Source organism: Barbatula barbatula, assembly GCF_947034865.1.
Source record: "Barbatula barbatula genome assembly, chromosome: 9".
NCBI classification, from domain to species: domain Eukaryota; kingdom Metazoa; phylum Chordata; class Actinopteri; order Cypriniformes; family Nemacheilidae; genus Barbatula; species Barbatula barbatula.
In genome coordinates, this window is record NC_136772.1 from 8,655,079 (window position 1) to 8,799,257 (window position 144,179).

At 39.1% G+C, this 144,179-nt stretch overlaps 2 protein-coding genes across 8 annotated transcripts in view; one reads left to right on the plus strand and one right to left on the minus strand.

Moving 5' to 3' along the window:
• gpr18 (G protein-coupled receptor 18) overlaps nt 1–890 on the plus strand; it is a 2,536-nt gene extending 1,646 nt beyond the window's left edge. The window contains exon 2 of one of the 2 annotated variants that reach the window (XM_079463881.1): nt 1–890. This exon is cut by the window's left edge and continues 824 nt beyond it. In XM_079463881.1, the coding sequence (XP_079320007.1) occupies nt 1–237 (237 nt within the window). In that variant the 3' untranslated portion in view covers nt 238–890. The other variant, XM_079463882.1, reaches the window with a different exon arrangement.
• A 13,634-nt stretch (nt 891–14,524) lies between these two features.
• On the minus strand, nt 14,525–114,198 carry dachd (dachshund d). 6 transcript variants are annotated; one of them, XM_079463494.1, is made up of 12 exons: nt 113,415–114,198; nt 67,863–67,978; nt 60,693–60,851; nt 47,681–47,853; nt 47,213–47,348; nt 43,110–43,184; nt 42,276–42,410; nt 27,392–27,537; nt 24,538–24,685; nt 21,856–21,999; nt 20,723–20,791; nt 14,525–16,628 (listed from the first exon to the last, which is right to left on the minus strand). In XM_079463494.1, exons 1-12 carry the CDS (start codon nt 113,972–113,974, stop codon nt 16,588–16,590), a joined length of 1,902 nt encoding a protein of 633 aa, XP_079319620.1. In that variant the 5' UTR covers nt 113,975–114,198; the 3' UTR covers nt 14,525–16,587. The 6 variants fall into 6 exon arrangements, with proteins under 6 accessions (XP_079319620.1, XP_079319621.1, XP_079319622.1 ...); XM_079463495.1 differs by having other exon boundaries at nt 27,392–27,534; nt 113,415–114,053; XM_079463496.1 differs by having other exon boundaries at nt 14,525–16,625; nt 113,415–114,053.
• Nucleotides 114,199–144,179: the final 29,981 nt, after the last annotated feature.

Sequence of the window (144,179 nt, forward strand, 5' to 3'; positions counted from 1 at the left end):
TCCCTGCTGCTGCAGAGCGACAAGCCGGGTTATAATACCTGGGGGAGCTTTACCACCTTTTTAATGAATGCAAGTACAGTGCTGGACATCATACTCTTTTACATTGTTTCAAAGCAGTTTCAGGACCGTGTGATGAGCGTCATTCTGTACAGGAACTACTTGAGAAGCGTTCGCCGGAAGAGCCTTCATAACAACAGTGTGCGTTCACTGAGCAACCTCACCAGCGCCATGATCTGAGGATTACAGCTGAGAAACATCAGTGTACATAACAGATATTGTACATTTTTTTAAAATGTTTTGCTTGAATGTAAACATGTAAATTGTTTTGGTTAGATTGATTTTCATACGATTAGGAACTGATGCCCATTTCACACGTATCAATATACTTTATTTTGTGACTTTAATATTGGTACGTATTAAATTTGTGTGAGAAATGAGAAATTATTTTTCTATTTTGACAAGAATATCATTTTCTTGCTAGTACAAATCCACAGGAATAGTGAATATTGTTTAAGTTTATATGTTTAAGGGGTCACTTTATTAATTTTTATAAAATAAGAGCACTTTATAATAATAATATGTTTTATGAATAATTCTTCACAATTTGACTGTATTTATTTTACTAAAAGCTATGAATTAAGAACAATTATCAAGTTGATCCCAACTGACATGAAGTGAATAAAAACTGAATGACATGCTATCATGCATGATTTACAGTTCTGTAAAATAACATGTAATACATAGATTGCCAATAGGTGGCGCTACTGCACAGTGCACGTATTTGCAACCCAAACAGTGCTTTGTCCCAATATCACCATCAGGTGGTGTCATGTAATAACAGTCCAATATAAAACCATTAGAAGGTCATGTACATTAAAGCTTAAATTGGCAAAAGATCTGCTCATTGGGCCTGCGTTTTTTCCCCTATTTCTTTGTTTTCTTCAACTTTCCATAAAATACATGAATACTGATTAATATTTTGTTTTTGACGGACCATTACCCACATATTGGTGTTCACTTGACACGTCAACCTTTTTAAAACGGAGCCAACCAAATACACTATAAGAAGTCTTTTACCTCTAATCGTTCTGTTTTGGCATTACAGAGACTTCAAACTCCTTTGAGCTTATTGAGAACTGTAACCTTACCTTTTTATGATTAACCATTGAATCAATCATGTCAAGAGAAAAAAGATATAGATTAAATGGGCAATGATAGAAAATCCCAGCTATGGTGCCTCCAGTATGGACGGGTTAAATAGAGACGGTTGTGTATGCTCAGATCGTGCAGAATTTGATAAGCAACAAAGGCACTGCATTAAGTACCTTACAGAGAGGATAAATGATAACACAGCAGGGGAAGGTGAGTGGTTGGAGAGCCATGGGACCAATATATTGGTTTATCTTTCATTGCACTGCGCATGGAACAGCAATTGCAGTTTTGGAAATGTGATTTGTTTTGTAAGATGTGTGTGGGGGATCTGTTTTTCTGGCATAAGATATTAAAGACAAAAATGTCTTTACTAAAAAAGTCTGTATCAGGTAAAGCATATATGGAATACCTGTTGATCAGGACAGTTTGAACACAGCTTAAACCACATTTAATTATACTGGCCATTTGACTTGTTTTATAGCCAACGTTTATTTAGCATTAAAATAGCCTATCGTATATATTACGCCCATGGTCAGATGTTGTGTCACAATAACGCGTGTAATATTGGGACGAATAACAGCTCTACTGTAAAATAGATACGTCTACAGCAAACACACATCACTGCACCTGATGCACATCAAAGTAAAGTTAATACCATCCGACATAGACAGACACTCTCTGAGCAATTGCAGTCTTCTGTCCAGCCCGTATGATGAATTATCTGGAAGCTCTCTCTGTAATTTTGAATCTTCATAACAAGTGCTTTTGCCATAGGAAAAATTAATGGAAACAAGATTGTCTTTCATTTGAGTTGATTTAGCCGCCTCGCCAGCCAGATGTCTCTCTCTGGGAATAAAACAGTCGGTGCTTAAACAAAGCCCGGCTAAAACTACCTTTTTTCTGCCGCTCGTGTTACAAACAAATCAGCCGGCGCACAATGGCCATCTGTTTGTTATTTGATATGTGTGAATACATGTTGTAATGACTTTGTTTGTGAATCAGTCAGTGCAGTGGAACACACGAGAGCTCTCCAAGTGGCGGAGTGTTTGGAGCTAATCATATAATTGGACACAATAGTCAATGACAAATGGAGTTGCGCGAAGCCAGCCAGCTGGGAAGTGAATATGTAATCATTGTAAAATCATATCATTTTGCATATTTGAAGACAGCTTAATAGAGTTTGCTTGTCAGCACACTATCAAGTGATGATCAGAGTGGGCCCGCAGTATTTGTTTGGTGGGATATTGCTTGGAAGCGTCTCCGGTGGGTTCAATCGAGTGGGTACAGTGCTGTCTTTATGCCTCAGCTGTTGCACAGTTTATATTGTGGTATGGGAATTATAATGGGATTCTGATGTTTGTGAGCACTTATAACAGAACCAAATTCACAAATCATATAAGATACATGAATGGATCTGGAGGTGTTTGATGTTTGTGTCATCAGACCGCTTGAGGGGGCTATGATTCATAAGCACAGTTTTACTCTCAATGTACCCAAGTACAGGTGGTTAAACTGTAGACATGTAATGACAGACGAACCTGCTTCACTGTGATGCCCAAGCATGTTAAGCAATATTCATGATACTACAGTACAAAGTAGCTTTATAGGGATAGTCCACAGATGAAATTTCTGTCAAGAACTACTCACCCTCAAGTTGGTCCAAACCTGTAATTTTTTGTTTGTTTGTTTGTTTGGTTGAACACAAAGATTTTTGGAAGAATGTTAGATATTTGGTGCCTCATTGACTACAGTAATACAGTAAATATTGTATAATTTTTTTGTACCGTTGAATACAAAATAAGATATTTTGAAGAATTTAGGAAAACAAAGTCAAACTGTTTTTTGACAACCTTTTCAAACGTATCTACTATGGTAGTCAATGGTGCCCCAGAAATCTCAGTCGCTAACATTTTCTAAAAATGTTTTATTTGTTTTCAACATCATAAAGAAATGTATACAGGTTTAGAACAACTTGAGGTTGAGTAAATAATGACAGACTTAACCCCAAAATGAAAATTCTGTCATCATAAATTTATGTGTAACTGTCTTTCTTCTACAGATTTTCTGAAGAATTCTATAATTCTATTCTGAAGAGTCCCATAAAGGTTTACAAAGACAAGAGGGTGAACCATACCTTTAATTCTTTTCAGAATCCCATAAAAGTAAGTTAAAATAAAGTCTTCACTTCAGAGCTGTGCAACTTAAAAATGTAGTTAATACTTATACATTGAAAATGTAAATGTTTATTATATACAATGATTTCACCTTTTCAGTGTCCTTTTGAAATGAGATGCTCAGTCCAAGAGCCCTATAAACAACAGCATGGCATTGTTCAATACATTCATGCTGCCTGCCAAGAGAACAGATACATAAAGATTTGACATTTGACAGAAAGAGCATTATACTAACAACTACTTATGCACGGTCAGCTGGTATACTGCACCATGTGGTCAAACTTCCGAGAATCTGGACCGAAAATTCCAGCCAAACCCTCAGTCTAAAAACATGCCAAATGTGGCATATTGGCCTAATGAATTGAGGTGGATAATGGCATTCGAACGCGATTGGATGGTGCCCTTCATTAGCTCTACAGCCCCCGAAATCTCAGAAAATGCCTCATGTGATTCCCAAAGCTACCTGTATTTACCCTCACTAGCTCACGCATTCGTCGTCTTTTTAGAAATGGAGAAAAGCGCTCTTCAATCTATATTACAAGGCATAATCTCACTGAAAGCATGCGTTTGGTGCAATGAGTCCCATTGACCCGCCAGTTAGCAGTGAAGAGGTGAGGAAAATGTACGGCTTTGATTACAGACGCTGCTATTTTAGCGGACAGGGCCGTTGCTGATTCACACACAGAGAATAGAAGCACCATTAGAGGGCATAAATAATGTACAGTCCTTTTTCTACCCTCAGCTAAGTGCCTTGAAACCTTGGGCTCTAGTTGTCAGGTTTTCAATAGATTAGGACAAGATTTATTTTAAGTCTGTAAAGTAGCATGTTCCTGACAGCGTTCAGGGGGATCGAGTGTTGCGGGCAAAAGTGCGCCGCCCCGGTTTTAATTGTAGCATTGAGAAGCAGACAGGCCTCGTGTCAGATCGGTTAAATATTTAATACGTTCTCGCTTAAACTTCCCCGTGATCCATCGTATAACACCAGCGGAACACGGAAGGTGGAATTACAGCAGGGATAAGAGACATGAAAGTTGTAATTCCAAACACTGCCCTTGCTAAAGCCCACAAAGAGAGATTTGTGTAAAGAGGAACGGATCAGAGATTTTACTCTCTTTCTGTCTCTCTCCATCGCTCGCCGAATTTGTCTTTCTTCCACCCACTCGCTTTAATTCTCGCTATCTTCTCTCTCAACCCATCCTCCTCTGCCTGTTATCCTACTGAAGTTACAACTGAGAAAACAATTAAATCCAATTTAAAATTCGACCACATGTCTGTGTCATACCTCATTATGAGTGGATTTTCGGTATTCACAATAATTGAAACCTGACGCGTTAAGTGTGCAGGCGGACTCCCACTGCAGGGCCAGGGGAAAGGCAAAAAGACTAATGATTTTGTGTGTCTGAGAGAAAGACTGAGAACACTAGACCTCTCCGGTGTGACAGCGCGGGGCAGCCGCGCGCAGGGATCTGACAGAATGCAGGGTTCTTGTGCGTGCGCGTCACGTAGCAGCCTCCGAGAGCTCAATTACAAGATTGATACTCAGAGAGGAAACTTCATTTTGCTTTACAGATGTCGACACCGCCAGAGAAAAGCGAGGTTGTTGTTTAACATAAGGCGGTATTGTGGAATGAGAATAAGCTCATGTGAAGCTAAGAGGGCTTTTATTTTTCTATAATATGAAATGGAACAGTTCACCCTGAAAATAACAATTCTCTCATCCTTTACTGAGCCATGTGTCATTCCAAACCCATATGATTGTCATCTTTGGAACAAAAAAGGGTCAATTCTAAACTTCCGGCTAATCTTTTCACTCAATAATGTTGAAAGTGAACTGAAGCAAACCAAACATTTTCGTAAAAGTCGTCCATATGAGTTATGTTACGTTACTATTTACTGAAGGTAAGAAGAGTCATACAAGAACAACACTCGGGTAAGTAAATGATGACAGACTTTATTGCACGAACTTTCAGCTTTTTCTCCCTCTCCCTTTCTGTCATGTCGATTACAACACGTGGAACAAAGAAACACTGCATTACATTTGAGCACGGGCCAACGTCTGAAGTTCTGAGAACATCTCTGTTTCGTTTCAAACACGAGAAAGACCAAAGGGCCATCTCTATATTTTCAACTTAATTTGATTACCCGCCATCCTGTCTCTGTGAATGATCTGTTTTGCCTCAAGAGAATCTTTTAATCACTTTTCTCTCGTACCATCGTTCCACTAAACGTGCCGCAACTGTCTTGGACCGTTCCCAACCACACTTGATTGAGAGGTAAAAAGACATTTGGGAGAAACTCTTGCTCGTGCGTTGTCAAAAGAACTGACAATTAGTTTACAGTGGCAGTACAGAGACGCTCGCTGCCTGCCTGGTCGCTGAGATGCTTTTGTCTCTCGTCCTCCATTAAGAGAGCCATAAAGGTACCAAGAGCAGATGGCTGCTGGCCCGCTCTGTCCTGCATCTATTCGCAACTGCCACTGATCCTCTGCGTCCATTAATCTTCTCTTCCGTATTCCTGCGACACAACTATATTAAACAACTCAGGAGAGAGAAAACGAAAAAGAAAAGTGGGAGAGAGCCAAACAAACCAGCACAGCTGTCAGGAAGCCGAGAGTGAACCATCAGTCCACAAAAACCCTCTCTAAACGCTTCTGTAAAACAGTGCGAAGAAAATCATTCTGCCTTGAACCCGACCCTATAAAAGTGGTATCCGTGGCCGGCGAAACAATAAATGCTCATTAAAAGGCAGCTGCCAGAGATGTTGAGGACTTCACAGGCCTGGCTGGAAAACACAAGCACATCTGATTCCAATAGTAATTGAAGAAGACAACTGTTTCCGGCTGGGCTGAAGCTGGGGAAATGTACAGTGCGGATGGCAGGCCTTGTTAGAGGCTGGACTGCACAGTAGCTGAGGCCTGTTAAACACAGAACTTTGACCACTGTGCTTTAATGTCTTTATTTTGAACTACAACCTGAAGCTCAGACTGAGATCTTTGAACTGCCATGAGATATCAGAAGTCTGCAGCATTATTTGTGCACACGACTAGAGTTCTTGGGTATGTTTCTTCCGCAGGATCAAACCCATGACCATTGTGTCGCTAGCGTTAAACTCCACCAGATAATATACTACAACTGTAGCACATTTTTTTCTGTGCTAACCGATCTATTGATTAATGTACGACATTAGCTGTGATAACCTTATAAAGAAAAATCGAAATGATTGCCTACAATTATGGGATCTACATCAGTGGTGCATGAACAAGTTTTAAAGAAGGTGGGGGTTAAAATGGGTGGATGGTGATGTTGAGCTCATGAATAATAATTAACCCATACTAATGCTGCTATAGATAATCTTTAGGAAAGTCTGTAATAGGGAGCCGCAGAGATGGCATATTTTTGTAGGTAAGTCCGGAAGTTAGCACCGCACTGGTTCCCTCGACCAAAAGCTTATACATTTTTTGGAAAATTGCAAAAAAATCTGTGATTAACAAAGGTCAATGAGGTTCACACATTATCTATCAAGATCATCTTTACAAATGTTATTTTTGTAGCCTAAAATCGGCAGACGTAAAATGCTAACGTGCAGCTAAATACAGACTACACCACGGTCCCTTGATATCAACATCAACATCACCACCACCTGTCATGATTCTGCCTGCTCTTGTCTTGATTTTCTGGTCTAGGGGCAGAATCATGACAGGCCCATGTGTTTTATGTGGAGAGAAACATATTATTGTCAATCAGGACATAATATGCGTTCTCTCCTGTCTCGTCATTTGGGCCGCCCCTCTCGTTCCTAGTATTGCTTTCCTCCTGTGTCACATTACCCACACCTGCCCATTGTTATCTCCTTTGTTAGTCTCCCTATTTAATGCCCTCTTGTCTATTGTCTTGTGCTGGTTCGTTGTATGTGTTACCTTGCTGTATATTGTTCCTGCTCCGGAAATTCTTGAGAGATACGCTTAAGTATAGTCTAGTCAGTGTTTGTGTTTTGTTTCAGTCTTAGTGTATTATGGTTAAGTCTTGTTGAGTTTAGTTCAGTTTATTGTGTACCCTGTTTTGTCACCCCCTCGTGGGTTTTTGTTTTGTTCCTGTGTTGTTTATTAAAGTCTATTTGTTACCCCTTCATCCCCGTTTTGCTGCCTGCACTTGGGTTCTCCTTACCACGCTCATAACAGAACGAACCAGCCAGAACGGAACCCAGCAGGCAGCATGGACACTGACCGGTCCAGCGTGGCCCGTCGCCTCTGCAGTCTTCGCCAGGGAAGTGAGACTGTGGACGAGTATGTGGAGAGATTCCTGGACATTGCGGAACAGGGCGTCTTCGGGGAGAGTGAGCTGGCGGTGCTGTTCAACACCGGTCTCAGAGAGCCACTCTCTCGCTCGGAGATGAGGGCGATGAGGCCGTTGGATTTCGACGCTGTTTGGGTAACTGCCGCAGCGCGTTCGGAGTCCGCGACCTCATCGAACCCAGTTTACTCATCTCCGCTGGTTGCGATACCCGAGAGTGGTCCTCTGCAGATCGGGGTTGTGGGCATCACCACGCACCACTCTCCAACCTCTGCAGTCTCTCCACAACCGCCCAGTCTCACTGGCAAGCGGGGGAGACGGGAATCTTGGGGGTCCTCGTCCGAGGCCTCCAATCCCGAGCCGCCCGCCCCATTCACATCATTCCTGCAGCCGACCACCAGGCGGGTGGCTCGGCTGAAGAAGAAGAGGCAACGGAGGGCGGCTCGGAGTCCGGTGGTCCCGTCAAGTCCGGTGGTCCCGGTGGTCCCGTCAAGTCCGGTGGTCCCGGTGGTCCCGTCAAGTCCGGTGGTCCCGGTGGTCCCGTCAAGTCCGGTGGTCCCGGTGGTCCCGTCAAGTCCGGTGGTCCCGTCAAGTCCGGTGGTCCCGGTGGTCCCGTCAAGTCCGGTGGTCCCGGTGGTCCCGTCAAGTCCGGTGGTCCCGGTGGTCCCGTCAAGTCCGGTGGTCCCGTCAAGTCCTGCCCTGCCGGCCTTCCAGCCGGCGTCAAGTCCTGCCCTGCCGGCCTTCCAGCCGGCGTCCAGTCCTGCCCTGCCGGCCTTCCAGCCGGCGTCAAGTCCTGCCCTGCCGGCCTTCCAGCCGGCGTCAAGTCCTGCCCTGCCGGCCTTCCAGCCGGCGTCAAGTCCTGCCCTGCCGGCCTTCCAGCCGGCGTCAAGTCCTGCCCTGCCGGCCTTCCAGCCGGCGTCAAGTCCTGCCCTGCCGGCCTTCCAGCCGGCGTCAAGTCCTGCCCTGCCGGCCTTCCAGCCGGCGTCAAGTCCTGCCCTGCCGGCCTTCCAGCCGGCGTCAAGTCCTGCCCTGCCGGCCTTCCAGCCGGCGTCAAGTCCTGCCCTGCCGGCCTTCCAGCCGGCGACTTCGCGCTCTCGAGCGCCGCCGCCCAGGGTGTCCCCTAAGTCCCCTGGGACTCCGCGCTTCCGAGCGCCAGGGACAAGGACTGTTCCCCCATGTCCCACACCCTTTGGACTTCCTCCCATGAACTCTTGTTTTGCCCCACCCCCCCTCCCTTGTTTGTTATTTTTATTGTCCCATCCCAACCCATTTATTGTTCTTGCTTGTCTGCCCTTAGTTTTGTTTACTATGTTTTGTTGGATGTTGTCTGTTTCCCAGTCGGTCTTGTCTCGTTAGTCTGCTCCCTTGGTGAACGCCAGGGGGCGTTCATTAAGGGGGGGGTTCTGTCATGATTCTGCCTGCTCTTGTCTTGATTTTCTGGTCTAGGGGCAGAATCATGACAGGCCCATGTGTTTTATGTGGAGAGAAACATATTATTGTCAATCAGGACATAATATGCGTTCTCTCCTGTCTCGTCATTTGGGCCGCCCCTCTCGTTCCTAGTATTGCTTTCCTCCTGTGTCACATTACCCACACCTGCCCATTTTTATCTCCTTTGTTAGTCTCCCTATTTAATGCCCTCTTGTCTATTGTCTTGTGCTGGTTCGTTGTATGTGTTACCTTGCTGTATATTGTTCCTGCTCCGGAAATTCTTGAGAGATACGCTTAAGTATAGTCTAGTCAGTGTTTGTGTTTTGTTTCAGTCTTAGTGTATTATGGTTAAGTCTTGTTGAGTTTAGTTCAGTTTATTGTGTACCCTGTTTTGTCACCCCCTCGTGGGTTTTTGTTTTGTTCCTGTGTTGTTTATTAAAGTCTATTTGTTACCCCTTCATCCCCGTTTTGCTGCCTGCACTTGGGTTCTCCTTACCACGCTCATAACACCACCAAACCACAAGGCTGCTTTTGAACGATGGATTGGAATGGCCACAATACATCTAGAAATGCTGATCTGAAATGAAAATTTGTAATAATCTCTTAATTGTTTTAAAGACATCATTACCACCGAGACTAAAAGGCACTTTTACCTGCACGATCACGCAGCGAATGAGATCTACCCCACCATACACAGATTGCATCTGTGGACATGCCTTCTGATGGAACAACCCAGACTATTTAGCTGGACACATTAGCGATCCTCACGTTACAAGCCTACGATAGAAATAAACTCAATCATATTCAGGCAGAAATAAAAATCCACAGGCAGCAGTCCAGTGCTCTGCAGAGTGAGGGAGGTGGCCACTCTTGATGGGCTTTTTCTCCATCAGCATGCTGAGCTAAAAATCTGTTGTCTGCGGCAGCGGCGTGCAAAACACATTAATGCGTTCGAGACCACCGTGACTTTATGAGGGACAAATATTTCAGAACGCGGCTCTATTTGGCCCCCTCTGCTGCATGTCCAGAGCAGTCACTGGCTAAATTGAAAAATCAATTCCAATTTAAATGATTGGAATAAAGAACTCCTGGAGTCAGAGATAAAAAGCCTGTCTTCTCCTAGATCCCCTTTAATTGGAAAGTCATTTCTTCAGGGTATTCTAATGGTTCTGAGGGAAGATTGCAAAGCAAAGTTGATGAGCGGGAGGAGGGTTAATAGCTTCTGTATGTGTTTTTCTGTGTGGATGCGCTGCTCAGGGTTCGCGTCTCGTCCTCTCGCAACATGTGCACGAGACTTCCTCTCTAGAAATGGGCAAAATGAAGAAAAATCCCTGGATCAAGAAACGTCAGGGTGGCTTTGCTCTCTGAACACTCTTTTCAGGATGGTCTCATAGGGGAAACATTACTTTAAGCACTTATACCCAACCACCAAAACATTGGTCCTGAGCGTTCTCACCTCAGTTTGGATGATTCCTGCAAATACTTTTTTTGTGTTTGTTTAAGAAAGTAAAATGTCTTTGACATGTTATATATTTAAAGTTTGGTTGCATTTGCTAAATCAGTCAAAACTACACAGTATCTTTACAATAAAAAATACAAATTCAAAATGTTTCAGGTTGTAAATCTCATTTTGGTTATGTTTTACTTTCATTTGAGCAATGATGAACACTTCTAAGGTTTATTATAATTAGACACAATAAAAAACACAGTTTTCTATTCATTACCGACATAATACCCGAACTGTTCACCGGCCGCATCAGCACGTAATCTTTAATAGGTTGTGTTCTCACTATCATCAGTTGGCGGAGCACAAAGTGCTAACATGAGCAGTTGTTATTGAAGAAGAAATAATGGTCATTGGAGCAAGGCTCTATAAAGTAGATTACAGAGGCAGACAGGATATTTACAGATACTGACAGAGGTCAAGAGATTGTCTGTGTGTCTATGCTGGGAAGATGTGTGTAAGTCTCCGAGTGGAGCGTTGGACGGGGGGGTGGTGGGGGCCGGCGTGGGTGTGTGGGGGAAAAACACACAAGAACTCCGGTTGGTTTCATTTCCTGGGAAGAAAGAAAAAGTTAAAAGGTGGCCCCCGAACAAATGAAACTCAATTTCACGGCACATTATCCTTCCCTGTTCCTTTCTCCTGGCTTTCATTTTCATTAAGACCACAGACAAGCATAAATTAATAATTACTGCCCGAATGTCTAAATGCAGGCCGCTCTCCTGTAGCCTTTCATTTTCCACTGTGGCCTTGCATGTTCATGCTTGCAAAATGTTAATTTAGATAATGTGGCCTGCCCCTTGTCAGATAATTCTGTTTGGTGGTTCCACTAATACATAATGGTCTTTCTGATTAGATGACATTAAGTCTATCTTGTGTTCAATCAAGCCTGTGCGATTTCCTTCCTCGCCGACTAAAAGATGAGCAGATGAAGAACAGTCACATGGCCGGCGAGTCTTTGATACCTTTTACTTTACGAACTGTGCTGAATGTCAAATGAGGACGAGTAATTATGTCTGACTAACAAAGGCTCAGACAAAACCAATGTTACGGTTTGGTGTACCTTTGAAACAGGTATTAATTGGCGTCTTGGACGTGCAAAGGAAACGCTTGTCTGAAAATAAACTATAAACCTCAACGTGTATGAAACATTAACTAGCATTCGGATAAACATGTGGGCGGGGGGTCAACGCGCAACTGCTGCTATCTGCCATTTTATTGCTGGAATAAATGAGCATTTATTTGTGCTACGAAGTCTAGTTATTTGTTAATGAACACAACTGCACTGTATAGGAGAAGCGTATCAAGACTTCTGTGTTTTCATCTTTTAAGTCAAATACACATTATAGATTCAAGGCCCTGGTTTCACTAATACTCCAGGACAGCTACATTTTAAAATTGATGCTATAGAGACTTCATCATAAAGACCCTAAACTATCACGAGCCACAAGAACTACATTCTCACCCTGGTTCAGAGGATTCACCCAAAAATAAAACTGTGTCATCATTTATTCACCCTTATGTGGTTCAAAACCTCTATACACCTATTCCTTTTGTGGAAGACAAAAGAAGATATTTTGAAAAATGTCTCCGTGGTTTTGTGTCATTAAATGGATGTCAATGGGGTCCAGTGTTGTTTGGTTACCAGCATTCTTCAAAATATCTTCTTTTGTGTTCTGCCGAAGAAATGCATACAGGGCGAGTAAATAATGAATAATTAAACATTTTGGATGAACTATCCGTTTAAAGCCTCTTCACATTTGAATAGTATCAAATGCCGAAATGATGCTACACAGATGTGGGTGCAACTTTTAAATAATGATGACACATTTCCAAGGGATTTTCATAAAGAATGACTCAAATTACGTCTATGGGCATCACCAACATTAAGTATAGCACTTCAGGCATATGGACTAGTAATGGCACTTTTTAATTTTTGCAGCATAAGAGGGAAAATACTGTCCATTTTATTGTAGGAGTAAAATGTACAGTAAAGAGTACACAAGATTCTTACTCTCTCTTTGAAAATGTACCCTTGGGTAAATTTTCCAAAATATCTTTTATCATGATTCTCCCCAAACTTTACTCTGGTGTTAAAAGTAAAGTGATTTTTTCCTAATAAGAGTGTGTTGAATATTCATTGCGAGAGTTATTACAAGACAACCTAAGTGAACATTTACAGAACAGAAATCTTCATCTGCACTAAACCGATCGGTAGTCCAAATTAGGGTGCAAGAGACGTGTGAATGTGTGAAGACGTGTGGATGTCTTTGTATGCCTTCATATGCCTCCAAAGTGATGACATTGACACGGTCCATGTTTAGAATGAGCAATGCTCATAAATGAGCTCGACATGGGGCACGATTACGGCACCGTGGATATTTTGGTGTTTGTGCCTCAAAGTCATGTTCGTACTGAAATGAATTTATAAAAGTATGTGCAGCGATATGAAACAGCTAGCTGGAGGGCCAAACCTCGCTTAAATATCTGGAGCAGAACAAGACATTAAACAGCTCGTAACTACTGTACATTTCTGTATGAAAGAGAGGAAATACATCATATTCTCAGATAAAGAGATGAAGATGGATTATTGTACAATATACTGATATCACGTCTATTCCAATTTACACAGTAAAACACATTTAAACAAGCAGGCGGATGAGGAAAAAGCAAGCTGATGAACAACGCATTTGTGGCTTCTTCACTCCATCAAACCCCAACAGTTCAGGTTTCACCGGTGAGTGACGGAAACCTTTTATGCTGGTGAAAAAGCCTAACTTGAATTACAGTCGCCATTGATTGCCACTTTATATGTAGTTTTTCCAAGGTTGATAGAAACTTTAACCTCATTTTCAATAAAGAAGAAAAACATGAAACGTTCCAGACCTTGAATTTTTACAATGCTGTGTTGAATTATGCAGAGATCAGTCAATTATTCATCTCGAAGGCTCTCTGTTACAGCCACGCTTTCAAAGGCATGCAAAATGGACCTGTGCATGGCCATGCTGTGTCAACACATTTTCATCAGAATTGCTTACGACGGGGAATTGTCATTCAGTGTCAATTCTGGCTACCTTTTATACATTTGAAAAAACACAAATATCAATTAGGTTCAAAACAGTCTAGTGAGCGACACAGTCCGAGGCAACATTAAAGGGAAAGTTCACCCATTAATAAAAATTCAGTCATTATCTTTTCACCTTTGATATGTTTCAAATCTGTATATGGCTCTTTCTTCTGTGGAACACAAAAGAAGATATTCTGATAAATGTCTTAGTGGTTCAATGGGCCCGATGTTGTTTGGATACCAGCATTCTTCAAAATATCTTCTTTTGTGTTCCGGCTTTGGGATGACCTGAGGCTTTGTAAATGATAAAAGAATGTTTATTTTTGGGTGAACCTGGGTGAAAAATTTAGTGCAAAACAGTTTATCAATACATAACCTAAAGAGAAATGAAGAGATTATAGTTTTTATGCACATTTTGAGTGAGGCATTTCCCAGGAATATTCTGCCCATTCGGCTGGAAAAAGGAAAGGCATTATTTCTCAATCATGTGTTGAGCAGAATGCGTGCTCACTGTACTGAGCATGAGTGACTTTATTCTGCTAGATATTGTCATTGCTCAGTAACACATGTTTTACAACTCAACCATGAACAATTTTGATTGCCCTTCAGATTAAAATATTAGCATGCTGCTTATGCAATATTACATGCGGTGATTTGTATGCAGCTGAAATTTTGTTTCTAGAGGAGGATTCTCAAAGGACTTAACAATGGTAAATTCATATGTTACATTTGTGTGTTCAACTCCATTAAACACATTGACATTTGATGGTAAGGCAACACTAATAAATGCTTAAGTATTTATATAATGTGTTCATAAAATGCCAAAGATTTAATATCTTGAGGTCGTACTTTTAATAACATTAACAATCGTTCACTCTTGTTTGTTTATAATGACAATTAAAGTCTAATAATCATTGACTCACAAATATTTTATTACCATGTTTGACAACATAGATTAGAAAAGAGACACACACACACTCATGCAACACTCCACAGACACGCTTAAATGCATGTGTGCAGACACAAGCACCTACACGCTCACGCACACACACGCTCTTATTACAGAAGACAAGATCAGAAAAGAGGGAAAAGCACTTTAAAACAAGACATCCTTGTTATTTCAATATTTATACGTTTGCTTTACTGCCATAGAAAGAAATAAGAAACAATATGTTCATAAATCTTGCTACAGTGTTTACTTCACATGAAAGAAAAAACTAAAAGGCAAGTCCTCGTTGATGAGGTAAAAGATACTTTAGTTTAACACAATAAACATTTGAATTCTTACAGAGGGAAACAAATGTGTGACAAAATAATGTCTATGATTATAGTATAAATAGCTGCCCCGTAACATTTGATACGTCTTTCTAGTAAAGGATCCTTTCAAAACAACTTCTTGCTTGATTATTCAATAAGTGTCTTATCACCATCATCATCATTATGATCTGCGAGGTACAATGAAAAAAGCTTTATTATTCAATAACAGCCTACCATTAATTGGCGCGGTGTCATTTTAAACTCAAACAAGCGAAGCTAAATTGTTTCGGTCTTTGTTTAAAACTGACAGATTCGGATCGCCATAATTACTTTATTTTTGCCTTTTTATAGGCTGCAGTTAATTGTAAGAAAAAGGATTTTCCCATCATTGTTTGCAAATTGTTAAAAATACAACTTAATTTACAACTTGGAAGAAACTTCTTTAAAAACATATAAACAAATTTAGATTGTTATGATTCAGTTTGTTGATATAATTTAAATTGAATATGCATTTTTTCAAATCATATCCATGCTGGACATAAAATCTTCTTTCTATCTTGTCCTTTAACTTTTTTTAATGGGCTAATATTATTTTGTCTGCAACGTTAAGATGGAAATCTGTTACCCTGTATTGAAACCACTGACTGGAATACTAAATATCTATTTACTGTGACACAATGAATATTAGTTATAAGGGGCCGACCAACCGAGGGAAACACACTGAATTGAGCGCAATGATCTTTACAACGTTTTCGTGAAAATGCTGAAATCAATCCATATGGTTCAGATTTATATCACTGCAAATGTAGCTGTTTATAGATAGTGGTGTTTACCAGCTTTTTCTGGGTGTGAGTGAATAAACCCTAAGTACGGAATGTTTCAGCACAGTTAAGTATTTATTGAATAACATGAATTCAGGACAACACATTTACATGCCTGCATGCTTCCTCACCATAGTGGCAGCGAATTGAAAGAATGATGGCTCAGAAACAAAACAATTCTATAAATTCAATATAAACGTTGGTATTGTGCTCCTAATAGATCTACTGCATACACAATACCAACTTTGAACATTATATACAAATACCAAAGTGAGTGAGTTAACCTATTTTCTGTTCTTGTATATACAATAATGATAGAAATAATGATGAAACTTGATTGTTTTTTTTTCTATTTTAGAAAACATTAAAAGCAACTATTAGTCACTTCTGCTGATCAACATATATTCAAATTCACATTTGTCAGAGGCTCCTCTCCGAGTTTGGATCTTTAACATCTTGGCAAACAATTATGACATTAAGGAATTCTGCTTTTTTCTCTTTTTAATACAAAACAAAACCTCTGAATCAGATTTATTTTCCGAAGCTTTCTCGCTGGTTTAAATACAGTATAAAAAATCTTCAGTGCTGTGAATTTGTTGTCAATATTATCACCGAGTGTACCGAGCGGTACGTTTTACTGTGCTCACATTGTCACCTTTGAAACAGCCAACTCATGATATCCAATCCCCCAACTGGCAAAATGAAACGTTTATATCAGTGAGAATAAGAGTCCTAATACTAAATTCTGTCACAATCCGTCTTCCACAACAGGGCCAAGCAAACACCTCTGATGGAACTCTATGAGCGTTTGACCTGTTTCTGTAACTAAATTACCCTGCGAGGCAAATCGGGAGAATCTTCATAACATGTAACGCCGGTCCTCAATGGCACGCCATCAGTACATCATTGTGGTTTTCAGAAAAAGTCTTCCATCTGCTAACAATAAAACACAGGAAGAGAAACATGATAAGCATACTGTTTATTTTAAATGTGAAGTGTTTATAACCAATGTACATACTTTATACTGTCTCTGCATTTTGAAGTGAAAGTATTGAAATGACACATTTAACCTTTTAGCAACAGTTATGCGATCCAAACACAAATTTAGGGATCACCTAAACCGTTTTAAACCCTGGATTAGCTTGTCTCATATGTTCAAGACATTTGTTCTGGCATGCTTGTTTGACCACTAAAGTGCACTCATGATGTAAAGCACTTCAGAAATCACACATCTTTTGCAAAGATGGCAGCCGCTACGTCTGCAATGCTCCAGTTTCTCTGACACATGCAATCTAATGAGCTTTGTCCATTTCGAAAGATCTTTCATGGCGTGTGCATGCCTGAACGGGCAGCAGCTCTCTTTGCCTCCGCTGGTAAACGCATCTGTTAGGCATGGCTCAGGAGCTATGTTTGACGTTTATTACCAGAACATTTCCTCCATGTGCGGGAATGCTGCATCACTGCCTTTAAGCAGTGTTTTCTCTCGCTGGCAATGCAACTAAATAATTGAATCCTGATGAGTGAGACGACAACAAAACACATAAAGTGGTGACACATTGGCCGTGATTGGATGAAATAACATGATCGGGGTGATAGGAATATCTGTTGCAGAAGTGTGCTGGAAAACATGCTGTTTTGGTTTTGATAAAAAAACAAGTGAACAAGTTATTTTTGTTGCGATTCATTATATAAAAAGTAAAAAAAGAAAACTCCCATGATCACAGTGATTCAATCTGAGCACCACCTAAATGCAAAGCACCCTTTGCACAATTTTGACCAATCAACAACAAAGATTGTAATCTGACATATGTGTACATAGACCAACCATATAAAAACAGGACAGATGGAACACAATGTTCAATCAACATGTTCTGGGTAAACAGCCCATCTGGGCCTTTTCCTCTGCAAACAATGATGTATTCAATTAATTGCGATTTCTTTGATTAATTAATCATCTAATCGTGTAAATTAATCAAATTAAAATGCATCGTTTGACGGTCCAATAAGTAATAAGCAATAATTTTTATCATGAATCTGATGCACATTACTATACAGTTATACTGTATAGCGATTGACTGTGGCTGATGTATAGAACAGGAAGTTGTTTTGGGCACAGACAAACAACAGAGCCAATTACAGCCGAAGACCTGTGTCTCAAAGGCTCTGCTCTATGACCCGCTTCACTGTAGCGTTATGAGTAAAAGTCATTACAGGTCCAAATGTCCTGGGATGAGCAACACACAACTATAAATAATAACTAAACTGAGGATGAACTATATACAGTATTTCAAGACATAGGAGTATATAGCATAAAACATGTTAAAAGGGGAGAGGAAACTTTAAATAAAAATAGATAATCTTAATATTAGTAAATACTGTAAATACCATTAGCAATTTGGTCACAAAATGTTAAATATTGTAATTATTATCATAGCATCGTATGTGAGGTATTATTCAGATGTTATCAGATTATCAGTTCATGAGATGAGATCATCCAAACGCCTGATTCTGAGAGCCTTCATTTGTTGGAGATCATCATCCTGAGATCAAATAACAAAAGCACATTTCAATGAAATTATTGATTCTACAAACTAAAATAATAATGGCACACATAAACCCGGAACCAAATGAATGAAAATGCGAATTACTAGTGTAAACACGAAAGCAACGCAATTGCTCGTGGTTTTGAGAAAACAATTAATTTCAGTATGTTTGATAGCATGTTAGTTCATAAAGAGCTAATCTTAAATTGACAAATTAGCATATTAATTCTGGATCTAATGGAGTGTAGCTAAACCGTCATGCGCAAACAGTGGCAGGAAATGTTCTCGAGTGGGAAAAATTTTACGACTGCCATGTTGTTTTATGAAAGATCCCCCTCATTAAAATATGTTAAAACTTTGGCATTTTTATATTCAAATCAAGATGAAAAGTTCATTAAAGAGGATAAATATTTCATTAGATGGTAAATAAAACAAAGGAAATTTTGGCTTCTCTCAGCATAAAATTCCTTTGAAAGATTAATTAATACATGCAAATTATGCAAATTATGCCCATGCAAATATTTTATGAAGACAATTAAGGGAACCATTAATTACTGCCTTTTTTGCTTCAGTGACATTCATTCATTTAATTTTAATTTCACTTTAACTGTTTTGATGTTTAATCTTGCAACAAAGAACTTTATCTCCCCTCGCAGGGTCGTGTAAACTCGCAGAAAACATCGCAAGGCGAGCGGTGAGAATCCGGAGGAGATACCGGGGAGATATGGTCGGTATCACAAGGAATTAGTGGCAAGATGGGCTCCTAAAAGCACGGAGCCAGGAAAAACAGTCAAGCTTATTCTTGGAACGGATTCAAAACACTGGAAAAGCAATTAATAAACAGAGACTGTGTTAATATAGCAGAATTACAGAGTGTGACAAAAGACAAATAGAAATAATTAGTTCTCTGAAATTATGCTCTCATTATTATTTTTTTCCTTAACAGCCAAGTGTTGAAATTATAGCACGTCTCTTTGTTTGTTGTATATGGATCGCAATAATTTTTTTCTCCCCACATGCGAGTGTAATTTATCAGCATCTTTTCTATGTTTTTTTCCATTCGTGAGTAATTATTCCACACTATTTGCAGGCCACAGTACCCTTGACACGGACACCAAAAAGGTTGTTGTAATTAAACAGGCATGCATTCTATTTCCCCCACACACACAAACAAACAAACACATGCACACATCCGGTGCCAGCTATGTATTCGATTTGTCAAGGACATTGACATTTGAAATTATTGCAATAACTAATAAGAATTTTTCAAGATCAAAAGATTCTTATGTCTGAATGTGTTGGCTAAAATAAAAAAGCAATTGAAGCTAACATAAAAGACTATGCTAACATGACACTAACCTTTTGAATCAAGCAATTTCACAGGGTTATGATTAATTGTTACAAGAACCATCATAACCATCATTATCGGTTTAGAAACAAATCCCTCTTCCCTCACACACTCAACGTTACCATTATCTTTTTTATATCTCGATTTATTTTTACTCCGATTTTTCGTCACAAGCACACTTGCAAAAATTAACTAGGCTAATCAAACTGGGTTACGGGGCTTTTTACTTGTGATGAGGTATTAAAGGGCCGTTTCGCACATTTCACAGCAATTTCCGTACTGTATTTTCAATGGGAAATTGAGAGCATTCAAGACAAAAGTTTTTCTACCGCATGTGCTGCTGGGTACAATTAAAACAGACATCTGAGCTGTCCAACACTTAAGGTGTAGTTTGAAAGAGTGTGACTGAAACACAGGCGAGTGTATTAAACATCTTTCAGGGGTTTTCTCTTACAATTCAACTACAACGATACCAGACCAAAGCGCGTCTATAAATACGCGTAAACCCATAAAATATGTGTGTGTGTTTATTTGAATGGGCGTGTTGTGCTTCTGTGAGGTAACTCCACTGTGGGTCATCCTCGGATAATGAAACTTCTTATTATGCTCATTAAATTGCATTGGTCTCTGAGGTCCACAACATAGTCAGGAATGAACTGTCAAGGGGGTCTATCTTTAAAATGATTCTGTGTCTTATATACAAAGAATCTTTCAGCTTCATCTATCGAGCCAGACTGCGGCGTATAAATACTACAAAATTCGTTTTCATAACTTAATAATATCTTAATATATCCCCGCTGGTAAAAACTACAAAACAAAAGTACAATTTTAATTGACTCAGTGGGCTTGTTTAATGTTTAATCTCCTTTGCTTAATATCCCTCACACACCCACAAAGAGTCAGGTCTCCCACCTAGCAGACCGTGTGCCATTATCGCATCACACACTTTTGCGGGATGAGATAATTTTCCCTGGCTAGAAATGTTCTCTTGACAGATCCAAGTGATCTTGACCTTCCTCTTGAACTCTAGGATCTGTGGCCCAGATGGCAGACTGCATGCATGAACAGCAGGCCGAGTTAAAGCGAAGCTCATATACCGGAGCTGTGCTGAGATTTATTGTCTCCTCAAAAACACGTACCTTGTATTGTCCTCTCAGCATCTGTTCTGCCACTGCTGCGGTCAGTCTCTATCTCCTGGGTCAACGAGTCTGGCAAAATGAAAAGATAATGACGATTAAACATCCATGACATCTGTGCTTAATTAGGAAAGTTTTTCTAACCTCGTCTTTCGTGATGGGCGGATTGCTCGGGTCAGGGCGAAGTTTCGACCGATCACCGGCTAAGCGAGGATACGAATACTGAACAGGGCGGTGTGTTTTTGCCACATAGCCCGAGCTTACAATGTGGCTAATTCAGTACTTTATATGCAACATTTTTATTACAACACCTTAAACCTTTTAAGGTCTATAAACGCTTCATGTGCTCAGTTTTTAGACAGCTGTGAGATGTATATGTTCATATTTCAAATTCATCAAAATCAATCAGCCTACGAAATTTTGACAGCGAACACTCAATCACTCAGACTAAACCAGATTTGGGTCGAATGTGTCAAGTTTTTCAGTAAGAGTGTCAACATGTGGATTTTAAACAACATTTTATGCTTGTGCTTGCTTTTTTATCATGCTAGGTTATTTCAATGATATTTGGACCTGTATATGGCTCTCTGGAATTCTTAATGCTGATCGGTCCATCTGCATTCTGTTGACAAATATTTTTTTACTACCAGTTTTTTTAAACATTTCATGACCAGTAATATAACTATCTGTTGAGCAGAAGGAAAATGTGCAGTCCGCCCGTCACTTCATTTACATGTTTACATTTGACCGGTGAGCAAACCTAATGCCCTGATGGCACACATACATCTGGGAGACATCTTTTTTATGTCTGCATTTACATCTGCAAGACATATTTTTGGATTGTTTACTCACCTGCAACACGTCTCTGAGATGTCATATAGACATCAAGAAGTTGTTTGTTAAATGTTTATGATTTAGAAAGTATGTAAAACTGCCTTATCTAAGACGTTTATGAGATGTTTTCCAGGTCTTTAGCAGACATCTTACAGACGTGCCTGTGCTATCTGATTTATGATACAAGACCAAATCAGCATCACTTATTTTTTGTGATGATAAATAGATACAGCAACTAATTTATTAAAGCACATTTGATCACATTCAATTTTGTATGTCTGTGTCATCAGAGGAGGTCTCACCGTTGAGTGATCGGAGACTTTCTGTCGGTGACGTTTGTTTCAGAGATTGCTCAGCTTGCTCTCGTCGCTTTGACTCATACTCTAACGCTTCTTGCAATTTCCTCTTCGCTTTCTTCTCTTTCTTCAGTCGCTTCTGAATGATTGCTGAACACAAAGAAAGTTAAAGTTGATGAACTATTGCCGCTTAAGCAGGTAAAACTGGTCATAAAATCTCATATGCAGAATTAAGGAGAAAAAGCCCATTTTTACTGTCAAGGAAAAAATATTCATAGGAAACTTGCAGCTTGAATTTTTTTTCTCATTCAATGAAAACGGACTGTGTCATTAGCAGAATAATTGAGCCAGCGATAACCTGGATTAACCTAGGTTAAAATGCTAATGAGATGGGGTTAAGGGAAACTTTCTCTAAAGAGGGAGAGAAGACACTCCGAATATTAAACAGAATAAAGCTGGAGGGCCAAAGCGCATTTCTAAGGATCCTTCTGTGAAACTAGCTTATTAAGATCAATTTGATTCATTATGTAGAATAAATACATATAATATGAGCATATTAAGTCACACTTAGTAATACGTTTGCGCTGCATATTCGAAATCATTTACTGATGTCAAAATATAGATTCATAATTATGTTCATGCAATAAAAAAAATACAATAGTGTGTGTAACTAGAGGCCATCTGTAATGCACACATCGCTTTTAATCTCAAAGAGAGTTGAAAATTATTAGCAAAACTATTATAAATCTGTAGTCCAATCATCACTTTCCCTTGAGAAATATTGTGACTCATTTAGCAACAGTTACCCTATAAATTACTTATTCATATTTTGTTTAACCACATTTACTTGAACGAAGGCTGTGTGGATCTTTCTTATGCACCCAGTGCATTTAGAAGTAGTCTGCGTGTGTAGTTACAGAAATATACTGTAATCCCACAAGTCCTTCTGCACACCTAATCAATATATGCTTGTGTATTGATCGTAATGTGAATATGACTCATTTTGCTAAATTTATGAGCCTGTCTCTATCATCTGGCACTATGACGGAGACGTGCGTGCTTTAGTTTGCCTATAATCAACAACCAAGATTGTAACTTTGATTTTGATATCGGTTTCATGTACTTTTACACTATTTGCACCTTGAAAAACAATGCTTTGAAGTTATTATTTTAACCAGATGGTCTTAAATGTGAGTTGTGCTTGTATGTGCACAATTTTCCGCCATCATGGGGGTTTGCCATAATTATTTAGGTATTTGTAGTCAAAACAGCTATGCAATATAATATACATAAGTATGTCTTCAGAGGTGTTTAAAGACCTTACAAAATAAAGCGTTATGCTTTATTACCTATACTTTTATTTCTATCTACGTACACAACGGGTCCCCTTACGTAGAATTTGTATAATGACAGTGTGAATATATTTATAAAGCGTAATATGACAAATTTTGACATAAATCTAAACTTAAGTTCATGTAGTTGCAGAAACACCCATTAACGAATATTCACACTGTCATTACACACCTTGACAATTTTTTTATTTATGATTATGTGATTTCATATAAAATTATGAAGCATCTATAGGTCTGGTCACAATGTTAAGACATGTAAAATAAGTTTACATTTAGGCATTTGGCAGACGCTTTTATCCAAAGCGACTTACATAGCATTATCCTATACATTTTACATAGGTATCTGCGATCCCCTGGGTATCGAACTCACAACCTGCTTGTGGAAAGCCTGAAGTTAATTGAATTACAATTTGCCATTATTTCAAATGGAATAGTTTAATATACAGTACATATAAATTTACAGCATCTTATATTATTTACTGATTTTATTTTTCAAGTATATGTGCCTGTCCCACACTTTTGAGTCCTTACCGCAACAATGAAAAAAGGCTTTTATTATGAAATTTAATCAAAGACAAACATTAGAACATCACCACATTGCTGACAGATTAGGCCACCTCACTACCTCACTCACAAGATCCCAAAATTATAAGGTACATATCATGTTTTATGTGTCAATATTCCTTGTGTGTCCTTACCATACAGTTTAGTAATTCTGATCTTTGAACTACATTTAAAAAATAAATGTATGTTACTGTTTAATTCCTGTATATTAAGATTGCTAGCTGCCAATTAGCCACAACATTAGCGATAATGTAATTTCCGCAACATGTCTTTGCCGCAGATTATAACCTTATTGACTCCATGCGATTTTGTTGACCTTTTTGTATGCATTACAGACTAATACAATTTACAGTGGTAGATTTTTTTTATTTAAAAAAAGTCAAAAGTGCCCGTAGTTGCAGAAAAACCCAAGTTCATATCTCCTTTGGCAAAGAAGCCAAAACTTGACAACATCTTAGTCCTGTGACAGCCTCCGTAGTGCTTCGAAAGGAAAGGGTGAGCGGTGGAGTGAGCCGTTGGTTGCAATTTGCAACCTTACCACTAGATGCCGCTAAATTTAAACCACCCGAGCTTTAATAGGTGTGTGTTTTATTAGGGCTCTTAGTTTATCTGCTTATCTAACATAACAGGGTATTCACAACTTACTGAAAAACTTGCAGTAAATCGACTTTTCTGATTTATTTCCAATAATACTGTAACTGGACAACAGACTGGAAATGCGATGAATTGTGTGCATGTGTTGGATTTACAGGTACGTGTGGTTGTTACACACCTCTGTTCTTTTGCTCAACAGCCAGTTGTTTCTCCAGGGTCTCTCTGAGCTCTCTCTCTCTAAACAGCTCCATCTTCAGCTCCGTTTTCTCCAGCTGCACTTGTTTCTCCTGTGCGCGAGCGTTATCAATCGCTACCTTCAGCAAACCCTGCGTCAGGAGACAAACATACTTTACAATCCACACGCACTACACCTCCTCATGACTCAGTTACCTGCGTGAATGAATTACTTTATTTTGAATAAATGGTTCTTCATAGTTTAGGTGATAAGATATCATGTAAGTGTTTTTGCATAGACACATTTTACAATTCACACAGAATATAAAAAAAAAACATTTAAAACCTACAAAGCAGACATCTATTCAAGCGATTGACAATGATGTGACATCAGAAGGCAAAGCCAAGAATGTATTCTGATTGGCTGAATAGCACCCAGAGCGAGAGTGATGTGCTTGCAATGATGCTTATTTTAACACTGTTATTGCCTCAATGTGTAAATTGATGAACAGCCACTAACAGCAGATTTCTGTCACTAAAGTGTGCACCACATTTCCACAAATGTAACGAGTCTACCCGACCCACAATCACACCAATTTCTCAGGTTTATTTGTGAAGTCTTGTACTATCTTAAATATAAAAACACACATACTGTAGCTCTAAACAGCTGCATTTCTCAAAACAACACTTAGTGAAATTCGCTGCGTGAACAGCACGGTGACCATTTCAAAACAATTATTCCCCGTACGCATGCAATTAAGCCAAATGCAATGGGCTATATCATACTAATTGTTCCTTCTTGTGACCCCAATTTAGACTAAGTTGCTTTATCTCAATTTTATGCTTGGGCTGGCTTTGTTGATTTGTGTGTGAATGTTCAATCAAAACATTACTCTGAAATCATGATTAAAGATGACTGAGTGAACTAAGTCCTGCTAATTAACAATGGGGCAGAAAGTATCACGATAGATCTGATGGTCATATCACGGGAGCAATGAGTAAACCTCTCACTCCCTATACTGTACCCACATCATTAGTCTCAGAGGTGCTGCTAATCAACTTCATTCATCTTTCTGACTGCTTCTTGCTTGCATGATAACCACATTGGTGATCAAAGGAATTATGCTGAAAATATACAGGACTGTGTATTTGTTTTAAGTAGGGTTGGGAATCGAAAATAATTTCCAATTTGGAATCGGAAGGCTAGGAATCGGATCGGAAACAAAAGGAATAGGAATCGGATGCTTGAGATTCAAATTCAAATTCCTTGTAACAAGCAATGCGGGACGAGAGCCGCGAGGGAACGGCCGAGGCCGGTGACGCGAGTGATGATGAGCGTCAGCTGCTCGTTGAACCGGTCTCCCATCTCTCATGGAGGAGCTCCAGGAGCATAAAAGTATGAGCGACAGGAGGGTACGACGAGAGAGGACCAGCCCAGGACTTTATGTTGTGTTTTTGTGTGGCAGGCAGTCGGCTGTGAGGTAACTGCCGGCAAATTAAGTTTGTTTTATTGTTTGTTTTTGTTATATTAAAAGTTGTTTTATGTTCACCGGGTCCTGCCTCCTTCTTTCCTTTATGGAACTCTTATCAATTCTTGTGTGCTTTTTCAGAAAAGTACACGCGTTGCATGATCTGCTGATATCTTAATAAAAGCCCTTATGAAAATGAATGATATTTTTCTATAGTAAGCATAGTTCAAAGGGGTCATATCACACGGCTAAAAATAATATTAGTGTATGTGTTAGATGTAATGGAATGTGTATACATGATTTAAGGATCAAAAGCTCATCACTCTGAAAAGCAAGGGGTGCAATGATTGGCCATTTAACCAGTGCGTAGTGATTGGTCGAAGTGATTGAAATGTAACGCCTCTTACCATATTTGGAACATCAGGTTCCAAAGCAATCGTACTGTCAGGTACGCCCACCTTGCGTATACATTTATAAAACTTACAAAACGTTGCTCAAAAAAACAATTCAATATGCAGGCAAAATAACCATACAGGTTGATTTCTAAATGTTTTATTTCAACTGTGGAATCGAAACTGGGAATCGATAAGAATCGAAATCGATAACCAGAATCAGAATTGAAATCGATAACATTCAAACGATTCCCAACCCTGGTTTTGAGGTAACATCACCGCCGGGAGAAGGAAGGGATGATCTTGAAATGTTTTATATGAAGTTTTTGCAACACTAACCAAAGGAACTTGCTATTACAATTAAAACATATTTACTTTTATATCCCTCATAAGATTTAATTTTCATATTTAAGCACTATACTCGATTTGTGCTTGATCTATGTGTTTGTGCAGTTTATTTTCTTACACAATATTGTCACAGTATTTCACAAATAGGAGTATAGTTTAAAATTGCCAGGATGGTGATAAATAAGTTGATGTACCGTCTCCTTACAATACGTGCATTCACTGGCTTTTATTGTGTTATGACACACAATGTGATAAAATCATGACATGTGTCAGGTGGCCAGTCCACAGAGTGCCAAAAAATGTTGCTATAACAACCAGCCGGTGGTCTGTTTAAATTGAAAAGGACAGATATCTGAACAGTATAATTTATTGAAATGATCATGATCCTCAAATAATTACTAATTTCCTGTAGAAACTAGTATTATATTAGTATTAAAGCTAAGAAGTCTGATTCATTTGACCAATTTAATTCATTTAAATGTCTCACTTTAAGTCTAGATATTTTTCGGATCAGTTTAAATGAAGTTAACTTGATTCATTAATTAGTAGTTTGATTCACTACCGGGATTGATTCCCTATCTGAATCAATGAAAAAGAACTGGATTACGACCTTTTCAAGCCCATTTGACTCTCTGCTGGTGTCTCTCACCTGAATGTTAGTCAGGAGGGTCTCTATCGATGACAGTCCATCAGGAAAGAGGAAAGGTGACGGAAACCCTGGAGGTAAAGCCTGACCCGCCAGCGACAACCTCTCATAGCTGTCTCTCGCCGTCGGTGTGCACATTGGGGTTTCTTCTGGCGGCAAACAGAGAAAAACACACATCAGCACAACAGATGAGGCACTCCATGTAACGTGGCGGTGTAAAATAAATCATTATTTCCCTGAATTGGTGTTTATACACACAGATTGTTTGTGAGATGTAAAATTAACATCTATACAAGCATGCCCAATCAAGCACATATGATTGATAGCCCATTCTGTCAGTGTCGCAGTGCACTCTGTTATTGATGCTTCTGTATTTATAGCCACTATAACGCTTGAGAGATTTTACATTGAGAAGGAATGAGGCAACTCTTTAAAAAATACGCATTTCTGGCGGTTTCCGTCATTTACAGAAAGTAAATTTCAGTGAATTGTCAAGGGCACAGATACGTTGAAAGATCAGACCCACCTGTTCCATATGGCACAAAAACTCCAATAGGAAAAAGGCACGCTCAAGCATATGCATTTGGCAAACTGAGATTATCAAGGGCCCGTGCTCCTCAACAAAGGCCATATGGCACAAGGTGGTGAACCCTCATTGACCATGTTTCAACACTACCACTGCCCCCCTTCAGCAGACTGGCAACGTCAATGCCAAATGGATTAAACCCCTTAAAGGAATCGGTGCATGAAAAAATCAATATACTGTAACTGGAAGAGAATCAGGGGGAACTTGGTGACACAAAAGAGAGGAGTAAAATAAATATCATTTATTCTCTCGCTCTCTGCCGATGGATGACACATAAGTGTGCAGGTGTTAAATGTCACAGGTGGAGCTGCTGTTAAAACCCACTGGAAATAAAAGAAAAAGTATTTTATGTCTTGCCAGACAAATAAAAACAGAGGCTGGCACATTAAAGAGTATATATTTTATCACCTAGTCCGTCGGGACTTCTTGAATGTCATAAGAAGAGAAAACGGCGGATGATCACAGCTTCACTGTGTAGTGTGTCTTTAAAAACAGCTTTCCAAGATTAATCGCCGTGTCAACTTGTTAAACATTATGCGGGTAAATGAAAGCAATCTAAAGTGTCTTGTATTAAAACAAACATAACACATTCTTTCACTTGCAGAAACTGCAAGTGAAATTCAATCTTTTTCATAACACAATGAACGGTTGTATTACATTCAGCATAGCGTTAACATGTTTTGCATTTAGCAGATGCCTTTATCAAAAGCAACTGAAAGTACATTCAACGTACATTTTTACAAGTTAAAATCAGTATTTGATTTATGTGAATAAAGGTTTTTTAGGTTTACAGAGCTGCTTTTTCATCAAGTAAAACATGATTCCATAGGTGTGATCTGTTTATTTAATGTATTATGTCAATGTTTTTATGTTCATGTCTATTTGAACATGGGGAAATATTTATGGACACAATTTGGATAAAAAAATATGATTTTGAATTTGAATGGTGTATGCTAAACTCAAAGTATAATTTATCACTAAATTCACATTTATTAGTTTCCTATACATGATAATTTCCATGATAGTGATGGCTGGATCTAAATCAGAGATCTTTAACCCCTAGGTTAGACCATCTAGCCACTATCCAAACATATTTTTATTGTAGGATTGTTTGACAAATAATATAATTTAAGTGTGGACTTTGAGCAGACGCCCTGAAGGGCTGAAATGTAGAAAAGTAGTCTCACAGCCGCTACACAGACGTACTTCCTGTGCACAACTGCCAGCGCCTGTCAGTACCCTGATGACATCATCTGCCATTCATCAGTTCCGTAAGGGCAGACCTCTGCCATCTGGTGCACGGACCATCATAACTCTACATCTACCTCCACACACACTACACACACACACACACACACACACACACACAGGCCATCAAAACTCCACATTTATCTTCACAGTCACAGCCATATACAGGCTATCATAGGTCTGCATCCATCACTGCACACACATACTGGCCTCATAACCACCTGAATCTACACACACACACATAAACAAACATATACACACAGACTATCATAACTCACTGTAAACCACACAGCCCTGCGCTGACACTATCTTTACGCTGTCATAGCAAGCTGCCAATCACAATGGGAGACCGTCTCAGAAAACATTCTGCCAGCCACAAAACGATATGACACACAAGCCACGCCACCAACAAACACAACAGGATAATTCAGACTGTCTGAAAGAGACAAACCAACCTACAAACAAGAATATTTTGATACCATTTCATCTTTACATAAACCACAGTAAAAAATATATTAAATTATTGATTAGGGAGTTTTCATGAGTATTTAATGGATCATTTTTGTATTAGTAAGCACATTTACAGTATGTGGTGCACAACTCATGGTTGTTAGATTATTTGAAGGTGAATGTATCTTTTATCTTGTCTTCTGGTACAGATACTAAAAACAAGATACTGTACATTTCTTTGAGAAGCAAAATGACTCAAGTGTTGTATTCAGAAATAATTAAAAAGTAATAAACAAAGATAAATAATGGGTAAGAAAACAACTTGAATTAAGTAATTAATCACGAGAAAAATTTAATATTTTAATAAAAGAATATTTTTTTACCCGACTGGCAGGTATTTTTTCTTGTTTTAAACATAAATCATCATTGATAGAAACTTAATTTTTCAAGTTTTTAGCTTCTTAAGTAAATGTATTTGTACGAGAAAATAAGACAAAACAAAAAGAAAAATAAGTTGCTTTTGCTGTTTCATGGTGGTTGTTTATTGGTCAAAAAAGCCAACCCCCAAATCTCGGATATTCTGATCCTTTTAAGATTTAGCACAGGTTTCTCCAGCTAAATCTACAGAATCATAGTGCATCATTTCTTAAAAAATGTGAGTTACCATCCATAACAGAAGGACCAATGATGAGTAATCAGTTAAATGTCTTAGTTTGATTCAAGTACATACCACTTTAATCACAAGACATAATACATGAATATATTCATAACAACTGTATGTACAGCTTGGTTAAAAAGTCATAAAGTTCCACATTCTGCATTTCAGTTTTGAGTACCAAAGCTCAGATTCAGCTTCTCATACAGAATTAATATGTGTTTATACGACTCCCTAAATCATGCACAAACACTGGCTGACTTGAGGAGCCCCTCTTCTGCTATCCATATTCACTAATGCCAGCCAAGCCTTGGTAACAGCTGGTCCTACATTAATTAGTTTAAAGTATTTATTTCAACCATCTCCGCAGCAGATTGCGGCAAAACATAAGAGATTATTCCGAGCATCTGCAAATGCCCTGGAAACATTCAGCCAACCAACAGTTGAATACCAGGCGCCGCTATTAGGATTTTATGATTCAGAATTCTTGGACGCAGTAAAGGCCAGGAATCCGTGGAGGGTCTCCTTCATTTTCTCCCCGATTTCCCCAGCACTTTACTCCAGTTCATTACTGACAATTGGCGGCCTTCTAATGGATCTGAATGTGCTCTTAATAAAACTTCTAAGATAACAGATTTAACAAGACACTTTTTACTGATTTGTTTTAATATGATCATCTGAGCAAGTGCAGTAATTACATTACACAATACACTGGAATTAGAGATGTTTCTTTTCTCTTTCATTGCCAATTCAATGCGTGCAAAAACGTGCAGAAAAGCCTGTACTTGGTTTGCAGCCATTGTAGTCCTGGATTTAGTGTTGGCATTAATAATACATCATTGCTGAAACCAACTTCTGCTTTGGACTCAGCAGGACCTCGCCGCAAATACAATACTGGATCACAGAGTGGTTCATATTGCTTTGTTACTAGGAAACAATATGTCATGCATTAGAAAGCAAACAGCACATTTCATCTCAAATGACCAATTCGGCGCTCAAATAACGTTTCCATGGGCTGAATTTTGCTATTGTAAATCACAGCCATATCAACAAACAGGAATCAAACATTTTCTGACTGTTTTTTTTCTTTGTTTGTTTCTTTCGCCATTATCTATTTACAGACAGTACATAAGAAACGTTAGGGTGTTTTGTGGATATTCCTAATGAGAATTTACACAAGTGATAGAATGAGTACAAACAGCTAAAATTAGTCATTGGTCAGTGAGGGATTGAGAGTTATTTTACCTAAATTTCATGACATGTTTATATTATCACATTAATCCTGTAATTTTACAAACATTGTAATCTTGATATTTTATATAGTATATTAAAATATACTATATGATGGCAATATCAAAATGGACTGCAAATAGAAATGACCCTTTAGTACTGTTTGTGGTCATTCTCTTATTCACTCCTTGTTTTAAACACTCCATTTTGGCTTTAGCTGTTTATTTATTGCCATTGGTCTAAAACCATTGACTTGGACTTAATTACAGTGCCAGACGCCAGTGAGATGAAGAGACGAAAGGAGAGAGCTGTGTTTTCCAGGTGATATTTCACCACCGGGGCTTGCAGAAGCAGCGGCAGCTGTGACAGGTCCGTTTGCGGCTTTCTGCCTCCAAAAAAATCTTTATGAAATTCTTTCAGGTCAGCCGTGTCACAAATAACATTTCATGCGCAACTGTTTCGCAGGATAATAGGAGCCACAAATAAAAACGGGACGCTGTAAATACTACGCAATTGGAATGAAATGCCATAATTTAAAATGACGCGCACACTCGATGCGCACAAACACAATGCGTAAACACACACGCATACACCCCCCTCCCCTCTCTTGGCAGCAGTGGGAGTCCTTGACAGTGTGGTAGCAATGATAAATCACCTTTCTAGTTAATTCTCTCAGTCCTTATGTGTTGTGCTGCTAAAACAGGGGCTTAGAAATCGACTTGACAAACTATGAATGTAAAAAAATATCACTTGGAGGGATCTGGGCTTATCTCCAATTTACATGTTATTAGATTTGTATTGCGAGCAGCGTGTGGACAAGGCTGCGCCGAGGAAAGGGGAGAGCGAAAGAGATGTCGGCGATAAGAGAAGATAAAATGTCTCAAACCCATCTCGAAACCCTTTGATATCTTTGATGGAAAGTCACGACAAGGAGAGCGCAAAGCCCTCGACTGATTTTTAATATGATAGACAAGACACTCTGCGATGAATGGAGCGCAAACCTTGGGAAATTTAGCAACATTTCTGCAATAAATAGCTTTAATTGACCTTGGGAGTTGAAAATCTGCCATATGTTGCAAGTTGCAGTGTTTGAATTGAGGTCCCAACGGACCTTTCAGCTGATTTTTCCAATGAAGGCACTGAGCCGGAGGAGAGAGAGAGAGAGAGAGAGAGAGAGAGAGAGAGAGAAAGCATCGCAGCATTTGGCTAGCCAGTCACTGTGATATATTGACAGGTGAAGCCTGTGTCCTTGCAAACCTGTGTTCCTCGCAGCAGGAGAATTGAATGTTTAAAACCTGGAGGATGTCAGTTCACTCTCTGCAAAGGCAGCCTCTGCCTACAGCAGACAATTACATTTTATTTGACCTGCCAATGGGGCTGAGGAAGTTGCCTCCTTCCGGAGGAGTGGTTATGACCTTTCAGTCTCATAAATGGAGACAACACTGCATTACACAGAGGCTAATCTTTAAAACGGCATCATCTCCTCTGTCTTCTGCATTACATTAAGTATTTCAACAGCAAACGTTTTTTACAGTATTGACTTCAAGCTTTTATAGCTTGCATTTAAAGGGCCAGTGTCCGACCACCATCAAATTTCAAACAAATTGGAATCCTAAAGGGATAGTTCACGCAAAAATGTAAATGATATAATAATTTACTCACTCTCTAGTCATCTAATGACTTTCTTCCTTCTGCAGAACACAAAAAAGATATTTCGGAAAATGCTGGTAACCGAACATCCGGCGCTAACCATTGACTTGCATTGATTTTGTGACTATGCAGTAGAAGTTAATGGGTGCCGGCGTTATTCGGTTACCAACATTCTTCAAAATATAGTTTTTTGTGTTCTGCAGAAGAAACAAAGTCATACAGGTTTAAAATGAGAAGAGGGTGAGTAAATTATGATTTTTTTTGGGTGAACTTTCCCTTTCAAAATGCAAAATCACTAAGATAAGGGTAAAAGTGAATTGCCTTGAAATGTATAATGTTGAACAAAACCAATAACAGAGAGCACACCTAAAGCTGAAATTACCTACAAAACAAAGTTTGAATGGAGTCTGTAAGCTGTCCAGGCTGAAGTAATTGCAGAAATGTAATACTTAGGGTCAGGGCTTTGAAACAAACACATCATCAGAATGCTTGAGGAATATCAAAACAGTGTTGCCTTACACAACTAAGCAGAAAAAAAAGTAATGAAAGAACGAAATGGAAAGTAATTTTACCTTTACAAAAAAAAGTACCCTACACATAAAGACCACAGTGAGAAATGTGTGCTGTGATCCGTATTGGGCCTGAATGTGCATATGTTGTACATATGGGCAAGGTGAACACAGACACTACGGCATTCATGTTATGAGAATACGGCAATATCTACCACAGAGCCACAAACCGGCTCACAACAACTCCGCTTTGCTCTTTTCTGCTCTTTAATTCAGAGATGAAAATTAGCCATTACCAAATTCCTGCTGAGAGCTAAAGTCAAGTGCTGGAGTCAGTCGGCCCTGGATTAACAGGTAAGATTTGGCTTGGAAAGCCTTATCTTTAAGAAATGCACGGTGCTGCTCTCTCTCTCTCTCTCTCTCTCTTTCTCTCTCTCGCTCTCCACTAATGTTCCCTACACTTAGAGATTAAATCGCTTGCTGCACAAACCCATTTGAGAGCACAGGGAAGGTGAGGGGGGATAATCAGCACAGGCACTGGGCCGTGTTTCCTAAACGCGCTCCCAAACATTACTGTGCACGGGCATAAAATTAGCGTCAGGACCTTAAAACGCTGACATTTCGCATGACTTTTGGGAAAGTGACACCATCATATTTTCTTGTAGGATATCATTAAATTTCAACTGCCCTGTGGCAGAGACTTTCCATTAATAACCAATTCTGTGTGTCACTCCGCGGCCCTCTTCTGAAATAATGAGTCCTTTGGTTTGGCTTAATAAATTGAAACATATTCTCAAGGCCATGCTGAAGACAGCCGCACAGATGGGTTAGGGAAGGGGAGGAAATCTTCATAAATCCTTAACTGTCGCACGCGGTCAGGGATGAAAACAAAAGCAGCCTTTATGGTGCGCAGTTTGCCGCAGCCGAGAAAGGGACTTGTGCAGTTCTTTGCTATGACTGCAAAGGTCCGTTGCAGGACTAGTATTTGTATTAGCACCTATTGTATTAGCACCTATTGTATTATTGCTCCTGTATGACATATCGCTTCATTGCTGACTGAACTCTCTGTAAGTCGCATTGGATACAAGCGTCTGCTAAATGACTAAATGTAAATGTAAATTTGTGTTGTAAATCACAGATATGAAGGTCTCTCAACATAAGATATAGAATAAGAATATAAGATATGGGCATTTATGGGTAGTTGACAAATATACAGTAAAAGGTTTGACAGCAAAAACTAACAATGAATGTAAAATATTAACATAAATCTCTTTATAGTATAAATATCAGATTAAATAATATATTATAAACAGTCTTCAAAATGTTTGCTATATCACACCATAGGACACATGTACAGTGAACCACCCCTATAACACAAATGATGAAACTTATATTTTGTATGTCAGTAAAATATTTACATAATACTGCTATATACTGATAATATGAACCAATCAGAGATATTGTATGTTGCAAACCTAATGACATTACAATTTGTGCTTTATTATATGGTCATGTACAATTTTGTCATGAATATCTTGTTTTCTGATGTCGGGCCATACAGCAGAGATTAGACCGAGCACGTGCAAGTCCCAGAAGAAGAAGATATCTCGTCTTTTTATACGGCCCGTGTCATATTTATTGCATAAAGGTCAGAGTGTTCATTTGTTCAAAGTCAGCGTTTTTCCGCGCTCCTCAATGTAATAAATGCAGAAGGGATGTCATTATCGGACCGCTGAGGATTAAAGGCTTGACTGCCTGTGATGACTGCATAAAAAAGCCCCTCCAATACTTTTGTTTCCTCAAGTAAGTGTCCTACAGGAAAACCGCAGTCGCTACACAATGACAACCATCGTTGTCGTAAACAGACCCTCCTCGATGGAGTGCTGGCGAGAGTGCGTTGTATAACCTGATAAATAAAGGTAATGAAAGATGAGTAACTAACGCCCTCAAACGGCTTTGATATAATTGATCTTTAAAAAGCAAGCGTATGCAAGATTTGTATGTAGTGGAGGGCTTTGTTTTACGATATGTGTGGGAGGTGAAGATCATTAGCATCTGAAACTCAAACATGTTGTACTATATAGTCTAAAAACATTTTTGAGGGATTTGTATGAGCACGCAAGAATAATCAAATCAAAGGACTAAACACAATCTTTGATCACTAACTGGCGCACACCTGAAAGATTTCGACAATCCTGAACCTCCTGTGCAGTCTAATGCTAGAAATCTGGTCAGTTTTTGCACAAACATGACGGTTTATATCTTTTTGGCAATTGGAATTGTCTTCACTTCATAATTGGTTGAACTCATTACTCACATGCTTGCTTCTTTGGAGAATGCAAGGATTGTCATTCTACAAGAAAAAAAATGCCTTTCCATATTTTGCACACAATGACATTAGAAATTCAAACATGAAGTAAAAACCCTACATAATCAAAACACTTTGATAGAACAAGCACTTGAACACTGAGAAACGGCAGATAGTCTGATCACAGTGGAGTGCGTTCCGTCGAAGACGGCACATATTAATGTGATTCGTAGCAATCCTACAGGGAATGAGGATGTTTGGGCGACAATCAACTCTGGCACTAATCCAAGGCTCTATGTACTGAGCCGCTTTGGAGACTAAAGAAGAAAGACAAAAGAGAAATGTAAATGTAAACTTTTTAAAAAGCAAGCTTAGGAGCCCCCAGTCTGACGCCATGCGCGGTGGAAATAGGATGCAAATCCATTTGCCGCTGGTTCATAGCTATAAAAATACTTAGGATTTTTAAAAGCGGACGACGTGTTAAACATGTGGAAATCTGTTTTGATAACATTATTCATAACACTGGCTTCGCGCAGCTTGAATTAATAACACTCCATTTACAGCTGGCATGGTATTTCCAGGTAAAGAGATTAATTTTTAAACACCTAATTGACAGGCCGGGGTTACGCGGGATAAGCAACAGCGTCTCCGGGCCTGTGGCTGCAAAGTCAAGGTGACTGGAACACTCAGATGAGCTTTCAAACACACGACTAGTGCTGAGAGAGAATGAAAATGAAGCCTTCCTGCAGTTTTTCTCCACCCCTAGTTTCTTTTTTTTAGGAAAAAAAATTCGCAGTGAAAGGATATAAATGCGCTAAGTATTCGGCGCTAATTACGAAAGAGTCAAAATTTCCAATTTGACACACTATGCCCTAAAGTCAGCTAGCACTCGGCAGCTCGATAAGAGCACCATTATGGTACGAGCGTTCTAATACGACATTAATAAATCACTGTAATGCCCAGACTCAAGTGGCTTAATACCTTTATAAAATAGCAGAAACAGCACTGTGGTAAGACATATTCAATTATCAAAATAAACAGTCATTCCAGCAACATAGGTACAAGGTAAAGTTTACAAAAAATTCAATTCTTTCATTATTTACTTGTTTCATTGGAAACTTAAACTCTGCAGATCACAAAAAGATGATATTTAAAAAAAATTGTAACCAAAGAACAATGGACCCCAATAGCTTCCATTGCATGGTAAACTTTGAAGTACAATTTTAGAATTGTTATGTCTAAAAAATAAAAGTTTCAAGTCATAAATAATCTTTTTACGAAACAAAACAGCACATAGGTGAGAGGCTTTGAGGTGTTTAATTGTTATGTCTAGGAGGCAGGAGAGAGGTGAAGAAACACAAACCCAGGGTCAGCCTCGCCTTATTACAACAGTTGTTCTTAAGGTTTGTTTTGCATTTTGAATCACAAATAAGCAACAGCAGAAACGGCATTGCTAATTGTTACATTTCCTCTGTCCAAGGGCAAGCGGGTAAATTTGTTCACAGCAGTGCGCATACCATTAAGGGCAGATGCTTGAATATGTAACCAGAATTCACAAGGAGACCGTCCATGTTGCATATGGAACCAAGTTCATACTAATTGCCCTTCTACTACAAAACAAAAAGTCTTACAGAAACTAATTTGCAAATGAGAGATGAGGGAATGTTAGAACTACTTGTGCAGAGTTTAGAAGCTCCATCAAACAAAAAAGTCCTAACCCTCTAGGCCAAAAGCCGCATCTTTCCTTTTTATCAGAGCAGGTGTCTTTGCAGCACATTTCTTCCTTTGAAATGAAGGGTAACATAAAACGGCCCTGGCGTGTTGTGATGGACAAGGAGATTTCACCTTCTCCAGCGAATGATAATACATTATTAAATTTACCTCTCTGCTTGCAAGATACTCTTAGCTGACCACAGCATATTTATCTCTCTATCTAAGCCTTACATCTTGGCAGGAGAAAGCATTCTGTCACTTTTAAGGCATTTCAAAGATTAGAAAGAACTCCTTCCTTTTCAACATTCCTAAAAGCAGTCTTTCTCGGGGAATGTGATTAGCAGTACATGGTATCACGTAATGGAACATTCATGAGGGAGAACAAATATCCAAATGAAGCGCCGTGTCCTGGAGGGACGGCCCACGTTTGCATCATCAGCACTATTTGTTTCGCTGCTCGCGAACTTGATTGATCCTCTATTGAATGTTTTTTTTTGCACCTCTTCATTTCGACAGAACATACTGACAAGTTGTTTGATCATACACTATGATTGTCTGCCAAGTCACATTTTAGATCCCCATGGCTAATGATCCAGCCTTTTGTCTTAGGAAAAGTCGGCCGAGTCAGCACAAGCCTCAGTCCGTTTCACTTTTGAAGCCAGAACCGCAAGGACACTTGAAAAAGACGATCGAAAACATGCTTGGAAAGCAAGTATGTCTGATGAAAGGAGGGTACGTGGGTTTACAGCGATCAGGCATGGAGTTAAAGAACTGGAAGTCTGTTGCTACAAGGCAACATGTTGGCTAAGCAAAAACCCATGTGGCTATACTTTTTTGTATTCGTTTTCTAAATGTTGAACTCTCTTGTCAGCGTTTGCTAACTGGGTTCTCTCCAACATTCTAATGATCTCATTAATGTATTTATGAGTAGAGGTCAATGTTGGAGCTTCAAGCTACGCTCATCACAAAATGATCATTATTTTTTGTAACATTAGGGATGAAGAAACAGTACTTCTTTTCTATTTTGTTATTTGTTTACAAATTTACAAATACAACATCTTCCTTTCCCATAATTACGTCTTTGATCACATTACAGCACAAATCAAACATCAAATCATTTATTCAGCTCAAAAGAATCATATGATTCATACGATTTCCTGCACCATGCTAAGTGAAATTAGGCAGATTATTTCTCAAGCGTTATGTTCAAAATGAAATAAAGCCTCTGTCCTTTGGGTTTGTCAAGACAATTACATCAGCAAAGCAATCTAATGAGTTTCTGCAAGAACAATATCTAATTCTGCCAGATGCAAAAATACATCACAGCAGATTTCCACACTCCCTATACATCTATTAAATTTAATGCGAGGAAACTTGACAAATCCAAGATCTGACGATTGTAGTCAACCTGCAATACATCAATCCAATGTAACACTCAATCAGGAGTTCTCAGGACTATCCCCAAAAGGATGAATGTGTGGGTTTTTTTGTACACCACACACACCATTTTTTAAGATTCACTTTGATTGGAGTTATAAAAGAGATGAACTTTAATTCCATGTCTTTTGATGTTCTTGAGGATGAGGTATTTTATGATGAAATCATATAATGGCTAACACATGCTATGGCATTCACTGACCAGCTGGCAAATTATCGGAATGATACTACGGCTGCCATGCCCCATTATTCATACGACTGCATCTCTGCGCTGTCTGTTTGGTCAAATCAGATCTGATTATTCTGTGCACATTTAATGCTGAATTCGGGGGGGGGGGGGGGTTGCGTACATCAATCACCCTCTTACCCGAAGTCATGATGTAATGTCAATAAAAGAACTGGTGATGCTGCGGTGTTGCTTCAATGTCACACAATAAGCTTGTGATGAGGATATGGTCATTTACGTATTTGAATACAGTGGTAATGACGATGGGGCGAAAGGGTAATAATCGTATATATACAGTACTTGTCATCTGGTGATCACATACCAGGATTAGTTGCAGTCCATAGAATTTGTAGAAAGAGAGATGAGATTGCTTTATTTTTTCCAGCGGTTATACGATAGTCTGAATCATAAACAAGTGTAAAATTGAACCAAATTAACCGCTTTTACTCAAATTATTTTGTGCATTCCTAAATACATGCCATGGGATACCAACAGTGTGTTGCCACTTGCCAATGTCATCAAATCTGACTCATCTGTGATGATCAATAATGTAGGAATAATTTATGTGAAAGCGGCTCTCATTTGGTAAAATAAACCTCTGCCATTCATTTGGGCAACAGAAACTGTTTGCAGTTATTATCCCATAAATTACTCATCTAGTGTTGTTATTGTGGAGCGCTTAGCTACAGCTCCCGCCCATATGTGGATATATTCACAAGCGGCTCCCCCAAGGAGAGGAACCATGTTAAATGTTTGATGTCCAAAATGAGTTTACTGCCAAAGGCTTTAGAGCCTTTCAAATTTCCTTGTTTGTCAACTACCTGCTGTTTCACGAGTCTGAGGCTTGTCAAAAACAATTCTGACAGATTCCCTTTGTGAAGCAATTCAATTAGTCCAAACTTTATAATAAATGTGAGCTAGCGCTTTTCTTTGTAGCTTCTCTTCAGAGCGAGGTAGCACTAAATCTGTAGATACTTCGATAACCTGGTGGAGAAAGCTTTGTTATCGTTACAAAACCCCGAAGTTAAAGTGATATTATGAAACCCTGAGGGAAAATGTATGTCCCACGCTCGCGCCGCTATTGGTCTGCTTGGATACAGTTGACGTCAACTCCTCCATCGAGTTTTTCGCGACGTAGAGCGCAGGGTGGCATTAATTTAATGCTCTGCCGCGACCATAAAGATCAAACAAGTGTAGAAATATCATTAAAGCTTTGGAATGTAATCTCATTTGTCTAAACAAACTGATCCAATGAACAAGCCTAATTAAAAAGGCTGCCATAAACAAAAGCAGGCCAAGCCAGACGAGCCCCTCCTCTTTAACAATGGGCCACATTTATTTTATTAATCTAATGCATCATGTATCATATCATTACAGTTCAATATATCTATCATTAATTTTATTCCCTTCACTAAAGGCTTTTATTGGGATTACTTTGGTTATTAGTTGGTCTAATGTATTGGTTACCTCCAGATCCGATGCTGCGATCTCTCTCATCTCGCGGCATAAACCTGCACGTGTTATTCAAATTGCCTCATTTATTATGATAGCTTCCTCATGTAAATTGTGCTGACTGCTCGCCCTTGCACAGTCCTCATTAGACTAATGAAAACCTTCAAACGAAAAAACTAAACAACCTGCCAAATAAAGGTCTGAGGTTATTATGAAAATTACAACTCTGGGAGCCGAGAGAAGCTCTGTTCATTAATTCATGCTCAGCAAATTGGTAACTAATTTAGTTGCACTCCTCTGCATTAATGGATTATTTTATAAAAATGTTTTCCACAGCCTGAGACCTTTGCTGCACACTTTAGAGAGCTTTGGATTCTAATCAAGAGGAGTAACATATTAAGCATGCCAGGCGTCTGAGCGATAATGCAGCGGTGACGCAAATAGACGGTGTAGATTTTTACTCGGTCGGAGAGAATCAGGACCAATCTAACTCAATTGATATATAAAGAGGCTGGAAGAACCGCTTCACTCTGGGGGATCCAGACAGTGCCTATATGTCTCTATTGGGCAATGACAGGAATAATGTTTCGCAGAACGACGTTGCTGTGATAGTGTTATAAAAAAAATGCTGAGATGTCAGATGCATCAATCGGTAACAAAACAAAAAGTGGAATCGGAATTAAAAAAACAAATCCACCCCACATGCCAATTCACAAACTCATCCCCTTAAGACTCATGCAAACACCTCTCCTCCGCCTCCCCCGCCCATAACACCTAAGGTCTGACCTGTAAATTCATATAATCATGCTAATTACTTTGATTCACAGGATGCTCTATCTATGGGACAGACCTACACAGTGCCTTCTCTCTGGGCAGATCCAGCAGGGAATGTGCAGCCCTGTGATTTCCACCGTGGTTTTAATGTCATTATCACCCTCTCCAACACTTCCCCAGCCCTGAATTCTGCCTGGAGAGAAGTCTCAAATCCTTGTTTTTTTTGTTTAAACAAATTATGCGAAAGGACCAAAGCAAATGACAAGAATTACACAAGTCAAATGAGCTTTTTCCAACTTTACATTAGTGTTATTGTTTGGATGTTGGAAATAAAGCAACTAAGAATCAAAATAAATGTTAAAGTTGGAATATACTGTACAATATGTATTTATATAGCATATAAAAATATACCACACAATGATTGCCATTTCTATGTCCCCGGCAATAAATCCAAGCCATTTCAAAGAATCCCTTTAAAAAAACCTGGTATCAGTGATCATGTGACCATTTGTTGCTTTTTAATAGATATGATCAATAATGTAGGATATTTTAATATTGTTATAAATATTTTAAGTATCATGGAAGCTAATTTATAATCTGACTTCTGTTTAATCAGATCAAATTATAAACTCATTTACTAAACTCTGACCTTTCTCCAGATGCATTCTTTTGGCCTCGAGGACAATGTCGTGAGTTGCCACGTCGCCCTCCTTAGGTCCGGGTAAAATGCTGGGAGACAGGCCCAGTAGTGCCTGATTCATCGACAGTCCGTTCTGGTGCACAGCTTTGGAGTGAACAGAGAACATTCAACACATTATTCATACATCCACAGACTCTCAGTCGAAACGTAAAACACCTCCAGTGATAAATAATGATTCTGGTTTCTTTGAAAAGCGTCTTTTCTCGTCCAGCGGCCAGAGAAGGTGAGTATGTCCTTGGCTTTCAACTGTTTGTGACTTGTGGTGTACCTCATCTCCAAATCAATGTGCCAGTCAATGAAAATCACATTTGCCACTTTTCTTGGCACATGCAATTCTCGCTGCAGTTCTCTATTATATGTGAGATGAGGCAACAGAATTTGCAAGCAGCAGATACTACTCTCTGGCAAATGAAAATAATAAAATGCTTTCTTTACAGATCAGTTATTTGTAAATAACTTATAACTATAGTGGAGTCTAAAAGTAAAAAACATTGGTACAATGATGGTATAGTATATAGGTCTTTCTGATTTATAACATTTGTTTGTTGAAAATTTCAACAACAAAAAAACCAGAAACTCTGGGCTATGGGGGGGTTTTTCACTGGGCCACTCAAAAATGGCCATCTGTCAATTAACAATGTAAACATGAAATACTTTTTATTTCTATTCTAATCTAATAAATAATCAATTAATCACAATTTTATTTCAATTTAATCACAGAAATTATGGAAAATTATGCATGTAATGAACTGTAATGATTATATTACTATATATATTACTTACCCATAGTCAGGGCCGTAGCTAGAGAATTCTGGGCCCCCTGATAAAAAATTGATGTGGGCCCCCACCGCCTTCCAACTAATAGAGGGACATTTTATATCAAGTTTTATATCATATCACTTAGACGTAGTATATTTACATCTAACAGAAGATGATAATGTTGTTGTAAAGCTTTTTTTTAAGTTAAATATTTATAAAATAACCTATGAAACATTGTCTTAAATAAATGCATGAAGACTTTTAACAAATTAATAAAAGGATAATATAAGACAATACATTATCAAATAATAATAAATTAAACAGATGTAAAAATGACCAGCAGTACTGTAAAATAGTGTTTTCATTAAGTCTGTTATCAAATAACTGAAGTTAACATTAAAAAAAATCTAAAAGAATGCAGTCACGTAAATAAATAAATAAACCACTTAAATGTTTCTAAAGTCTAAATGTTTGATGAAAATAATATGGTATTGCATATTATACAATTAATAAAGCCAATAAATATATCTATACAAAAGCCCCACAAAATATTTGTTTCTTCATTTGAATTCTTCTAGATGTACTAGATGTTCTAGAATATAATTGTAGATAGTATAAGGTTGTATACTATACTATACCATCACTGTGATATACTACAGCATACTAATAGTAACTAATACAGATTATGCTAAAAGTGTACTGGTTTGTTTTTTACGCATGGGTCATCATTTGTTCAATTGGGCTTCTTTTGAACGGGTTAGACCGGAGAAAAATGCATGGGACAAAATTTGGCCTGCTTATAAAATGATATATAAAATTATTATAAAACCTGCCCAAGCAGCTTGCTTTTTCTTTGCTTTTATTTAGTCAGGTTATTTCAGGTTATTTCAAAATGTTCGAAAATAATGTGTAGTGGAGTCATAAATAGATTATTGCTTAACACAGCTCTTATTGGTTACGTTTAACCAATCAGGTCTGGGATAGGGAAACCTGTCGATCAATCTACCGTTGAGATGTGATGACTCATGAGTGACGTGGTTTTGGGGCGACAAAAAAACTGATTTTGTATACGGTAGCGATCGCAATGCCAAAGTTGCACAAATATATGTTGCACGGTAGGAAGAGTAACTCAAATCTCACAATGTGGGTTACACACATGTGGTGACAGACAACTTTGTAAAAACAACTATAGCTGAATTCAGTGCAGACTTTGAATGATTAAATAAAAATCTAACTGGATATGGGATCATACTACTTCTGTGCTAAATTTGGCATTATATGTTCTGCAATACAGTATATACTTCACGAAAGACTGTAGGCCTCGTTCTGTTAGATGTTAAGGCGACTCTAAAACATTGTAAAAAATGAAAAGTTGACTTAATTCAAAATTTTAAGGCAACTCGCTTATAATAAATATGCCACAATCACATTTCTGAGTTCACTCAACTATGGACTTAGTTGACCAAACTTATGTTTTATGTAACGTTAATATATAATTGTTCTATCATTATATACACACTCTACTTAAGTAACTACTTAAACTGTTTGTGTTTTAAACATGTTAGTGGTGGACTCACTGCGTCATTTACTTCAGACCTCAACACTGAGCAGTGTATGGCGCGTTGATGAAAGCACTTCTTCTTCTGCATGAAGAAACACAGAGTTGCACTTCCGCGTAGTGTGTCAGATTGCAGGCGTCCAATAGGCCCTTTTCAGATGACGTCACACATCTTCCGTTCTGCCGCGAAGCAGTGTATCGTTACTTCCGCTAGCGCCCTCATTATGGAGTTTACCAAGTCCCTTACACAGCTGCCACAAATACGGCTAGATGACAAGTCACTTACGACAAGATCAAAAGCAAGATAAAGGATACAAATTCTTCGATGAATGTCTACTTATGTAGGTATAGTGTTTTGTTTTCTTTTTGAGTTAGCGAAGGTGGTAGGATAAGTACTCGAATACGTGTTCTGTCAGTCAATAACGTTACGAAATATTAACATGCCTGATACTAAACACAATAATAATCTTATCGATGTCTTGACCACTTGAATTTTCAGTCGCTAAATTTTAGTGCGAGGGTAAAACGGAAGTTGTGATACACTGCTTTGCGAAAAGGTGAAAGTTGAAGGACGTCATTGTGAAAAGGGCCTATATGGGCAAGCCCCATGTGGCGTCTGACTAATACGCATGCATCAAATTGCTCTCGTCCAAGAAGAAGACAAAGAAGAAGTGCTCTTGTGAACGCGTGCCATACACTGACAAAACAGAGGAGAATATTTTGATTAAAGTTGGTATTTGTTTTTTGTACTAAAGCATTATTGTCATGGTTGTCACTATAGTCGTTAAAAAACATTTCAACTGAGCCACTTTGCGCGGGTGGACAAATTTAACAATGTCAAATTTTCTGGACCTTTGCAAAATCTGACACCATTATTTCTGTGAGGAGGCCTGGAAATCTCTCGGATGTCACCTAAATATCTTAATTTGTGCTTCGAAGACGCCGGAAGTTCTCTAAACATGTTTAAAGTCATGTGGGTGAGTAAAAAAATCAAACAAAGTAAATTTTTGGGTGAACTTCCCCTTTAACGGTCACTCTCCTCAAGCTTTTTCTAATCAGATGGTATTTCGCAGTGTATCATGGGGATATATCGGATGTACACTCATAATCAGAATGCATTGTGGGTAAAAAGTAGTGAACAAATGTACTCAGAATTCGGACAACACTACAAAATCGCGGACACCCGATATAGTGGACTATATAGGAAATAGGGGGCTAATTCAGACACAGCCTCAAACTTCATCAAAGCATACTTCAGCTGAGTCGCCTGCCGCCTCAATTCTGATTGGTTTTGTTCACTAGGGAAGGTGTCGGACTTTAAGAATAAACCATTAATAATTTTTGGGGAGGGGGAAATCACAATTATTTAGACTAACTTTTCCTCCAATAATTCATGCTTTTGTGGAATTCATTAAAATCTCATGTATTCAATTCATGAATTAAAATTATTTACAAAACAGGTGACTTTATAGTATAACAGTTTTTGTGGGGCCCCTAGGCAGTGGGGTAGGGCCCTGCATTTCAGCCCGACTTAGTTACGCAGCTCGGGCCGGGCTTTGGGCCAATTTTTACATAGTAGCTCACAAGCGGGCTGGGCTTCAGTCTTGTCTTCCTTTTATTTATTAGACATTCATTAATATTTCAAATTTATATTAGAAATTAATTATATAAAGAGGCGATAAGACGTTGATGATGGTAAATTTAAAACATCGAATAAGTTTACATATTAAACTGACACATTACACATTCGGACAGGTCTCCCTCGTCCACTATTCGCGGAAAATATATATATATAACTACTTTGCCATTAAAAAACTAAACGGAAACTATTTGAAAGGCTGCAACAGCAGTATTGGCTTGTAATGGGATAAAACAACAACAAAAATCGGGCTCTAAGCAGACTTCTGTTCGGGCAGGGTCGGGCTCGGACCTGAGCGTCTCGGGCCATGGCCGAGCTAGGGCCTGGGTATAAGGCCCGTGCAGGGAGTGGGGGCCCCGAGAATTGTCACCACCCTTCACCCCACTAGCGATGGCCCTGCCCACAGTACATGGCCTGACTTCATTTATATCTAGATTTAAGTTAAATTTCACAAGCATGTTTTACTTATGGGCTCTGCTGTATCTCCAAAAATGTTAATAAACTAAATGTTATTTTATAAGACGCTGTTCCCATAATAATGTAATAAAAACATAGTGTGTCATTATAGAGCGATGAGGCACATACATACAGCCCCTTTCTGTGATTAAGGACATTGCTTTTATTTTATGGCACAGCTAATGATGTGTGACAAGCAAGAAAAACATTTGAGATGTTTTGTCTTTACACAAGAAGAGCCAGAGAAAAACGAATGCATATAAAAATTAAAGATAGCTAAAATGACCCATTTGCCATGTATCAAAAACAGTGGTGTGGCCCATACGTGCTAAGCTCCTAAGAAGAGCTACTTTTAGTGTAGTATTTAGTAGTCCTGGAGAGCGTGTGTGGTGATGTGCGCAGAGACTGGAAGAGACGAGAGAAAGAAATTGAAAGACAAAGAGAGTGGGAGATAGATTTATGAGGTGAACATACGCATTCTGTCGGAGGAGCTCTCAGTGTGCGCGGGAGAGCTGGAGACGCTGCTGCTGCGCTGGGATGAGGGACGACTCCCCGGCCTCCTGCCGTCTTCCAGAGAGGGGGCAGGGGAGGGACTGTCGGGCACCCGTTCCTGCATAACCAACAGGAAAAACAAACACAGACACGACGGCCATTACATGACACTTTCTGCACTGAACGGCTCTTTTCAGCGAAGCACTTCCACCCTGCCAGGGACGCAGAAGGGTCTGTGTTTTTTTAAATCCCCATTCCACCCACCCCATTTCGTCTCTCTGCCTCCTTTCCTTGCTTTCGTTCCCAGGCTATTGTCTGACAGACTGCTCCCTGCAACGCCGTATGAAAGCCAGGATCACGCACCACCCACACCCACACCCCCCTACACCTTCCCCCAATGGCTGATGAGAGATGTGCATGACACAATGAGAGAACGGCGCCGTGGGTTACCTTAATCACTGATGTCACCATTCTGGATGGGGCACTCTGTCCCTGTGCTGCGGCGGCCATATTGGCGATGGTGCTGAGGTGGTTCATCTGACTCATCGCCATGGTGACGGATGCGGGAGGCAGGCTGACAGGGATCAGGGGGTGGGGCATCATCATAAACGGCAGTTCCAAGCCTGAAGATGAGAGAGGAGAGTAGCTGATTAATTAATCATTCTTGGCATTAAGTTCAGTGCAAATGGAAGATGCGTGCGACAAAAAGAAAAGTGTAGTGCTAAAGAAGAGAGTAACATTTAAAGGATAAACGGTATAAATAATTCACATTTAACCTATCGTGTGTAGTGTGGCTTACAATGTAAATATTCATTAAATAATAATCTTTACATTAGACAGTGTATTGTATTAAGATTATTATGTATTCAAAATAGATATTGTAAAACTTTAGTGGGATACATTTTCAAACCATTATGCTCATTAAAAACATAAATATTCACTTCTGTTATTAATAATAAATACGCCCATTAATAATATATATGGTTAAAGTGATTAAAGCCACAATAATGTAATAATGTTCAGAATTTTAAATTAAGAAGTTGGGGAAATTATGGAAATATTTCACCATTGACTGTAAATCATTTAAAATATCTGTGTAAAAATAAGGGAAACGTGAAAGGCATTACTTAGGAGGAGCTAAAAGGAACCAATTAAAAATAACTGTGTATCATGAGATGGCCAGAAGCTAATTATGAGTATTTGTGCCAGAAACTCCATTGCTCTTTACTTGTATAATAGAGAGCTTTTAGCTTCAACGTGGCATTTTCTGTCTTGTAATTAGTTGTTTAAAAAATCTAGGAAGCTGCTTTGCTGGCTAACATAAAACCTTTTTCATACATACAGTAGGCTGTCATAACCACATAAACAGTAATAGTGTCTAAGTGTGCAAGCGCACTTACAAATATAGAACACACAAAAATATTGGGTGCATTTTTTATTTTATTAGTAATTTTACATACTTTTAAGTATGATAATCAGCATGACTTGGATTTACTTTTGTTGCAATGCATTATGGGATTTCTTTACCTATAAAAAGTTGAATGCAGTGCCTTAAATTGTGCATTTAAAACAGAGCGATACAGATATTCAAGGCTTTTGATGAGAGAAAAAACAGACCGTAGTAAGACATCAGGATGTACGCTAAACTCATACAACATGTAACCGAGGCAAACCGTGCTACATTCTTAGACAGTGATTAAATAGGCAGAAAATAAACTGTCCCCCTTTTTCAAAGGACACTTCCACACAAATAAGGTCACAGCCTGGTGTGTCCCTGAACTGAAGACCCACTCACTTCCACTCCTGACTTTGAACTAAAGGATCAAAAGTAACTGGGAAATGTTGGTTTCGGGCAGTCAAAGGCACCGCTTGAGCGCTTGATAGAAAACTTCACTTTGCAGAGGAACCCATCGAGCGATTGCCCCGCCATCAGTCCCACACGTTCCCTTTATCGTCTGCTCAAGGTAACGGGAACAGAAGGATAATGCACAGAGCGGCTCTGTGTTGTTTTTGTGCGAAATATTAGTGGCCATGGGCTGTGAATGAGTCTACATCAGTGTTTGAGAAAGGAAAGAAAGAAGAAACCCCCCTTCAGTGTCACCACAACTCAGAGAAACGCTGTTAATTTCCATAAGAAAGATGACCAGCAGATGCTCAGGGAAAACACATTCCCCAACATTAAAAAGGAGGTGGAGATTAAAAGAATGAGAGGCCAAGCAGCACCTTGTAAAGGCGTCTCTCCTCGAGTGCCGAGTCTGAATCAATTACCGCTCGCAGGACCGGACTCAATTAAAACCTGCCACGGCGCCAGCGTGTGATTGTAGGATACTTACAGCGCCACGTCGAAAACAAATTGAGAGAGGCATTCATGCACGTATCTACCTTTCAGAGCTTTCGAGGGCCGGATTGAGTGCCGACGCGCCTTTGTGATTCGCCGAGTGAAGATCTGACTGAATTTCAGGAAATCAACAATTACAAGAGGGGAGAAATGTATTGCAGTCTGATATGACTTTGCTATTGTGATTTAAATAGGCGTCCTTTATCAAACCAGCAGTGAAGGATGTTGTTTTGACCAACTTCTACAGTGCAGAAATGTGTCTGTGAAGGACTTACAGTATCAGACTGCTCTCACAGACCTAATCTCTCTCTCTCTCTCTCTCTCTCTCTGTCCCACCTCCTTTCATGTTCTGCCATCCTTAAGTGATGTTTCAGCCATAATGGCCTATTCAAAACCATAAGAAAACATGATACAAGCTAAAAGAGATCCAAGGCTTTTCAAACAGCGTGACAGGCAATGAACTGTGGATATTTTGGAATCCAGATGTCCTCTGAAGCAGAACATTGTTCATCAAATGTCTTTTTTCTTCTTTTGTAGTTTTCAATAAATTAGTCTCAAAACAAAACTCATTTATAAACTGTCAAGGCCATGTTATCCGAGACAAACCAGCTATTTTTTAATAAGCAGTGCACTTTATGTCACTTTGGATAAAATAGTCTGCCAAATGCATGAGTGTTAATATTTTTTAAAAACGTTTATAAATTAGAAAAAAAAAATATTCAATTTAGTATCACTGCTGATTTCAAGAAATATATTCTTATTTAAAGTGGATTTGCTGTGTACAAATAAGTACATTTCTGTATATTTGACTTGTATACAGGTCAATGAAAATACATCTCTCTTGTGGCATTTTATTATTATATATATTCATAGAACAAATATTATATTATTAAAAGTTGTTTCCTAAATGTTTGCTATGTCACATCATAGGACACATGTACGGTATATTTGTCAACTACCCACACAGCTCTTTTTGTGCATCTTTGATGATATAAAATTATCATCATACACATGAACCATGATAGCCCTTAGGCTGGTCCTTAAAAAGAGACAGATTGAAGCAGCTATTGTCTGCTAAAAGCTGCCCTTCAGAGCGCAAGCCTCCAGCGTTATCCTGTGAGGGAGGAAGCTTTCCCTCGACAAAAATTAAACCAGCTCCTACTTGGCACTTTATTATCTCTTCAACTGAGTGATTTATTGTTTGTGGAATGAAAGCAAAAGAGGAGGAAAATTACATTTTCAGCGCAGGCCGGGCCCATTCTGCCTCCACTCCTCTGTCCTGGAAGAGCTCAAGACAAACAATAATGTCAGATGTAATTGATCTGAGGTCGCCAGTTAGCCCTCCAGTAAAAGCCCACTATTTAAGCGACAATCCGCCCTGCCTGCTCCTCAGATGCTGTCTAATGAAGCTGTCCATCTCTGCTATTTACCTTCTCTTAAATGGAAGAGGAAAGATGTACTGTATGAAGCTGAGCCAGGAAAGATTTGCTCTTCCCCCTTGAAATAAGACCTGCGGATGCCGTCGGAATGTGTAATTGGCTGCCGAAGTCGAAGACGGGGGTTCCGGCGCTAATTAAATGACTTGTTTTCTGGCCTATCCATCTTTGTTTGTGAGTGCAAAGCGACAGAGCAGAATTCCGTGAATGTTTTTATCTAAACAGGCATTGTTTTGGTCATCCCTTTGATATGGGAGCCATCATCTTCCGCCTTTTGAAGTAGCTATTGAATTGGGATAACAATTTAAGTTCTTTTTTATCTCGCTGGAGAATAGCAGACTGTTATTTTTCGCAATGTCCATTGTTATAACAAGGTCTCACCAGTTGCATATACAAAAATAAATTAAAATATTTATATTATAACAATTGTGCAAGGAATTGTTGTGGGGAATTTAAATAACACATGAAAGTAAATTCACAAACAGCTTTGATGTTCCGACAGCAAATATGTACACGCTATTGGAAACATGATATAGGCAACTCATAAATACATTCTGACTACAACAAAAGACCTTTAACCATAAAAAAAGCAGAGCTCCATCTGCGTAAAGGAGGTGTTATTGGAAATAAAAGCATAGGTCTTTATAAACAGAGACGAGACTGCTTTTCTCGTAAGGGTATAAATTGTTTTTTTTGTCCCAGATGGCTTAGCTAGTCAAGGCTGTTAAATGCTGTAACTCATTAGGGCCTGTTAGCAGGGAAGGTATTTCTTTGAAGAAGCCACCCACTGTCTTTCTGTGTCATTGAGAACTTTAAAGTATTTTCTTCCTGCGTATAATCTTAAAGCTAATCATAAACAATAACATTTTGTATTTGTTAATATCCTCCAAAAAATGATAATAAAAACACACCTGTACACTTTCACAAAAAAATGCAGGCTGAATATGTTGAAAGAGAAACTATATACCTATGCTGTTTAAAAAAAACATTTACTATGCTCGGTTTAAAGGGAAAGTGGTTAATAAAAAACACATTCTAATGAAAAATAACTATTACACACTTGTGAGTGTAAAAAATAATGGCAACAAAACATCCCTGGTTTGATGAGGAAGCATAATTGCACAGCCGAACAACACTCCACATGCATCAAAGCAAACATGTGATAAGGATTACAGAGGAGACAGCATTGTTTTGTTATTTATTTATTTATTTTTATTCTTCCTACAGGAAGATAAAGACCCAGCAGCAGTTCTTGGCATACGGTGGTTTCAGTCCAGTGCCACTAACTGTTACTTAGTCTGGCCATTAACAAACTATGCCGTTTCAGGTACAGAATTATTCAATTTATTATTCCATTTGATCTAAACGTCTGAATGTAAAGGCTCGATGAATAAAAACCACAGTGGGGGGGATTTCCTATAAATGAATTGTGCCCGCTGATAGCGTTGGTTTATTTATATGCTCAGTCTGCGCGTTTTAGTGCCCGATTCAATTAAGGTATAATGCAAATCAGGTAACGCCATTGACACGTCCAAAACTGCAGCCATGAACAATAGAATAAAATTTTTTTTGTTAACATGCATTTACTGCATCTGCAGGTAAGTGCATACCACTAAGTGCATAGTGAGAATTTAGAAACAAGGCAATAATAAAAATCCTAATTTGCTTAGAGATTTTGGGTGGTTAGTAGATAAAACCCACATTCATAATCTGCACACAAAAGTTGCACGACTGTTTAGTAAATTCCCCCCAGTGGTGTTTATGGATTTTCAGTATAATTTGATTTTCATCTGATTGAAACTCTGTTCGAGGCAATGCTGTTTTTAATAGAAATCCGAGTTCTGTCTCTCTGGTCTTTGTATGTGTTGAAATGTCAAAGGCAATCAGTTGAACAAAAACATTGTGAAATATAAAGCCACAGCTTTTCTCTAATCTTTTGTCTCTGGTGAACGCCACAGTTTGGTCTCATCTAGACTGTAACTTGATCTGGTTAACCAAATTACTCGCATGGTACAAGATGCCCAGACACAGGCCTTCAGGACACATTACTGAAAGCACACCCAATTTGGATTTGAATTGGTTTCAGCTTAAATTTGTCCCGTATCATTCTCAATAAACTACTGCTGGTTTGGGAGAAGCGGAGGGAGCGGCATCACTAGCAGCTGTTTCCACAGTGAGTACAATATATTCAAGCCCAATCAATAACCGTCTCCCCCCTCCTTCCCTGTGGGACTGTGACACCCATGCAAAGTGTGGGGGGGTGGATCATTTCCATCTGATACTGGGCAAAGGGTCCCGTTTAAAAAGATTGCTTTCGGTCAACGGCAATCAGTTGTCATTTGACTTGGACTCTGAAATGAAATGTATCGAACAGCGTTATCAATCAAATGGGTCCATGGGAAGGCTTTCCGAGGGATGAGACGGTCACTTGCATCATCTGTTCTAATTACAAAATTAGCATCACGCTGGAAAGGCTGCATGTTTGTGTGAAGCTGAAATTCCTTGTGAAAGGAGATTTGTTTGGTTTGTCATACTGCATGTGTGCTTACAAAAAAATCATCCCAATTCAGATGCATTAGGAAAGTAAAATCATAAAAATGATCACTTAGATATCTCTGCTGTTCCTCATGGAGAAAAATAGGAGCAACACAACACCCCTCCGATTTTTTCTCCTGAGAAAAACACATTAGTAATCTCATATGTTTCTAATATATGAGACAAGAGTTTCAGACGAGAGCTCAACAGTCTCACAAAAAATACCAACGTCTGCTTCTAAAGGTCAGAGAATGGGATACAAACATTTACAAGTGTCTGGTAATGATGGCTAGTAAATAAATAAGCATTAAGAGTATATTTGAAAATGTTTCTGTATGACAGATAAAATGAACTAAAAGTTTTATTTTTATTTCAAATGTAAGTCAGCTACTTCATGCATTCCAATGACCCGAATCAGCCTTTTATAACGCAACCTAAAACAACACTCAGCCTTTACACATTACTTTCCTTTTATTTCAGCTGACCGCAGACATAATTATGAAATATAACTCAATAAGAGAATAATGTCTATAGTACATCAATTCTTCTCGCATAGAGATCATCTGAGAAGAAATCCCGTAAGTTACATAGTGTATCCCTTTCTCCCTTAATACATAGGCTAAATGTTTTCTGTTCTACAGCAACATAAACAGTCTACTTTCTGTAACTTAAGGCATCGGAATGATTTGTTCTGGCAGAAGGCCTGACCCAGAGCAGGATTACTTGTCTAGTTAGGGTTAACGGGACTCCAGGCATGATTGATACCCATGAGTGATAATGACTGTGCCTTCATTTCTCATGTTCTAATTGCTGCAATGTTATTATCACTGCAATAATCACTGCAATATTCCAAAAGCATCGCATCCTCTCTGTCATCATAAGGCGTGCTGGTTACGCATCACACGGCCGTTTGTTTATCTCCCGTAATTGAGTGCAGTGAGATGACCTATCGGAGGAATATTCTAAGCAGTCAAAGTGCACGCATCGCTTGCATTACGAACTGCAGAAGCTTATCATCTGTGAAAGGTTGAATGTCATTTATTACATGTATCGCATTTACACCATGTGACATTGTCTTTTCAAATTGCGCCGATCTCTTCATCCCTATCTTTGCCTCGAAAGGTCACTCAATTCCACTTATAAATGCAACCTGACAGAGATTAGCAAAGAGTGTTGGACGATGGGCTGCATCTCACCATCGAATAAAAAGCCTCTGAATGAATTCATCCAATTAATGAAGAATGAGCTTTAATGTTCATGATGCTCGACAAGTAAACTGCTCACTTGTTTTTTCTTTATAATTAATTTCTAAACTCGTGCTTCTATAAGACAGCACATAAATATTTGCCTTACAATCATTTTATATAGCACTCTCACTGCAATACTGTAGAGCTGGGCTGCTTTTCAAAGATGATGGAGCATGATACGGATCATTACAGAAATAATGTTTAATCAATTCCCATTTTGTAATCTGTTTCTGCAGTTGTAGGCATTTGTGTACATCAGTGCTTTGCGCATTTTTCCCGCACCCCCGCTCCTAAAATCATGCATATTCAATTTTATGCTGATACTAACTGTCGATGCATCCGGAATTAAAACAAGCAATTCGACTTCATTAACAAAGTAAGTGATTATCGAGTTATCTTTTGAAATTCTATTAAAATGTGTGACGCTCTCCACTTATCTGTCACCTGCTTCCCAGGAGCACAACAGCCTAATAGAGGCACTCAGAAATGAATGCCCAGGAGAGACCGCGTCTCTCTAAACTCAGCCCTGCTTCTCATCCTGGTCTCAAAGCTATTACTAACGCTTCCTGCCTTCCTGCGAAGAGCCCTGTTGGTGCTTAAAGCTAGACAAAACAGCATTCAAAAATGTAAACTGACACAGGTGAGACAGCTTTGAAGAAAAACATTTACTTTCCGGAACGCTAAATGACTCAGTCAGTGAGTAATAAGGAATGAATCGTAGGCCTGGTTTCTGCCGGCGCGACTCCGAGTAAACTGCATGGTTCCCCCTTTAGCTGTGGGTCGGTTATTCTCTTAGCAGAATTTAAAAGGAGACTTAGGCTCTGATCCAAAATCTAGTGCCTACATAGGCATCTACCTTTTAAGGCGGCATCTAAACAGACGTTTTTGGAATGATGTACAGCAGCAACACGAATAGCGCTCCTCACAAACAGGAATTCATACCTATTTTACGAGGTGGCTTATTCGTATGAATTTGAACATTTTGGATCTGACCAGGAAAAGTAATACTGAATCCCCACCCCTGACCCCGCCTCTAACGTCTAACTAAAATGCACGAATGAGATCGTACAAATTCATACGAATTAACCAAAATTAGTCACATCGTAAAATAGTTACGTTTTTGCCGTGAGATTGTGTTGGGAAGCGCAATGGAGACTTGATTTACGGACAATAATCTTATTAGCAAAAATATCATGTTTTGAGCATAATAGTCAAGTATTTTTAACTACCTCATACAGATGCAGTAATTTTCAGTATTGAGCTCATTATATTTAAATGACACATTTCTCTAGTGTCATCTACAACTTTACATCTTGCATAGCTTGTCACGTGGCATTACAGGCCTTCTCCACAAATGACGTGTGATACCTAGTTTTAGAAATAGAGAGTCAGAAAATCAAAAAGACAAACCGCTACAATAAAACCGAAGTATTATGCTGTTTGCCGTAACCTCTCCGTGTTTAGCAGCGCGAGGCTGCCACGTTGAAAAACAAAGCCCAACCCTTGTTGGATTTGTCCTTCCACAGTGTGGGGTTTATTATTAGAAAGGACATAAACAGACTAATTAAATCACAGCAGTCGAGGCTGAGATGACAGCTGGTGTTGTGTGTGACCAAACAGATCCCTATCAAAGAGCAGGAGGCATGGCTCGCTCAATCCGTCCTCTATGGGGAGCTATTTTAAGAGGCCCGGCATTGAGCATGAACGCTTTATGCTAAATGAGGGCTCAATGTACAAGCTGGCTGATTGTAAAGAACCGACACGGCCCCAATGCATGATGGATGTGCCTGTTGTAAAGACAATGGATTCAGGGTCTACGTTTTTTGATAGGAAATGTGACAGCGCTCATCAAACAGATATCGCGCTGCTTTCGACTTCCTTTTGCCGACATCAGTGTCAGTTAAAGACGCCGTTGAGTGCTTGACGCAGTCATGCATTGAATTTGTGACGAGATTGCTCCTGACAGTGTAACAAGTACAATGAAAGGCATGAATTCTTACAGTTATTATGATGTGTTTGCAAGTTTATCCGTATGTGTTTGCGTAGAACCGTATTTAGCTGCACCCTACATGGTTACTGTAGTTCACCTTTGACCTCATCTTGCATCCCATGCAGCTTAGGTATACACTTAATAAATAATGATAAAAAAATGTAGGTACCACGGGAGTGCCATAGATTAATATATTTGGAATAATTACTACAAGCTATTAAACACCATTGGTTGACTGGCTGCATTGAAGTCACAGATGAGAAAAAAATATAGTTTTAACAAGTCAATAACAGCAAGCGCAATGAAAACAACATAATCAATCGCACTGCGACGTTTGCAAACAAGAGCTTGAATTATAACACCAATAATTGATTCCCCTCCTCCCCGCTGTTTTTCCCGCTCTCCTGTGATGTCATTTCCAATCGATTTCTTCCTGTGTACAATGATGAGAAGTTTCCCGAGTTTGTTTTTTGCTTTGACACTTTCGCCCCCTGAACCAATAGAAATTTGCAAGCTGCACCAGCAGCTTAACCAAAAAGGATTAACTCCCATATCCAACCGAGAACACAGATAATGCTCAGTAATTGGTAAAAAATGAAGATGAATGGGACAGCAAGATAAGGACCAATTAGCTCCTCCATGCTTACAGCTGCGGTCTCTCTACAGATCCATCTCTTGAGTGCTGGCCTTCACCGCCAGAAGAAGCCTGGCAGAATTAGCGGCCTGACCTCATCGATGGTGGGAGGCCCAGCCATCATCTCCCTCCCCTTCACTTTTAATTCTGTCCCTAACATAGACACCTGTCACCGGGCCTGACGTGACTCCCGCTCCCCACGTCCCAAAAACACAAAACACCAGGTCTGGGCCAGGTCTGAGCATGCAAACTTGCTAAATGAGAGAAACCCACACAAACAAGCACGTCGACGTGCACACATGCCTGAAAGTTTGTCGCTTATTTCATTATGGCAGCATCATCTGGTTGGTGATACACACAATTCCCCCATCTAATTATGGAGAGGATTTAAGGTCCATTAACGTTGCCGTGGCAAGGAATACGAATCAAAATGGCACCCAGTGGCCACCAAGAGAGATATTCTTTCACCTCCTTCCATTTCTTAACCCAGTGCCAATAAATGCATGAATTCTTTGTAGTTTTCTGCCTTAGCACAAAAAAAGATTGCATTTGAAAAAAGTCCATTAATACTGTAAATAAGCTATTTTTCCCTGTTGAAAGGGGCAGGTGATTTCTTCAGGGAATAATGAAGGTTTTCGTTCAGGTCAGCTCAATGGATCACTGTTTGTTTCTCTTCCAGGCAGTGTTTCGCACATGTTTTGCTTGGTTTGTGATCTGTAATTGTGCCATTTCCCGTGAGCCAATGAAACAATCCACATTGTAAGAGAGGGGAACCACCACCTCCTTAAGAAAAAGTTAGGGAAGAATCAAAGGGAACTAAACACTAAGCTAAATCGCATTCACCCCCTCTCTCGCTCAGGATGTTTGGACATTTAGCTCCAACTGGAATTGGCTGACTGTTTTTCTCTCTTTTTTGTAATTATTAATAGTGATGCAAAAGTGATTGAGTTAAATATTTAATGCAGAACAAATATTAGCTCATCCAATTTGCGTCGACACAAAGACAACAGCAAGTCCTTCACACTTATATATATTTTATATAGTTTATATAATAATTCTGACCAAAAACAATAAATAAAAAGAAAGGAGAATAATATGAGAAAAAATTGAAAATGTGTTTCCAAAGCCTACTTAGAAAAAAATTTAATAATAATAATAATTATTAAAAACATTATTATAAAATATGTGTTTATTTATTTTTCTAAGGGAACTTGGGAAACATTTTAACTAATGTACCTAGCAAACACCAAGTTACATTCTAGCACACCATAGTAAACACACAATAGTAAACCACATATATAACACACTTAAAAACATTATATTTCATTTTTCCGACACAATCCCTAACAATGCTTGGTGCATGATTGACCAAACTAATAATGAATAATCATTATTTGCATATCATTTTATAAAAATATACTTGGTCGTTTGTGGTCATGCTGCTGGTAACCCCCAGTGACATTTAGAAAAAAAAATTAACCTTGCATGTAACTACGTGCAGCTAAATAAAAGCTCATAGCAGGAACAGCTGTTTTAATATAGCACATGTTCATTTCCTGCTCATGACATTGTCCACTCTTGTCTGGAGAGTTGAGCCGAGTTCCTCTCTTGTAAAGTCATGCCTATATCCGTCAGATGATTTCAGACTCTGGACTCCAGCTGCATAATGTGCTCGTAAGCAACACAGAACAGGCAATCACAGTCTAAAACCATTAGAGCCAATCACCGTGCTCCGAAAGGCAGAAGTCAGCAAAGCACTGTACATAAGAGTTTATTTTCACAGTTGCCTGTTTTCTCTGGCACTCTTTTAAAACACCCTGATGTGATATCTCTCTCGGTTCTCTGGTGAAATGACCTTTCCGTTTTAATGCCGTAATGATCCGGAGCAGTGAGGGAATTTGCTGGAAGGGAATGGAAAACACTGTCTATTTCACTTAAAAACCTAATTTATGTTGCAATTAAAGGCTGAAAGGCGCTTGTTTTTCCCCTCCGGCTTGCCGAATAGAACCAGATATATTTCGCCATCATAACATGTGGGTGACTCCTATTGGCCATCCCGTCACAGGAGAGTGCCTGATATAAACAAGAGATCGAAATGACATCCAGTAATCAATATTAGGATGGCTTCAGTACCAAACATCATTTGTCTCAGCCTCCGTTCTTTTGACCAAACCAAGCATTAATTCAAATCATAAATCTGGGAGTGATTTAAATCCCAGAATGAGGGCCCCGCCTGCCTTTAATGATTTATTTTCTACATTTCTGCAAGCGAGAGATTTGTCCGTACGTGGTGACAGGTCACCTTCAAACGCCAGAGGTAGACTGTTCATCACTATGCAGACTAGCATCTCATCGCTGCGAGTAAATATTAAAGTAAAAGAATCCAATTGATTGTGGATGGGCCGGAGAGGCGTCTTGGCCATATATTTCACTCAGAGCTTCTAATGCCTCTCTAGTTCGGCTTCTCCGCTCACTGCGGAGCCCAGAATTATTATTCTTCAGGGAGCCTGCGTGCTCAAGGTTACAATTTAAATTGTAAAAAGATAAAAACAGTTTCTTATTAGCCCCATTGCCGCAGCCTCGCCTATTCCGATTCGCATTTATCTTTATTTCGGTGACCTCGTAAGCCCCCCGCTGCTGTTAGCTGTTAGATGACCTCAGCTGCGCGTGGTTTCCTTCGATAAATCTGCTTAGAACGCGCCGTGTTTTGCAACAACTCGCAGTGTCAAACGCAGCTGGGAAATCCTTCAACGCAGGGTGGATATTCACAATGGAAATCACACGCGCGCGGTTCAGCTCGGGGATTATGGTAACTGAATCATTTGTAATGGATTTGTGGTTTAATATAACAGTGTAATTTCCACAAAAAATGGCTTTAAGTAATGTTGCAAAGAGAGATGAAAAAATCTGAATGTATCTCTGAAACGATTAATTGGAACGGGGGACATTCAAAACCAATTTTCTTCACCAAATTGAATTAGCGGCTCGCTTAATAGCTATTAGCTTTGGGATAAAGTGCTCATGGATGCATTTGATGTGTAGCTATTTTAAAAGTGCATTACCTGCTAATGATGAATCTGGAAACAACCAAACAAACGGACTGCTCGAAAGGAGATTACACAAAGCTTCCTAGTTTCCTTATAGACACAAAAGTTTGCCACTTAATGTGCAGGTACAGTTAAAGCACACATCTTAAAAATGTTCATCGGGAAAATAGCATGAGTTACATTCAGTTGCACAACTTGTGCAGTGTGGTTATACTTGAAGTTGATGTTGACTTACCCACACTGGAGCTGAGATCGTTTTCCGAGTCAGCACAGTGCTGGGTGTTGTTGCCGTGGTAGCTGCTCATCACCTCCAGTTTGATCTTCTTCACCTTCATGGCCTCTGCGATGGCGGCGTTGGTGGCGGCTGCAGCTGCTGCAGCAGCGGCTGTAAGGCCTGTGGTGGCAAAGCAGGAGGTTTCAGTACTTCATCGTAAAAATTCATCTGCTGCAGGTAGTTAGATAGGCTTAAAGCAAGAGTATGTTCCATAACCACTTCTAGACTAGACATTTACAAGACTTACAGATTTACCAACATAGTTGCTAATGATTAAAACACATAATTGGTATTACTTTACATTAACACTTATTAACAGTACCATTCAAAAAACTAAAAGGTTTTAAAGTCTCAAAAGCACCAAATAGAAGGCCCAACAGGCATCTGCAAACTTTTTTTGTTTGATATTTGGGGAAAACTGCTGAATTCTAAGTACGGATTAAAACATTTTAGAAGAGCGGACAGTGCTCCATTTACTGATGCACATGTTGCAAAATATATTTTATGTAATATATTATAAAAATACAAAATATTTCATATACAAATACACAGGAGCCATGGGATGTGTAAAACTATGAATAATGGGCAGCCCGATTCTGCAAATAACTGCTGAGATTTCTGCAAAATTCTGCACTCCGGATCCATGCGGGCCTGCTTACGGTAAAACATTTAAAGGTCTAGTGTGTACATTTTTGGAGGATCTATTGACAAAAATGCAATATAACATACATTAAAGACCTTACATAATGCAGCGTTATGTTTTTTTTTTACCTTAGAATGAGCTTTTCTATCTACTTACATCATGGTTCAGCTTGAATGGAATTCGCCATTTTGTTTCTACAGTAGCCCTACATGGACAAACTGCTCTACATTCCATAAATACGTTATCTCCTTTTGGCAAAGAAACAAAAAAGGGTGATGACGTCTTAACCCTGTGTCAGCCTCCGTAGTGCTTTAAAAGGGAGGGGTGCAGTGAGCGGTTGGTTGAAATTTGCAACCTCACCACTAGATGCCATTAAAAATGCTTGGAGATAAATCGTCAACAGGTTGTGCCCTCTGATGCTTCTTGACGATGGTTTAGCTTGATTATGATTGATGGTTTGACTATTAAAAGACTCTTTCTACAACAGCTATATCTTTTCTCTAGATCATTGGCATCCCGTCACTACCAGTAGCTTCGCTGGTTGTGATTACACAGTTGGCCCCATTGGACTGATGCAACGTTTTCCGCTGGAAACCTGACTGTCAAATAAGTCTTCTCTCATTTCCGTCTCGTTTTCTCTCTAAATGCGAAGATGACGCTGTTGTGCTTTGAAGATGACAGATGGAGTTAGGAGAACTTATCAAGAGTGACATGTTGCCATAGTTTCTGTTTGTAAATAAACGGGTAGGGATGTATGACAAAGTGAAAACAAACTGCCTGAAACAGTGGGAAACCAAAGACGTGCTCAAATCATGCACGCTCTCAAAGGCATGCAAATGTCTATGACATATCAAATAGACACACTTCGAACATTCCCACCTGACTGTGATTTCATTATCATTTCCTCTAAATGACTGTGAACGTTGCAATTCAAAGGCTCCAGTGGCAATAATCATTTTTCCATTGTTTGATTTGTTTAAAGGGAGCACCACGGAGCCGGGGAGATTGGATAAAGAACTGACTCGCTGTCATTTATTCCTTTTCAATGACAAAACACCTGAATGACTTGCAGAAAGTAAAAGTGAGATCCTTGAAAGAGACCTTGAATGAAGATTAATGAAACGATGTGAATGGATGAGCTATTTTTCCACCGGTGTTCAGTGAATCTCGTGTCTCTATCTCATTTTAAACGTACAGTGTTTTAAAAATGGTTACATTACAATAGATTCACATATGAGATTATGAGGCAAAGAGGATTCTGGGAGTAATCACCATAACCAAATTCATGACATAACTCTTTAAATGTTTATCATGCTTACTAAAAATAAATAAATAAAAATAAAATAATTTTGTAAACATTTATATTTATTATATAATAATTATTTAGAAAATAGTCAAATTTAGTGTTTAAACAATTTATACTAATCTATTATGCTAACTTAATAATAAAATAATAGTTTTATACATAGTTTATCATTTTACATTCAACATTTTGTAACTAATATTGTTTTAAATAAAATAATTATTTCAATAGTAAAAAGATACATCTACGTAGTTGTTGGTTGACCATTTGACTAGATCATAAATCATCCTTATTCATGAATGTACAGTATCATTATTTAATAAGAAACAGCAGCTTCTTAAGTAACATACAATCAAAATGTTATGGAAAATCCAGTTATTTTTGTATCAATCAGTGAAATGCTCTTTGTTCCATGCCCCTTTTAACTTTTGTTTCCCCCGATGCAAGGAAGCCAAATTGATAAATTCATCCTCGCTTAGCTGTCACATTTCCCTGACACGACTCGACTGTGGCCATTTGGCCTGCGTCTCTGTCCTGAGCGTGGAGAGAAAGTGGATTAGAGAGATATTGAACATGTGGCATTAATACGGCAACTTGCCTTCCCAGCAGCAAATAGGCAGATGGTGCAGGTAACATTGCACGCCACCGGCTTTCTGGGCTTGTTTGCATTTTAAAGTACATCAGTACCATATTGATGTATCGTATACATCATGTTGGAGTGGGCGCTTTCGTTTGCTGTTGCATATGCATGCCCTACAGCTGCGAACGGATCTTACCCCCTCCCCCCACACACACTCATAATAAATATGGCCAACAGTCGCACTGAAGGTCAATCTTCATTTGTGTCTAATGGGTGAGAGTCAACTGTTTTCTAAATGATATGTATGCGAAGCTTAGACACTAGGAAAGAAAATACTGAATAAAATTACCTTTCGGTTGACAAAGGGCATCTGAGTAACATTTAAGGGAACTTTCAGAACGCCAATTATTCTATTTGATAATGCGTCAAACACAAACACTAAAACTGACCTGGTGACATGGAATCTCCTACAGGTGTGAATGTAATGAATAGACAAGGTATCATAATTTTCTCATGAACTTAATTTGCCCATTGCAGTATAAGACAAATCAAAGTGGTTCTTACTTAGTTGTAACCCAAGAACCGTCTCATCAGGTCTGCTCTGACAGACAGCAAGAAGAAATGCTAAATACAACAAACCACAAATTAATACATTCATGGGAAAGATCACCCAAAAATGAAACTTCTGTGGTTATTTACTTGACCTCTTTTCATTTTAAATCTGAATGACTTTCATTCTTCTGCCGAACAAAAAATATATTTTGAAGAATGTTTGTAACCAAACAAGAGCGGTACCCATTCACTTCGATTGTATGGACACAAAAACAATGCAAAAGTCAATGGGTTTACCAAACTTCTTCAAAATATATTTTGTGTTCTGCAGAAGAACGAAAGTCATACAGGTTTAAAATGACAAGAGTGAGTAAATGATAACAGAATTTAAATTTTTGAGTGAACTATCACTTTAAATATTAGAACACATTTCCGTTTTTAACTAAATTTTTTAAATGAAATCGTTTTTTTAAACCAAAATGATACCCAAATGGGTACCCTGGTACAGATTACAGCAGGAAGCATCACATTATGGATCCTTTTCTAAATGATCTTCTGACAATTTTCAAAAAAGATCATTAAATACAGACAAACAAGTCTGTGTTGAAGTATATAATTGTATATAATGGCGTTTGACTGTACCAAAATATCTACATCAAAGTACCAGTCTAAAAAATTGTTCTTCACTATGCCAACAAGTCCACTCGTTGTGTCCCGACAACAAGCATCCCACTCCTTCCTCAATTAGCATTCATTAGTATGCAAAGCACCAACAGCGCAACGTTCCTACTTTTGAAAGTCACATTTAAATTCAGACGCCCATGTCTGTTTTCTCACAGACAGAAGGATCTCTTCGGCAACATAAACAGCCGTGGCTGAGAGGCGGCGAGCGTGCAGACGCGAGATGGCAGAGGGGAGGGGGCGCGTTTGACAAATAAAGATTCGCGTGGCACTGTCACACTGCGCACAAAACAGCAAATAATAGAGATGCGGTCTGATCGTAGCCCTTGGAGCAGCTGTCATATTAAATAATAATGAAAGATCTATTAATATGCAAAAGAAACCAGCAGCAGACTAGCTTAACGCTGTCATGCCTCTGAATATTGTCAGAATGTTCATTATTAATAAACATGCGGGCTGCCCTACCTGCTCAATGTCAGAACATTCCTTTAACAAATAAGAAATACATGTGCCTCCATCCACTAATAGTGTAATTAAATTAAGATCAGATTAACTTCACATCAGTACACAAACAGTGAGTTAGCCAAGCTGATGATAAGCAAGTGCTTATCTACTGACTTAACTGTTTGGGCTCCTAATAGAGACTGAGGCGAGGCCAAATTTCACCCTGTTTACTGAGTTTGTCTGCAGCGACTGATTTAAGTAATGCATTTGAATTATTCCATGTGCATTAGTAGCCTTTATATCTATCGTACGGTAGGACCATTAAATGCTGCTTGTCGAATGTATCTAGCTATTCTAGTTTTTAGTTATATGCTAGCTTTGCCCTGTGTGTTTGTTTAGAGGTTTTAAAAATATATTCTGAAGCTTAACTAGGCATCATCTCGTATTGAAACTTAAGATGTCATCCATTTTGCGCCACGCCACGTCAGCCCAAAGGATATAATCGGCTTTGAAGGCCAAATTGTCTGTAATACATCTGAAAGAGAGGAGTGATTCTGGACCTCAGAGGGGGACATCTGCTCTAAAGGCCAAAATCCACGTTGATAAATGGAAACAGACACAAATGATGATGTCGTATCTGAAAGCAGGTGGAAGTCATTGTAATAGTAACAGACACATGTGCAAATAGTATTGGGCGTAGAATGTTGTCCTTTGCCACAAAGCTGATTTGTTGTGTTAAAAGCATGTGCTTTTCGGTAATATACTAAAGAATGTATCTAAGAAAGGGCCGGGACACATGCCTTTTGCTACCCTAGCACAGCTTTTCTGGGGGGGATTCAAGACATAACAAGAAAATTACAGCAAATTACATTTCTATTCGAGCGATGCCATTTTTTGCACATTGGCCTCAAAGTTAATATGATGCTCATTTAGGAAAGTCTATTTGGTAGATACAGAAGCTCTTTCAATATAAGGGAACAGGGTCTGAAACCAATAATGAAATCTTATTTATCTTATTATATTATTATTATTTAAGGTCCAGTGTGTGAAATGCAGCAGCATATAGCAGTGAGGTTGCAAATTGCAACCAATGGCTCACTCCACCCCTGCCCTTTCGTGCCACTTTCGCATCTTTCCCAAAGGACATAACATATTTACGAAACGTGGTCTGTAGCGCAGTTTGTCCGTTTAGAGCTACTGTAGAATGGCAAATTTCATGTAAGGGGACCCACGGTATAAGTAAATGAAAATAGCTCATTCTAAGGTAATAAAAACATAATGCTTTATTATGTAAGGTCTTTATAGACCTTTGTAGACATAGTTATGTATTTGATATTGCATTTCTTTCAATAGATCCCTTAAAACATTACAACTTTGACCTTTAAAAGGTGTGGGGACAAATAACATTCTGTTGAACGTGAAATACCTCAGCAAACTTCAAAAAAGCCCTAAACCTTTGCAAAATTATTCAAGTTGAATGAACACAATAACTTGTACCACTTGAAGCTGGTTGTAACTATGGTTCATGCTCTTCCAGACCTGGTGCCTATCAAGATGACAAGAATCGATCAAAGGCGAACATGAGCGAAATCTCACTACATTTACTCACTGTATGCCAGCCCATCAAACAACAAAAGACCCTCACAAACTTGATTGTTTAAAATGTTACTTTTCTTATGAAGTCCTAACCGAAATGTCAAGATCAGAGCCCTTCTTAAGGTTTAAAGGCCTGGATATCAAAAGCTTTTTGTCGTGGTTGTTTGGAACTTAATAAGAGAAGACTCTCATCCAAGACTCTCATCCTCTACCGCATGGCCTTTGAGATCCTGTTTCCAAACAAGACACTGATAGGCTGACCTCACTCAAAACTGGAGGGGCCGCCGTAACCACATTCCCAAGCCATGAGACTCAATAATTCTTTAGGTCCATTGTTTGATCCCACCTCTATTGACAAGTTTGAATTTCTAAACACTTTTGTCCTTCTCTGAAAGAATGCTGCTACAATTGCAAACTGAACTACATGTGAAGAAAAAGAATACTGCAGAAAACTGAATGGACTTTGCACTTAAAACAACAAGAAAATACAAAAACCCTGACTGAAAGATTCAATTATTGTTTGCTATTTAAATTCTATTTTGCTAAGTCTAGCTCTTTTCGTAAACGCCTTTTCCTCACGTAAGGTCTGCATTCGGTAAAAATGAGCTAATACAATATTTCTAAATCACATTTCAAGCAAGAACTTGCTCCATGTGAAAGCTGCATATTTTGCAGTGTATTCAAGATACTTTGGATGACAAAAAAAAAAACAATAACACCAACAACGTACCAGATGAGAATAAACAAATAACTATTTGGCTCTGTGCTCTATAATTGGTTAAGAATACGCAAGAGGGCTTTCACAAGAAATAAACTGTGCATTAACAACGAGTTAACCGTAACCTAATGACTGTGTATTATTAAAAGATGGCAGAACAACTGAGACCACAATATGTAAATGAGACCGATTTCTTGCGAGCGACTTCAAAGGCGCTACAATAAAAACCAGCCGTAAATAGAACAAAAGCAAAAAGACCTGCTCTAGGCGAACTAAAGGCACAAACGGCTGTTGTTGATTGTTGTGGCGATAAGCTTGCTTTAACATCACGACGGCCTATGTACATATAGCAGTGAAGTGGATTTAATCAGGCTAATTAAAATCCACTCAAGGCAGAATGCAGCATCTCGTATAATGATCTGCGAGAGAACAACTCTCCACTCCAATTTATTCTGGAGTTGTGGCTGCAGAGGGGGCTGATGGGAAGGGAGGGGGCAGGTGGAGATGGTCAACTGTACGGCTGGTAGTTTGGGGACTGTCAGGTTTCCCAACGTGCCATTTAACGGATGGGCAGCGGGCCGCTGTGAGAACCTGAGGATGCCCGCCTGTGTTACCTGTAGGGGGAATGATTCCCGGCGACATGAGGCCCGGCACGGAGTGCGGCATAATGTGAGGGTTCTCCAGCGATGTCACACTCTGGGTCCGTTTGGGAGGCCTCCCGGGTCTTGAGCTAAAACAGAAGTGAAATGGTGGAAAGGGTGAGGCAGAGCAGGACACAGGAAGTATACAGCAAGAGAGAGAGACAGAGGAGGTGGGAAAAAGAAGGGGAGGGGTGAGGGACAGGGGTTGGCGTTAATATTTGGCCGGCTCCACAATGCAATTCCATTCCAATGAACCAACATGTACTGTAAATAAAATCCTTTTCAAGGACAGTTGCTTTCTGCTGCTCGACATAATAGACTTCCATAACTAATTAGATTACATAGTGAATTAATTTCCTTTATTGAAGATCAACCACTATTTGATGCATAATTCAAGGCTCGTACCTCGTTACCTGCCCCTCTGTATTAATATCCCTACACTATTTGAATTACCTCGTTTGCATATGCGAAAATCCGGCCATGTGGATTTCAGCCTGGAAATTACATGTTAACTTGTTATAATTATTGCGGTCAGGCCACGATTGATTTATGAGACTTTTAAAAACCAAATATGTGTAGTTCTCGTAATGAATGATATTCTAAGGTTCTTCAGGAAATTAAAAGGCAATGGCTGCCTTAGGAAATGTTCTGCTTGCTTGATTTAATAGGAGTTTTAGCTGGAAGCTGGTGTGAGCGAGCGACTCAGACCGGTTCTCCGTTTATGATGGAAACTTTTATTACTTTAAATGAATGACCGAGATCACACAATGATTAATGACACAACAAGTACAACTCTGACAGAGGACAAAAATGCCCCTCCGAGCTGATTGTCGAGCATTTTTGCACATTGCTATGTTCTGTTCATCCATGCGTTTTCCTTGTAATTTATTGTAACAACGCTGCGTGTATAATGCCAGAGAGACGTTTACAGAAGTGTTCCTTCACAGACAGCTTCTTGGTGTGGTTGTTATCATTACTTATTACACGGCTCGTTGGAATGCTCGATTCTGATTGGCCAGTCGCAACATTTGCAGGTTCGTTATTCCAAGGTTACAAACTCTCAAAACTAATAACACAGGGCAACGTGGATACAGCAAATCATTTTGACAGTTTTTTTGGACAAATGAAATATAAATATGTCTTTTAATAACATACTGTATATGACATTATATTTACAAATGATTCATCGGAATTGCCTGTTGGTGACATTTGAACGTCGCTCCTTACCTTTAAACCTAAAGTAAATGGCTTTTGCTAATAAAATATTTCAAATTCACAATTCATGTCCAGATTTTTTCTCATGCGGCAAGTTGCCGTGTAATAAGTGGGATAATGTACAATCAGCCTGCTGTTAACGCGAAAAAAGCCCCGACAGTGTGATCAGGACCCGATGTGAAGCAGAGGGTCTTGTATCACCCCGAAGGGACATATTTCTGCGATAACAACCGGCTGCCTGTACATTATCCCTTACATATAAACATATTTTTTAAGGGACCGTCTATACATTTGCAGCGCTTGCATTACAATGCCAGTGATTGAAAGAGACCTTCATTAACTGAAGGTCTTGTTCTCTGCTTTTCCAATGACTAAACAGGACCTCATTTTCATGGTCAAAAGGGAAGAACAGTGCATTCACCGGGACCCAAGGCCTTTTAAGAAGCTCACTTATTCACATTCCACCAAAGTCTTTCATGTGTGTCAGTTTAGCCCATTTACAGATTGGGCAGATGAGCTGTGCGTTTCATTGCATTTTATCATGTTTTATCCCTGACAGGCATGAAATTGAAACGGAAATTCTTTACTCTGCACGCTGAAAATCAAGAGGCTATAAACTTCAAGCCATGTGAAAGTGCAGCATCGGATACAGTCCGGCCTTGGGCGATTCACCCTGAAAGGAGCTTGAACCATATCAGCCTGTTGATCATCAAATCATTTCCACATCACATCACACAAAGCACATCATCCAGTTTTCCCTGACTATAAACATCTCGGTGAGGTATTCTGCATTGTTATTTCAGTGAAAACTAAAAATGTCACGAGACAGGGGTTGTAACACAAGCAGAGTTAACAAATTAGAAATTTGCCCTATCGCAAACACCCTGTTGAGGTGACAATAGAAAAGGAAGACTGTGTGAAAATACAAAGGACAAAACAATTTTTTAGGCAGAACTCTCACATATTATTTCACCTTGAATATTCATCTAAGCAGCTCATAACTGGCAAGTGTCCTCATTGCTTTTCTATTTGCTGTAATTATGAGAATCTCTACAGGCATGTAAGCAAGATAGAGACGAACCCACTTTCTTTTCTTAAAGGCACAGATAGATTATACTTTAAAATTCAGCACTTTATCCAATTTTGTCACAGGAGACCCAGAGAGAATTGGCACAGATGAGACCTCGAGAAAAAATGATCATATGCCCGACCCACAGAAGTCTTAAAATGAAATTCCTTCTCCTATAGAAACACCTCTTTGATCTTATGAGGGAGATTTCATGACAGTTTTGCTGTCATCACATTCAATGTACTAGACTGAATTATTTATGAAAGACCTCAATACAGCATGTGATGGTAAAAGCCTTTTCCCTCCTCCCTCAACAATGCCACAAGCGGAAAAAACAAAAATGTCACATCAACTTTAGCTCAGGGAAGAGCAAGGGATTGTGAACATAACAGACGTTTAGCCTCTGAGCTGGAGCGTTTATGTCATATCTGAGGAAGGTATAGAGAGGAGCAGGAGACGCAGATCATGTGGCTTTTCGTAGGACTGTAACAGCAATATGTTTAAGTAAATATGTGAATAATCTGTTCCCCTATAATTGACAAAAAGAAATACAGTAGACAGATTTTATCAGCTTTACAAGACCCAGTGTTCATTTACTCTCATTCCAAAAAGTGGCAACGATAATCTTCAAAATTACCTATTTGCATTTACAGGAGATATGCTGTGGATTGACTTGGGTGAGTAAAACAGAATTTTAATGTTTTCATTTTTTTGTCACATCACAACAGCTCTATACAACACGCTGGAGTGTTTAACTGAAATCCCATCATGCTACAGCACAGAACGCTTTCACTTAAACCAGAACAGCCTGTGCTCATACGTTCAAGAGTACACTGCAGTATTTAGCTGAGATATGTATGAGCATTCTCGAATGTTTGTCGCTTCTGTAAACAGCGTTTATGAGGTCACTGAGGACGACGGCAGAACAAGAGCTGGACCTTCACAAAAGAACAAGTACAATTTGTCATGTGCTGAATGCTGAGTCCTTAAATAGCCCAGCACAAAAAGTCCTCAAAAGTAGGCTATTAGAGCACAACAATGGTTCATGAGATCCACTTGAGTGTAAGATATGCCCTGTCCACTAGAATGCTGGATGTCACCACAACCAAACTTAGTTACATCCTTTTTCCTTTTAGTTTAATTTCATTTTTTTGTAATGTTTTTTTTTTCTCAGTGTGATGTGAGGATTTCAAATGAACAACATTTTTCACCCCTAAAGGAAGTAGACAATCCAATGCTTGCATTTAGTTATTATTAGATAAAGCTCTGTGGTTTGTATTACTTAGAAGGGAGAGATATTAGTGGCAAGTTATTAAAAACGACATATTGTGTACACTACACTAAAAAAGAAGCACTAAAAGTGGTTCTCGGCTTGAAATCATAGGAGAACCACTTATATAGTGTTATATAGTACAATATGCTGATACTTCAGTGGTTCTTCGGCAGTTCATTTGGATCACTGAGGTGCTATTTAGAACCGCTAAAGAAACATGCAGGGGCTTAACAGGTTCTTTATACGGAAACTGTGCTATATGGTTCTTCAGCGGTACATAGCACCATTTGTTTTGGTGTAAATATTATAACATTTTAAGCCTGTACTGTACATAGTTCATTACGGTGAAAGTACTTATGCCGTACCAAAAGTCTCGCTAAAACTTTCTTTTTCATTAGGAAATATGTCAACACAGGATAGAAAACTAGACTCTTTAAACTATTTTGTAAAAGAATACGGTTAAGCTAGCATAAATCCTGTTTCTCGATTTACACTCCTCTTTTTTCACAGCAAAAGAGACCAACGGAAAGATGAATGGATGAGCTGACTTCAAGGACAGATATCTGCTATATTTTGTTTGCTTTAAAGGAAAAGTAATAAAACTAAATAATTACACACCACTCTCCTTTTATCGTTCACAAAATAGTACATCACATATCAGAAACCTAAAAACCTTCACAGACAGCACTTGCCTAAGGCCAAAAAGTGGCAAATTTGGAACAAATGTAGGAATTCTCTTTTTTGTTTTGCATTCATGAAAATAGAATTGAACTTTCCCTGAACCATGCTTCCTTTAATGGACTTGGTCCATGTTGACCCAGGAGTTCACATTGGAACACGATCTCCTCCGTCCCACCACACTGAGAAAGCAATCAGATTAGACCCCCACAATATACGACCATCTCACTTTCATAATACAAAACTTATTTCACCCACTCATGTGTGCGACAATGTTTTTTCCATTAACATTTTAAACATTAAAAGTGTTTTTACAAAATATTTATACTAAAGGAAATGACAATGGTCTTTGCGTTAAATATAGTCTATTAAAATACAGTTGAGCCTTTTAAAGCTGTTAATAGAGAACTGCACACAATTGTTAAAGTGTCAAAAAATATATTTTATCAACCAACATTTACACTAAAACCAAAAAGGTTGTGTGCCTTTTAATCTGAGGAAACGCATTTTGACTGCATCTGATAAAATGGTAACCTGAAGTCAATACATGTCTCGCTCAAGTTTACAGAAAGAACATTCCCTTTTGATTTGCTTCAAATGGAGCAATTAACCTTTCCCGTCCTCTTTCTGTTTGTCATTGGGCAAGGTAAAGATGAAGATATTTATTCCATTTACTCACAGTCAACCAAAACAAGCGGACGAATCACAGCATCTCCGTCTCTGTAAATACAGACCCTTGCAGCAGCCCGCCAATCAGGCCTTATAAAATATTAACACAATGTCATTGCCCTTTCCAAATCTCTCACCAAGAATTCCCTAATTGTTCCCTTTCTTTATCTCGCAAAAGCAAAGTGTAAATAAATTAACAAAATAGCTTTTATCAGCCTGAATAACCTTTTAACTGAGGGATTATCACTGGTTTATTTTTCATTTCTTTTCGGGCGATAGCAGCACATGCCTCATTGATTACTTTGCTGAGGTGGTGGCCGGCAGAGAAAACAAGGGCCTGATAACAAACCGAGGTCTCTGCACTACAATAACACACTGCGCTCAGATTAGGGCCCCTGACTTTGCAGCTTTGCTCAGTTTTGTAAGATGGAATGCTGGCTGGAACGGAGTCCCGTTCCTGATATACAGCACCGTGCTAAGGCAGATAAGAGTCATAAAAATCTAAAGACAGCTATGTTACATCTGTTTTGATGCGTTAGTGGGAAATATCAGTTTGAAATGTTTAGGTCATAAAATGTACACATATTGTACATCTGACATGCAAATACTTAGGGCTAAATGGTCCTAAAAGGTATCATTTTGATTCCCGACTAACATAGGAAATGAATCAGAATAAGAAAATAATATTTTGCATTCATTGCATTCATATTATACAAAACGAGAAAACTTTAGGTGTTCGGGCACTTTTGACCAGGAGAAGTAAGAGGATTCATCCACTTTATATACTGTAATTACTAAATCAAAACTATTCATGCCACTTTTATGATTTTTATTAAAAAAAATCATTTTTTCATGCTGCCTAAAAACTTCTGCACAACAATTTACAAATATTATACATTCATACTTGCAAGAGCAAGCTCCACCCCTGCCCCCGGGGCTTTCTTAAAAGGTTCCAGGTGGCAAGATTTTCCTTTATCTTTGTTGTCTGCAAGTTGTAACTTCTCATCAAAATACGTACAAATGACAGTGTATTTGTGGTCGCCCGGGAGTGATATTTCATAAGTTGAGTGTTTATGGTATTTAAATTCCACCATATAAGCAGTGCAAATGACTTTACTTTTGTTAATTGTTCCATCTGGATGTGCTTTATTAATAAATTCACCATTAGGTCTTTCTTAGGGAAAGTTTTTTACTCCCAGAACTGTCAAAACTGAATGACAAACAAGACGTCATTAAAAAGAGAAGAAGGTAAACTGCGAAACTCGATTTTGAAGGTGAATTTTCATAATACTAATCGTGTAAAAATATGAAAATTCAATACATTTACTATAATGCATTACTATAATCAATATTCATTCTTTTACATTACATTTATTGTGAGATACATTTTTTAGATCAAAAAGACCGATTGCTCGCAATGCTAGTTTGAAAATACTGCTTTTTAAAAGTTATTCACCGTACACCAGAACCATAATCGCATTGCAATTCTCAACAGCAGTATGAAACACTACCTCGCTCTTCTAAATCTCTTTGAATCCACACATAGACCGCCAGCATCGCCTTCAAACTTCCATACTGTATGTTTTCAAAAACAAAACTGTGGACTGTTAATGTTACCCAACGCTTAAGAACACAGATGTCTGTCTTAGTCATTTACACCTGCATATGAATGGAAAGCTCAGAGAGGAGGTCAGGCATATCGCAGCGATGGCCCGTTCCACCACTGCATTATTCAGGCCTGCCTCATATCTCAATTTTATCTCTCTCTTTATTTGCATTGAACTGTTGTTGCTTTATCTCTACCAGCTCTCTCTCTCTCTTCACACCTGTCACCCTCAACCAGGTAGACTCCTTATCAGATCCACATAGATGGATTATGTGCGAGCACCTCATATAAAACGCTTTATAAGGGGGAACAGCTGCTTCAGCTGGTAAACCGTGAACTTTTGCGAGGAACAATATATTAGATCAAAAGCAGACAATCAAAGGGAGCAGTTACCCTCAGCAGTCCACAAACAGTGGCTTTCTATTCCCCAGACACGCTTTTCATCTCAATCCTTCAACAACCCCGCACCCGACGTAACATTTAGAGATACAGTACAGGTTATAAAAGCGGCCTTCCTGCTTCCTTTGTGCACGACGCGGTCTGATTAAAGATCCGCCAGGGCAGGGCCATCAGATTGCGCGGCTGCGCAGGAACCCACGATCCAGTGGAGTTTCTTTCTTAGCTTTATTTACATAGCCGTGTCCTCGTGTAAAATTGGCAGTGCGCAGACCAACTGCTCGCAAATAGATAACAACTGCTAATACGACACTTTCTGAGATAACTTCAGAGAGGGAGAAAAAAGATCTGAAAACATCATTATTTTAATGCATCATTAATGACAAAAAGCCGATTCCTTAATTGCATTCTATAATTGTAAAGCTTAAAATTGTTTGTATCAGTGCTATTAGCACTAATAAGGAGCAGCAGGCCTGTACATCCTGGGAACTGATGGAGAATTCCTAATTGGTTGACTTTTGCGTGCCTAATGGACGATTCTCTTAATTAAAAAGACACTGCAGAAAATGTTATAGATCAGACACGGCAGAAGGGGGGAAAGTAAACGTAGCTAATCAAACGTATGAAAATGAACAGTTCCAGGAAAACTAAAAAGGAGATCTGTAGATACGATTTCCAGAGCGATATTTATTCATTTTAGCCCCTTTGGTTAACAAAATGGAGATGTGCTTATCTTTAGAGCAGCTAGGAGAGCGATCATCCTTTACTATGCGTAACCGCAACCCAAATGAAACAAGGCTTCAAAACAAGGCTTTAAAAACTTACTAGTCAGGGTGCCTTTGAGGATATTTAATTAAAATCTAATCCTGCATTCATTAAGGCTCACATAAATTAAGCTGTCATTCATAAGATTTATGGATTCTCATTTGCATTTTGCATACAATTCATCAATTACTCAAGTATGAAAGGAGCACATTTCCCTTGGAGCTGCCTGCTGCCCTGCCAGCATTTGAAATGAGAGAAAGAGCGATACTGTCAGGCATTCGAAACAAACTTTCCCCACAATGTCTGCCTCTTGATTAATCTAATTTCCAAGGCATCCTTTTACAAGATTGTACACAGTCCAGCTGCAGTTTTCAATTATATGTCCTGTCCTCACTGCTAACTTTGAATGGGAAATAGATATAGCGCAGGGCAGGCATCCAACCCTGATCTCCTCCACATCACATGCCTGTTTACTCTGATCTTCGTAAATTAAAAAAGAGGTGTTTTAGAGGCACGAAGGGGGGGAGGCCGAGGGGAAATGCCGTGATTTTATTTGGTGGGATGTCAGGCGAAAGGCTCGCCGTGTGATAATAGCATTTTTCCTGTCACATTTACATCCGGCGTGGCGTGGCGTGCCTTCTGACTGAGGGAGTGTGCGCCCGTTGAATAAAACGACTCCCTGTTCAGAGGCCGCTGCGGGAGAACGCCGGCGCAAACGGAGTGCTTAAACCAAGCCGAGCGTGAATACCTCTAAGATAAAAGGTCAGGCAAAAACAAACAGATGACTTGTGAAGATGAATAGAATTAATTGAGTCATTAATATGCATGGTTAATAAAGCTCGAAAAAATTCTACGCGCAGAACAAAATCATTGTCGACTATTCTCTCTTAATGGCCCATATTTTCAGCTCGAAGGGATACGGGATGTGTACGTATCAATCTCGGCGAAGGGGGGATTTGACGAACTGCGCGGGATAACCTCGCCGTCGATTGTTAAAGTCAGACAAAGCAAACAAAGCGAACTTGTTCTGTTGAGGATATTAATTCCCAATTAATCCCCAATTCTGGCAAAGGAACAGACCAGTGCAGTAAGTGAAAGTCATCTTGAAGGGTACTTAATTGGTTCCCCAAAGTAAAAACACTTGATAACGAAGATCAAGTCGCAGTTTATTAATCCTTCCCTATTGTCTTATGAAATTGTCGTTGAAAGGAACTTCAGATAGAGCCTATAGTTAAGACTTTAATGTGCTTTTAATATTAACAGCAGGAAGCAATTAAGAGGCCGCAAAACAATTGCACTCAGACTGATGCATATTAATTCAGAGAATATGATTTCAGAATCAATACGATTAAGACAGTGTGCCACACGGATAAGCGTGCAAATGCTGTCAAACACACACACATTTTAAATTCCAGAGGCTTTTTATTTTAATGGAGGGAAAAAACATTCATTCCACATTAAATGAAATGATAATAAAATTATGTTTCATAAACATACATTATCCTATGCATTTCAATTAGCAAATGACAGAACAAAGACCGCTTTTGAATTTTTCTTTAATGATTTCTAAGATTGCTCAGATGCGGGTAATGTCAAAGCCATAAACCATGCGACCTGCAAGAGTGATTTGTATAAGTTACGATGCCAAGTTGCCACTGTCTTTTGCAGGAAAATGGACCAAAAATAAACAGTAACATTTGCATGTGTGTATCTGCTAAAAGGAAATGTCAACTGTAAAGCTAACACGCATACACAAAACCCTAATCTACTGGGGTCTTTAAATGTCTAAATGTTTGCAGCTAAAACAAGCCATGATGATAATTATAACATGAGCAAATATCTGATATTGAAACGTGGTGGGGGGTGGAGCGGGTTAAGGTCTGCTTCCTCTCACGGACAAACAAACTTAATGTCAGAACTAAACAGGAAGTCCTTAATGATTAACATTAATTGGACTGTGGAATCGAAGTCCTGCGTGAAACATTAAACAAAAATGATCCACTGTTTATACTCGTTTGGCTTTTTTAATAATTAATGAAATGTAAATATTCCAGGGAGTCCAGAAGTGATCTGTGGTGGGAGAGGAAGCGTGATGTTTACACAGCGCCGCAGTGAGTTTGCGTGGAAGAGAAAGAGGTTACAAATCCCTCCCGTTTCTGGGCTTCCAAGACAGAAGTTACAATGTTTCCTCTCTTTCAAGGACACCGCAGGAGTGTTTTGTGCTTTGTGAGCTTTGTGAAGCGAAGCAAAAGTTTCGCTCTGTGACCTGTAGATTCTGATCAGATCAGCCAGCTGCACTTTAAATGCTATTTAACTTGAAATCAGCACAACTGACCCCAACCCACCTCTTCACCAACCCCAAAAATGGGCCCTTCTAACGGAATACCCCGGTCTGAGCGAAATCAAGGGCCGGACGCTAAATACATGACAGTCAGCCAAATCCGTCCGTGTAGGTCTCTCTTTGATCCTTCAGGAGGAATCACTGACTGCGTGTGGAGAGCAAACAACCAGAACCTTTTAAGACAGTCGGAGGGAAAAGTGCCCCTCCCGATCAGGAGACAAATCGAACGTGGCGCGTACAAGTTTACTTTCATCCTCGCCGTCTGATTGCCATCAACTGCCAAATGTGGCATAATGGCAGCGAGGCGAGGCCCGTGTCGTTAAACCCGCCAAATGACAATTACTCCAGACAAGCTTTATCAGGGCCCGTGACCCAGCCGCGGCTCCATCGCCGCCACGCTAACTAAATCACTCGCTTTATTCCTGGAAGCTCTAGATTCCATTAAAAAGCTTCATGAGGAGGTAAGAAAAGTCCATTTAGGCTCAGCGTGAGAGCAAACAGACCGACTCAGCACATCACGCGAAGTCTTCACACTGCTTGATGATGTAATTCTTAATGCACGGACCTGGTACACATAAATCTTAAACGAGACATCACCTGAGAATTTTTTCTTTCCTTCTCCGCTATCTCTCTCGGCTTTATGATGAATTGTTTGCAACATCTCTGCGACTAAAGCCTTCAACCTCTTCAAACCGCTGCCTCTAATAACTCGTCGCTACAGGAGGGGTGGGGGGGACATGACAGAATGATGAATATCACAACAGACAGCTCCAATATGGTACAATTTTAGCAGATCAATATCGCGCTGCAATATAAGAAAAAAGAAGCAGATATTAGTCTACACAGTGTATTACAGATGAGGTACATCTCTGCTCTCTACTCTCGTGCTAGACCTCGCCGATATTTCACGCACGTCTCGTACGCCGTGGCTTGAATATTCACGGATGGCCGTGGAAACTAATCGCTTTGAGGGTCGAACGGGCATCTGCTTAAAATTAGCATGGCGCGCTAACGTTTCGAAGTGACTTCCGCGGACAAGGTTACTTAAACAGAAATAAGCTATGGTAGGAGGTGGGCAAGGTGCTAGAGGCAATTATTCAGGAGAACAGGAATTTCCCTCACAGACTAATAAGATATAATAGTTTTCAGGAGTAGTGTTGTGCAGCTACTGTTGTTTTAAGCTTCTACAGAGAGCACTACGGTCGCCCAGAAGTGCAAAACAAGACAAATATTTCTCTCAGAGGCTAAAAATAATCTAGTCACATACCCTATAACCACAAAAGAGAGAATGTCAGATGTGAATGTCAGAACTACTGTAAAGTTCACGTTTACAGTACATTACAGTAAGATTTATTTTATTTAAGTTTTTTAAATAATGAAAAAATCAGTTGACGTTGATCATGTTAACTTTTCAGGCTATTCGGTAAAGTCACAAGGGGGTTTTGTGAAAATTTGTGGAGAAAAATAAGACAAACCAATGCTGACCTTCACCCAAAACTTAATCAAACGGTCATGCTAACAGTACATTTTCAATGAAAATACACATTAGGAAAATGTTTCTTTATTGATGCTGGGTACAATTGCTCATGTTAGTTCAGTTTTAAACGGTATTAGTGAATGCTTAACCCTTAAATAAATTAACTAAAAGTAAAAAATGCCGACTATTAGTGTTGTCGACTATTAGTCGATGTAAGCTAATGCAGTAAATAATGTTAACAAATACAAACTTAATGTAATGTGTTACAAAGAAAATTTGTTTTTTTAATGAGTTCAGACTTTTAGACCCTATTGCATATTACGCTGGTTGGAATGTATGCAAACAAACATCTGTATGAGACTTTAGACTTACAGTGTTACAGTAGTAACCTACAATAAATAATTGGGCAAAACAATTAAATTCTCAGGAGCAGTAATTTAGGGGGGGGAACCTGAAAACCTGAAAAAATATTTTTGTCCTCATTATCTATCTCAGCACCACATAAGAAAATTCATAAGAATTCACAGCAGCATGGGTTCCATTCTAACTAGACACCACTGACCATATTGCAACGGGCCGTCTCGCTCTCAGTCCCATCAGCGAGACAAGTAAGATGGTCTGGGGCAAGAGAGGGGGATTGCAAATGTTCATAATGCATAATATCTACTCTCACCAGGGAGCAGCAGAGGGGCCCCTTAGCTGTCACCGGCAATAGGTCCCAGCCATTGTGAGAGCTCAAGGTTCGTTAAATACTATTAATGGAACACAGTATCCGTTGTGCGGCTAAACTTGTCAGCATTTCATTAGAGACTGATAAACATATAATAGAGAAGTGTCAGGCCCAGAGTGGAGCGTGTGACAGACCGGGCGGGGGCCAGATTTGGAGGATTTCACTGCTGCGATCATTCATTCCCATGATCCACTGCTGACTGACAGAATGATCTCAAACAGTCCGGAATGTTACAGGGAGGAGAACCAGACCCACTGTCGTCTGAATTGCGATGACAAATACAAAGGTTTGAGCTATCAGACTGTTTGTATTCCCTGAACCTCATCAGAGTCAGCTGCTTTAAAAATGCATCTTTGGAATTGTGGGTTGAAATGAAGAAAATATGTTGAATCACCCCATTATAATGCCAGAAAAACTGTTTTTTATCATTTTTACTGCAAACATTTATAAATGATGTAACAATATTTATTTACCACATTTTTTTATTAAGCAAATATTTATATCTAGAAAAAAATCTAATATAACTTCCTCACCGAAAACACAACTGCACAGTTCATCTCATTTATCAGCTCAAGATCACCCTTTCACGAAAAAATGAGCTGTAAAACATGGCACTTTTGTACATCGTGCTGAACGAGACACTTAAGTCTGTTAGACCATCAGCAATTGATCACCGACACTGTTAATCAGTTAATCTCCTCTTTTTCCCAGGCTTGCAAGAAATATGTAAAGAAAGATAATTAAAAACGTGTTAGGTGAAGGTCCAGCAGTCTTGCTCCAAGTGTATGTTCTCACAATGCACGCTTTGTTCGTCTTATTAACCTTCTCGCTACTCAGCGTGCCTATAAATGAAATCTTTAGCCCTTTACATGTGAAATTAAAGCTGCAGTCCCCTGAGCACTTTTAATTATTCCTCTCCTGAAAAACTTCCACTTTTGTCAGCCCGCTTTATTAGCAAAGCAGCCTACTCCCACTCTCTCTCTCTCTCCCAAAGTCTGTCATGGTTCACTCCTTTGAATCGCTCTCTCTCCTTTTTTCGCCTCTTTTCTTCCAGCAGGCCTGTTAAATTCTCACCTTGCACTGCCCTTGTCATCAACCCGATGAAGCACAAAGCTAGGCAGCGAGGGAGTGTTTACTCATTTCCCCAGCACATTATCTATCACATTAATCACAGGCCCGGACCTTCTGGACACAGCGGTCTCCTGCTCTGCCCTGGACTCTCATCAAACCTGACCATCCCTCTCAGTGCACTACACTGGGTAAAGACGAAAACTCCACGCCAGTAAGAGCCACTGTCTCTATATACAGCAAATAGTGTTGAGATAGATAAGTCAAATGCCCATGTTTCTCAGTATCGTTTAATAATCAGGGAAAAACACAAGGTGCTTGACATAAATATGCATGATAAATGAAGTCAGTGTATCCAATTAACTAAAATTAATTGCATGTAAATTGCATCTGTAGTTTTTCCTTTTTTTACCGCACTGTTCGCATATGCCAAACAACCTTTTTCTCTGAATGTTAGTGTAACACTTCTTATGAATGGGCTATGCAAGGACTAAAGTGCAGATCACAGCTTTTTCCAAAATAGTAGTGTTGCATGTTGGTTTGGTCCGTCAGACTAAAATTAAGCTGACGTATTTGCTATTTCGCTAGTTGGGTACACAATACATTCAGGCAAGGATCAACTATAATAAAAAGTTTTAAATGTATTCTCAAGACTATATTTTAGTAAACAGCGTAACTCATGATGCAAGCTTATTTATTGTCAAACAATGTATATTTAAATCTCAATAGAGGACAGATATAAATAAAACAAGAACCTTTCACATATTTTGTAATTATATAAAAAAAAAAAAAAAAAAAATGTATTCTTTGCTTTCACAATTTAACAGGCTTTACAGATATAACCTTTCACATTTTGTCTGTTTAATAAATTGTTCTGATAGAAATTGACAAAAATATAAAAAAATAGAGTAAAATGTGAGACAACTATAAGATAAAAAGCTATAAAGAGCATCTGCGTCCAAAAAACAATATCCTGTTCTTCTAGATGCAGCAGCGTCTGGCAGCTGTACTATCCAAACAGATAAACAAATGTGCCCCCCTATTGAACTGTGCCGATTTAAACATTTCCTTTGAAACTGATGTGTTCCAGGCTCTTCTAATAAAGGCTGTGGACACGGAGTGCGAGGCCCTGAAACAAGAGCTCTTTACAGCAAGGAAGAGGATGTTTTAAGAGACGGTTAGCCACAGGCAAGGAGTCGGCCAACACAGGGCCAGGAACTTGTTTGTGAAATCTGTGCTGTTGAATTGCAAGTTCTAATGAGGTTATGGTCAACAGCAACAGTACTATAAATTATCTGGCGTTTTCTCTCTAGTCCTTGTGCAATTAACGTTTCTGGCCGACTCGGTGAAGGCGGGGAGCGCCCCTACATCTGAAATTCAAATAAATGACCAATGTAAATAGTTTAGAAAGCGAGTTTACACAGTGAACAATGGCCTGTTATGAGACACAAATGCCCTAAAAAGAGGGACACTGGTGTGGGGATGGAAACGGTAGGGGGTGAGATGAGCCAACACAATGCGGCCCTTCTCCTAAAGCAACTTGTTATCAGGCAGAACGCAGAACCTCTTTCAATCTGCATTTAAATGCATTTCATTCCACTAGCTCATTTGCATTAATTTCTCCATTATATTTGGAAATGGCCAAATGTCTAGCTGACACAATGTGGGAGCCCATCACCAGAGAGAGAAGCCCCACACCTGATGCCAATTTTAGGCCTTTGGATCATTTCAGTGCCCTGGCCCGGTCTGACAACTCCAGTTCTTTGCAGTCCAGAGGAATTTTCAATTGGATTTGCTTGTGGTGACAAAATTGTTTCGCTCATCTGAGGTTTTTTTCCACATTTGGTGAGAAAGAGCATCTATTTGGGTGCCATGGGAAAACCGGTAACGAATGATTCTCAGTGGCTTCTGATTTCCACTATTTGTTCAGTATTAGGGCCACTTATCTCTCAAAGAAAAAGCAACATGTGTAGAGAGAGAGAGTGACAGAGCAAAATACAGCCTCACTAACGGGCCATTGTGCGCTACGGATCTGCATTTAAACATGAGGGCCCCTCTCTCTCTCTTTCGCTCTCGCCTGCTTTCACACAGACTCAGTTTTGCTGCAGTCAATTACCACCGCTAATCCTGCCCGCAATAGGGAGTAAATATTTCATTACTTTTTCAAATAAACACTCAGTTTGCCTTGCTGAAATGTCATCCACAAAGCAGAGAGACAACCGGCCACTTGTATTTCCTGAAAAAAATAAAAAAAAACTCTGTACAAGTGGGCTTTTGGGTTGCTAGAACAAACAAAACAGAAGAGAAATGAGCTACACTCAACAGTAAAACATTTTAGCAGATACAAAAGAGAACAAGAGTGGATTTCTGTAGCGGGTTTTTCAGTAAGTGCCTTCGGACTGTGTTTCTTTTCCTCGCTAAACCAAACAGTAGGAGCGGCTCTGTCAAAACCTCCATAGACACCGTGTCATTCCCATCGGCCAATAAAGCGTGAGCTGTCTTGGAGGAATTAGCGGCCTGACTAAAAACACAAGGGGGGAAATGACAGAGGGATCCTGGCGCTTGGTGCTCATTAATCACTGCAGCGTCTTTGACCTTTCATTTGCCAAGGGCGCTGAGGGAGGAGGAGGCGGGTGGCCAGGGCAGGGGAGGGAGAGAAAGAAAGAAAGAGACAGAAAAATAAAAAAATAACAATAGTCTAGAAGATGCCAAAACACATTTTTAACGAAGAGTGAAATTAATCAGCGACATGGTTTGTTAATAGTATCGGGCACCCACCGGGTGACATTTTAGATAGAGGGGTATTACATCTTAGGGCAGAAAAATTACATTTTAGGCTTATAAAATTTAACACTTATATAGAAGGAGAGAACTAACTAGCTGGCTGGTTGAAAAAAAAGCTCTTGTCTCTAAAAGTTTTTAACAGAATCCCAGATACATATGCAAATTATTCGAAGAGCGCTGCATCGAGAAGGAGGCGTGTAACATGGCAATTGGTCGTCGTGAGAAATATTCTCAAACTTTAAGCGAGCTGCTCTCCAGCTGGAGACAGCACTGAGAGCCTGAGAACCCAGCAGAGGCGCATGGCTCGGGAACGCTGTGCCGTCGGGCTGGGGGTGGGAAGTACATGTTGATTTAAAGCTCTAGATAATGAGACACACGAGCAGGCACAGGCTCCAGCTGAAATGACACTGAGTGCATTGCTCCAGAAATAAATGTTTTCACTTAAGCTAACATGTGTTAGGATTCACTACCAAAAGCCTTTTTACCTAACCCTGTAAAAGCATGTGAGCACAAGCATTCCATTAGTGTCACAGTCAAAGGCCAAGCCATCCTGTGAAAGCTCATTTATATCAAGACTGAGGTCATTCTCTTGCTATACAGTTAGTGGGTGTCGGACGGCCATATGGCCGACACTCAGTCAGAGAAGTTACTTGCTGAACGTTAAAGAAGTCAAAGTACAAAGTAATCAAATTTAGGTTATGATTCTTAAACTTTCATAAAGCAACTGCTGTGAGAGTATTAAGATATACTGTATCCTGGCATATACTGGATTCATATTGTTGCTTGTGACAAATATACATATAGTCTTATTTTAACACTAATTGCAGTTCAAGGTTAATTTAATCAGCCCGTTTCTACCTCTGAAGTGCTTGCTCCAATTTAATTGTCTATTTTTATTGCTATCGTGAGGTTTTAATTGAAACCAATAGGGATCCAACAACAACTGTGACATGTTGGTGTCTGGGGGGAAGCTATAAATACTGGAGAAAAATATGTGCATTATTAATGCGATTTCTTTATTACACAGAGTTGGGTAGGGTTTGTTTGTGTTTTTATAGTCGGGAAACTAAATTTTAATTGGTAATCGCTTTAAATGCAGATTCAATAAGCAAGTTCAACTAAATAGGGTTAAATGAAACTTCTTGGAAGACAATCCAACAGCGCTATGGCACATGCCACACCTGATTTACTGAACACCAAACATCAAGTATTATTGGCAATGATGATTTATTGGGTCATTTTTGCATACCTTAAGGCAATCAATCGTAATGGCGCTATGTCTTAACAATGAAAGGCATTATGCATTCAAAAAAGAAAAAAGGATTGCATAGCTATTGACCGAGCACTGAGCATCAGCACAAGTCCCCGGTATCAGATTCTGCATAGCAGCTTTGGCTATTGACACTATTGATTTGCCGCTCGGTAAGCGTTATTGTTGGAGCTCGTGTTGTCTCATTGTGTGGGGCGCTGCATTTTCCGATTGCCCTCACAGACATTTCCATATATCTGACAATATTCTACTCTATTTCAAGTACAAAAAAAAAAACTGTTGTTATGTTAAACAGTGTACTGTAGTTAGGGTAGCACAACACATGTCTGAGATCTGAACGAACCATTTTGGGAAACATATGCTGACTGATCGTTAAAAATACCAGCTCTCAGACAAGAAACAAAAGGAGAAAAAAATTATATTTCGGTGCATTACCGAGCAAAGCGTCTGAGGCCCTGTTGCTAGAGTGGAAAACAGCACCAACTCAAGCCTGACATCTGTATAAAAACAAAAATAATCTCCTGTCATCAGAATGTTCAATGACTTCTATCACCCTGGTGTCGAGAGAGACCGGCGGCGCTGAGGACTGGGCTGTTATGCCGGGTTCAGTGGTTTGGAATGCATGCTAATTACCATCAAAAATATGTGTCACCACCCTGTATCTTCACCAATGGCTTGCCAAAAGGTTCCCTCAAACCTGAGATGAATAAACTCGTACTGCTGTTTCAACAAAACACATTACATAGGTCACGAGAGGCTGTGTTATAATGCCATGGTTCAACTTTTACATATATGTCTTAGTCAATCAAAAAAGGGCTGGAAAAGCAGGATAAATATTTTACTTACCATACACCTCTGCATTATTGATGTAATTGTAAATACAGCAGGTCAACACAAGCTATGACATACCGTAGCAAATGCACCTAAAACGAGGGCTTGTGTTACAGTGGAAATTCACACAGTGCATTGTCTGCGGTTGTCACTTTAATCTAGACCGTCGCCAAATCCTCCAGTGCTAAACAGGAGCAAGTCTTCCCCTTTAAATAATTGATATTTTCTGATTAAATGTGGCAGTTCATAGATAATGAATTCTTTATGGCGGCGCCTTGAGCTACTCCACTGCCCCTGCACTTGAAGACAGCTTTATGGAACGTGCTGCCCAAATTTTGAAAGTTTAACCTATGTAGATCAATGTGCTTCCTTAAAAGAGTTTAATAAATTAAAGTGCACAGGGCTCTTTTTTCCTCTGCGAGCAGAAAAAAGCTGATGAGACAGGTTTAGTTTAATCTCAGGCAATAGAAGTCATTAACCATTCTCCTAGGAATTAAAATATAGCTTGCCCTTTTCTTCTCTCACTTATCATTAGCATCACTTTAATCTCCCAGCGTTTCACACTGCTATTTTAATCATTACTTACTGGCTTTTGACAATTGAAGAACATGCCTCACTCGCGCTCAGGCAATATCCCCATTTTAGCTGACAAAATGTAGGACATCATGTAAAAATATCTAAATTTTCTCTCCCTTTCAATAACATTCATATCAGAGTCCTTGGGGAAAGGGAAGTGTGTTTGTATCGAAAACAGCAGGATGAACAGAGAGGAAACCAAAGGAAAACGAGAGATTCGACCGTAATGGCAGAGGGATTAGGGGCTACGTGACAGTATTTGCATTTATCATGTTGTTTAAGTAGATCATGAATTGCATGCATTCTGTTATGTGGGTCATTTGGTGAGCTGGGGCCATCCATTTCTTTGTCCTTGACTCAATGAAAATATACAGAAAATTGCATTTTTCCCTGGCCGAATATAAATCAAGAGTTACCCACTGTCTTTTAATGTCTTTGACAGATATAGGCCATGTACTCTAACTTTGTTTCAGCTTTTTTTCAAGTTGAGCTTGTAATTTCAGAGGGGAAAAAGTCTGACAATTACAAATACGACGACGCTACATCTTTTCAAGAGCAGTAAGTACATCAGAGAGTTTAGAATACTGAAAGAAACTGAATGAAATATTGACTACAACAAAAGGAAACTGTTGGGTATACACTGTGTGAGACAGATGTATTTGTTTTGCTTTGCATCGGTTTTAGCATTGCTTTCCGGACAGGTAGTGCAATAATACCGGCTATTTTCCACATTGTTAGATAAAATAAAAATGTCATAGTAAAATCTCTAAAGTTTAGGTTTAACACTTGTTTAGGTTTAACCAATTTAAGCTTTAATAATCTGTCCGATCTATTCGGCACCAATAAAACTTTTAACCACAAAAATTGAATCTGACATCATTAAAGGCGCAGTATGAGTAACACTCAAAAATGAAAGAACTATCTTCATTTACTCACCCTCAAGTTGTTCCAAATCTGAAAGAAAGATATTTGGAAGAATGCTTGTAATGGAACAGTTCTTGGCCACCATTGACTATCATACACTCCTAAAAATAAAGATGCTTTACGATTCCATGGAAGAACCTTTTTTTCTAAATGGTTCTATAAAGAACCTTTAACATCCGAAGAACCTTTCTGTTACTTTGTGGCAAAAAAGGTTCTTCGGATTATAAAAAGGTAAAAGTAAATGGTTCTTTAAAAACCATTTGACTGAATGAGTCTTTGCAAAACCAAATATGGTCCTTCTATGGCATCGCTGTGAAGAACCTTTTATGTTTAGGAGTGTAGGAGAAATCGCTTTATACATTTCTTTGTTCTGTTGAACACGAAAGAAGTGATTTTGAAGACTGCAGAAAAGCAAGCAGTTCTGGGCACTTTTGACTACAATTGGAATTTTTTTTCTACTATGGCAGTCAATGGTAGCCCAGAACTGTTTGGTTACAAGCATTCTTCCAAATGTCTTTCTCTGTGTTCGTCATAACAAAGAAATGTATTCAGATTTGGAACAACTCGAGGGGGAGTAAATGGGGACAGAATATATTTTTGGGGGAACTCTCATACAAGACATAGCAAACATATTAGAAAACTATGACCTAATCCACTAGTAAATGTGTTTTTAAATAAGATAATCCTCAATTCTACGTACAGCCTTTTTAAATAGAACCTTCAAATACCTAACAACATGTCTACACCGGACGCAACCGGCGCATTCCGACACGACAAAAGACATTAGAAATGGATTAGAACCCATTATAATTTTGGATTTTGTCCACACCGGATGCGGCGTGACGCAACAAACCCATTAAGACTTGGTTGTCATGCCGCACCTATGTAGGTGTAGACACGGTTTTAGGTTAATATAAAATGACCAATCTCATAATATCATTTGAATTTAAGCCAAAATATTACTTCTAACAATATTTACCGCACTGTTTTTAAACATGTTTAACCGAATAGCTGTATATGTTTAAATGCTAACAATACAATTCATGCAGTATACGGTATTAGAAAAAACACTGAAAAAACTGAAAAAACACTGTCAAGGAGATGGATGTGAAATATGATACAACAGATCTGACCCCCATAGCAACATGAAAACCTGATTCACTTTTGAAGAAAAACAAAAAGAGTTTCTTCTGCAGTTCTTCATAAGTAGAGATAACAGTGTGTATTTTTGATCGCATGCCTGAAGAGAAGTATCTCCCCCTAACCCCCTTTGAAAATCAACACCAATCTTAAAACTGTTGGAAACAGTTTATGAACATTTCAACAATCAAATCCCTCCGTTTACATCAAAAAGCAGCCAAATTCATTTCTGATCTCTATCCGAGTTCAAAGGCAAACTTTAAGTGATACTTCAAAGAGGCGTGTAATCACAGACACACAGCTGTTAAAACAATCTTTTGTTAGTTCATTGTCTTCAAACCATACTCTTCACGAAGCCATAAACCGCGGAAAACAGAATCAAATAAGTAACGCTTCGTCTTCATAAGTGGGAAGCTTTGGTGTCTGACTGAACAATATTTCTTACCAGAGATGTATGTCTATTTACAACACCATGAAATAATACAATAAACAAAGTGCAGGCTTGCAGTTCTGTGCAAATTAAGAGGTTCAAGCTGAGTCTTTTTGACAGATAAATCTCTGTGTTTGCGTGTGTGGAGGGGGCTGCTCTTTCATACATGTACCAGCCTGCAATGTGAATCCATCTGAGATATGATCAGATTCATTTTGACAGGTAAAGACCAGTGTTAAGATAATTTCCCTGAACACAAGTCGTATAATATTTGTATGCTTTATTCAATGAAGGATGTCGCTTTTCCTTTTAACAATAGAGCAATGTATACGGTACGGTTTCTTCAAAAGAACATCGAGACCTGATGAGAAGGTACCTTATAATAAACCTACAGTACTGTAGGGTAACAGTCTAACAGGGAAACGGGAGAGCGGAAAGGAAAGCGACGTAATTTTTTAATACACTTTAACACCTCGCTTTAATCCGACGCTAAAGTCCATTGTCAAGGGTTACCGGAGATATCGCCAGCAGCTGTCAATCAAGCGCTTGGTCAAATTAAAGCACAGCTCCATTAAGTCACGAATGGGCCCAGTGTGAATCAATCATATCACCGCCACAGTTATGGTTATTACAGCTAAACATTAGAAAGACCTTATGAGAGGTTTTGTATTTAAATAATACAGGGTGACCAATTGTCATGAATTTAGATATATTATAAGCAATGTGGGTTTTATCTTTGCAATTTAAGTTAAAACTTCCTACGCTGATATTTTGTTTTGCATGTTTCTGCTGATGGGGAGATAGAAGGATTAGGAAAAGTAGAAAAACTATGGAACATCACTAACCTGAGTTGAGAGTGTTGGGACACAGCGACACCGGGGATGCCATGCAAGATAAAAGAAAACACGTAAAGTTAGTCAAATGGTAAGCAAAGCTGTGTTGAAACACAAACGGACATCTAATCATTTGTAAGTCCTGTTGTTTTTCCAGCAAGAGTCCAAAAACAACGCTACATGTAAAACATTTTGTGGAGAGACAGAAAATAAGGTGCTATACCACATTTTGAATGCTGATTTTGGCACCTTTCTAAGGAATTATTCAAAAGAACTATATAGCAGGATAGCTCAATAACACAAAAATGTGTCTTTTGGGCACATAACCAGTTACATATACATAACTGGACATTGGAATGACCTATAAGGTTCAGCAGACTATCTGATTTTTCTTTCATTACATTTTAATCATTAATCAAAGGACAAAAACAACTAAAAATCTAAATTTGAAGTTCCCGAAAGAAAACGGCAGTAGAGTTTTAAGTCTTTTATTTGATTGTTTTTTAATAATATGCACTACTATTTCCAGCAATGAAGACTGTGGTCGGCCATCAGGGTAGATTGTTGAACACCACTTCCTCACAACATTAAACCAAAAGAATTAATTTTTCTGTAATTTCTTGGAAATACACATCTTAACAGATAAAAGGAATCCCAAGTGTCATTTAATCTTCGTGATTCACATTTATACGTCAACTGCATTTAATGTTTGAGTACCATAAATTAAGGTCTGGTTAAGTGCATGTCATTAAGCTGTTAAATTATATTGCACCAGTGCACCTTGACTGTAAATTTCACATTGCAGTCTCTCATTAGCACACGATGCCAAAGACAGGTGAAGTAAGTTGTGACCACAACATAACACAAGAGACCAGATAATTCACCTGTTAAAACACATTCTTGAATCCCTCCACTATAGTGTATACAGGGTGTAAAACTTGTTGCCACACCTGGCACGGGGAGTGAACTGAGAAAATATACTGATCAGATCTCTTACCGGCCATTAAGCATATCTTTGTGTTCTTATGACAATAGCATAATTTACAGTATTTCTAGCTTACTAGTGTCAGACAGTTCACATATAAACGATAGCGTCAATTTATCAGTGAGAATGCATCTGCTACAAAAACCAGAGTTCAGCCAAAAATTACAATTTTGTTATTATTTATTCAACCTCAAAACTTGTATAAGACTCTTTTTTTGGTGGAACACAAAATAAGTTATTTTGGGAAATGTTTTGGTGGTTATGTGCTCATACAATTGACAAATCAATGTTGTTTGATTATCAACATTCTTCAAAATATATTTTTTGTGTGTTCTGCAGAAGAAAAAAAGTCAAAGAGGTTCAGAATTGCATGAGGGAGAGCAAATAATGAAAGAAATTAAATTGAACAGGAACTATAGGCTACTTTTAAAGAAAACACATCACAGTTTAGTCCTAATGTGAGAATGATTCCACATATGTGGTCATATGGACTTGGTACATTAAAAATGGTATTATAAAATATGATTAGATATTAATGTAATTCAGATATTGACAACACAACACATTTCACCCTTTACTGAATGCTAAAGGTATTCCCGTCAGTGCGCTGTGTGTACGCGAGCGTGTGTTTTGTCTCTTTAGCTCCATCTGGAAGATTCAAGCACTAGGCGGCTGTCACACAATAGGGAGACCAAAGCCTGCTGAAGGATAACAAATGACTTCATGGCAAAACAGCTATTGAAATTCTTTCAGTATGTGGCATTAAAAACAACTGAACAAATAGAGATAAGAAGGTTAGTAGGATTTGAAATGAGATTTCTCTCTCTCTCCCACACTCTTCCCCAGCCCTCTGTTAAAGAGCTAAACAAAACAAATGGAGCTTATTACTGCAGATTACCTTACATTGGACAGATTCACGGTGTGGGGCCAACTGTAAACAATGTCTCTCTCTCCTCTTACAAAGTACGTGCCATTTATAACACTGAGCAATCATAGCCACTGCATGGATAGATAAAGGGAAATGTATGCGGGGCCTGCCATTTGAAAACACAATCACTTAAGACTGTTACTACGTGTGTTACCATAGCAAACACTGATAAACTAATTATTCCCTGCTATACTGCTTATATTATTGCTGTTTAAATAGCACCCAGGGGATTGGGAGGGATTTTGGCGTGTAAGCAAGTGGCAGAAGGGATTCGGAATTAAAAATGTGCACGAAATCACAAGGTCACTAATTACCAGAACAACATTTGGCGATTATTTGGAACGCTACGTTGGAAAAGGAAAGAGGTACGCCAACATGTACCTTTATGCCCGATTCACATTTCGCATCTAAAACCTGACGCAAAATGTGAATCGGGCTTTAGCCTTTCAGATATATTCGACGGCAGATAGAATGCCTCTGTGGCCATTAATCACACCGCAGGGCGTTCCTGCGCCCCAAACCTCACCCAATTCAATACCAAACTTTTGGCAAACTTTTAACGGTCTGCAGCAGTAGCGGCCGGCAGAAGATAAATAGCATCGGACATATATTCTGTTCATTTGCCACTCTCTTTCCTGTCAGCAGCCAGCAAAAGCTCTCTCGTGCAATCGGATTTATGATTTATGCCCGGCGCCGCTGAGCAACAGGCTCCAAGCACGGGTAAAGCGGCGGTCTCTAGATTTATCATCGGCCCAGTCCATCTAACAATCAGGCGTTAAACAGAACAAAAACCCATTCCAAATAAATTCCCACTGTATTTGTGTGCCGATTTGATTTACCGGCCTTTGGGGAGGCACCATTTGGTAGCACGAGAACGGCAAGACGTAGGTGGTGCCTGAGAGAAAAGGGGGAAGGAGGGGGGACGCATGTGCCAGAAGTGTTTATTGTGTCAGGTTGATTTATTGAGTGAGCTTCATTTCACTGAATGTTCTCAGATATTTATTTCCCTAAAGGCCTCACAAAGATATGAACAAGCCCGCATCCACATATGTCATCATTGCCCATTTTACAGAGTCAGGAGATTTCTTTACAAAGATGGGGGGGAGTTTGAGGGAGAGCACCAGGGCACCTTTCCATCTGCGTCTTACCAACAATGCTTCTTAAAAAGAGCTCTACATGCAGTCGGTTTTTAAACAAAGCTTCAACAAAGATCTTTCAGAGCCCAAGTCTAAAAATACACAAACACAAAAAAGCCATCTACCTCAGCAGCGCATGGCAAACTTTCATTAAAGAAAAAATCAAGGTCCGAATAAAAAAGAAATGGCTTGACAAAACAAAATGGCTCTTGAATTCAGGAGAAGGTATGACCGGATGGTAGAGCAAAAGGGAAAGTGTCCGTGAGAGGTGGGAAAACAGTGGGAAAGTAAAGCAGATGGCGCTGGCCTTTGATTTTCCAGATGGCTGTCCTGATTGGTGAGCTCGGTGACATCGAGTTGTCTCATTGACATGCTGCCTCCACTGTCTCTCTGTCCACAGGTCCCACCCCTCCTTCTCTGGGGGTGCACGTCTCTATGCCCCTCCGCCCGGGCATGACTTGCCAACCCGGCCGCTCACGTTTCAGCCAACCGCCTGCTGCCGCTGTTTATCCAATATCAGTAACAAGATGCAATTGTACATGGCACCTTTTATTTAAAGAAGCAAAAGCAATTACTTTTGTGAGGCCTGACTGCAGCCATCACTAATTAGGAAACCTAATATAATGTTAATATTAGAGGTAAAAATGCACAGCGCATAACAAAGTGCTATTTGTTGTTTTTCTGAGAATAATTAACATTGACTGCTAGTCATTTTTTACGACTGTATACATATAGATGTCTGCGTTTATTAGCGAAGCAAATAAGTCCTTCGCTGCTGACACAGACAAACAATCCGTCAATCTGCGTCCTATGATTAGATTCCAAAGAGAAAAAAATCCATAAAATATGATCCTTTGGCCTTATCTGTAAATAAATCTCCATTTTAGCACACTAGAACAGGAATATTAAACAGTCAGGGGCTAATTTAAATTGGACCGGCAAAGAGAATTAAACGCATCGGCCTATTCCATGACCTCGCTGGTATCTCGTATTTTCGTAGGGTCATTTCATCATTACCATAGTGCAAGCTTAGAAACGACAACTAAAAATTCCCTAATTACTGTGTGTTTACTGGGGGCCACAGGCCTGCGCACAGTTAATGAAACATCACGGTGCAGGACTCTAGGGCCCAGGGGAGACGGGCCCTCCAATGCAACACTTGCAGTTCTGCTTTTCCACTCTGTATGCAATTAATTGATCCACGAGCCATATTTTATGAGGCATTCGAGGACAATCTGGAAGCAGTATTTTGTCTCTCATACTAGAAAGCAATACCACCACCAAAAAATGTGTGTACTCGAATTGTACCCCAATCTACTATCTACAATCTAAGACTGTGTTGCGTGATAAAACACAAGCGCATCATCTATAGACCACTAATTAGGGCAAGTGCATACATAACCAGCAGCCAGAATAACCAAGAATGGTTTGCATTGAAAAACATTGTCATTTTATTGTATTGTAACTTAATGGCAGCTATTACAAGAACTAAAGTCCACAAAATCTATTTACACATTTACCAGCCCACACGCCCTCTCCGTACCCTAGCTGTCTCAGGTTCGGCCGTTACCCGAGCAGACCACTGAAAGTGATTCCCAATTGTTGTGATGTCATGTCTAAGAGCAGGGCAGACTATTGATACTATAAAAAACATGCAGCAAGGGCTAGCATGTGGCAGATTGCTTTCTCCAAGCCAGTTTTAGATCAGTATAAGTACAGACAGGGGCCGTGCTCTTGCACTGGGGACTGAAAATGAGAAATAAGCATTTCCGGATGAATTCTGCTGGCCACAGAAACAATTTGCTGTGGGCAAAAAGCCGGGAAAATGGGATAAATGGGCTGCGCTAGCAGAGAGCAGGCTAAAATAAAGTTAATGCTGAAACCTGAAATCTTTTATAGAATTATAGAATTAGGAGAGTTGAGATGCCAAATTATCCCAAGGTAGAAAGAGTTTCAAAAAGCTAGAAAGGCCTGTTGGATGATTACACAAAATCCTGTCTTTCTACAGTATTGATGATCCTTTAATCAATAAGTATCAATCACAGTATACCCTGTCTTCTTCCATCTCTGTAAAGCAGTTTTAGCTAAACAATTTATTTCTAACATAATACATTTCCCCATAACACCTCCTAACCCCACCCATGTCTTCCATTGGTTGACGAACAGATAAGCACACGCCCTTGGCTGGACCAATATCGGTGTGTTAAGTTGGCATGTTAAACGTGTCTAAAATATTTAAAAAAAGCATTTCAACATTTCAGCTGTACAAGTATCTAAATGCTTTTTACTATTTCAAGCATCTTAACTGCAATGCTTCAATAAGCTACCAAGCCAACTCCAGACAGAAGGATTGTTACCTCAAAATGTCAAGCTTGGCATGCCTGACGAGATCACATCTAGTCCACAGGAACTCTGCATGGGAGTGCCCCTGTGCTTCAGCCATAAATACCTAGAGGTTGAGATACAGCGTCTATATTCGAGCAGTTACGCTGGGGAAACATCACATGGACATGCTTTGGTGTGCACAGCACGAAGAAACAAGAACAGGTGGATATGCAAGCATTTGAAAATATGATGACAATCATTGCTAACAGGTCATTCACTTTACATTTCCTTCATCATCTCACCCAGGTAAGAGGTAGAAGGCTTTAAACGGAGTCCATTATCATCACAAAGGCACTTGTCTCAATTATCAAGTGCTTCTATTGTAAAAGTTTTTGGATCGATGGCTGTAAAGGAATGCACTTTCTTTTGAGAACATAGAAGCGGTTGCCAGCGGACACAAAAGAAATGAGTGCCGGCCTGATCTTGGCGAGCTACAAGAGGCTGTTTTCTCCACTTAAGCGGAGCTGATTGGAGGTGGAGGATTCCCAACGCCGGGGCTGATTTCCATAAGAAGGGGAGGATGGGTTCTTAATGGGGGTCAGCGACAGGGCCGAAGTCTGAATTGGCAGGGGTGCATCAATTAATGCGCGGGCAAAGCTCAGGCTAACGATAAGGTGAGTGGATGGTAGAGAGGGGTAATCTTCATTAGAAGCACATGAAAAATATTACAGGCTCACAAAGAGACATCAAATGAGAGCGTGGCAAAGGGCATGATAGAAACATCCTCACTCTTCACAAGCTCCTTCCAGAGGGTTTCAGGCCCTGCAGTTATGGACTGAACGTCCAAGACTTCGAAGGGATGTTTAATTACATAACACTCTTGTTTAACTGCTTTTTTTAAGTCAAAAGATATGTTTTTGCAGAAGGCTTTGGTATTAATAGTTAAACATTAGCGTGACTCGCTCAGTGGAAAACTTTAAGCACACAATGAGCTATTAATGAACATCCAGAAGAATATTAACAAACATTTACAGAGAAAAACATATAATTGTTTTTCTGAGAATTCTACAAAGCAAGCTCTTTTTTTTTGTTCGTGAATAAAAAAACATCCTCAGCTTGTTTTGATGATGCAGAAAAAAGGCAACGGCCTTATTTACCATGCAATGATGCTTCTTTCACAATATCTATTATTTCTGACAGGAATCACAGACCTTTGATATTCAGCAGCTTCGACTTAATAAGGCAAGACATTAGTGTACACGTGTAAAGTGCGCTCATAAATGTGTGAGAGCGGATGCGAGCCCAGAAGCAGAAACGAATTTGATTACATTGTGTCCACCTAACCAAATGAACCCCGTCATGTGAACATTGTGCAACCAAGCAAACACACCTTCAAAGATCATCCAGGGGGTTGTACAGCATTAATGCGTATACTGTAGAAAAAAACAGCCGGGGCACAATCACTGTGAATTACAGTCAAGATCAGATTTTTATGATCTCTTAACAAAATCTTCGGAGCAGATACATTTGAAACACCATAATGCAATTAATGGGAGATTCGATTTGAGCGAGCACCATCCATCTGTCAAAGGAAACCAAAGGAAATCTATTATTAGTGAATTCCTACATGTCTTTTCCAAAAACCACAAACAACATCTTGTTCTCGCAGATCCAAAATACCAATTCAATTATTCGCTCAGCTAGGGTGTATTTTCATATTATTATACAAAAACAATACTAATTACAAGTTAAAGTACTGGAGCTGAGCTTCGCCAAGTATGTCATCATCCCAAAAAGTTCTCCATTCCAACTTTTCCTATTAATTATAACATCTTTGGAGATTTGATTCTCCATGCTCTGGGGAATCATCCTGATGTTCTTGGTTCAGATGAAGTCTCAATGTCTCCCATAATCCTATTTGTCCACTTCAGAATCAGCGAGATAAAAATCGTCATTATTTACAGTAGGGGGAGGGTTCAAGCGACCCCAGCTCAGCTCTTTCAGCTTTAAACGCTATCATCTTCAAAGGTAAAGAGGATGTCGATTTAAAATCAGAAACGTATCAGCGATCTCTACGCTCCTTAAAGTACAATACATCTCCGCTGATTAAAATACATCAAAGCCTCGTCATTCGTTCCTCTGAGCAATAAGGGTGGATTTTAATTGCAAAATGTTAAACCTCACAATTAAAGGCTTTGTGCTTCTTAAAGCTAGCCCAAACAGACACAGAGAGCGCAGCATACAAATGAGCCTGTAAGAGGGAGAGAGGAGAATTAAATGATAGCATTAAAAGCGCCCTGTTAAGTGATAACACTGTAGAAGACCAATCACCACGTGAACCGATAATGCTACAGTGAAATATGTCAACAAATTGCACTTTCATGCGCTATCATTTTTCTCTCAAATTAAAGCCTTCCCTTTAAAGAAAATACATGTTCGAGTGGCTAAAACAGGTGCCTGTTTGTGAGAACACTAATGTGCCTGCCAGTGATAAGCGGTTCAAAATGATGCCATCCTGCTGTAAATCGAGGAACGGCCTGCCAATACAAACAGTTAGTCAATTTACAGTATACACAGCCATGATGAAGCGCTGTAAAGCTGTTGCCGGACTGATGCCATCAGATTACCTGTTTACAACGCAAAAATAAACCAGTCAAATCTCATCAGTATTTAAAGGATTTATAATAAAGTGAGCAAACTTTACACACTCCAGTTTTTTAAACACCTTCACAATCCTTTACATGAGGCAAATTATTAGTCAATTTAGCAAAAAGGATGAGAATATCCATGTTAGGCTACAAATGACTGGGGTGAAGAAATAAATAGACACATCAAAGTATTAGAATATTTTGGTCTTGTTTAATGGCATCGAAACGCTCAAGGAATAATTCTGTATATTTTTGTTATTTTTCAATTTAATATTTGGGCGAAAGCAGTCTGAACACCCCTCAAAGCCATGATGGAGCACTATAAAGCTGTTACCTGACTGCTGCCATCAGATTAACAGTTACAATGCAAAACACAACAAGCCTAAATTTATCAGTATTTGAAGGATTTATAATAAAGTGAACAAAACGTTTTTCTTCTAATATTTTCTACAACAAAAACTATTCACATGAGGTAAATTATTAGTCAAATTTAGCACAGTCTGTGCAAGCAAAAGCAGCGTCCACCAATCTCTGGGGTAGGGAAATAAGTAGATTACAATTTTTTGTCTCACCCCAAAATTCTATATATTTTGTTACTATTTTAAATTAATATTTGGGGAAAAAACACCCCTCAAAGCAAACCTGTAAGATGCTAAACGTCCTGTATTGTACAGCAGCACTGAGGTAACCGATACAATCAATACAAAGAAAATATTGCACAAAGCAAAACATACAGCCTACAAACAGATTATATAACCAAACAAAAAACATTGATCAGAATTGTTTTATTTTGACCCATATATAAATTTAATATCATATCACCGTGTCCCTGCTGATCCCCCCATCGACAATTCTCTGAAAAATTCCTCACGCACACATTAAGAAGCAATAATTAAAAGGCTGTGATAGACACGGCATGCTTCTAACAGACCTTTCATTTCAACAATGAAATTAGGATTTGCTGGCAAAAGAGCATTTCAGGATCCCTTGGAGGGACTAATGAAAAACACTTTCATGGCTAACCCATCAAAAAAGCCAGGCCGGAGGAGAGCGAGGCAACGCAGGACGCCAGCAGGAGGATGTTATGTAAGGGTCTGCAACGTGCGACCTCTCATTTCATCCTTTAATAAAGAAGCACCCAGGTGGCCTTGATGCCTTACAGTTGCCTGGGGCTCCCGAGCTCAACACAGGACCTCGGCTCCACGTTGTTACCCTGCACCCCTCTCTTCCCCCTACGCTTTGTTGTCCATGCCATGTAACAATTTGGAAGTCTGTTATCAAGATCAAACCACTTCTTAATCTCAGCTGGTGAAACTCGTTCTATTGCCTCACTGATTGACTTGCCTTGTTGTGTTGCAATGGTGAGGTGGGGAAATAACTCTTGGACCAAAGACGTGGTAGCTACAGCAAGACTGTGGGATCGGTTTGTGGTCGCAAGCATTGAGCAAGTCTAGGGACTCGATTGGGTAGAAATGTTGCAATTTGTGCTTGTTTGGTAACATTAATACAAATCCGACATCACAAAATATATAAGTCCCAAAAAGGCTGTGGTACTTAAACGCTACGTGCTTAAATAATTTGTGCGCCTGACAGGCTACAGCAAAATTAGCCTTGAGCTGGTCATTTTTCAACTACGCTGATTCAAACACAAACATTGTGAGAGGCCTGGGATTTCATTGTGCAAATGATCTGTGCGTAATACTTTCATAACTTCCTGTGTGAAAGGAGCCCGTTGGCAAGGCTCTCAACAGGCCAAGCAGTCAGAAAAAAACATTCAGGTTATCAGAATTTCTGTGGGCCATTTTTTTAATTAGCTTTCACAATTTGCTCTAAGATAATGTCAGGGTGCTGATGACTTTAGTCTTGGAAGGATGGCGAAAAGTAAGTACTCGGCACTACATCAATAGAAAGCATAAATGCTTAGTGTTTATACTGACGGATTAAAATACATGCATGTCGTGCGGCTTATTCAGACAGAAGCCAGACACGGGCACACACCCACACGTCTGTCAAATCTAATCATTACGGTGTAATTGCAGAAAAAGGAAACTATCTTTCAAACTGTTTAACAGACTTCAAATTGCATTTATTCCACAACGTGCATGCAGCTATAACAGTTTCCTGTCTTTGATTGATGCATTCTGGTCCTGTTAACTTTCGAATTCATAAACGTAACTTTAATTCAAAAACAGACCCGCTTCAGTTTCTCAAACAGAGGCCTTCTAATTAAAATTATTGTAACTCTGACAAATTCTAGACATAGTCGCTACTTAACTGCTTTGTCAGGCCCCGCGCTCCCAACCTGAATACAGATTCTCCACCTGCCCGCCATTCCGTATTGTTCAAACTTTTCCAACATACACCTATTTCCCCAGTGGGAAGCAGGTGGTGTGTGGAGGTGTTTACGGAGAGAGTCTAACTGACAGCTGGCGGGAGGAGACTCAAACAGCTGCAAACGAGTGGAAAAAAGAGGAAGAGAAAGAGAGAGAGGGAGAGAGAAGGCAAACAGCTCTAATACCCTCAGGGTTGTCAGCTCCAATCCCCCAATCCACAATGCTTTTAACCAAGCAAACAGAGGAAAAACTGTTGCCGTCTCGAGACATCAGAATCTTCGACCGAACCCAGCGATCTCGGGCTGATTCCGTAGGCTTGAAATGGATCTCAGAGGCTCGGAAGAAGAGACACACACGAGGGTGAAAGCATCTGACCAGCTTAATTAAATGGTGTTCATCTTGTAACAATAAAAAATAAACAGTGTTGGGGGTGAAATACAATGGGGTGAATTTATTAACATTCACCCAAAAAATACTATTTTAAGCTAACAATGATGTACATTAATGGTGCTACAATTAAAATTATTTCAAATGAAATTTTGGCTTTTTTAAGATCTAATGTATTTGTAAAATACATCCAAAATTGTAAAATAAAAAGTGAACACCCCCCAATGTAATAAGAAACACATTTCAAAATAAGGTTGTTTGCGGAGCCCAACATAAAAATCAACAAGATCAGCTTTTACCGCTTTGTTTGGTTCTGCCAAGGTTACAGGAGACCCATTCCAAATTTCCTTGGGCAAAAGGGGTACGGGGGGGACGGGGTTAGTGGTGGTGTTGAGTGTTGCACGAAAACCGATGTCATGCAGATAAATCACTCGTGCAGATCAAAAGACGAATCAACGGCAAAAGACAAAAGATGCTGACGAGCAGAGAACAATGGAGAATGTGAGATGTGGGGATCACTGCAGACGGCTACAGGGATCCAGCTGTAAAGAGCAGAGTGTGGCTACGCCGGTGAAGTTAACAGAGCGCTTCTGGTCAAACCTGCGAGAGCCCTGCACGCTTTTGTCGAAATAAGTAGAGGGAAGTACTTTGCAATACACCAATGCATTTAGCGCTTCAGCCACACAAACAAATAAACATGAAATGCATCATTTGTTTGGGACCTGTGAGAGCCTTCTGTGAACACAACAGACAAGGAGGCAGTGTGACGCTCTGCCGGTGAACATCAGGCACTAATCACACAGTCATTCACATTCACCACTAAAAGAAGTAACATATCACTTTTATGGTCTGTACTGTCCTGCCATTAACAGCTGGAGAAAAAGACAAGGCCATATGAGCACAACCTTGAAATGAAATGCCTTCCATGTTAACCACATTCAGAGGTAATTATCTATAACAATACATTGACTAACGTATTTTATACAGTTAGTGTGACGCAAGCATCATTCACTTCAAGTGTAAGAAAGAAATGCAAACTAGTTTAATCAAAATAGGGCTGAGATGGGTCAGTCCATTTCCCTAATAGATTTAGATAGAGGGTCAGAGACACTTTTAGGTGTCCACCGGTGTATTTGCATGAACGCAAATATATACGCTTCTGGGTCGCAGCATGGTATAAATAGCCGTCCTATTCTAAACAGCAGTTATTCAGAACAACTACAATGATGAAATTAAAGGGGGGACGTAAGGGGGACAAGTTCCTTTAGTCACAACAAAGGAAGGAAATCCCACTTAGATTTGTTCTTTCTCTCTCTCTTCCACCTTTACAGGGTGTATCGGAGAACAAACAGTGCCTGAAGCTGACAGCCACCTGCAATGCATTCCCCACACCACCCCCCATTAAAGTCCTTCACAGAAATCAGAATTTAATAAATCACCCTGGAGTCTGACAGAGTTTATCTCGAGGGGTTGCTTTGACTCGGGAGGAGCGAGCAGACAGACAAAGCCTAGGACGATAAGACTTGGAAATTAAATACAGTTAGCCGTTTAAAACAAAGGCTGGAATTTGTCTCAAGCCGCTACGTAAAGACCCATTTTCTTGTTTCAGAAGGGACAGAATGTCATTCGTTTCCGTTTGACCGCATTTAACCTCATTTGAATGCTTACTGTCAACAAATCTCTCTTTTGCAGATATGTTTAAGAGCTTTCATTCAGGCCTGAAGTTGACGTCCTTTTTTATTAAGGCACGGCATATAAATCATGGTCATCTTACACACGCACATCTCAATCTGAGATCTTGCTTCCTTTAATACGCATGACAGGTGCGACACGAGTCATCGCTTAAGGAAGGGAGAGAGTAATGTGAGCGTGTTTTATCTACTTGCGCGCACAGATATCCTCACTTAACGTGTTGAATCGCACAGATTACTTACAGCGACGTGCGAGATATGTTCACAGAGCTAACATTAAAAATAAAGTGTGATTCTGGCACTTTTAGCATGACTGAAAAAAACTATGACTGTGTTTAAAATATATATAAACATGTTTTACATCGAGAATGAAGTCTAAACAACACTTCAAGTTTAAGGGCATGTCAACCAACCGTCTCAGATAGCATATCAATGGCACAGGAAGTGTGTAATGTGTTTTTCAGATACACCAACTCTAATGAAGGAGGTGTGTTTGAGATTCATTTTGAGCATTATACCCTGTTTTTAACACTCCAGGGTCCCGGAATTTAAGAGCAGACGATGGGAACGGGGTAAACTGCAGACCACGCCTAATCTGTCCTGACTTGGCCCGCGCCACCGATGGCCCGGCCGGCTATCTGTTTCTCAAACTGATGCCTTCCTGCTGGGCCGGCGCGGCTGGAAAGCTGTCAGCATTTTGCCCTTTCTGGGGCACTGCGCTATCTCTGCCCGCACCAGTCCAGCGTGGCCTGTTGAAAAGACCTGTCACAGCATTGCGAGTCTCTGACATTCCTATTGGCTTGACCCTGACCCTTTGAGAAGCATACTTTTAATTATCCTGTCTCAAATCTCCTTCCACGGCAGAACTGAATATACATATCAGAGCCAAGACAGCTATTCTTTTATGTCCACGTATAAGAACCCCTACTCAGAGCCGTATGACCCTTGGAATAATAGTAGAGTGTTTGGAATGTGACTGTGAGACTAGCAAGGGCCACAGCTGTGGAAGAGGTTTCTTTATCAGGGGAAAATTACATAATGTCCTAACTACTATGAGCCGTTTCCAGCACAACAAGACAATGCCGGAATGCCTGAATGATAAAAACAGAAGACATAAATATGATGCATTGTTTTAGCTGGCCTCCTCGATATCCTCCAATTAAACGGCCTTGTCAATGATAGGAGCGTAAAGACGATTTTGATCCGTGTAATCATATCTGCGGGCTTGCTTTTGTATCGCATTCCTTTTCTGACATTTGAAAGGTCAAGAGTGAGGGGACATTTGATAACTGCACAATCCTCATACTCAATTTTACAACCCTTAATCTGTATTCTTGGAATTGGCAATAGTGCATTTCATCTTCGGGGGGAGCTAAGAGATGAGGAAACTGTGTCCAAACGAAATGTATAATTCAGAACAGAACTATGTAAAAACAGAAATATAATAATTCACTATAATAAAACTTGTGCTTGATTGATTTTCTTTCTTAAACCTTTCTATTCTTAGCATGCCATAAATTATTTATTTTATTCAAACATAAACTTTATAAAACAAAGACTTACAAATATATCGTATGAGAATAAGTTAAATTACATTATCACGAATTGTCCTTAAATGAGTTATACTTTTTTATATTTATAATAAACATCTACAATAACCTTTTAGAAACAATAATTATTCAATTATTTTAATCTTACCTGGGGCTTGAAGTCTGTCGCAGACTGAAAAACTGCAATGCATGTGTTTCCATTGTTGCGTTTTGATCCAAGGCAAGCAAGCATTTTCAGTTAATTGTTATGAAAGTCGAGTACCACTTTTGCGAGGTGGATGGTGGGATTAATTATTAAAGTGGATTACTCACTGACGCTGGTCGCGAGTATCGAAAAGTTTCTTTGAACAAATGTGGATATGCTTCCGCTTGAGGTGTCATCAAAGCAGCACAGCGTAGTGCAAACCTTAGCGTCATGATCAAACCTCTGTATATAGCAGAGTCGTGCACATTAAAATTTTCGTGACTGAGCAAATTAAAAAAATAATTTGATAATGAATATGGATATGGATATAATGTAAAAAAATATTCTTTAGATAAAGAATATCTGTAGTACATAAAAAATTTATACATAATACATATACTGTATAAGCCATCAGCTATTCATCGTTTTCAAATACGTTGGGTCTATATCCGTACATGAGGGATCCAAAACTCGAGTTACTGAATGACCCCAGAAAAACAACAGTTTTCAAAATGACCTGAAGTTAAAGAGACATAGATAAAGTGTGTTAGTTCCTGTTGTTGTTTTGTCAGATCATTGACCCACACCGCTCTATGTGCGGCATACGCGGCCTTCCACTGTACACATAGCACGGCTTTCCCCATCCCTCCTCGACAGGACGGTCTTTCCCATTAAATAAGTCCTATTCCACTTAATGGCAACCTTGGGAGATCGGCAGCGCTTGAAAGCACTTACACTTAACACTTTGTAGTCAGAGAAAACGTTTTTTTGATCTGCTCGTGTCATTTAATCATCCGTATTCTACCGAGCTACTCAGAAACAATTTTGCAGGATATTAACTTCTGGCTAAACCCTGCTAGTGCCATTTGTGGTTCCACTCAACCAGTGGTCCCGTGGGGGCTGAAGCCTTCCTCGCAGCTGTAATGAGCTTTACTGAGCGGAATAAAATAGTTAATAGAAAGGTAAGATCAAAAAATGCATGAATCATGAAATATTTGCAAGATCCCGATAAAGAGTTCCATGAAAGTCGCTCTGGTAAAGCAGACCATTGTTGGACAGCCTCGGCAGCACGAGAGACAGTTTAGTAGGTTATTGAATGGGTATACCATACATCCTTCGTGTATAAAGTTACTTAAGTGCCTGCCTGCAGGGAGAACCATGTCAAATCGCATTGAAAATAACTTTAAGGAGCAAATTGAATGCATTAGTTTAAAGGGAGGTGATGTCTATAGGGACTGCTGACACATAATACTAAATTATCCTAGACAAAATATATTGAGCAAAAGAAAATTGATTCAGTATTCTCTCAAACGAAAAGAAAAAAACGTTTTGTCTGGTGGTGAGAAAACGTACTTATTACTTGGCTGGCATCAGTGAAATACACAGACAGGCAGTGCCATCCCATGAAAACCATTTTTGTTCCATTACAAAAAACTAGGTCATCCTCTCATAATTGTCAATCATGCAATAAATCTTTCTGCGCCGCAAATGAATACTGCACTGGGAATGAAACAAAGCTTATTGGCATGCGATGTCAGCTTGACTTAATTCATTCTCCTTTTCAGCTGAGCCTATTCATATGTGAAGTTTACGGACATCACACTGCCTGTTTCACAGTGGAATAATAGATGTGGACGGACACATTATGCTGGGAATGTTGTATTAGCACAGCGTAAGCTGTCTGCATGGAGACACAGCTCACAACAGAGTTTAATGTGAGACCGGATCCAAAACCAGAATAAATTATCTCTCATATAAACCACAATTCTCTCCCGAGCACATTAAATGTAAATATGTAAATGTATGTACAGTCATGAACCCACTGCGCTTCTCAAAGAGCTCGAACAGGAAAACAAGCTGCAGAACTTCCGAGGGAATCGTTTTCTATGAATCATGTTTGTGACATCATGTTTTAAGATAAATCCACAACTCAATAAAAGAATGTAAGCTTTTCTTGGAGTAAAAGACAACAAACAGGCCCCGGGGGATAAGATCTATTAAATAGCACAAGCTTTTATCAGAGATAAACAGAGATATATTCTCTGAACTTTTTCTTGGAAAAGAAGACCTTTCTAGTTTAGAGATTAAAAAAATATACTGTTCTCAAACCATGCAAAGAAAAGCATGCGATCAAAAGTCAAATATTTTAATATGAACACAGACAATTTCTAAATAGATTTTTGCAAACAAATTCAGAGCTACACATTTTTTTTTCTTTATTTGTAAAATGTATTTACTGTTAATTTAAAGAGAAAAACTGAAACAACCAAGAACGCTATAAAGTCTTTTTTTAGCTAAAAAAGAGCGATCTCTGACAAATACTGTTTTCCTCTGTAGTCTGATCTGTGTTTCCTACTATGTAATTGTGTCTTGCATCTTTCCTCTACCTCACAAAAGCTTGAAAACAATATATGTGTCTGCCGCAGCTCTGGGCTCACCATTTACCTTCTCCTGCCAGGTGTCGTCGGTTTACAAATATCTGATTGGACAGACTGCAGTGGTACGCCTCCAGCAGACGAGTTGGGTGTCATGTCTCTCCGGAGCAAACTGTCAGTCTTTTAGAAGAAAGTAATAATAGCTGGGTGCCACAGCTTGCTATGGAGGGGATATTTTTTAAAGAAACCCTAGCAAGACTTTGACATTTGAGTCTGAAGTAGAAACTCAAGCAGCGCATCATAGAAAGAGTTTTCAGAATAGCTGTCTCATTGGAGCAATGTGAGAGCCTTTGGATTGCTTTCAAAGGAAAAACACCTTTGTTTGCTGATAATGAAATACAGGGCAGCTATTGGGGGGGGGGGGGGGGTTCAGAGAGTATGAGATGTTGTTGTTAGGGAAATGCCTACAGTACACTACAAGTTTGTTGTATGACAATGTTGGCCTTCAGTTTGCATTCCTCTGCAATAACATGATAGAGCTACACTGTCGAAGCACAAGGTCTGTTACAGTAACAGTTTGCTTTACTTTCAGAAACAGATGGAAAGGTTCGTTTCATATTTATGGACATTTTAGAGGAAACACAAAGTAAGGCATATTCAACAAAAGTTAACTTTTGTCAAACTGTAAAAAATACAATCCCACCAAAAGCAATGATAACGTTGTGAAAATATTGAGGAAGATGCTTATGGGGCCTGCCTCAAAATAGAGGGAGAACAACAAGACACAAAACACAACAAGCAACCGCTTCAGCTTGATGCAACATATGGGATCCTCAGTGGCCACGAGCGCCAATATTTGGGCTTTCTATTATAATTCAATTTTGCTAAATTGACTTGATAGGCTTCTGTGCGGTCCATGAGGATTCAGGCTTCATAAGAGAGGCCCGCTTTGTCAAAGACTCGTCAGAGAGCACATTCTTTGAGGTCTGATAGAGTTCCATTCTATTCTCAAGTGTCATTAGCTGTGGGCCAGGTAAAGATTAGATAACAATCAGAACTTATGAGATACTTTTGGAGGTGTTAGAAGTCTTGCTCAGAGAGGAACGTGGATGAAAAAAAAGTGTAATATCCTCTTTTCTCTCATTCCACGGAATGATAAAATTGAACGTCTTTCGTTGTTTTGGTGCTACATATTGAAGCGTAAAGCAAGAAATGTAAATGTATTTCTGAAGAAAAGATAAGATTAAGAATATTTCTTTGACATTTTTATACATTTTCTGAATATATAATTCATTTTCAGAATTTTAAAAGTAGTCTTATTGAAGGTACTTTAATAAAAGAAATCACTATTGCACAAGAGCTTGAAGTGAATTCAATGGAGAATGCTATTTATTTTGTCCTAAGAAAAGAGTCTTAGGCACTCCAGAACCATTTGTTATTCTTTAATAGACTCATTGAGCTCTCATTGCGCTATAAAGTGTTTCTTGTTGTGACCTAAATGAAAACAGCCTCCAGACCATACTGGTCACCTGTCCTTCACTGCACTCTCGCCAACCCTGCTGATTGGCTTCTACCGCACCTGCACTTCAAACTCAAACATCCAGCTTTTGCTGTATTTTTCAAAACCACAACGCTCGTAAACATCCATCATTGCATTCTTTCTTTGTTATAACAGAGTAAATATCACTCGTCCAGGGTAGATTTCCCATCATTCTCTTTAATCACAGGAGAGCTGGAAAAAAAGAGGCCATTAAGTTCAAACAGCAGAGATATTTTCACGATAACACGGAAATAGTTTATATAGGAGGAGATTCGTCACTGGATAGTATCTTGAAACCCAGGGGGGAAAAACAAGAAAAGGACATTTCTGGAATCCTGTATGAAATTGCTTCCCTGAAGTATTCTTTTCTTCCTGTCAGCTTCGACGTGAAAATGAAGCCAGGGAAAATTAACTCCTGATACGGCTACGCTGAATTAGACAGTGAAAAAAAATCACTTTTTAAGGATTCTGGCCTTGTCATTTTCAATTTTCTGCTCTTTGGACATGCTTGTATTCAGATTCCCGAACATCTACTCGGCATATCAATCCTAATTAGACAATCTGCGTCCGCGAAGGATGAGAGCGGAGTTATTTGCATAATTTAATCATAAATACTCAGTGATACATATTTCCGAATGCATTTGTACAATCATCTTTTTATCCTCAGGGCAAAATAATTAATATGATTAGGCAATAATTCTTTAAAAAAAGGCAGGAAAATAGCAAAACCAGAAAGTAGACTGTCTTTTTAAACTCCAGCTTTGGGCTATATGAAAAATTAATTAATTTCTGGAGAAAATCAATTTCTTTATGTGAACATATTAGACAGAGCCAAGCTAAGGCCTGAAATCGCTCTCCAATCAAGAAATCTCATCTGCTCTCTCTAACTTGTGTCAGTTGTGGTTAACATCCCTGTGCGGGCATCAGTGATCTGCACACGGCTTCCTAAATATGCTGTAATGTGGAGGGGATGGTGGCTAAAGACGTGACAGAGAGCCTGTAACACATCGCTCTTCTACCGGCAATCTGTCTCAGGTGCAGCTACAGAGCGGCTAGTGTCCCGGTCCTGTCTTGTTTAATGCAGCTGGTGCTCTGAAAAAAGAAATATGCAAATCATTTGACACGCTTACATTTGCTTGTTTGATTTGAGGCTGATTGATGACTCACGCCGTCACACGGTTTGGTCACTGCAACCTGTTCTGAGAATCATGAATATCGGCTATTATCTCAATTAGAATAACGTTAAGTTGTACCACATGATGCGAAATTCGATGAAATATGAAGGTCAAATGTTATAAAGAGATTCAAGGCTTGCATGTGCTGTTACCGTAAGGGCTTTAACAGTGTAAGCGTACAATGCAGTACATTAAAGACCACAAACTGTTCTCCACGCAAACAACCATAAAAAAGACAATCGATAGCATCCGCTGGATTCCAAACACAAATGATCAACAGAACTACTGCATGTAGATTTGGTACAAGCATTTCTGTCCAAGAAACTGAGCAATGAGGTTTTTTCAAAGTGTTTAAAATAAACTCGACTATATCTAGAGATGTCAAGCATCATGATTTTATCCGCATCACATTCATATCAAACTCAGCATGGCTCTTTTTGTCCTCTCGCACACAGGCGACGGATGCCAAGCGCACGGGTTAATTTGAACACACGTGGCTAATCCCATCAAGCAAAGCACCAATGACTCACGACGACAAGAGTATGATAAAAAGCGATGGTTTGTCCGTTTCATTTTTGATCTATCGAAAACATGCAAAGGATATAAAATCACACATATGATTTCTAAGAAAGTGGTACAATAAATCTGTGATTTTAAAAAACCTTTAAACATGCATCCACCACCCCCCCATGCCCCCCCCCCCCCAACTCTTTCATCCTAATCAGCATCTGTCTCTCTGTTTTTTGAAGTTATTATCGCCCCAGCTCCCTCTTGGATGTGGTTGCTGGGTGACGGGTATCTTAGCACCCACTCTGACTGGGAATGATTTGAATTCGATCCAAAGATTTCCCATGAGTACCTGTAAACACATCCGTGCCTTGTCGAAAACAAATATATCAGAAGAGCACTGCAAAGAAAGCGAGAGGAGGAGAAAAAAGTGTGATAAAATCTGCCACTGTGTGTTAAGACGCACCCCAGAGTGCTAAACAAAATAATGACGCTTCTCCGTAAATATGCCAGTTTGTACCGTACACAAACAAAAATACGTTGTTGAACGTGATGCTCTTGCGGATGAAGGATACAATCCGAAAAGAAATGAGAAAAATAGAAATTAAATCATTATTGGTTTAATAAGCAAATTCTTAAAGTCATTAAGCAGCCAAAACGACACAGACATCTGCATTACATTAATAAAGCATATCATTTAATATACTGTAACCTAAAAAAGGAAATTAAAAATGTAAATTAAGTCACAAACATTTTTTTAAGTTCCACTAACAAAAGTCATTTTTGAAAGTTAAACAAGGCATCCCTAAGGCAACAAATGCATCTTACCCTGTTTTTTTACAGCAAACAGTTATACAAAATTAATAAATAAATAAACATTAATATGCATCTCATCTATTTAACCTTAAATGGCTGCAAATGGCTGTCAATTCACTGCTGCATGGCATGGGCCATACCCAACCTGACAAACCCTCTGATATAACAGCTGCCTCAGCATCTACCTGTAGTCCAACCACCCTGATGTTTCAAAAACCTTTCCTTAGAGTTCAAGTGTTACCAGGTGGCAAGAGCCATACCGTCCCACACGGACAAAACTGAAAGGAAAACAAGTAGCTGAAGTACTGCTTCTTACACAGCAGAGTCATAATTCTGAAAGCAGAGAGATTACATCCCTGTATCTTTCCAGCAGCAGAAGGCGCGCGCATTAATCTGAGCCGAGGGTCCTCGGGAGAACAAGGGGGTACCAGCGGAACATGTCCTCGTGTGGAGGGGGAACGGGCGATTCACAGGGACTTCTTTCAAAGTGAGCGGACAAAGATGTAAGGCCGCTGTTATCCCGTAGCAAAGAGGATTATTAACACTGGACCGCACACTGGAAAAGTGCCTAAAGTGCCGCGCTGTACATATCCAAGAAAAAGATTCATGTGTCGAGGGATGTAACATTATCACCCTTGAGAGATACCACTGTATCATAAATAAATAAATGTGGCCGTTTTAGGTAAAGGAGTTTCTTTTATGTTCAACATCTAAGCACACAAAGGCCCACCTAGCGCAAGAGTTATGACTTAGCGGCCTGACCTTCCCCGTACAGAGAACCAAAACAGATGTAGATACATTAAATCCACACTGTAAATAAGAGCCGGTCCCGCCTGTTTGTTTGTGCTCGGCAGATACCTTTGTCCATACAAATGATGTAATCCTCCAAATGGGAAGCAGACATGGAGGAGGTGATTGATTTCAGCATAACACCAGCAGTACCAGGTGCTTTCACAGACAATTACAGGCCCCTCTACAGTATGCACCAGTAATAGGCCAGCACTTTAGCGTCATTAAAGCAATGGGTAGCACTGCATTATCCTTTAACCCCATCACTGACCACTCTCCCTCACAGCCCCGGAGTTCAAACCACACACTCGATCACCTGAGGACCCTGGGACGGTCAGCACGGGGAGGGGGAACCGGACAAAGTACAGACACAGGCCCAGAAGGGGCTTGCCGAGAGACCATGGACAGATCGCTCTATTAGTACTGCTACTAGATAAACACACACACACTGTCCAGTCGTACTGCCACAGAGGAATATTTGCATATTTGCATTTGCAATATTTTCATCAGATAAATTATCAAGTTAATATGTTGATAAATGTTAAAATATAAAAAATATCTGTTGAAATTCAAGAGATGTAATTGTATTATAAAACTGAAGTATGACAAATAGAACTGCTTCACATGAAAACATGGAAAATCTTAATTAAGAAAAGGTTTAAAAAAATATGTTTTATTCCATATTCTAAATATTTTAAAGTAGCAACAACAGAGATGCATTTGGGAATTATAAAAACAACTGCGTACGAGTGTTTCCTGTAGTTTATTTCTTAAGTTCAGAGCATTGTTACTTTGTGGAAAACAATTCCGTCTTAAAATGCTACTTAGTGACATCTGCAAAAAATAAATTCAAGATCACAGGCTCAAATCCAAAAAGATTTATTTCTAAAGTCAAAGTATTCACAAATCTGATCAAAATAAGTCAACTAATTTAGACTTTTTGATTATAGTGATGTTAATAAACAACTTTAGTTCTCAGTTTTTGTGGGTTTGAAGTTCCTCATAATGTGGCAAAAAATATTTAGCATTGTTCAACACTCATATTGTTGCATACTGTACAGGGCGTCCTATGTGTTCAGGCTAACTGTCAACATCCTGACATTTTTAAATTAGCTTACTTTTTCGAGTAATTATTGGACCTGTTCACTTGATCACTAAAGGGTGACATTAAAGTTTCAGGGCGAATTATTCACCGATGTTACAAGCAGTAATTGTTTCCTGTGTGATTTTGTTCCTTCAAGCACTGTATCACTGTCATTAAGTATACAAGCACTTATTGACTATGATTTGATTTTTCCCCAGAGCAAGAAAAAAGTAGCAGGAGATTTATGCCTAGAAAGACGACTAACACACACGAGAGAACATTTACAATGATATTTTCTGACAAGCATGCTGCATATGTAAGCAAACTTAGACTAAACAAAATGAACAGACATCTATTTAAAGAAATATTTATCTTGTAACCTCATTATGATCATACTATTGTTTCTAAAACGCTCAAATACAGATTCTTAAATTATTATAATTTTTATAATAGTAAGCTCTCACACTCTGAATACACTTGTGTATGATTATTAATATATTTTAATCAACATTTAGCCACATTAATTCTTGTAATTATTACTTACAAAGTACTTACAAAGAAAGAAAACCTTATATTTAGTATAAACCTGAAATAATATGTTCATGTTTACCTACTAATAAAGTTGCAGAAAGTTCACTACGTCTTTGTCTTTTAACTTGTGGTTAATTATTTTAATCGTCAAATTAGCAGAATAAACTTTCAACGCTTTTTTAAAAATTATTAAAATTATTATTATTATTTTTTTAAGTTTCTATTTTTCTATTTGTTCATGAATAACTAGATGCCGGCAATGCAGGATTCTATAGATAAATATAAACAATTTAAAAATGTCATGTGCCGACTCGAACTGGGTCAACTGCAAAGTAATTACACTGTGGATATTAGTTCTTAACGTAGTAACGCTAACGTAAAGTGTAACCAACATTTCCACTTCATTTCATTACTAACTCGCAACAAATTCAACCAATTCAAAGAGCCGTGGGTGTTCTTCTCTCACCTGGCATTAGTGCAGTCGTTGTAGAGGGTCTCGAAGTCCTTTCTGGAGATGAGTTTGCAGCGGTTTACCCCGGGCTGGATGGCTCCCAGACCCCGCAGGATGCGGACCTGCTCCACGTTACACACCACCGGAGTGATCTCCAGCCGCTTGAGTTTGGTGTAGACGGTGTGCAGTCCTCCGACCAAGTGTTTGAGAAACAGGTCAAACGCCTGGGGCAGGCAGATGAGCTCGTGTCCGTCCACCGTGAAAGAGGCCACCTTGGCACCCCTGAGCTCCACCATCCTGCATTCATTATTCTGCGGGGTATTTTCAACAGGGGATGGAGTAGAGTACACGGGCTTTCCGGGCAGAGGGATGCTGGCGCTGGCGTTGATCAGATCCGATCGGAACAGATTCTGGCTCCCCGACTGAGAGGGAGATGCTGAAGTGCCCGAAGGCGAGGATGATGATGCTGCGATCGCGGAGGACGATGATGACGCTGATGAAGATGATGAAGAAGTTGAGATCGGACACGGCTGGACCAGAGACGGCGGGGGAATCAGAGCAGCCGGTACGGCCATGGTGTTCTTCACCTATAAAATAAGTTCAGTTTGAAACGAGAGCCGGTTCGCAAAAGTAACGCAAAGAAGAGGAAATCCACCGGAGTGCGCTCCGCCGATGCGCGAACGGATGGTGAGAGGTGCCGTACAGAAATTAGGGCTCTACGTAAGATTGAGAGAGAATGACAGGAAGAAAATGAGCAGAAAAGTGTGGCTCTGCTCTGTGGATGAGTTGTTGTTGTCACAAGGTACAGAGAGGGAGGAGCCACTATCAGCCCTTTGAAACGGAGACATGCGGAGTCTAATGCGACCCTAGAGCGCGACTATCAGTGCAACTATATATACACAGAACATTTCCAGAATTTACTTCACTGCCATATTGCACGCTACATTGCCCTTCTTCTATATCAAACTATACACTTTATTGCGTTCAACACGTTTCTTTATTTCATTTTTATGCGGTAGAGCCTTTTTGCGGATAGAATGGATGCTCCGTTAACATTATAGATAATGCATACAGCAGTAATACATTTACAATAAACAAGTTTTCTACAACATTTATTAACGTTGAGAAATATGCAATTCTTAATTTTTATATTTCAAGTGTAATGACAAAAATGATGTAGAAATGAAAAGTAAAAAAGATCATTAAATGCTGTGAAAAAATAGTTCATTTTCAAAACATAAAAATTGTGTTAATAACAATACAGTGTATTCTAAAAACGTTTAAAGTTCAACAAATTACAATTAAGCCAGATAATAAGCAAATACATCTTTAAACAACAAACTTTTTAAAACTTCACAATTACATATTCGTAATATTTCAGAATGTTAATAATTTGATGTAAATTAGTCAATGAGCTGTTGCGCTTTATATAATGTAATGTTAATTGTCATACTGGACTGATATGCTTAACTTCCATTAAAGTAAATTCAGAAATTACAGAAGATATTACAAGACATTTTGGAGTATTGATGTATTTTAAAAATCAACTAAATTCAGTGCCAAATTAAGCTAAATAGGTTTATCTCTGTACACTGGATTTAACCTTCATCTTTGCACTCTTCAAACAACAGCAAATTCTAACATACGAAAAGTTGTAACCCTGTGTGTTTTCTAATTGATCTTTCCTTACAAACACTGTCAGAACAAGTCTTGTTTTTGGAGTTTAAAAAGTCTAAGTATAGTTAGTCAGATCCGATGTTCCTTAAGATAAGCAGGACAGCATTTCAGAATTGTCATTCAGACACAGAGGTAGCATGTAGTGTAAAAATCAATATCTGCTTAAAATTCCAAGCCAGACAATGCAGCTGCCCTTTATGTTGCTAACCTTTGCTTAAATATGCATCATATTAAGATTTCATTAAAAACAATGAATGTCATGATAGTTTGCCAACTATTTTTCATGTTAGCATGGGGTTAACTGCAAATGATGGCTAGACAATTCTACACGCAAAACCACCAGCAGACATTCGTTTAGAGAAGAATGATGATAAGACAAAAAGGCATCCGCAATCGCCACAGGACCTCTATGATGTCTTAGATTCAGAGTCTCTTAATGAGCTGGGTGGGCCTGATGAATCAAACTTCCATTAGAACAACAGCCTTTCAATAGGCAAACAGCAGGATGCACCATGCAGAGAAATGCTCCATGCAGTTGCATTACAGTACAGTGCATTCCAACCTTGAATGTTCATTACGAGCATTGGATACATTAAGAAAGGCTTTGACACTTATGTATTGAATAAATACAAGTTTCTCTGTGTAAATAGAGGACTGTTTGTACATTAGATCATTATTCATTGTGCCAGGATTGAGAGGAATGCTGGTGTACCGTATATGAAATGCAATGATAATACAGTCCAGCTGAGAGAAGGTTAAGCCAACAATAATCAAGAGGTTCAGGTCAACAGTATGTAAATTACATTCAATGCATCTCCACCTTGAGTACAGGGTCATACATAATAATGTGTCGACTAATTCACAGGAAAAATATGGGCAAAAACGTCCTATGCTTCTTGTTTTCAAATGAACACAATGAGTATTTTAATGTTATAGTTCACCCAAAAATCTCAATTCTGGCATCATTTATTTACCCGCAAGTTGTTAAAACACAAGAAGCAAAACAGTATTTGTAACCAAACGTTCCTGGTAAAGTACTGAATAAACTATGATGGTAGTCAATGGTGCCCCATAACTGTTTGGTTCCTACATTCTTCAAATTATCTTCTGTGTTCAGCAGAACAAAGACCTTAAAACAGGTTTCATGAGAATGAGAAATTGATGACAACATTTTATTTCTGGGTGCCCTTTTGCATCTCTGCAAAGCAAGCTATTAACAAACATCAACTTAAACTTGATGTAGAGTTGTGATCTGATTATATGAAAGGAAAACAATTTAAGTCAAGAGATTCCTTCCATAAAAGAATAAAAATGATTACAGAACACCAATCTGTTCGCAACATTGGCATTTACACTAATGGTGCTTGAAAGGAATCCATCAAGGAGGAGAAACGGATGACATGTTACCATAAATGCGACCACAAATGAAAACAATCTGACTGTTTGATCACAGTGGATGAAATGCTACTTCAGAAGACAATTATCTTCCAGAGGATCATAAAAGGTTTTCAGTTTTTTTGGAAAATGACATTTAAATGGTTTCTAAACAGTGCTTGAAGTTAGTCAATGAGATTAATGGGTTTCTTCCATGTGTTTACAGTATGTCATCAGAGGCCCGTGCTGCCTGCAGGGGTATGACATGACATATCTAATGAGGAAAGGCCCACCGCAAGACCGTTCGCAAAGAAGACCACATGCACAAAGGTTTACAGCACTGATGACTAACTCATTACACTTTGTTTACGGTACATGAACAATCAAACCTACTGACAACAAAGCTGCTAATTTCTTTCCCGATTCCACGCATGCTGGTTAGAGGACTTAATAAAGGAGAGACAAGGCAACTCAGATTGAACGTCGTGCACCGAATGCCCCCGTCTTCATGAATCACCGTAACGCTAATGCATCACAGCAGAGCCGTGTTTAAAAGTAGAACTGCGATATGACGGGGGTATGATCAATGGCGCTGTATATTGTTTGATATAATAATTTATTCAGCCTATAAGGCTTTGATAAAACAATGTTGAAAAGCAATTTAAATTAAATTCATTTAAATGTCAATTCTCATGGTTAGGATTTTTCTATAATTGGCTATTTAATTAAAATAATTTTCACAGTCATTAATACAGCCCGCAACTTGTAGTGCACTGACATGTTTTAATTACATGGTATTAACAAAATTGATATGCTTTAGAAAGCATGGTGAATAAGAAATAATTACACCAATCATACATCATCCCCCTTATGGACATTTAGAGTATTTCAGCATTATTGATGAACTTTGAAAAGGGAGATAAATAACTTTAATTGCACAGAATAGGCATACCTGGGAAAAACCAAATCATTGCAGTGCGACGCGCTGGCAGGTTACACAAAACGCAGCGTCGCTTTCCTCACCATCTGATGAATAAACATGACTTCTAAGCAGTAAATATTTGGGTACATCTGCTAGTGTTGTGTGCCTGTCTTCCGCCTCACCTTCTGTTGTCTTTTTTCCGAGAGGATCCAGCTCATGATGCTGCTCAGACAAACAGTGCAGGGGAGACAAATACTTATTGATTTTGAATATTTGTCTCTTCAAGGTTGCATGCCATTGACCCCATCCATCCAGAGACGGCCCGCGAAACAGAATCAGTCAGACCACGGCAAAGGGCAGATGACAAAGTAGCCACGGTCAGTTCTATCCTCAGTCATTTCAGTCGCTTATTGTGCATCACCCTGAAAGACAAGACCTTATTTATTTCGATACATAAACAAAGAGTGTATTTTAGCATACAGGTACACAAAGGACAGGGTTAATGCATATAGCCTCCCAATTAGAGCCCCTTCATTTATAGCCGTATGAAGGAAAACTTTATGACAGGCAGTTGGGGACTGTCATTAAATCAGATGCGAGGAGAATGATAGCACACTTACTTTGCTTAATGAGAATGGAGGTTCTCCCCAGACTCGAGTTTTGAGAGTTCACAAAGCAAAACTACGGCTCTGTCTGTCTTTGTTGTCCTACCATCACAGATGAGATCAGAAAGTAAACAGAGACCAACTGTGCTCTAATAAAAATAAAGATCTTTTAGCCGTCTCATTTCCATAAAGCAGTTGCTGCAGAAATCAGGTATGACCTTCAGAGACGTAATTAAATCAAATAGTTTTGTTCTTTGGTCCCTGAGTGAAATTTCGCATGTCAATACAATTTGTAAAATAACCACAGAGGGAAATAAAGGTTTTTATGCATTAATGTCCAGGTTTATTCCAAGACATGTTTTAATTAGAAATGTTAACATATTTTACATGAAAATACTTTGCTTTTTCCCTATTAAGATAATTGTATAAAGTGTGGCAATTTTAGGGGAGACATCCTGCATCTCTACAGAAACTCCCAGAGAAAACTTTCTAAAGATAACAAGGGGGTTTTCCAAATGCATTTCTGAGTAAACACCCATGAAGTAAACACTATTACATGACACATCTAACAGCTCAAGCCAAAATGATCTAATATATTCTATTTACATGATTCAACCTAACATCATTAGGTTAAACCAAAAAGTAATCTTTAAAGGTTAGACAATGCAAAGTATGATTGCTGAAGATCAACTGCATGCATGCATGACAGACAACAAATTCCATTTTAATGACAATCTACATTTCCAATGTCTGCAAAGTTCCTTAAAAACAAAAATAATACTGTCATAATAGCATGCGTTTGTAAGTAAATACATAGTATAAAACCAAACCAATGTTTAGCTCCCGAGCATGAATTTGAAATGAATCATTACATGTAATATGAATTTACGCCGCCATAAAATAATGATCACATGTCATGCTGCTCTGATGCTCAGAACCATTTGCATTTGTTACGATGACGCATTCCTGCCTTACAACTCCCTCTCTCTATCTGCGCATCCTGTCTGCAACTCTATCTGCAAATCTCAGGATTCACTTGGAAAGATGCCAGCCAAGTGTCTTGTGAGCTGAGCTGGCAAAACGTCCAAGCGTATGTAAAATACTGCCCCTCTGGTGATATCGGTCTTTAAAAGAGAGCTAATTTCATGTTTTCAAAAGAGCCCGCTTGATAGCTGCACAATTACTCTACGGTGCCCTGTACCCCATTTAAACCGCACAGACTTTTATATCAGACGAGAGATTTGTGGATATCTAAATTGGAAGGTAAACCTGTATAAACAGCAGTAATTACCGCGCCATTCACAGGCGCTGTTGTGCACGTTCGGCAACAGCCACAGTGATTAAAATGAATCTCCATCGACTTCTCCATTAAATTGCTGGCAGTGGTGATCCTTTGACCTTTCCCATTGATCGAACATAACAATCACAATTCAATTGTAATGCAAAGAGAACATTTGTTATAATGTACATGAGATGCATGAGCTATTTCCTAGGGTTGAGGCAATCAATAATCAATGAAGTGACTTCAAAAGGAACCTACACAAAGACACAGACTTCATGGTAGGCACTATATCGAACCCTGTAATGTGTGGGCAAACATTCTGACGTCTGTCGCATTACTCCATACACATACATCACATGAATATACGATGTACCATATGTTGGAACCCTCTGGTGTCATTTCACGTGTGGTGTGTCGGTGTCCAAATGTTTTCATTTGTTGGAATGTTAAGCTTTCCCAATTCATTGCATGTGGCGCAAAGGTCTAAGTAAAACACAGAGACTGACATTTCCCTGTTATGTTTTTTATTCATTGTTCTCTGCACATCCACTGATTAGTAACATCTGGATGTGACACCAGCGCGGCGCGAGGAACACGTCTGGTTGTAAAATGCCATTAAACTTGTGGTGAAACCGGTCTGTGCCTGATTATGTCTATGTAGTCCTCCTCTCTCTCCCTCCCTCTGACCAGGAAGGAAAAGCTTCAAATAACACCGGCTGCTAATCAAAATTTAATCCTTATTTTTAAAGCAGCGCATTTCAAAAAGTAGCTGGAGAATAGTACGTGAATAAAGTCCTTAAGGGAATTTTGAGAATTGAGAGATTATAGTTTACACGCACATTAAACAGATTAAACCAGTCAGATCTCAAAAGGCAGTTTATCTAATGGAGTAAATGTACTGCGCTAATTGGGTAAAGTCTGGTGCTGAAATTACACATGAGCGACGTTCTTGTAGATTTAAGAGTAAAGTTTGATTAAAATCGCAAGGCTAATCGGGGCTATAAGCTGCAAAACATTCCCAGAATGAAAAGGCGGTCGCCACACAAAAAGTAATCGTCTCGAAAACCTTGCGCGATGACAGATTCAATTCCATTTAGTAAATGTTTAATAAATGTTAAACAAACACCGCCGCCTATCTCACTGTATTCAGAAAACAAAAGGAAACTTTAATTGCTTTAATCATCCCGAGCTTTGACGTTGTTATTGGCTTTAAAAATAGCAGTTAACAGTAACTGTCTTGTAAAGGAAATTGAACCACATTTGCGAAATGATCCCCAATTAAGATATGGCCATGCAGACCTGCAGAGTTGAACTGGGGTGTTGTGTCTGAGGAAAGCAGTCGATGCCATACAAAGCTATTCAATTAGCTGAAAGACCCAAAGAAAACAGGCATGCATCACTTTAATCAAATTTAAAAGGACTGCATCCCTTTTGAAGATTCCAGAGCACGGATGTGTTCATTAACAGATATCTGGACGAAATGAGGTGGAGGTTTTCCACAGTAACAGCGCTCAAACTTTGGGAAACAGACGTCTTTACTCCTAATGCGTTTCAACATTGCAGTGCTAACTTTAATCTGCACTAAAGGGAAATAATGTGTTTCCTGCCTTATTTACCATGCTTACTTAACAAGCGCTGTACAATTAGAATTGTTAATAGATTGAGAAACAAAAGGACTTTGAAGGTGGGAAAGTGCTGACATTATTTCACAGAGGAAAAGCACCCCTGAGGAAGAAAAGCTCTGTAATAAATGTAGTTTCCTGCAACGTTCAGCAATGAAATGCTCCTCGCTCTCATTAGAAATGCCATGTAGGGGACGTAAATCAAAGACAGTAAAAATTTCATAGCAGCCACGTTAAATTACACACTTTGCGCATTGGACGGCAACTGTGTCAACATTGTAATTTCGCTTTATTCTCGCTAAATGTATGCACACTTTTTACAATCCATAAACAGATCCGGAATAAAAGTTAATAAATGTCAAAATTTGCATTCGAGAAAAAAAGGCATCTTGCTGCATTTTTGCAAATATCAATCTATGAACCTTTCAACATTTTGTCAGACAAAATGCTAATTGTACCTTTAGGAATTTGGGACACAGTGACAAGAAATGAGATGGCCTGTCCTTTTAAATGTGAATATCAACTGGGGTAGCATACAGAAACCCTGGCGAAGCCAAAGCAAACACTGCCGGGCACGTTTTCTACGTGGAAGTATCAGCGCATGATCATACATCTCTCTTAGATAACAAAACTCCCAGATGGAGAACCAAATAAATTCCACCTCTGGTAACCGTGAATTTACAATGACTGAGATAGTTTAACATCTGTGTTTACGGAGTGTATCGATCAGACAATATTACAAAATAAGTTACCTTTTAATAAAAATGCAAACTACCATTTTTGCCAACCTTAAGATCTCACCACTAATGCTCCATGGTCAACCTGCTCGAGTTTCTTCTTCATCTGTTGCCTTCTCGTTTCAACACGGAGGCTAATTTAACAAGAGAATTAAGAGGTTAAAAAAAGTGCTTACACCAAGGTTTCCACGTTATTTACTTGGAATTGATTTTAACACTTAAACAGAATCCTACTAAGGGCTTATGTTGGCCAGGCCATCTGCATTTCCCCATAAACACACGTACATATTAGTCCAAGAATATCTCTCAGAAATGCCAGCCAAATCTGGCAATATGTGTTTTCAAAACAAAGCGTAATTTGTTTGTTTTTACCCTACAAACACGCTCTACAGCGTCCTTATGCATGATTAGCAATGTTGTTCTTCAAAGGTCCTTAAGAGAGTTTGATGCAGTTCTTGCCCGTCTTCCCATTAATCCAAGCTCAGTTAAGAGTCTGCCATCTGGACGTGTGTTCCTAGCGATAAATATGATTTAGAGATGATTCAGACATGTTTCCTGCGCCGAGTGTGTGCGGATTTCAGAATTAAATGACACAAACAAATGTAGAGTGGAGAGCAAATTAATATCTCCCTTTCAGAGCTACGTAGCAAAGCCCCACCCTTAATTACAGCCTGTAATCATTTCACAAGCACAAATATCCAGGAATCCAATTATCATCTGATAGAGCCCTTGCACAAATAAACTGATCTCACAACATACAAAATATCTCTTGACACATTTTCAAACGAATCAGGATCTTAGCTAAAAAAACACTTGACTATGTTAAGAATTGTATGAAATAGTAACTGCATGTGCGAATAACAGATAATGTTGGGTCCTAACATGTAACCCTGCAGTGAGCTACTGTTTGGTTTCATCTGTACCAAGCAACAGTGACCTCTACAGGGATTCGAGATGGAACACCCTGATACACATTTGACTTCCTGCAGTAAACTGCTTAATGACAAAAAGCAATGTGAAATTATTTATAGAGTCACAAAAGCTACAAAAGTCACAGTAAACTGATACTAAAAGACACATACAAATAGTAAATAATGTGTGACCCAGGATGTGACATTGGCTTAAATCTCATGATCTAAATTCTGAGATAACAAGCAGCGAAATTAATTTTTTTAATCAGTAAATTCGCAATATTTGACATGGTTTTATTCAGTAAATCATAAAGATTTCATGTTAATATACAGTATATATGTTATATTTCCACAGATTGTTCTTGCATCGTGTAGGACGATTGTTTTGTGGTAAAAAATATTAAAAAAAAATATCAATCAAACTGCAGTTGGTTTGTTTTGACATAAGCCATAATAACTAACTTAAACAATAAATACATGATATAAAAATAATGTGAATCATTTTTGGGTTATCTCATTTTGGAACCAAACTCTTCATGCATATCCAAAATGAGACAAACAAACAGCAGTTCGATTGATTTTAATTGGAATGTAAAACATGAGTTTAGATGGTTTTTTAAACAGATTTATCTCATTTTGGAAAAAAACTTGTCATATAAACACACACATTCATACATATATATAAAAACATATACATATATTATAAGAAATAGCCTATTTATTTGAGGCATGCAAGCAAATACTTTAAATATTTTAAATTGTCCTTCTTTTCTGTTTAGATGCAACTTTAGCCGCACAGTGCTGCAGGAGAAAATGTACATCAGGACAAAGTCTAGGACACATCCAGGTGTAATGGCAGCACAGCCAGAAAGTACTGCCAAGACATTTCTCCCTCACTTCTAAACTTTAGCAGAGGAGTACAAAGTGTCTTTCATAGAGAAAAGGGGTTTTAAAGAAAGGGTGCCAAACAACAAGAGGCAAAGCCAAGCGCTGTATCAAGCAGAAGGAATGAAAGATGGAAAGATAAGGGACAAACCAAAGAGAGCAGACCAAACAGGAAAAGCAAGCAAGCGGCAAACAGGGGGGTGTAGCCTGGGCCGACACAAAGTGCGTGGTGGACGCTCACGTTGCATGTTTCTGCTTTTGTTTAGGCGAGACAAGTGAAGCATTTTTTCGCTTTCCTAAAAAAGCATTCTGGAGTGATTTCACAAAACAGTTCATTTACCTGCAAAGTTGTTAAATGTGTGTTAAAGGGATAGTTCACCTAAAAATGAAATTATGTCATCATCTAGTCCCTCTTGTCATTTCAAACCTGTATGAATGTCTCTATTCTGCAAAACACCAAATAATATATTTTGAAGAATAAACAATGGCTGTACCCGTTCATTCTACTATGGTATGGACAGAAAACAATGCAAGTGAATGGTACCACTCCTATTCGGTTACCAACATTCTTCAAATTATCTTTTTTTTGTTCTGCCGAAGAAAATACAATTTCATACAGGTTTGAAATGACAAGAGGGTGAGTAAACAATGACAGAATTCACATTTTTGGGTGAACCATCGCAGTGCCTTGAACATTTAAACACATTAAAAAAAAATTGTGCAAACACATATTTTTTATGCAAATTCAACTAATACTATTATGAGCAGAACATGCAAATAAAATGCAACTTCAGCCAGTACAATGTTGGGAAATTTTCTTATTTGTTCATTTTGTCTCCTTGTGGTGTTCGTGTAAAACCCGGAATGATTCCGCTTACACTCACAAGTTACAAAAAAAGGTCCTTTAAAAGGTTCTTCGATGCCATAGAAGCTTTATTTCTGAGAGTGTAATGTAAATCTAAGCAATTCAGGAATAACGAATAAGTAACCTATTTGAGTCTATAGAGACTAAATCCGGACATCTTCTGTTTAGATTTTTCCCCTCTGTATACAAAAGAAACACAAGCCATGTTTTGCCCTTTTCCTCGCTGTTGCTGAGTTTTCTTTTATGTATTCACATTCAGTTCAGCAGTGTAAAATCCTCCAGAGAGGCAGCATTGTGCTGCACGTCCCCCGGGAATCACATCACATAGCTGCATCTCTCATCCTAACAATATAACACCCAGAAGATCCAGCACCATGCTGGCTCCTTTTTTAAACACTCGCACGCAATTTGAGGAAGATTAATTAAAATGCTATTAAAGCCGCTGCTGATTGTGTCGATTCTCAAAGACTTTGCAAATTATTCCACTTTAACTGAGGCCTTAAACGAACGGACTCAATAGCCTTTCACTGATTTCACCCTCTGAATAATAAACATCTGTTATGTCATTGTACGCAGAAATAAAGGGGCATGTAACATCCTTGTGTTGAATATGGCAATGCGGTGGGAACGTTCTGCATCAGCAGAAGATCTGCAGCTACAGTTTTACAAATGTATGAGCATTGTGGTGTTATATATTGCCTCTGTTTGAACAATTCTAAGGGCCCAGTGGTCTGCTCTAGTGGACTTGAATGTGTAAGCTGTGGTGCAAAGAGTGAAACATAAGGCCAAGTAATGTTTAGCAAGCAAGCTTTAGCTAATGCCAAGCCCAAGGCGTTAAAAGGATAGTTCACAGACAAAAAAGTCTGTCATCATTTGCTCAGTACCCATTGACTTGCATTAGCCGGTGTTCGGTTACCAACATTCTTCAAAATATCTTACAATACAAAGTTACTTGTCTGTCAAGTATTCAAAAAAGAGATGGGTTTTAAGTAGTTTTTTGAAGGTTGTGAGAGACACGGTTGACCGGATTGCGTTAGGAAGACTGTTCCACCAGGAAGGAGTTGTTACAAAAAATAATAGATACTTTATATGGACGGCGGTGCATTTTATTGCTTTGCAAATTTTTCTGTCAATTTCTGGGGCACTGTTGACTACCATAGTAGAAAGAATTAGTACGTTTTTTTGAAGAATTTGGGGAAAAAAACGATCTCGTGCACCTTCGTCAATGGTGCCCCAGAAATCTCAGTTGCTAACATTTTTACAAATATCTTTCTTTGTGTTTAACAACTGCCCTATTGGCCAAGAACTACCTATACGGAGCCATCTAATAGACCTCTAAAGTGATCAATCACAGTTCATGGTCTGTGGGCATGTCATCCAAGGCCTAAGACTACAACAGTCTAATACAATACAAGCAACTTGCCTCTCCCAAGGTCTAAAAAGTAGATGTAAATGTATAAAAAGCTTATCACCGACAACTGATTTTCAGAGAACAGACAGATTATCCAGTGCCAGATGTACAGACAGACTATGCTGCCAGATGTAGTCCAGTCATATGTTCAATGATATAGAAAATAAACACAACATATTGACTAAAGGCACTTTCTGTAATGTCTGTTCGATGTCTTTGTATTCTTTTATTTAAGAGCTTGATAAATGTGCTTAACAGCATCAATCTGGTTAATTAAACGGCACAACATAGGCTATTATATATTTATTTTAGCCGTCATTGTTCAAATAAAGAAAATTGCATGGTGTTGAATCTAAATCAATACATTATGGTGCTCTGTTTACCATACCTTTTTTTCTTTTTTGCCAACTCGACAAAGGCTAGTTTATTGTATATCTTCCAATAACACTTTTTAATTGGTGAAACAAGCTTTTTTGTTTTATTATTTGCATGCTTATTTTGCTTTGCAGTATATTTAGCTAGTTGCGTGATGCAAATTACGGTTACCCCTACAAAACTATCCCAGAGGATTTGAAACTCTAAGTTCAGTCTCATTTTCCACTCGGCACTCAGCAGTGGCGAGTCCTCTGCTCTCTGATCTTCACTAGACAAAATGAGACGCAGCAGCTCGAACAGAGGTAGCCTGGCGCACTCTATTCCCCATGCTACTTGAATAGATAATGCTTCTCTTTACTTTCTTTATTCCTTCAAAAAAACACGCATCAGAGGCCAAATATTAATTCTCCCTGTCATCCAGCAAAGCAAGGCGAGCGTACGCACCCAGCATACCAGCCTGTGTTTTACTATGATTAAGGCACATAAAGGCCTTTTGCGGGCTGCTTTGAACTTTGCCATTGGATTCCTTTTTTGTGCATATTCAACTTATTCCCCCACACTGCTGGAGGCTGATCTTAAAAGACAACATTAATGAAACATATAACAGGTAAAGACAATAGGATTAGCGCTATCGTCGAGGAGAGCATCTCCATCCGGATGGGAAGGTGGGCGAAACGCTGTCGACCGCTCTCTCCCTTCACCGCGCCCATGAATCTCCTTTAAAAAATGCCAATAGCTGTGATTGCTTAAAGCTCGATCCTTCGGCTCCATAAAGATGTGCGTGGAATCACATCAAGGAGTGACATTGACAGAGGAACTGCTGACTTGCATCAGTGTTTGTCTTTTGATGTGAGAGATCAAATCGATGTACACACACCCACCGAGCGACACGCTTGGGATGGGGGGAGCGGCGGGATGGGGATTAGCATTCCGCAACCCCAAGTGGTGAAGGTGCCTGCTAGCCTTAAAATCATTAGTGTTTACGTTCGTCCGCGCCAAATAATCAGGATTTACCAGCACGACGTTTCGCTAAGAGCTGGATAGAACGTTCTCCCGCGTTGAGCAAAAGATCCTCTTCACTTTCTCAATTATTAAGTGGCTACATGGGAAATAGGGAAACATTAGCAGGTGTGTAAAATTTTTAAAAGATTAAGTGCTTCAAAAGAGTCACCCAGGGGAGAAAATAGGAATGCGAAACTGCCTTGGCAGTAACCACGCAGTGAAACAAACTCTGGAGCAGAAAATTGTTATAAGAGATGCACTGCCAAAAGTTAAGTGCATTTTTGAAGTTAATCTAAGAAGTATAAATAGAGATGAGAAGCGTCCAAATGAAGAGTGGTTAAAGAGTGGTAACAAAATTCTAAACCTACAATACACTGCAATACACCCCGTTCTCATAGAAATGGCCAACATTTCCCACTTATTCCCAATAGTGTTTTACGGTTATGTATTGTTCGCAAGTTATGCAAGTTTCTGTATATTGTCAGTGGAACACTTGCTGCGTTCTTCTGTCTTGTAGAATGACTATAAAAACTGTATAATTCAGTACTAAAATATTGATCAGTCATTTCAAATGAATTTGTCCTTCTTGGATAATGTACAGCTTTACACCCTGAAAATAAATCCTCTCAGCCTCCTTCACAAACCTACACTTTACATCAAGGTTTTGATCGCCCTGTTGGGGTTTATATGGAGATAATAACCAGCTGCCTGTATATAATGCCTTACTTTAGATCGAGGGCCTGTGAATTCCTTTACAGTAGATACTCACGAGCAGATGAAAACAAGTTCTTATGAGATAAATAACCTTGGCTATAGCGCAATCCAAAGAGCTGCTAATGAATCTAGCAAAGTGTGCGACAGAACAAAGTTGTTAAGAGTTGTGGAGGAGGGACTTTGCGGTTGGAGTATTTCGCTTTTAAACACTATTTGAATTCAAATGGCTTGCTTGTAACTCTACGCTAATGATCAAAGTTGAGAAGGGAAAATTCTCCTGAGTGCGAGTTATGAGGACGAGCAGAGGAAAAATGCTTTGCTACCCCTCTTTGAACACTTTTACACTTTTCAATAAGCTTTGTTTTTTAATTGGCTGAAATTAATCTTAGGGATGTAGATGCCTGATTTGCATTCATTAAAACTCAACCAAAGAAGTCACGCTTAATTCCAATCAAATTTGCTTAATTATGCATGGCGAGAGAATCCCAAATGAGCTGAGGATTTTTGTGAGCTTTTCGCCTTTTTTGTTTTCCATAGCAAATAAAAGCTTTCATTTTGTTTCCTATAGCAAATAAAATGTAATGAAGCTGTCTCTTTGTGTTCCGCCGAACGGCGAGGATCTGGGCTGCGGCACCTTGAGGCTTTGTTGAAAAACAATATTATGGCTAAAGTAATTATAGGAATCTGCATTTTTCATTGTTAATTGTGGATGTCAGCGTCATTAATTTTAATTTACAGCCGGCAATAAAATTAAGAATACTTTGTGCTGATGTTTTAAATCATGCCAGCGAAGGCGATGCATTATGCAACTTAAATTTCAAGAAGATATTGATTAGGGCAGATAGCCGTTTCTATGAATCTTAAACAGGCAGATGCAAGATAAAGCCTGAGGTATCACTTTCACTCGCTGTCACTGCGGTGGATGAGGGAAAGGACTTCTGTCCTGTGATGTTTGGCAAGGAGAGATAAATTATGGGAATAAAATGTAGAATGAACACATGAGAGTTCAAAAAGAGCGATGCAGACTGTATTCTACTCATTGGAAATTAATTCCATTAAAAATGCAAAAAACACTTGGTGAACATTTTTACGCGATTAAAATAAAATATATAAGTGGTTTAGCAGCATGTAGAGCACATGCAACAATATCGCTGACATGCATTGTAAATATAGAACGTGACGTTTAACCATTATCTTTTTTGCAAACAAAGACAGCCTACAGGAAACACATGACTTAAAGTATTTCAATCAGCATGTTTTCGATGCCAAGAACCCCCTCATACATCCAGTGATCTATGTTTCTTAAGTGACAAAATATGTTGGACTGGCAGCATAACAAGAAACACTTTAGTATGTTTCTATTGTGCAGGACAACACCGTTTGATTAATAGCCTCTTTTCTTCTGAGGTGTACGGGATATATCCGGCTGCAAGAACCTTTGGAGCATTGTACCTGAGAAACAAATGAAGAATAAAATCTTTCTGGAAACAGAAATCAATTCATAGTTGTTTCCTGTTTCAGGCATTTTATGTACACAGGCTCATTGAGGCGGTATACAGATTCCCTTTGTTTCTCGGGGGTCTCTGAATGTCTCTATAAGTGTAAGACGTAGATGTATATTAAATGATTTGTCTGATTATGTTTTATGACATTTCAATTTGTGAAAGGTGAATTCTAACTATTAATGAAGCAGAATACCTACATATCTACAACAATATCATATCATTTATATTATTAGTGATTTTAGCTAAATTTAAAAACTGCCAAGAACAGATGGAAAGAAAGATGTCCAAGTAAGATACGAAACAGTTTCTCTACAAACAAAAACATTACTGCCAAGGAATAAAAAAGACATCACAGCCAGGCACGACTGTAATTGCCATGTTTGGGGTCCCTGGATAGATTTATGTCTAGAAAGATTTGTCTGCGCCTGTTATGCACACAAGACTATTATTTCTTAGGGGGTGATTGTGTTGCTATCACAAAAGCTCCTCCACTCGATTGTTCTGTTTGAAAGTTGGAGGGCTGCCCGTGGCCTTTTTTATTACTCAGGCAACTGCAACTATCAGCTCCATTTTCCCCTTCCTGCTTTTTTCCTGTCAGACACTGAGACAAGTCAGTTCGATGTAACAATGAGAGTGATTTCATTTGACTTATCACATACACTAACTGCTAAACCAGCTGCCCTGACTTTGATCCAATACACTTCCTGCAATGAACTTCCTAAAACGGGCTGTAAACAAGCTGAAACTACGCTGTCATTTCTTCAGACCAGCAAAACATTTTAAATTGATTATTTTACCTGTTGGCTTTGTCCCTGCGGACACAGAAGAAATGTGGGGCTTCTGTTGCAGTCCTCCCTTAATGCAAATCAAGAAACAATGGCGTTTAAGTGACCATGTGATCCTTTAATACCGCATGGGCATTAGCATAGGAAACGTCTACTGTTAGCACACTTGCTGGGGGAAAAACAGTCCGTCACGTTTTAGGAAATGCCCTTTTATTCATTCTACCTTACCTCATTCTCCCAAAGGTTAACACACGGCCATTACTTCAATTGTATTGCAAACGAGAGAAAATAAGTCACACGTGCTCAAGGGATATTTTTCCCTCCATTAACTATTCCTCTTTTACAAAGGGCTAAATCATTGACATCGCTATAGGCTTTTTGGTCAACAGAGTCGAATATAAAAGGCCTAAGATTAATTCAGCAATCTGTGAATAATTCATTCTGAAGGCCAGATAAGAAATGATCTGTGTGGAAATTAATAGCGCTTATTTAATAACATTCTCTCACAGATTCTCACGGCTACAAGACGGCGCGCGATTCGCGGTGTCCGAGCTCAAAAAAATCATGGCGAATGATTCATTCACGCTCCTCTGGTAGTTGAGTTTGATGGATCATTCTTAAAAGCGTCATCGCTAATCTTCGGCTCCTCTTTTTTGGGTTATTCACAGATCAGTGAGTTTTCCGGCTAATCCAGGTTTTGATGCTCCCCTGTCTGTGTACATGGTATTCATCATATCTTGACAAGGGGAGTCCTTCAAACAACAAATAACCTTCAGTAAGGGGACGTGAGTGGTAGACGCACAGTTATTTTGGATATGTATCACAGGGGTAAGAACACAGCGGGAGATGAATGGTGTCCTTGCTGGCAGTAGGAATGGACCCCTTTTCAGTTCCTACGAATAATCATTCTGATCCCTAGCCATGCCTTCGACAACTTAATCAGACAGCCTAGTACCTGTAAAGTGGCTGGGTTGATTTGATTGCCATTTTTATTGGATCCCCCGCCCATAAATCAAAGCAATGGGGACGGTTCCACAGACATGACCACTCGTCATTCGCTAGTAGCCTTGGGAACATTGTTGCAGGAGTTGTGCTACTGTCAATGGGGGTAAATCAGACTTTGGAAATGTTGCCCCTTCTCCAGAAGAGCGTTATGGTTAGAGTAAATCATCTTGAAAATTGATGTCACTTTCTTAAAGTGGTTCACCTATTCCTCAACGAGGCTCTGTCATGCCATGTCAATGTCAGCACTTTCATCTTACTTTTAAAAAAAGTGCCTTTTCCACATGATGGGTGACTAAGAGATCACTAAACTACAGTGGGAAAGTTTGTCTCGAACAGACTGCTTGGGAACAACATGTCTAGCAGCTTTACAAAATAAGGAAAAGTAAACCAAAACAAATCACTTATTGTTTGCTCCTGTTCTAAAAACATATAGTTGACAAAGTGTCCTATAGAGTGACAGCAAAAATATGAAGAAAATAGAGATAAACCTCTCTTATACTATTTTAAATTATATAGATATTAATAATATAAAATAATATATTTTTAACAGTTTGTTTTCTACATTTTTCCCACCACACCAGGACAAATGTACATTATATTTGTCAACTACACAAAAGTATAGGTAAGCAGAACATTGAACACAATTAAACAAGTACTGTTGATTTTCTGGACATAATCTGTTAATATACATTTATGCTAAAACACAAAGCAAAGCCAGTCATTCCCATTCATTGACGAGACTACGATGGCCCGCTACAGTCCTTAAACTAGCCAAATTTCTATCCTTATATCGTTTAACCCTTTTCACGTCTTTCCGATGGTGCTTCAAGCTAGAGCCCTGCACGGGCCTCAAATTTAAGCCCTGACCCGAGACGCTCAGGCCCTAGCCCACCCGATGTCCGACAGTTTATCAGAATTCTCAGCCCGAGTCTGACTGAAGCGTGTAGTGTTTTTGTACCTCCGCATAACCTGTTGTAACTATTAAAAAGTTAAGTTTGTTTTTAATGGCAAATTAAAAAAAAACTTTTATTGTCAAGTGCCTTGGTGAGTGAAATTCTAGAGAGCGTGCTCCAGAAAGTGCAGAAACAATTTACATATAGACAGTACTATTTACATACATACAGACTTATACAGATGAAATATGTAATTAACATATATATACTCAGTACACACAGTGTACTATTAGACATACTTACAGTTATCAATACACATTAAACACCATATGTACATATTCTGCATCATGTACACACCATAATGTGCGAGAGTGCAGCAGATTATACATGAAGTGGATACGCGAGTGTCATGGATGTGCATTGGATGGTATCCACTGGTAGCAGATAAGATTGTTGTTTTGAACTGTGTTAGAGTTAAAGTGCAGTGTGTTGCATACCGTAAAGTGGGAGTATGCTGTGGGGTGTATTAGTTCTGACTGTTCATTAGCCTGATAGCCTGAGGGAAAAAGCTATCCCTCAGTCGGCTAGAGCGGTATCGGATGCTGCGGAAACGTCTTCCTGAGGGGAGCAGTGAGAGCAGTCTGTAGGACGGTTGCTGGATTTACTGATGATCCTCCGGGCTTTCCTTATACACCGCCTGGTGTAGATGTCCTGGAGGGAGGGAAGCTCACCTCCCAAAATGGGGCTCATACCAAACTTCCTCAGCTGTCTCAGGAAGAAGAGGCGTTGGTGTGTTTTCTTCAGCACTGCATCTGTGTGAGCAGACCATGTGAGATCTTCAGTGATGTGAACGCTGAGGAACTTAAAGCTGTTTACTCGCTCCACAGGTGTCTTCTCGATGGTGATGGGTGTGTATTCTCTGCTCTGTCTCCAGAAATCCACCACCAGCTCCTTGGTCTTGTCGATGTTGAGTGAGAGGTGGTTCTCCTGACACCATTTAGTCAGGGTACTCACCTCCTCTCTGTAGGCCATCTCATCATTGTCAGTGATCAGGTCTATCACTGTTGTGTCGTCAGCGAATTTGAAGATGAAGTTGGATGTGTGTGGCTGCACAGTCATGTGTGTACAGGGAGTACAGGAGTGGGCTATGGACGCAACCCTGCAGAGCACCGGTGTTGAGGGTCAGTGGGGATGAAGATTTGTTGCCTATTCTGAACACCTGACTTCTGTCTGTCAGGAAGTCCAAGATCTAATGTGGTAGGCACGATGGTATTAAATGCGGAGCTGTAGTCCACAAACAGCATTCTCACATAAGTGTTCTTGTTTTCCAGGTGGGAGAGAGCAGTGTTCAGGATTAAGGCAATAGCATTCGAATTAGTATTAAAATGATTAAGATTGTTCTGTAGAGAGGCGGCAATGTTCACAGTAGCTGGTTTATTCCTTTTAAAGTGTGTTATGTTATTGCGTTGTTGGTGTTGAATTGTTCTTCAACTTTGTTTTTATATTATTGTTTTTTACTGCTTTGATGGATTTCCTGAGATCGTAACTGGATTGTTGCTGTTAATCCAAGGTTTTTGATTGGGGTAGATGCAGATTGTTTTTGTTGGTACTACGTCCACTACACTTCCTGATGAAACACATTACAGTATCTGAGTACGCCTCTATGTTGTCATCAGACGCGGCCCGGAACATGTCCCAGTCCACATGATCAAAACAGTCCTGTAGTGCAGTATAGCGTCCGATTGGTCCGACCAGCATTGCAATGTCCTGAGTGCGGGTGCTTCTTGTTTCAGTTTCTGCCTCTAAGCAGGCAAGAGCAGAACGGAAGAGTCATCCCATTTGCCAAAGGGTGGGTGGGGGAGCGAGTTGTAGTTGTCCTGGAAGGGAGAATAACAGTAGTCCATAACACGATCACCATGCGTGTTGATGGTGATGTGTTGGAAGTATTTCGGTGCAATTGTTCTGAAGTTGGCTTTGATTATATGGGTACGCGCCACACGAATACATGCTGCCCTGTGTCACCGTGTCCCAAACTTGTCAATATATTTGGTTTGTCTGACATCAAGTAGCGCTGCTCAGAAGGCCTATCAGAAACAGTCTGTCATTAATTGCTCTCATGTTACTTTGATATAAATTGGAAGGTCTGCACAAGGCACGCACTGTGTTTACAGATCACAAAAATCTACAGTACCTACGTGAAGTGAAATGACCCCATCAAGCCCGCCGGGCGCTCTTTTTCACAAGGTTCAACTTTACCATCACCTACCGTCCAGGAGACAAGAACCATGAAGCTGATGCCCTCTCCCATCCATACTCATCCGACGAAGAAATAAAATCATACTACCAGATAATCTGTTTGTAAATCCTATTCAATGAAGAGAAGACACGATTCATGACACATCCAAAATTCTCCGCCGGGCTGCCCACCAAACCACAAGTGCATACCCTTAACTCACCGGACACCTCTCATTAACAAGACACATACTTCGGCAGGCACTGGTCACCCCCGCGTAAATCAAACCCACTCACTGCTGAAACACAGCTAATGGTGGCCCAACATGGCTCAGGAGGTCAGAAGGTTTGTGAGTGGATGCTCACAAATCCCCCGTCGACACCCATCCGTTAAAAATGGTCCTCTTCCCATCCCAAACCGCCCATGGTCACATCTGGGAGCTGACTTTGCAACGGAACTTCTGCCATCACAGGGCAATACATGTATCTTCATCATCGTCGACCATTTCTCCAAATCCATCCACCTAATACTACTCAAGGGTTTACCTACCACCTTGCAAAGCGCATAACTATTCTCTTTTGGCATACCTGAAGACATCGTATCTGACCGAGGTCCCCAGTTTATTTCGCGAGTATGGAAATCCCTTCTCAAACTCCTAGATGTGACTGTAAGCCTTTCCTCTGTCTATCATCCTCAGACTAACGGACAAACGGAACGGAAGATTCAGGATGTGAGACATTGTCTCCTGACCTTCTGTCAGAACCACCAGAACTCCTGGAGGAACGATCCTGGGTCCCAAGAGACGATATCCTTGACCCAGAACTACTTACCAACTTCCACAATACCCACCCAGGGAAATCCGCTCCACCAGGCAGAGACCGACCACGTCGGCGTGGAAAGTCCCACCGGCCCTCAGGAAAGGACTGTGAAGGGGGGTTACTGTTACCGAATCACCAGGTTCCCAACGCACTTTTACATGGTTTACTAATCCCAGTCACCTGTCCCTCATCACTGCTCCTCACTATACTGTATGAACTGCACTCAATCTTTTTCTGGTCTCATTGAACATACCCTGCTACTGTGTAAGTGTTCATACTCACCCGACTACACGTACGATTCCTCATCGTCATCCTCATCAGTGAATCTACAAAGAAGGAAAGTGATTCATCTTATCTCACTCAGTGACAGTCCAAGTGTATGTGTGGAGCTGCACCTTATGTCATCTGCCAGTTGATTATTTACCTGCCTTTGTTCAAATAAATACTTACCTGTTTAGAACTCAGTCTCCTCTGGTCTGTGGTGCCGTAACAATTTTACAATGTAGTAATAAAAAAATATAAAACTCCTTTAACTAATACAACATTTTACAGTGTAGTAATAAAAATATATAATACAGTTACATGCAAGAACCAACAATGTCTGGTTTCACATACAAATGATCTTGGCACAATGTCACTTAAACGCAATAAAAGCCACAAAAGTACAAATATAGCTATTATTACAACATAATGCGCATGTCTATGAGAATTCTGTATGAATAACCAAATAAAGAGGAAATTGTGACATGAGCCTTAATACACTGTCTAACAAAAAAATAAGGCTGTGAGACAGATGAAAAGAAAAATCTCAGGAATATCACAGGGCTCTATTGAGACGTCCCTTCCTTTATCGTGTCAAAAATATGAGCACTAATGATATCCTAAAGACTGAAAATTAACATCTCGGATATGTCTAAACCAGTAAACTGGTAAACAAGCCTCCTGTTAGGAACAGGGATGATTTAAATCAACAAGGGTGAACAGATATGGATACTCCCAGCATTAGTGTTAATAGGAATAGATTATGGAGGGATTTGGCGATGTGACCTTCAGTGTACTAATTGAAATAGTATTCAGAGTCAGCAGTGGAGTAATCAAGTTAAACACAGAATCATAAATCATCATGAGAAGCGCTGTCACAACTAAGCCATTAGCCCCCTGTTTTTCATCCATGCACCCTCATGGAAATATCTGCCATAGCGCTCCGTAGGTTAATAGGAACAGAAATGGCATTTAAAGTCTATTTGGATCAAATGTACTGTGTGCCTGAAAGTAGAACTTCGCTAATTTGCAGGTAATATGAATTGATGTGGTAAGAGTAGGGGATACTTTAGTCCACAGTGGAGTTGCACTTGGGACTGAAGGAAGTAACATAATGTTCGAATGAACTTTAGCTGTCATACAGGGTTCAACAGGTATTCATCTATAGTGCCATAATGGTAAAATCATTTTGCACTTGGATACGGTTATTAATCCATCTTGTGTCAGGCGTTGTATCAAATTTGATGTGCATTATATAACATACAGTGGAGCAATGTAACTGGCCAGTGTTATCAATGTAAAATTAAACATTTAATAAATATTTGATTCAATATGAAGAAAATGTATTTAAAATGTAATTACATTTTATTAGATATGTGTATCATTACAATAAAGGTATAGTACATTTTTCATTGATTATTTTTACATTGATTTAAACATTTATACATTGTTGTATGCCCCCATGAATATGTACTAAACAAAAAATAGGTTTAAAATACGACACTGTCCTGTATACCAAAGATATTGAGAGGTACAGGAAGGGTGTTGACATTCATTATAATTTTACTAGTAAAAGCAAAAACGGTTGATATAAAAAGTCATTGAACAGACTATGTTCTCTCTAATGGTATCTGAGACAGACGAAAACAAACTTCACCTGGTCGCCAGTGATGCACTACTATGACACCCACAGACTGGGTGGTTTGTCAAAGTTTCTTACATCTTAATTGATATCACCTAGTCCTCACAAGTAAATAGCTTTTTAATTGTTGCAAAATGAACAAATTAGATACTAAACAGTCGGTTAGCGTCAATGAAACGTCTTTCACACAACAGTGACCACCAAACTTGTCAAAACCTTGATAAGAGGCTGAGCTGGAATGCTTACATGGCATTAATCAAATAGCTACGTCTAATTAAACGGGTTTAAAACACGGCTTTTTCTAAATGTTGCTCAGGTATCGCAATAATTTTTGATCACCCAAGCCTGGAAGACAAATAATTAGAAGTGCCACACCATTCTGATGAGTGATGTCAGCGTCTCGGAGTGACCTTCCCACTGCTAATTAATTTTCATCCAGAGAAAAAAAGACCCTGTTGTTGCACATTATTAATTGAGTTCACGAAAAGATGCGGCTGATTAATTTTTGTTGATAATACTTGTCATTCCGGGGAGCGCTGGTGATAATTTTATGGATTTTTGTTTTAGTAGCTTACAAAGTTGATCTGAGTCATCTGCAGCACGTTCCATTTGTGACAAAGCTATTCCTTCCTGCATTCAGAGAGGAAAACGCTTGGAGTTATAATTCGAAATTATTCTCATGTTGCTTTTACTATATGCCAGACAAAAGCAAACAAGTTGAAGAGAAAGTGGATGTGGAATATACTTTTGTTTGATGTTAAACCATGCAGCTGTTATTTTAAAACCCGGTGAAACCGCAGAGCAGCTTTGTATTTTCGCCATTTTCATTTAACAATATTGTTTTGAGATATATTTTGTGAAATTTTCACAATAATTTGCGGTACTGCATTGAGTGCATTTATAAAGGGACACAATGCGAGCTACGGCACAGCATTTAGCACACGTTGGGACACAGGTTCGAGTCTAAACTTTTTTTTATGTAACATTGTTATACAACATATTTTCAATAGGCTAGACCTTTCCAGCACAACTGCATGCTGTAGCATTCAGAACTGTCTACTAATGTTGTAGGAAGTCAACGGTACTCACAGAAATATTTGAGTTCTCAGGAGGCCTTTCTTAACATAAAATGAATTCCCAGCTCAGAAGGGCTGCTGTTCTTTGATAAGGTATAGCTGCAGCATGCTATAGAGAAAACCATTAGGAATTGATAATGCTCGGCACAGTCTCATTAATAGAAAAAAATGTCATTTATCTGAAACGTCTCGCAATCATCTGTGAAATGCAAGATGTCATTGAGCGGGTACCAATGTGTCCCTTAATGAATATTCTGACAATTTCCATGTATTGTCCTTGACAGACTGAATGTATGTGAACAGCACAGCATGTTGAGGTTGTAAAATCATATTAATGGAACTGTAATTATAGTGGAGCACTTTTTATATTTCACTGATGTAGTTTATTATGCTTGGCATAATAAAATAATACTTGAGGACCAATAAAGTGAATTCTCTGTATAACTGCTATAGTGACATAAAGCTTACAATGGGCAATACAACCTTATGCCAGAAGTCTTAAAAGTGTTTAAAATGTGGTGATTTAAACTGGATAAACACACCTTAATTAAGTCTCATGTGAATCGATTACACTTCAATTGAAGGCATTCATAGACTTCATAGGTTTACAATAGCAATGATTTATAGTTTAACATAATTGTCATTCCTAGAAAACACAACAACATGCACTCAAAATGATGACTTGCATGTTTCTGTTTTACTCTCCTTTAAAGGGAGAGTAGCTAATGAAGATCCTGTCATCATTTACTCACTCGCTCGCGTAGATATGTAGACTGAACAGCACAAGCACCCATTCACTTAAATTGTATGACACAAAACCAATGCAAGTGAACATTTTGCAGTATTGTGTTGTGCGAAAGAAAGTCATACGGGTTTGAAACGGCAAGAGGGTGAGTAAATGATGACAGAATTGTCATTTTGGGTGAACTATCACTTTAAGAAGATATCAGTCCACAGCATACATTTTTTTGTTAGAAGCACAGAACATGTACTGTATGCCTTAAAAAAACGAAAGCATTAAATGAACATATCACAGCATTTTGTTATGCTTTAAAGACAAACGGGTCAACCTAACAACACCTGCAGAACATTTGGGGGTGACCTCATTAAAAAAACAAATTGCTACTACACTCACAGTAAACATTATTGAGGTAACATGCTATTTCATACATTCTGACTTCCTTAAACTGTTAAAGATGCTGGCTTCTCAAGATTATCATGGTCAACTTGATCAAAAACGAGTTGAACGTATGACGTAGTATTTCTGTGCTCGATTCACTCCGCCAGGGTTCGCACAGGTTTCGGAAAGTACATTTTTGAACATTGATTCCCGCTTCGTAAAACAAGGGTTCTTAGTCCCTTATTGGACAATTCTCCCGGAAAAGCACGCCCACGCATCCTCCAGATTGCAAAAGAGCACACCTGCATGTTAGAGAAAGAGCACGCCCATGCATCAACCAGCCAGTATGAGAAAGAACACACCCATCAATGCCGCTTCACTCGGCTGACAGAAGTTTAGCTGTGTTTGTTTGGTCACTGCATTTCTGAGATGAATGTTATAGAAACGGTGGATATAACGCTAAATTTGGAGATTGTTTGAAACGGATAGATGGTGCGGTCCCAGCGCAAATGGATGCCGGACATAAACTTCACACGGTAAGTCAAACTAAGTCATATGTCTGTGTTTTGTAGATAATATGTGTGTGCGTGCATAATGTATACAACACAAACTTATAGGGAATCAATGCAATGATGTGTTGTGTGCTTGTGCTGTAGTTCCACCCCCCCTTGTCTTTTTCCAGAAATAATCGTACAGCTATATCTGTCTTTTATCAATTTGATTAAACTAAATACCGTACGGAATGCTACTGTATTGGTACTCAAGATTAATATGAGATTGGCAGAAACTGCGTGTGTTACCTCACCTTTAAATAAATACATTTACATACCGGCCCATATGAGGACATACCATAGACTTCTATTGTTATAACGTATATGCAAAAACTTTCAAAGGTAAAAGTCATTATTAGAACTATAATTAGCATTTAAACCAGCTATTTATGTAAGTACAGTCTATATTTGTCCATGTTAATTGGTGTGTTTAAGCATACTGTAATATTAGCAGAAATAATTATAAATGAATATAACATAAATGAATTAAAAAGGTGAAGACATTAGGGATCAATGACTGATTGCCGTTCATCTGTCAACCTTAAAGAGCTTGCTTGAATCTTCCTTCTCTGGAGGTGAGCATATGGAAAGTGCATCTGTTTTTGTGGAGAGTCGAGTGATTCTGCGTCGAGTAGAAAGCTGGGATTCTGTCCAACACAAGAGTGAGTTGTCCCTACTTGATATACGCTGTATGCTTTCCAGACTGAACGTTTGACCATTTCAACATAATTAATCAAAAGCGTTGAAATGTATAGTATCAACCTGTTTCCCTCGAAGCAGTTTATTTTGCTGGGGATATGCAAATTCGGGAAGCACTGACAATATGCCGTTTGTTTCCAAGTTTGGCCACATGCTATTTTTTATGCAGGTATGTTTTTGCAATCCACGAAGTGCTTCATGTTCTGCTTGAAAACATCACGTGTTTGTCCAAACAAACACTGAGAGGAAAACAGCGAATTAGCAAAGTTTATTACCTTGAACTATAAGAGCGTTTAGTAAAAACAGCGTTCAGCTCCACCCACTGGTAAGAAATGTACCACACAATAAAACTTAAAACTGTGGATCATCTCCGAAATTATATTCTCACATGCCATATTTTGACTACAATAAACCTGCTTAAAAGTCTGACTAACTTTCCGATCTCGCTCACCTCATCTCATCCCAAACCATTCATTCAATCATCTGTAATGTTGATCACACATCACTCATAAAAAACAACTGCTGCAAAAGCAATCTATAACTGAACCTGAAGAGGCGAATGGAAATCCCATTCCTGGGAGCTCTAAAACAAACAATGGCCATGTGTGAAGCGAGTGCTATCAGCAACCTCTATCCTGAGAGGACAAGGTTAACATCAGCACTCTGCCAATCGTTGCACCCAAAATAACAATCGCACCGAACAACACAATCAAAGCGTCGCCGCGTTCCCTCATTGTTTAATTTTCTGCTTTTATCGGAGATATCTCCCAGCTTGTTCTTATCTTTGACCCTCAGCTTGTAGCTTTGTGGCAGCTTCCCTTTTAGATGGCTGATGACCTTGGGAGGGATGTCATTAAACCCTGACCCATTTGATGATCCCCTCATGTGGAATACATATGCCGAACGGGAGCCGCTTTCACACAGCAGGGGTGACGTGAAATACTTCGAGAAATATGACTTGACACACTTTATCAAATGGGGAAAGATGAAGACAAAACAGATGCCGGTGCTGTCGTAAGCAATCTGGCCGTGATTGAATAAAAGTGTCAAGAAAAGGGCCGCTTGACGGTCTTTTGTTCTCTCCCATCCAGGTTGATGTTAGTTTGAGCTGTCAGAAGGGAATCACAGCTGTGTGATTTATCAATACTCCAGTGACCTTGTAGCCGGAGGAGGATGAGAGCACAGCGCCCCCCGTTTGAAATCTTGCTGAATGCCCGTTTTGGATGTACGTGGCAGGTGGCATATTAACTGAAAGGGAATTTGCTAAAAAAAATATATTATCCTTTGTAAGTCAAATGAAATTCATATACATATATTGTAGGTTTAATAAAAAATGCGATGTTTAAATTACAGCACAATGTGTATGATTCTAAAATGAAGATAAGACAAAGTAATGAGAAAAATAAAAAACTTCAACTTCAACATTCAGTGCAATGAACACGGATAAAGTCAATGATAAGTTGTTGCTATTGCTATGTTTTTAAACTTCTTACATCAAGTTATTTCCTTTGAAACATTCTCTTCATTAAAGGCAACATGTTTCTTCATTTTTTTCTTCCAAAGGACAAGCATTGTTGTGATGAACCAGATGTTATATCACAGGATGGCACATTCATTACTCCCATAAACCCATCTGTGAAATAGATTTTTATGCTAATCATTTCAGAGATCTGCATAAATAAAGTCCTAATTAATATCTCTGAATAAACCTCTGGACTCTTTGATACTAAAGTGTTCTCAATTATGAAGGTAAAGGTAAAACTCAACAAATTGTAATAGATCCAGAAACAAAGAGAGTTTTGTTCTCCAGTGTCCCACCGTAAGCATTTCTGATCGAACGGCCATTGGAATTAGATCAATGCTCTCATTATATACGTGAAATACTAAGCTGCATGTTTAAAAAGTAATGCATTCATGATTTCACCATGTTATCATGGCTTCAAATGACTGAAACAATTCCAGTGTTAAAGTCATCTGTCTAAGCTAACCTTTACTTACAGTGATTTTCAAAATCAACTGTACTGCAAACTGTATTTTAAAGTATTAGCCACTTAATTCATAAATATACTTACAAATGATTACAAATTGTTGGCACTTAAAATTGCAATGAAACGCACATTTATAATCTATAAGAAATAGTTTTTGTATGAAGATGCCATATATGAATTTTTATTGGGTTATCAAATTCAAAAACATGATTGCACTGTATGTATTATATACAGACAATCTTCTATGTATATATATATATATATATATATATATATATGTATATATATATATATGTGACAGCAAATATATTATTATAAAATATTATTTTATATTATTAATATTTATAATATAGATAGCATAAGAGAGATTTATCTTCATTGTTAGTTTTTTTCTAGACTTGTGCAGTCACATCATAGGACACATTTACAGTTTATTTGTCAACGAACCACACGCAGAGGCTTTTTTTTTAAAAACACATTTTGCTAATTTCAGCTACACCTGTCAGTAACTAGTGCATAAAATCCTGCATACAGCCAAACAAAGCTCTTTGACAAACATTTCCTGGGAGAATAAAGAACACCAACGAGCTCAATAACATTGAGTCACCATAATAAGATGGCACCAGTTTTACTTAACTAAATCTTAAACCTGCGGAAGTTCAAGTTCACGTTTATTTATAATGCACATTTAAAAACAACAGGAGTTTTACCAAAGTGCAGTACAATGTATAAACACAATTTAAAAAAACTATATGAAATAAATAAGAAATCATAAAATACAAATAAAAAAGCCTGCAAGGTAAATCATAACAACTATAAGACCCCAATGTTCTCAAGAAACACCATAAACCAAAGAGAATAAGTGAGTCTTCGATCTAGATTTTAAAATGAGCAGCGAGGGAGAGGATCTTACCGCAACTGGGAGATCCACCTTCCTATGAATGCCTACGGTTTTAAAATTCCATGTTCAACAGGCGCATAGTGTACAGGAGTGCTGTTCAAATGTCCACATATTCTGGGCCATGAGTTTTTAACAGCTTACACTAAATTCAGAACTATCATCTGGGACAATTTCCCATTGAACACTGGATCTATAAGACATCTTTGTAACAAATCTGCTATTAACACCTAATTAATTTCCACTTTTGTCCTAAAAATGCACAACATGTTTAACTGAACGCCTCTGAAACTCTCTCCCTCTGTATTTCATCGGCTACTGATGCCTTTAATGGTGAAGGTGCCCCTTTGTCCACATTTTATTGACAGGAGCCAGAAGAGGCTTAGCTTTATCATAGCTTTCCACGTCAGTTTTGAAGCTTAACTATGGAGTTAGCTCATTTCTCATGACGGTATATAATGCTGTTGGTCAAATAATTCATTAGCACAACAATAAAGAGAATAATAATAGGAAAATCTGTGTGTGTACTTGAAGCTCAGAAAAGAGTGAAGGGAAGGGAGGGGTGGACAGAGGCTAATAGAGACAGCTTTGTCATATGATTAGTGGTCTGTTCTGAAGGAATCTGGCCAATGACTAAAGAGGAGGAGGTGTGGACAGAAGAGTTAATGGCTGGGAATGTAGCGGCTGAAGAGGAACCAGTTACTCTTATCTGCCATATTCTTTTTTTTATTTACAACCTTGAGAAAGGATTGCTTGAGCTACATTTCATGAAGAATGAAATCAATATACATGCAAAAAATGTAGCGCTCCCAAAAAAAGGATTTGAAAAGATAAGTCACATTGAATGTATGAAAATCCTTGCATTCAAAATGCTACATTTTTCGAAGTCGGTACAAAATAAAAGCTGAGAAAACATTTTCTTTG

What these genes read in the sequence shown, in the direction of transcription:
- dachd (XM_079463494.1), bottom strand. Translation starts at nt 113,974, where the DNA reads ATGGCCGTACCGGCTGCTCTGATTCCCCCGCCGTCTCTGGTCCAGCCG. An exon ending in GAGCTCCTCCGACAGAATGC is followed by an intron (nt 43,185 to 47,212) that starts GTATGTTCACCT and finishes TCCCTCTATTAG; the next exon opens with TTGGAAGGCGGTGGGGGCCC. An exon ending in TGTTGAGCAAAAGAACAGAG is followed by an intron (nt 22,000 to 24,537) that starts GTGTGTAACAAC and finishes CTTTGTGTTCAG; the next exon opens with CAATCATTCAGAAGCGACTG.